Source organism: Coregonus clupeaformis, chromosome 23 (genome assembly GCF_020615455.1).
Source record: "Coregonus clupeaformis isolate EN_2021a chromosome 23, ASM2061545v1, whole genome shotgun sequence".
Classification (NCBI taxonomy): Eukaryota; Metazoa; Chordata; class Actinopteri; order Salmoniformes; family Salmonidae; genus Coregonus; species Coregonus clupeaformis.
The window spans coordinates 33,752,753-33,874,337 of NC_059214.1; the positions used below are offsets into that span (position 1 = coordinate 33,752,753).

The following is a 121,585-nucleotide window of genomic DNA, read 5'->3' on the forward strand; positions in this document are numbered from 1 at the left end:
TCCTGTCAAATAAGGTATGATTGAAATGAGGTGTGAATATCTTTCCTGGCACTGTCGTCCTAGACCATGATGCTGGTGACTGGTAACTCGTATCAATGCACATTTTATTTAATTAACATTTAAATGTTGAGGATTTAAATATGAGAAATTACAGTAGTGACCTATTGTAATCGGGGTCAAACAATAGGATAACAAAGGTATCGGGGAGCTTAAATAAAGCCAGTGGCCACAAAGCCTATCGGGCACCCTCTGTATTGTCGACTTGTCAGGCAGCACACTTTGTAGGTTACTGTTGGCTATCTGAACTTAATCTAGTTAAGCATTGTTACTTATTTAATGGTCATCAAAACCTTCATAAATCATCTGATATTCAATCTATTCGATTTGTATAATATGATGAGACATTTTCTGGACTGATACACGTGTTTAGACAAAACAAATGTTGAGACAACAAAGAACATGCAACATTCCAACCTTATCAGATAGGCTATTTTAATACTGTAGTCCTTATAATAGCAGTAATAATGATAATACAAATAAATATTAAACAAATAACTTTTAAAGCATTTTGATTTTTGTATTTGTATTTTTGACTATGTGCTTTATACAGTCATTTATTTATCCAATCGTTAGGTGCGCGTTTCTTTTCGATCAAAGTATTTCCCTTGATCAGCACTTCAAATGCTGATGAGACAAGCATTCATTTGGGGTATGGTACTTTTAATATGTTTATAATGTTAACACTTTTAATATATATTTCATATGTATTTGCCATGAAGAAAAAACAAAAATCCCACAATATTTTCATCAGGATACAAACTATGCGGTGGGATATTGATATGGTGAGAGAAATAGGTTAAAACTCTCAACTCTCGACATGAAAATTTCTTTGCATATAAATTCTGTGTCTAAATGTCTTGTTTTTCCAATCTAATTAATATCTTAATTTATGACGTCAATTACTATTTATGAATCAGAGCATGGTAATTTTCACTTCAATAAGAGTTAAAAAATACTAGTAAACCAAAAAAATACCTATCACGTGTGCAAGTCTGCTTAAAGATAAGGGAATAAATAAAGAATGGATGAATATGTTAATTGGTTTTTCTTTTTTTTCTTTACAGGTGTCATATTTATTCTGAACCCTAGTCGATGGATTTATTACCCTCAATACAAGAACATTTGAGTAAGTTCAAACTATTTTATGTTTCTGCTTGTGTTTTGCTTTTGGTGTGAATAGTAGATTGATAGGCCTTTACTGGCAAGTTCATGTGAACAACGCTAACCAAGCGCTATACATGGATAACAAAGGTCAGTATTTGGCTTCATTCTCCTGTATTTAACAGTGTTTCTTGTGACTAGGGCTGGCAAATGTTGTGCAATGTCTTAGTTTCAAACATATATTCAGAGGTTAGTTAAATATCATTCTCATAGCTTGTTTTTGAGGATCACATATCGGGAAAGTGTAATCTGATTATTATGTTTGGTTTAACTTATGCAGTATGACAATGTACATTATTAGATAGTTAATAGCTTAGTCAATATATGTAATTGTGAATATGGTGTCTTTGCATTTATTGGCTGCAATTTCTTATACAAATGACCATTAAATTGCCATTAAAAGAGCACACATTTTTCAGAGGCCATTGGTTATTTTTCTCTCATCCTTTTTTAACATGTGTGTTACAAATGTATTAGATTTAGCTAATGAATTATCAGCATGTTAAAAGAGGCCTATAGCTGCCCCCGTTCTCAATGAAAATGTAATTCTGTACATCACAGGCTATAAAGGCCTATTAGATGTTGAACATTGTATGTTATATTGTTGGACTTGACACCTATGGCTCTGTAACAGTGGGAGTCAGGGCCTACACACCGCAGGCCAACCTCTGCTCACTGCTGTTTTTCAACATTATAATGTTGATCTCAGCAAATGCCTGCTGGGCAGTGGAGCGAGCAGGTGAGAGAGAGAGAGAGAGAGAGAGAGAGAGAGAGAGAGAGAGAGAGAGAGAGAGAGAGAGAGAGAGAGAGAGAGAGAGAGAGAGAGAGAGAGAGAGAGAGAGAGAGAATGGGAGTGTATGGGAGTGTGTGTGTGCGTGTATGTGTGACAGTGACTGAGTGAAAGAGTGGGAGAGAGAGAACAGGAGAGTGAAAGAGTGTTAGCATAAATGTCAGGTTCATAGTTAAAGCTAAATAGTGCTAAATAGTGAAATAGGGGGCTTCACAAAATTATATGGCATTACAGAACATTTCTATACTGTTCACTTGCTTTGACCGATTGTTCGATTAAAACAATTGATTTAGCGGTTAACGTCAATGACTTCTTCAAGGCCATTTTATGGAATTCATTTTAATAAGTGCTTAATGTGTTGTGCCGATGTTAAGTGTGATTAACCCTTTGTATGTTTGTGGGTGACGAGACCATTGCTTGCTCTCTCTAGGTTTGTAGTGCTTTTCTGTCCTTTATCCCACTGCAGTTTATGCTGGGTTATTCATGCTTTCTGTTGGCATCACTTTAACAGGTGTCCTGGCATCACTTTAACAGGTTTGCTGACAATCTCTTTCCATCCTCTCTGTCTTTTCTTCCCCTGCTCCCTCTCTCCTCCCTCTGTTCACTCCAGACTGTACTTTCTCCCTAGGCTAGAAATCTTGAAGCATGGGTGACTGGAGCTTTCTGGGGCGGCTGTTGGAGAACGCACAGGAACACTCGACAGTAATCGGCAAGGTCTGGCTGACTGTCCTCTTCATCTTCAGGATCCTGGTGCTGGGAGCGGCAGCTGAGGACGTGTGGGGCGACGAGCAGTCTGACTTCACCTGCAACACACAGCAGCCTGGCTGTGAGAACGTCTGCTATGATGAGGCTTTCCCCATCTCGCACATTCGCTTCTGGGTGCTGCAGATCATCTTTGTGTCCACGCCCACACTCATCTACCTGGGTCACGTACTGCACATCGTCCGCATGGAGGAGAAGCGGAAAGAGAAGGAGGAGGAGCTGCGAAAGGCCAACAGACTCCAGGAGGAAAAGGAACTCCTTTACAATGAAGGAGGGGATGCAGGGGAAGGAGGAAGAGGTGGTAAAAAAGAGAAGCCACCTATCAGGGATGAGCATGGCAAGATCCGCATTAGGGGTGCCCTGCTGCGCACCTATGTGTTCAACATCATTTTCAAGACCCTGTTTGAAGTGGGGTTCATTTTAGGTCAGTATTTTCTTTATGGCTTCCAGCTGAGGCCACTATACAAGTGTGCACGGTGGCCTTGTCCCAACACTGTGGACTGCTTCATATCTAGGCCCACTGAAAAGACGATTTTCATAATATTTATGCTTGTGGTGGCTTGCGTGTCTCTTTTGCTGAATTTGTTAGAGATCTATCACCTTGGGTGGAAGAAAGTTAAACAGGGAATGGCCACCCCTGATCATGTGTTGTTGCCCCGCTCTGATGGTGTGGGTCCGGAGTCTATAACTTCTGCCTCCAGAACTGCCCGTCCCAACCTCAGCTACCCACCGACGTACACAGATGTGACGGCTGGGAGTGGTGCGTTCCTGCCGCCCAAGGTAGAGGCCTCCACGGTAGAGTTCAAGATGGACCCCCTGCAGGAGGAGCCCTCATCCTCCTACTACATGAGCAGCAACAACAACCACAGGCTGACCACGCAGCAGAACTGGGCCAACCTGGCCACCGAGCAGCACACTCGGGAGGTGAAGGCCACCTCCCCCTCCTCTTCCCCCTCCTCTTCCCCTTCCTACGCCCCGTCCTCTGATAGTAAGCAGCAGCCCTGTGATGCTGCTCCCCCCACCACCACCAGCAGCCCCAGCTCCAGTGGGGGCAGTTTGAGTGGGGGGAATGTTGATCAGGAGGAAGGCCACGTCACCACCACAGTGGAAATGCATGAGCCCCCCGTCATGGTCACAGACCCTCGCCGGCTCAGCAGGGCCAGCAAGAGCAGCAGCATCAGAGCCAGGCCCAACGACCTGGCAGTATAGTCAGTTCCCCTAAATACACCTCCAACCTTCCAAAGCCCTCCCAACCCCCCCAATGATTTTTCTATAAAATAATAACTAAATAAAGAATAATTGAGGCAATGTGAGGCAAGGGTCTGGATCTGGAGTTGTTGCCTAGTATATAAATATATTAACAGCTGTTGATATCAGTGCAATCGGTGAGTTGTAGCATGCGCATTATGATAAAAAAAATGTGCAGTGTGATTGTGCAATGTGCGTTAAAATGGTCTCACAGGCCGAAGGCTTCATTATACTGGACATCAGGGGATATTAGGGTTCTCATTCCAGTTTAAAATGGCCAAGTAACTTTTTTGTTTGATTTCGGTTTCAATGGCCTAGTATGTGTCAATGTGCTCTTGTCAACAGTGGTTGTTGTTGTTGATGTGTTTATTTGATGAACATAAAAGCCTATTTATTCCAATTAGGAATGATACTGTATATTCATCAAGTCGTTAAGTTCGATTAGCAAATTGCTGAGAACCAACTTTGAATAAAACTGTAATGTGGAACAAGTACAGGGTGTTTTGAAACCAGTTGTTTGTTTAGTATGTTTTCTCTTATGCTGTTATACAAGTTTAGCCTTTCTTAAAGGTCTCAATATCAAATAATTTCTGGATAACAATTAAGTACCTTACTGTGATTGTTTTCAATTAAAATGGTGAAAAAGAAACAAAAATAGCTTCTTAGCAAAGAGCAAATTCTCAGAGCAAGAATGTTGTTAGGACTGTCTGGGAGTGGTCTGAGTGGGGAGGGGAAAACTGAAAACTAGCTGTTATTGGCAGAGAGGTTTGCAACTCTCTTTCTTATTGGTCTATTAACTAATTTACCGCCTGGTGATGTCACCAGGCAGGTCAAAACTCCATCCCACCAAAACAGGCTGACATTTCAGGCAGCTCTTACACTAAAGGGCCATTATTACATTTTACATTTTAGTCATTTAGCAGACGCTCTTGTTCACAATTTTACAGTATTATTCCAACCTCAGTGTGGAAATATAAAATACAGGAAAATCACGTTTTTAACTGCACTGGGCCTTTAAAATACATTTTTTTAAACTCGTTTCTTGGTGTCTCATAGAAAGTCCATTGCAAGACAAACTAAATCCAACAGCATGTATGCTCTCATCCTTTCTCTAGGATGAAGAATATTGTACAATGTCTGAAATGACACAGATATGGGGATAATAAAATTTGCTTGTTCATTATTGAACTTTTATCTTGTACTTTATGACACTTCCTGAATTTCACAGTCTAAATTACTTTTATAATATTCAGGAAATAGCTTAGCTATCAGTGTTTGGAAATACATTTTTTGTATTATGTGTTTGAAGAGTAATGGTGGAATCTGTAAATACAAAACTACAACTCACTGATTCACTAACAGGTCTGCAGGTGCATTTCTTTGTCTTAGTTTTACCCAGGATCCACTTACTGAACACATCCTTTACACAAAAACTATAAGCAGATTATGGGTCAAAACTAGGAGTTGAATGTATTCTTGTAGTCCACAGCTGTTATTACTGTAGGTTCCATGGTTCCAGACCCTGCTCCTACATTTGATTCTCGAATGCAGAAATTAAGCAAATAACGTTTTTTTTTTGCCTGAAATTAGAAAGCATACTGCCATATGCACAATGAAACGTTGACATCCAATTTTCAAGAGGTTGAAAACAAAATAAACCAAATGCTTTCAATTAAGAGGGTAAATAAACCAATTACAGGATATTTAAGTATCACACATCTTGCAAATGTGATAAAACTAGATTAACAACATTTAGGAGATTTCCAAATAGTTTTTCCAGATGTTTAGTTCAATCAAAAGTAACAAAGCTCTTTGATTTGACTGGAAATATTTGTTTATATATATATAATATATATATATATATGATGACCGTGTTTATTGCTGCCATCAAAAACACAATATCACTTTTTAATCATTGCATCTTCATGTTGAGGGTAACTCACTCTCATACATCACATGTGATACTTTATTGGTTTTTCTTAAAAGTGATATTTTTTAAAAACAGAATTGAATGATAATGAAATCTAATTTCTTGACTGTAATCAGTTTGTGACAACCAAAACAGCTATTTGGTACAAAACGGACAAAGGCAATGACGATGCAAGTGTCATAACGCCAGGATGAAAAGTTAATCCCCATTTATTGTATTTTTTTTGCGTTTCAGTTAACATCTTGATATAACCTCAACTATTACTACTACACCTGTTATAAGCAGTGGCATGCACAGTCTTCCATCTAGTTAGTGTAAATGTAATATTTCACCCTGTAGATTACCTGAACCATCTTGAATAACTGAAAAACTATGCAAGTCAATGCATGACACGACCACACTTAAAATAGGCCTTTTCTTAAATGACTTAGGCTACTTGTGAAACATGATTGGTATGGTACAACACCTGTACCAAAATAGATGTATTTCTTACATATTTCTTGTTCCTTCAAATGACCATATGTTAATAGTTTATAGTTAGAGAAGGATCTGAAATAAACACAATAACAAACAATACAAACTAAAAACCATAGTTAAAACCGTGGAGAGACTACCAGAGGAGACTATGCAATGCTTTGCTTATAACAGTGTTACTCTTATTGGAAGAATCCGTTTTTTCCCAATGTATGTTACCTTTTCATTTAAACTATTTCAATGTACCAAACCACAAAATAATCTGTGTTATTTGCGTTTGTCATTTTGGTTCTTAAAGTTTACATTTTAGGAAAAAGATCAAAGATTTGCACATTTAGGCAAAACATGCTGTTCTATGAATCATATATCTATCTATAGGAGAGAGAGGTAAAGACACCAGACTGCTGATGTTTATCATCCTTAAAGGAAAATGTCTTAACCGTTAAACACAGCGGCATTTGCGTTAAAGACAGTATTTCAAAAAATGACGTCAAATGTGAATATAGGATACATCTATAAGTTAACTCATGGTCTGAGACGATTGCAGAAAGTTTGGGTTTTCAAATATAGAAAAAAGTGGGCTGTGAGTATTTTCTGTGTGCTCACTCAGTGCTTTCACTGTGTTCTCATCTCACAACATTCATGTGACTCTCTAGATAGCTTGTATTACTACGTCACACTAACGTTGAGAGAATGTTAGCTGGGTAGCTGGCCCTTCCTCTCTTCTACACACAGCAACGTGTGTATTTTTTTGAGTTGCCCGCAAGCCCCTCATCCAATAGGTTAATATACAGTAGCTTTCTTCAAACTCTTGATGTGTGTCATGCAGAGCGTGATTTCTCTGGCCAGTCAGGGAGAAGGAACCATCTACATTATGCTCAGAACAGCAGCCTGTTTCAATGCTGTCTTAAGAGAAGTGCCTTGTGTATGACCTTTTGTAAGAACAAGTTGATGTAAATGTTAATTTACCTCAAATGTTTACAAAACCGTTACTAAATAAACTTTTTGTACCATATTTCTGGAGTATGTGTTGATCAATAAAATTGAGCCAGTATGTGGACCTACTGTACTTGAGTATGCATTTGCAACACACACACACACATACTGTACCTCCATGAGTACACTACATGACCAAAAGTATGTGGACACCTGCTCGTCGAACATCTCATTCCAAAATCATGGGCATTAATATGAAGTTGGTCCCCCCTTTGGTGCTATAACAGCCTCCACTCTTCTGGGAAGGCTTTCCACTAGATGTTGGAACATTGCTGCGGGGACTTGCTTCCATTCAGCCACAAGAGCATTAGTGAGGTTGGCCACTGATGTTGGGCGATTAGGCCTGGCTCGCAGTCGGCGTTCCAATTCATCCCAAAGGTGTTCGATGGAGTAGAGGTCAGGGCTCTGTGCAGGCCAGTCAAGTTCTTCCACACCGATCTCAACAAACCATTTCTGTATGGACGTTGCTTTGTGTATGGGGGCATTGTCATGCTGAAACAGGAAAGGCCCTTCCCAAAACTGTTGCCACAAAGTTGGAAGCACAGAATTGTCTAGAATGTCATTGTATGCTGTAGCGTTAAGATTTCCCTTCATTGGCACTAAGGAGCCTGAACCATGAAAAACAGCCCCAGACCATTATTCCTCCTCCACCAAACTTTACAGTTGGCACTATGCATTTGGGCAGGTGGCGTTCTCCTGGCATCTGCCAAACACAGATTCGTCCGTCGGACTGCCAGATGGTGAAGCGTGATTCATCAGTTTCCACAGCTCCAGAGTCCAATGACTACGAGCTTTACTCATTTACATTTACGTCATTTAGCAGAAGCTCTTATCCAGAGCGACTTACAAATTGGTGCATTCACCTTGGGACAAACACTTTACCATTTTTTATTTTTTTCTTCATTTTTTAAAGTTTTAATTTTTCTTTAATTTTTGTCTTTTTATATTAGTTTCTTTTTTATTTTATTTTTATTTTGTATTGTTATTATTTTTATTTATTTATTTTAAAATATTTTTGTGGGGGTGGGGTAGGGGGGGGGGATAGAAGGATTACTTTTATACTATCCCAGGTATTCCTTAAAGAGGTAGGGTTTCAAGTGTCTCCGGAAGGTGGTCAGTGACTCCGCTGTCCTGGCGTCGTGAGGGAGCTTGTTCCACCATTGGGGTGCCAGAGCAGCGAACAGTTTTGACTGGGCTGAGCGGGAACTGTGCTTCCGCAGAGGTAGGGGGACCAGCAGGCCAGAGGTGGAAGAACGCAATGCCCTCGTTTGGATGTAGGGACTGATCAAAGCCTGAAGGTAAGGAGGTGCCGTTCCCCTCACAGCTCCGTAGGCAAGCACCATGGTCTTGTAGCAGATGCGAGCTTCAACTGGAAGCCAGTGGAGTGTGCGGAGGAGCGGGGTGACGTGAGAGAACTTGGGAAGGTTGAACACTAGACGGGCTGCAGCGTTCTGGATGAGTTGTAGGGGTTTAATTGCACAGGCAGGGAGCCCAGCCAACAGCGAGTTGCAGTAATCCAGACGGGAGATGACAAGTGCCTGGATTAGGACCTGTGCCGCTTCCTGTGTAAGGTAGGGTCGTACTCTGCGAATGTTGTAGAGCATGAACCTACAGGATCGGGTCACCGCTTTGATGTTAGCGGAGAACGACAGGGTGTTGTCCAGGGTCACACCAAGGTTCTGTGCACTCTGGGAGGAGGACACAACAGAGTTGTCAACCGTGATGGCAAGATCATTGAGCGGGCAGTCCTTCCCCGGGAGGAAGAGCAGCTCCGTCTTGCCGAGGTTCAGATTGAGGTGGTGATCCGACATCCACACAGATATGTCTGCCAGACATGCAGAGATGCGATTCGCCACTTGGTTATCAGAAGAGGGAAAGGAGAAGATTAATTGTGTGTCGTCTGCGTAGCAATGATAGGAGAGACCATGTGAGGATATGACAGAGCCAAGTGACTTGGTGTATAGCGAGAATAGGAGAGGGCCTAGAACTGAGCCCTGGGGGACACCAGTGGTGAGAGCACATGGTGCGGAGACAGATTCTCACCACGCCACCTGGTAGGAGCGACCTGTCAGGTAGGACGCAATCCAAGAGTGAGCCACGCCGGAGATGCCCAACTCGGAGAGGGTGGAGAGGAGGATCTGATGGTTCACAGTATCAAAGGCAGCAGATAGGTCTAGAAGGATGAGAGCAGAGGAGAGAGAGTTAGCTTTAGCAGTGCGGAGAGCCTCCGTGACACAGAGAAGAGCAGTCTCAGTTGAATGACCAGTCTTGAAACCTGACTGGTTTGGATCAAGAAGGTAATTCTGAGAGAGATAGCAAGAGAGTTGGCTAAAGACGGCACACTCAAGAGTTTTGGAGAGAAAAGAAAGAAGGGATACTGGTCTGTAGTTGTTGACATCGGAGGGATCGAGTGTAGGTTTTTTGAGAAGGGGTGCAACTCTCGCTCTCTTGAAGACGAAAGGGACATAGCCAGCGGTCAAGGATGAGTTGATGAGCGAGGTGAGGTAAGGGAGAAGGTCTCCGGAAATGGTCTGGAGAAGAGAGGAGGGGATAGGGTCAAGCGGGCAGGTTGTTGGGCGGCCGGCCGTCACAAGTCGCAAGATTTCATCTGGAGAGAGAGGGGAGAAAGAAGTCAAAGCATAGGGTAGGGCAGTGTGAGCAGGACCAGCGGTGTCATTTCACTTAATAAATGAGGATCGGATGTCGTCAACCTTCTTTTCAAATGGTTGACGAAGTCATCCACAGAGAGGGAGGAGGGAGGGGGAGGAGGAAGAGGATATAGTAGGGAGGAGAAGGTGGCAAAGAGCTTCCCAGGGTTAGAGGCAGAGGCTTGACATTCAGAGTGGTAGAAAGTGGCTTTAGCAGCAGAAACGGAGGAAGAGAATGTAGAGAGGAGGGAGTGAAAAGATGACAGGTCCGCAGGGAGTCTAGTTTTCTTCCATTTCCGCTCGGCTGCCCGGAGCCCTGTTCTGTGAGCTCGCAATGAATCGTCAAGCCACGGAGCAGGAGGGGAGGACCGAGCCGGCCGGGAGGATAGGGGACATAGAGTCAAAAGACTCAGAGAGGGAGGAGAGGAGGGTTGAGGAGGCAGAATCAGGAGAATGGAGGGAGAAGGATTTAGCAGAGGGAAGAGATGATAGGATGGAAGAGGAGAGAGTAGCGGGAGAGAGAGAGCGAAGGTTGCGACGGCACATTACCATCTGAGTAGGGGCAGAGTGAGTAGTGTTGGAGGAGAGCGAGAGAGAAAAGGATACAAAGTAGTGGTCGGAGACTTGGAGGGGAGTTGCAGTGAGATTAGTAGAAGAACAGCATCTAGTAAAGATGAGGTCAAGCGTATTGCCTGCCTTGTGAATAGGGGGGGACGGTGTGAGGGTGAGGTCAAAAGAGGAAAGGAGTGGAAAGAAGGAGGCAGAGAGAAATGAGTCAAAGGCAGACGTAGGGAGGTTAAAGTCACCCAGAACTATGAGGGGTGAGCCATCCTCAGGAAAGGAACGTATCAAGGCATCAAGCTCATTGATGAACTCTCCAAGGGAACCTGGAGGGCGATAAATTACAAGGATGTTAAGCTTGAATGGGCTAGTGACTGTGACAGCATGGAATTCAAATGAGGAGATAGACAGATGGGTCAGGGGGAAAAGAGAGAATGTCCACTTGGGAGAGATGAGGATTCCTGTGCCACCGCCGCGATGACCAGATGCTCTCGGGGTATGCGAGAACACATGATCAGACAAGGAAAGAGCAGTAGGAGTAGCAGTGTTTTCTGTGGTAATCCATGTTTCCGTCAGCGCCAAGAAGTCGAGGGACTGGAGGGTGGCATAGGCTGAGATGAACTCTGCCTTGTTGGCCGCAGAACGGCAGTTCCTGAGGCTACCGGAGACCTGGAACTCCACTCCAGCCGACACTTGGCATTGCCCATGGTGATCTTAGGCTTGTATGCGGCTGCTCAGCCATGGAAACCCATTTCAGGAAGCTCCCGACGAACAGTTCTTGTGCTGACGTTGCTTCCAGAGGCAGTTTGGAACTTGGTAGTGAGTGTTGCAACCGAGGACAGACGATTTCTAAGCGCTATGCGCTTCAGCACTCGGTCGTCCCGTTCTGTGAGCTTGTATCAATCAATCAATTTTATTTTATATAGCCCTTCTTACATCAGCTAATATCTCGAAGTGCTTTACAGAAACCCAGCCTAAAACCCCAAACAGCTAGTAATGCAGGTGTAGAAGCACGGTGGCTAGGAAAAACTCCCTAGAAAGGCCAAAACCTAGGAAGAAACCTAGAGAGGAACCAGGCTATGAGGGGTGGCCAGTCCTCTTCTGGCTGTGCCGGGTGGAGATTATAACAGAACCATGCCAAGATGTTCAAAAATGTTCATAAGTGACAAGCATGGTCAAATAATAATCAGGAATAAATCTCAGTTGGCTTTTCATAGCCGATCATTAAGAGTTGAAAACAGCAGGTCTGGGACAGGTAGGGGTTCCATAACCGCAGGCAGAACAGTTGAAACTGGAATAGCAGCAAGGCCAGGCGGACTGGGGACAGCAAGGTGTCAGCATGCCCGGTAGTCCTGACGTATGGTCCTAGGGCTCAGGTTCTCAGAGAGAAAGAGAGAACGAGAGAATTAGAGAGAGCATACTTAAATTCACACAGGACACTGGATAAGACAGGAGAAGTACTCCAGGTATAACCAACTAACCCCAGCCCCCGACACATAAACTACTGCAGCATAAATACTGGAGGCTGAGACAGGAGCGGTCCGGAGACACTGTGGCCCCATCCGAAGAAACCCCGGACAGGGGCCAAACAGGAAGGATATAACCCCACCCACTCTGCCAAAGCACAGCCCCCGCACCACCAGAGGGATATCCTCAACCACCAACTTACAATCCTGAGACAAGGCCGAGTATAGCCCACAGAGGTCTCCACCACAGCACAAACCAAGGGGGGCGCCAACCCAGACAGGAAGATCACGTCAGTAACTCAACCCCACTCAAGTGACGCACCCCTCCTAGGGACGGCATGAAAGAGCACCAGCAAGCCAGTGACTCAGCCCCTGTAACAGGGTTAGAGGCAGAGAACCCCAGTGGAGAGAGGGGAACCGGCCTGGCAGAGACAGCAAGGGCTGTTCGTTGCTCCAGAGCCTTTCCGTTCACCTTCACACTCCTGGGCCAGACTACACTCAATCATATGACCTACTGAAGAGATAAGTCTTCAGTAAAGACTTAAAGGTTGAGACCGAGTCTGCGTCTCTCACATGGGTAGGCAAACTGTTCCATAAAATTGGAGATCTATAGGAGAAAGCCCTGCCTCCCGCTGTTTGCTTAGAAATTCTAGGGACAATTAGGAGGCCTGCGTCTTGTGACCGTAGCGTACGTATTGGTATGTACGGCAGGACCAACTCGGAAAGATAGGTAGGAGCAAGCCCATGTAACGCTTTATAGGTTAACAGTAAAACCTTGAAATCAGCCCTTGCCTTAACAGGAAGCCAGTGTAGGGAAGCTAGCACTGGAGTAATATGATCAAATTTCTTGGTTCTAGTCAGGATTCTAGCAGCCGTATTTAGCACTAACTGAAGTTTATTTAGTGCTTTATCCGGGTAGCCGGAAAGTAGAGCATTGCAGTAGTCTAACCTAGAAGTAACAAATGCATGGATTAATTTTTCTGCATCATTTTTGGACAGAAAATTTCAGATTTTTGCAATGTTACGTAGATGGAAAAAAGCTGTCCTTGAAACAGTCTTGATATGTTCGTCAAAAGAGAGATCAGGGTCAAGAGTAACGCCGAGGTCCTTCACAGTTTTATTTGAGACGACTTTACAACCATCAAGATGAATTGTCAGATTTAACAGAAGATCTCTTTGTTTCTTGGGACCTAGAACAAGCATCTCTGTTTTGTCCGAGTTTAAAAGTAGAAAGTTTTCAGCCATCCACTTCCTTATGTCTGAAACACAGGCTTCTAGCGAGGGCAATTTTGGGGCTTCACCATGTTTCATTGAAATGTACAGCTGTGTGTCATCCGCATAGCAGTGAAAGTTAACATTATGTTTTCGAATAACATCCCCAAGAGGTAAAATATATAGTGAAAACAGTAGTGGTCCTAAAACGGAACCTTGAGGAACACCGAAATGTACAGTTGATTTGTCGGAGGACAGACCATTCACAGAGACAAACTGATATCTTTCCGACAGGTAAGATCTAAACCAGGCCAGAACTTGTCCATGTAGACCAATTTGGGTTTCCAGTCTCTCCAAAAGAATGTGGTGATCGATAGTGTCAAAGGCAGCACTAAGGTCTAGTAGCACGAGGACAGATGCAGAGCCTCGGTCTGACGCCATTAAAAGGTAATTTACCACCTTCACAAGTGCAGTCTCAGTGCTATGATGGGGTCTAAAACCAGACTGAAGCATTTCGTATACATTGTTTGTCTTCAGAAAGGCAGTGAGTTGCTGCGCAACAGCTTTTTCTAAAATTTTTGAGAGGAATGGAAGATTCGATATAGGCCGATAGTTTTTTATATTTTCCGGGTCAAGGTTTGGCTTTTTCAAGAGAGGCTTTATCACTGCCACTTTTAGTGAGTTTGGTACACATCCGGTGGATAGAGAGCTGTTTATTATGTTCAACATAGGAGGGCCAAGCACAGGAAGCAGCTCCTTCAGCAGTTTAGTAGGAATAGGATCCAGTATGCAGCTTGAAGGTTTAGAGGCCATGATTATTTTCATCATTGTGTCAAGAGATATAGTACTAAAACACTTAAGTGTCTCTCCGATCCCAGGCCCTCGCAGAAATCTGTGCAGATCCAGGACAGCTAAGCCCTGGAGGAATACGCAGATTCAAAGAGGAGTCCGTAATTTGCTTTCTAATGGTCATGATCTTTTCCTCAAAGAAGTTCATGAATTTATTACTGCTGAAGTGAAAGCCATCCTCTCTTGGGGAATGCTGCTTTTTAGTTAGCTTTGCAACAGTATCAAAAAGAAATTTTGGATTGTTCTTATTTTCCTCGATTAAGTTGGAAAAGTAGGATGATCGAGCAGCAGTGAGGGCTCTTCGGTACTGCACGGTACTGTCTTTCCAAGCTAGTCGGAAGACTTCCAGTTTGGTGTGGCGCCATTTCCGTTCCAATTTCCTGGAAGCTTGCTTCAAAGCTCGGGTATTTTCTGTATACCAGGGAGCTAGTTTCTTATGACAAATGTTTTTCGTTTTTAGGGGTGCAACTGCATCTAGGGTATTGCGCAAGGTTAAATTGAGTTCCTCAGTTAAGTGGTTAACTGATTTTTGTCCTCTGACGTCCTTGGGTAGGCAGAAGGAGTCTGGAAGGGCATCAAGGAATTTTTGTGTTGTCTGAGAATTTATAGCACGACTTTTGATGCTCCTTGGTTGGGGTCTGAGCAGATTATTTGTTGCGATTGCAAACGTAATAAAATGGTGGTCCGATAGTCCAGGATTTTGTGGAAAAACATTAAGATCTACAACATTTATTCCATGGGACAAAACTAGGTCCAGAGTATGACTGTGGCAGTGAGTAGGTCCAGAGACATGTTGGACAAAACCCACTGAGTCGATGATGGCTCCGAAAGACTTTTGGAGTGGGTCTGTGGACTTCTCCATGTGAATATTAAAATCACCAAAAATTAGAATATGATCTGCTATGACTACAAGGTCTGATAGGAATTCAGGAAACTCAGAGAGGAACGCTGTATATGGCCCAGGAGGCCTGTAAACAGTAGCTATAAAAAGTGATTGAGTAGGCTGCATAGATTTCATGACTAGAAGCTCAAAAGGCGAAAACGCCATTTTTTTTTTGTAAATTGAAATTTGCTATCGTAAATGTTAGCAACACCTCCGCCTTTGCGGGATGCACGGGGAATATGGTCACTAGTGTAACCAGGAGGTGAGGCCTCATTTAACACAGCAAATTCATCAGGCTTAAGCCATGTTTCAGTCAGGCCAATCACATCAAGATTATGATCAGTGATTAGTTCATTGACTATGACTGCCTTTGAAGTGAGGGATCTAACATTAAGTAACCCTATTTTGAGATGTGAGGTATCACGATCTCTTTCAATAATGGCAGGAATGGAGGAGGTCTTTATCCTAATAAGATTGCTAAGGTGAACACCGCCATGTTTAGTTTTGCCCAACCTAGGTCGAGGCACAGACACAGTCTCAATGGGTATGGCTGAGCTGACTACACTGACTGTGCTATTGGCAGACTCCACTAAGCTGGCAGGTTGGCTAACAGCCTGCTGCCTGGCCTGCACCCTATTTCACTGTGGGGCTAGAGGAGTTAGAGCCCTATCTATGTTGGTAGATAAGATGAGAGCACCCCTCCAGCTAGGATGGAGTCCGTCCCTCATCAGCAGGTCAGGCTTGGTCCTGTTTGTGGGTGAGTCCCAGAAAGAGGGCCAATTATCTACAAATTCTATCTTTTGGGAGGGGCAGAAAACAGTTTTCAACCAGCGATTGAGTGCTGAGACTCTGCTGTAGAGCTCGTCACTCCCCCTAACTGGGAGGGGGCCAGAGACAATTACTCGATGCCGACACATCTTTCTAGCTAATTTACACGCTGAAGCTATGTTGCACTTGGTGACCTCTGACTGTTTCATCCTAACATCGTTGGTGCCGACGTGTATAACAATATCTCTATACTCTCTACACTCGCCAGTTTTAGCTTTAGCCAGCACCATCTTTAGATTAGCCTTAACGTCGGTAGCCCTGCCCCCTGGTAAACAGTGTATGATCGCTGGGTGATTCGTTTTAAGTCTAATACTGCGGGTAATGGAGTCGCCAATGACTAGGGTTTTCAATTTGTCAGAGCTAATGGTGGGAGCCTTCGGCGTCTCAGACCCCGTAACGGGAGGAGTAGAGACAAGAGAAGACTCAGACTCAGACTCGCTACATAATGGGGAAAACCGGTTGAAAGTTTCTGTCGGCTGAATGAGCGACACCGGTTGATCATTCCAACAGTATTTCCCCCCAGAAGCCATGAGAAAGTTGTCCGGCTGCGGGGACTGTGCGGGGGGATTTATACTAACGTTACTATCTGTACTTACTGGTGGCACAGACGCTGTTTCTTCCTTTCCTACACTGAAATTACCCTTGCCTAACGATTGCGTCTGAAGCTGGGCTTGTAGCACAGCTATTCTCGCCGTAAGGCGATCGTTCTCCTGTATATTATGAGTACAGCGACTGCAATTAGAAGACATCATGTTAATGTTACTACTTAGCTTCGGCTGTTGAAGATGTTGACGAACCATGTCCAGATAAAGCGTCCGGAGTGAAAAAGTTGAATGAGGAAAAAAGTTGCGATGGAAAAAAGGAAAAATAAAGTAAAGTTGGCAGCAAAAACGCACAGGAAAATGACTCTTCTGTCTCGGGATAAAACGTCCGGGGTGAAAAAGTTTAACGAAAAAAAGATGAGTGAGGACAAAACTAAAAAGTTGGTAAATTTGTTGAACACAGAGATTGATTAAACGTTTATTAAAAGTAAAACGTGAATAGTTTGGCAGGTAGCCAAGTAGCAGCAAACAGCACAGCAGCACGGAGACAATGCGGAAGACCACTTCACGGCTGAGCCGTTGTTGCTCCTCCAAAAGTTCTACAGCTGCACCATCGAGAGCATCCTGACTGGTTGCATCACCGCCTGGTATGGCAAGTACTCGGCCTCCGACCGCAAGGCACTACAGAGGGTAGTGCGTACGGCCCAGTACATCACTGGGGCCAAGCTTCCTGCCATCCAGGACCTCTATACCAGGCTGTGTCAGAGGAAGGCCCTAAAAATGATCAAAGACTCCAGCCACCCTAGTCATAGACTGTTCTCTCTGCCACCGCACGGCAAGTGTTACCGGAGCGCCAAGTCTAGGTCCAAAAGGCTTCTTAACAGCTTCTACCCCCAAGCCATAAGACTCCTGAACAGCTAATCATGGCTAGAAGTGATTTATAGATGACCTGGAGCCAGTGGGTTTGGCGACAAATATGTAGTGAGGGCCAGCCAACGAGAGCGTACAGGTCACAATGGTGGGTAGTATATATGGCTTTGGTGACAAAGCGTATGGCACTGTGATAGACTACATCCAATTTTCTGAGTAGAGTGTTGGAAGCTATTTTGTAAATGACATCGCCGAAGTCAAGGATCGGTAGGATAGTCAGTTTTACGAGGGCATGTTTAGCAACATGAGTGAAGGAGGCTTTGTTGCGAAATAGGAAGCCGATTCTAGATTTAACTTTGTATTGGAGATGCTTAATGTGAGTCTGGAAGGAGAGTTTACGGTCTAACCAGACACCTAGGTATTTGTAGTTGTCCACATATTCTAAGTCAGACCCGCCGAGAGTAGTGATTCTAGTCGGGCGGGCGGGTGCAAGCAGCGTTCGATTGAAGAGCATGCATTTAGTTTTACTAGCGTTTAAGAGCAGTTGGAGCTCATTTGGAGGTTTGTTAACAGTGTCCAATGAAGGGCCAGATGTATACAAAATGGTGTCGTCTGCGTAGATGTGGATCTGAGAGTCACCAGCAGCAAGAGCGACATCATTGATATACACAGAGAATAGAGTCGGCCCGAGAATTGAACCCTGTGGCACCCCCATAGAGACTGCCAAAGGTCCAGACAACAGGCCCTCCGATTTGACACATTGAACTTTATCTGAGAAGTAGTTGGTGAACCAGACGAGGCAGTCATTTGAGAAACCAAGGCTATTTAGTCTGCCAATAAGAATGCGGTGATTGACAGAGTCAAAAGCCTTGGCCAGGTCGATGAAGACGGCTGCACAGTACTGTCTTTTATCGATCGCGGTTATAATATCGTTTAGGACCTTGAGCGTGGCTGAGGTGCACCCATGACCAGCTCGGAAACCAGATTGCATAGCGGAGAAGGTACAGTGGGCTTCGAAATGGTCGGTGATCTGTTTGTTAACTTGGCTTTCAAATAATTTTCGAAAGGCAGGGCAGGATGGATATAGGTCTGTAACAGTTTGGATCTAGAGTGTCACCCCCTTTGAAGAGGGGGATGACCGCGGCAGCTTTCCAATCTCTGGGGATCTCAGATGATACGAACAGGCTAGTAATAGGGGTTGCGACAATTTCAGCGGCTAATTTTAGAAAGAAAGGGTCCAGATTGTCTAGCCCAGCTGATTTGTAGGGGTCCAGATTTTGCAGCTCTTTCAGGACATCAGCTATCTGAATTTGGGTGAAGGAGAGGGGGGGGGGCAAGTTGCAGCGGAGGGTGCAGAGCTGGTGGCCGGGGTAGGGGTAGCTAGGTGGACAGCATGGCCAGCCGTAGCAAAATGCTTATTGAAATTCTCTGTGGTGACAGTGTTTCCTAGCCTCAGTGCAGTGGGTAGCAGGGAGGAGGTGCTCTTATTCTCCATGGACTTAACAGTGTCCCAAACTTTTTGGAGTTAGTGCTACAGGATGCAAATTTCTGTTTGAAAAAGCTAGCCTTTGCTTTCCTAACTGCTTGTGTATATTGGTTCCTGACTACCCTGAAAAGTTGCATATCGCGGGGGCTGTTCGATGCTAATGCAGTACGCCACAGGATGTTTTTGTGCTGGTCAAGGGCAGTCAAGTCTGGGGTGAACCAGGGGCTATATCTGTTCTTAGTTCTGAATTTTTTGAATGGGGCATGCTTATTTAAGATGGAGAGGAAAGCACTTTTGAAGAACATCCAGGCATCATCTACTGATGGAATGAGGTCAATATCCATCCAGGATACCCGGGCCAGGTCAATTAGAAAGGCCTGCTCGCTGAAGTGTTTTAGGGAGCGTTTGACAGTGATGAGGGGTGGTCGTTTGACTGCGGACCATTACGGATGCAGGCAATGAGGCAGTGATCGCTGAGATCCTGGTTGAAGACAGCGGAGGTGTATTTAGAGGGTCAATTAGTCAGGATGATATCTATGAGTGTGCCCATGTTTACGGATTTAGGGTTGTACCTGGTAGGTTCCTTGATAATTTGTGTGAGATTGAGGGCATCTAGTTTAGATTGTAGGACGGCCGGGGTGTTAAGCATATCCCAGTTTAGGTCACCAAAAAGTACGAACTCTGAGAATAGATGGGGGGCAATCAATTCACATATGGTGTCCAGGGCACAACTGGGGGCTGAGGGGGGTCTGTAGCAAGCGGCAACAGTGAGAGACTTATTTCTGGAAAGGTGGATTTTTAGAAGTAGAAGCTCAAACTATCCACAGACCTGGATAGTATGATAGAGCTCTGCAGGCTATCTCTACAGTAGATTGCAACTCCGCCCCCTTTGGCAGTTCTATCTAGACAGAAAATGTTGTAGTTCGGGATGGACATTTCTGAATTTTTGGTGGCCTTCCTAAGCCAGGATTCAGACACTGCTAGAACATCAGGGTTGGCGGAGTGTGCTAACGCAGTGAATAACTAAAACTTGGGGAGGAGGCTTCTGATGTTAACATGCAAGAAACCAAGGCTTTTACGGTTACAGAAGTCAACAAATGATAGTGCCTGGGGAGTAGGAGTGATACTGGGGGCTACAGGGCCTGGGTTAACCTCTACATCACCAGAGGAACAGAGGAAGAATAGAATAAGGATCCGGCTAAAGGCTTTAAGAACTGGTCTTCTAGTGCGTTGGGTACAGAGAATAAAAGTGGCAGATTTCCGGGCGTTGTAGAATAGATTCAGGGCATTATGTACAGACAAGGATATGGAAGGATATGAGTACAGTGGAGGTACACCTAAGCATTGGGTAACGATGAAAGAGATAGCATCACTGGTGGTACCGATTGAGCCGGTCTCCGCGTGTATGGGGGGTGGGACAAAGGAGCTCTCTGAGGCAGGTTGAGCGGGACTGGGGGCTCTACAATGAAATAGTACAATATTAACTAACCCAAACAGCAATAGGCTAGGCATATTGACATGGGAGAGAGGCATAACGCAATCACAGGTGTTATTCGAGAGGGCTAAGACAACAACTGGTAATGGCGACGAAAGTTTGGGCTGAGGCTAAACAGATTAACAGGATGGGGTACCGTGTAAAGGAACAGTCCAGCAGGCATCAGCTGTGTAGCTGAGTGATCATAAGGTACAGTGAACAGCAATAGGTGAGTCCGGGAGCAGTTCGTAGGCTGCTACAGCACAGGCGAGCAGGAGGCACGGCTGTTGATTGTGCGTGCTAGCGGGCCGGGGCTAGCAGATGGATCTTCGTGGTCTAACTGGTGCGTCGGGACAGTGGTGATTAGCCAACAACAGCCATTCGGTTGCAGCTAGCTGGTGCTTCGGGACAGTGGTGATTAGCCAACAACAGCCATTCGGTTGAAGCTAGCTAGTTGCGATGATCCGGTGTTACGGTCCAGTGATTCAGTGATTCCAGCAGAAAATCCGATATGCTCTGGGTCGATAGCACGCTGTGCAGACTGGCCGATAATTGTCCAGGCTAGAGCTGGCTGGTAGGTAGTGCAGGCCACGGACAGTGGTGAAGACCGCTAATGGTGGCTAATAGCAAGTAGCTAGTTAGCTGGCTAGCTGGCTAGTTTCAGCCGTAGGTTCTTGATAAAAGGTATAAAGAAATAATATAATCCGTTCCACATTGGGTGAGGCGGGTTGCAGGAAAGTATATTTAGTTAAAGGATGGAAAGTGAGATAGAGAAATATATACAAAAAAATACAAAAAACTAAAAAAATGGCTATTTACACGAGGACACAACAGAATAGACGACCACACTGCTACGCCATCTTCGATCAATGTACTTATCTATTTTCTACTTAACTTTTTTTCTTTTTTTTCCCTTAAAAACTGCATTGTTGGTTAAGGGCTTGTAAGTAAGCATTTCACTGTAATGTCTACACCTGTTGTATTCGGCGCATGTGGCAAATATAATTTGATTTGATTTGATTAGACGTTTCCACTTCACAATAACAGCACTTACAGTTGACCGGGGCAGCTCTAGCAGGACATAAATTACTTTTGTATATATAGTGTATATCATATCTTGGGGAAGCTGGGGTGCATCTTGTACAAGAAGAGCTCACACTCATTGACCTACACAACCTTTAAACTTATCGCTCCCTCTCTTCACATTCCAAGAGGGGATGTGAGAATGTGATAGTGAGCTGGAAGGGAGGAAGGAGTGACACATCACTCCCCACAGTGCGGACTACCCTGCGTACACACATCTGCACGTATAATTAAAGTGAGACCAGCGTGTCAGTCTCACACGTTGGAGACAAACATCTATCACAAACCCATTTAGCGCCGTCACACAGACCCTGCAACAATTTACAACACCCTGCCGTATAAGATTGTCTAGCCCAGTGGGCCAACTTCCGAACATTAAACCTCCAGGAAAGTTAATATGAGTTTGGCAGAGAGGTGACATATAACAAGTAGGATAAAATAAGAGACAATCAACAGTATAGTAGTAAACTGCAACCTGAAAAAACTGATGGAAATGGAGCCACTTTCTCAGGGTCTATTTCAAGGTAGCCAGCTAGCTTACAAATAAGAATTGAAACATCAATGTGGGAACCCCATAAGTGTCAAAAATATCTACATTTGGCACTCACAGGAGTCAATGTGTGATTTGCAACCTTCCTAAAAGAACAATGACCAGGCTGAGGGGAGTCTAGTGTACTAGGGGGGCTTAGAGTAGCACCTGGATCAGGAGCACCTGACGCATGAGAATGAGGAAGGAATGACCCTTCAAGCTGTTCCTGGAACTCAGGGTTACAAATTACATGGACACCTGTTTTGTATTTGTGGACATTTTTGAGAGTCGAGAAGAACAGTGGGTAGCAGCAGATGTGAAATTTAGGGAGATTGACAATGTTAAAATAAATGTGAGTAGGTTCTGTAGAAGGAGGAGGAGAGATGGGGAATATTGAGTGCATAGATCAGGGCCGGCCAGACAGGCAGAGGGACAGGACAGAGGGACAGGACAGAGGGACAGGAGATAGGTGCGGGGGTACAGGGCCAGTGGCTAAGGAGTGTTGGTAGATTGCTGGTGGGTTGGCAGGGGGATGCAGTGTGAAGGCTGCTCTGCATGCAGCCAGGCAGGGCCGGATTACCGAACGGGCACGCAGGGGCCCCGCAGATAGCAGATGAACACGTCATAAGCAATGGCAAAATGTGTAGAATTGCAGGAAATTAGCTTTAAAACTGCAACATTTTCTCTCATCCTCTCACAGATGAGCTGTTTTCCTAAGATAATAGTTTTCCCTTTTTTGGGAGGGTTGGGGAGGTAGTTGCCCCGGGGCCCCAAATGCAGTAATCCGGCTCTGCAGCCAGGGAGACACCAGCCCAGCCTGCTGGGCCTAGGGCCTAAAACAGACAGCAGTTATTTATAGCCTTTAATCACCTAACAAATTCACACTGGCCCCAGAGTCCGAATACTTCAGTCAGCCAGTCAGTCAGTACCCCCGTTGTTTATTTCACTAGTGCCCTGAATGTTTTTATGGGGCCTAGTATAGCCTTCACACAGACATCATCTTCTAATACAAGGCCTCAAAATTCAGTGACAAGGTGTGCGTGGGTACGCATGTGTGCGTGTGTGAGAGATAATAAGTGATATACAGTGATGTTAATTCAACCTACAGCAAAGACAGGGTGGCCAAACAGTAAATTCCATTTTTTATTCTGTCAATTCAGCAAGCTAATTGAAATTTGATTCATGAATCGTATCCACATTGAATTAGAGTGAATTGAAAATGGAATTGACCCTAACCCTGGTATTGAGTACTTCATGTCCTGTGACTGTTCTACAGTGTGGTGAAACAGGGCATCCAATAGGGAGCCTGTGTTTTGACTGTCCATGAGAATGAGGGGCTTGTCATGAGAAAGTGAGGTATGGGTCGCGTTCCCCTGCTCAGACGTTGCATGCATCAACCAATGGTTGCGTGCCACGTCATTGACTGTGTCATCAACTGACAGATTGCTATAATATATTATGTGTTTAGCTAATATGTTAAATACCTATCTAAGCGTTGTAAGATCTGCCAGGCGTCAGCAACACCTGGGCAGAGAAACGCACCCAAAGCTGACAACACATCCCAGCAACAGGGATGTGGGGACATGGGGTTGAGAAGAGGGAGGCTAATCTCAACAGAGACACCTATAGGCAAAGCCAGGGCCCAGTTTTTCAAAAGTTATCTGGATTTTGCCTATCGGATAGGATTAAATGCATAAAAATATGAATAGAACGGACAAATCATTGACTTGAATGGGGACTTCGGTTCTATTCATTCGATTTCTATGGATTTAATCTTATCCGATAAGAAAAATCCAGATAGATAACTTTTGAAAAACTCTGTTTGAGCGAGAGAGCTATGTGTGTGTTTCCATACATCCCCCAAATAAGGATAGGTCATCCTAAATGTAACTTAATCCACCCCCAACAACCCTTTGTTGAGAGCCAGCCTTTAAAACCAGCTTCTCAAGGTTACGGGGCTTTGTTATGAAGGTGGACACTGTCCTGTCCATCAAAGATAATCCAGGTATTTTCAGCACCTCTTTGGGCCAATGGGAAGGACAAACTAAACCCTCCATAACTTACACAGGGAGCAAATAAGGCTGAGAAAACAGCTACACTATTGTGGAGTACTGACAATGAGAACCAAAAGCTCAACAAGTTGTCATGTGTTTCACTTTATTCCTCATTTCCATCTTTGCCCCTGGGCTTTTTTAATATTTCTTCACTGGGTCTGAGGCATGTGTTGGGAGCACAAAATGTTAGAAATGCAGTTGTCATCCATTCCACACCCCCCATGGTCTGGTGCAGCTGTATGCTCTGCACCCCCCTCCCACTCTGTTGTTTTATAATTAAATGGCGACATTAGTTCATATCATGTGATTCTAAAAGAATTCATCACACATTAGAGGCTCTAATCACCACCTATAGTCTGCCCCTCGCCTGGGGCGCAGGGTTCGCCCACAGGACCCTGCTGAGCTCAGCGCTTCCTTTATGCCCCCTGAAAGAACCGGGGATTGAGCCCAAACAAAAAAAAAACACGAGAGTGAAAAATGTTTTTACACCCGGCCCGCTCTCTCGCAGGGCTGGCTGTGTGCGCACAGGGCCGTTTTAGCTTTAGATCAATGGGACAAGTTATTGGAGTCTGGCCAACTCTAACCGATAGAAAAGAAAGAAAAAAGCTGCCTCTTCAAAAAAAAAATAAAGAGAAAAAAATAATAATAAAGAAGGGTTTGTCATAAATGCTCATGATGAAATTGCCCGTTTTTTTTAAACACCTTAAGTTTATGCTTGACCCTTTAAAAGATTTCTAGATACATTTTACACTGATAATGCTTAGGCCTACACCCTGGTGGGAGGGGGTTACAGGGGTCTATGACATACTAGTGGGATGGCTTTTAAGGCCTTACGTCAGTCACACACACGGGGGAAACACTGCAGCCCCTTTCAGACACCCCTGTCGTGGAGCTCAGCATAGCAGCGCTCATGTTGGGAATGATGGGTATTATTTTAACACAGCCTTTCGCTGTGATGTTAATGAATCAACAGTTTAGGCACCATATGGGCCTCTATGCATGGGTCAATGAAACATGTGCGCGCTCATGGCAATAGCGCCCCCCGATTGGGAACATATATTCAATACCATAAACACTAAACAGGAATAAGAATAACATATCATGGAAATCAATGGACAATTTTGAGTTCATTCATTTAATTTAAATTCACTTCCTGAGTCGACCCCAATCACTTTACAAGGATAATTTACCAGAATGTCATCCTCATGATGATACTGTATGGCAAGACATTAACATTTCAATTCAGTGAGAGAAAATAGGAATGGAATGCCAAGCTTTTCATGGAAAATCCTTACTGAATTTGATACTTTTCATAATTTTACATCATCACTTCCTGTCATACGATTCCCCAGCCTCTTCTCCTGGGCGAGTCTCAATAGTCTAACATGGCTTCCACTAATTGGCTCCTCCTCAGGTGTTGGTTTTAGACTATTGAGATGCACCCCCAGAGTTGTTGACATGCAACACCCCTTTATGACCCCTCTATCTGCCATCTAACAGATATGGGCCTTCATCAGTAGCCTGTGTTTGCCTGTCACCTTGTAACTGAAGGGGTCTCTGACCAACGCCTACGCACCTGCTCTACTGAGCCTGTGTCTGGCACAGACATCCAAGCTGTCTGGTTCTGTGAAAAGAGGACGCTGCAACTAACCACTGAAAAAAAACCTTCAGCTAGAAGATGCTTACTTCTCCCTTATGAAATGTTGAATGTCACAAGATGATATTGCCCAGTTCCTGTATGAGAAGTCAAGTATCGGTCAAACCCATGTTCTTGAAGCTATTAAAATACTGACAAGATGATTGGCACTTACAGGGATAGGTAGATGTATTAAGCTGTTGTTGTTAGGGGAAGTCAAGCTAGGAAGGGTTGGGGAGGCTTTATAAGTTACAGGATCTCTTAGACAACTCGCAGAACTTGGGGAGAGCTATCAATATCGTACTCTGTACTAACTTCTGCCTGCAATTGCATTAACTAAAGAATAATCTGAATACTTTGACGAAGTGTCTGTGTTTCCTTCTTACCACCACATATTGATTTGAGCATCATTACACCTGATCATCAGTTGAAGAATTTGAGCCAACATAACCCAGGAAATGAGTTACCGTGACTACAGGCAAGGGCCCCTCTGTTACGCCATAGACAAAGCCAGTGATGTCTCACTCACATGGACACATCACACAGCTTCACAAACGTGAGCGCCATCATCCACATAGAGAACTTCAGAACTTTGTAACTCATGTAAGAGAAATATAGGCAATGTAAGAGCAATGTAAAACATCTAAAAAATTAAATGATTTATTTTTAACAATTAGGCAAATCAGCCCACACACTGAATTAACCTCTCGTGAAGTTACACACACTTTCAGTACACACAGGCACATTCACATTAGGCTTTGGAGCCAGCCGGCCAGTCACAGAACCAACTGTGACTCCTTTCCTTGACAGGCTTCATCCCGACATACTCCAGCCTTGAAGCGTAGTCTACAGACAGTACATGGAAGGCAAGGCAGGTGCCATTCAAAGAAAAATCAAACAAAATCCTATTCAGAAGTCAACTTAAAAACAAGGTATTCGCTTGTAATTTATTGATAGAAAATAATACAAATAAAACTTAAAAGGGTAACAGTAAAAAAACATAAATAAGTTAAGGATAAATGCAGAGCTTTCTAGTGTAATTTGGATGCCTAGAGATGGAGTGAATTTGGGAAACGTCACTAGGCATGTCTATACTGTGCTAATCCAGAAAGAGATCTGTGCACCCTAGTTACAACACAAACAGTTTCAGTTGTTGCCGTGTTAACAGAATATCACTCATTAGCTGAGAGTAATACAACACCCATTGCTACGTTTACAACTAAATAATCAACATCAAATAGCTTCAAGGAGACAAAACAAAATACACTGGGATTAAAACGGACAAAATATAGTCTTTCAAAATGTAGTCTTTAGGCAGGATACCATCTCCTTCATACTTGTACCGGCAACTTGGTCAAGTAGATGGGATACAGCTTTTGTCAAATTTGATGTCAAAAGTAGATTTGTTTTGCATTTTCGCTAACCCTAACCATTTTCATAACCTTAACCTAAATCTCCTAACCTGCTACGTTAATTCTCCTAACCTGCAGCGTAATTTCCCTTAAACCTGCTACGAAAAGTCAATTTTGACAAAAGCTGTATCCCCTCTAGACAAAACCCTGCAGGTCCTCTGAAGCCCCACACAGTACCCCGGCACCCACCTCTACCGCTCCCCTCGGAACAAAGAGAAGGGAAAGACAGAGACACAGGACAGCTCCAGGCTGCAGCAGGTTTAATTCATCAACTAATTAATGCTCTTAACGGAGGAGAGAAAAATGGCACACGCAGCACAATGGAACACGCATCCCATCCCGGCGTACAAATAGAACCAAGACCAATCGATCAACCGCAATAAATAAATGTCTTATCTTTAAAAGGCTTCTGGGGGTCAAAGCTGAGGAGGATTCAGTGGGATGAATTCTGGTGGATGTCTATCTGTCTCTTCCTGTCACCTACTTAACTTTCAGAAATATTTACACAGCATAGCAGCCCAATCTGGGCTTAGTAAGTAATGCTACATCACATGAACGGAGTTCCCCTATGGAAGGAAGGAAGGGCAGCAGTTCATGGGGAATTGCCTTTTCACATGTCACACTCCCAATATCACCCCTAGCTACTCGCAGACTGAGTCCCCTTCCTTAGCCCTTCAGTGAAACGCTTTCCTCCGATCAGCTCTGGACATGTGCAGCATAGAAATAGAATGAATAGAACGGGCTTGGAACCTCTAACCCTAACAATTTGACTGGTAAACGCCACCAGTCCACCCATTAAGCCATTATTGACTTAAATGGGGATGCCCGTTCTATTCATTCTATTTCTACGATGTGCAGTTCCTTCTCACCTGACATCCAATGTACGCTCACAGCTGGCCTGAGATCGGTGTATAATGGTGGAGTAATGGTGTAAAAGATAGAGAATGCAGCAACCCAGTTGTAATGTTGTTGAGGATGGGACTGGATGGAGGAAAAGAGAGGACCCTAATCCTCCTCTTTTCTGAGATGGAGAGGAAGAGTGGACTCTATTCCCCGCCTCCCTCCTCCTCCTCTTCTAGATGGCGCTCTCTGTAGATGTCTTTGACCAGGAGGAGAGGGGTGAGGATGCTCTCCAGGACGCTGCGGTCCAGAGGAGTAGAGGAGAACCACAGGGAGCTGTCACTGTCACAGCTGCTGCCCGATGCCTCTGGCTGCACATAGAACACATCCATACGCTGCCTCAACAACCCTGGGCTGCAGAGAGAGGAATTACCACATTAACCACAAATGAAATTATAGCTTTGTAGCTAAATTTGGGCCAATACATTTGATGCAGGTTGACATTTATTGGGATGAGTCTTGTCCTGGAGGCAGAACTGAGCGATTTCTACTAGATGGGACAGCTGCAAAGTCAAAATTGGCTATATTGTAAAAATTCATAGAAACAAAAGCTTTTTGATCTTAATTTAAGTCTAGGTTAATTTAAGGTTAGGGTTAGGCATTAGGGTTAGCAGTGTGGTTAAGGTTAGGTTTAAACTAAGATTGTATGACTTTATGTCTGTACCAGCTAGTGACCACTCTGCAGACCTGCCTCCAGAACAAGATTCATGATGAAAAACCCTAACCTGCATATTTGTTGTGCAGTGGTCCCTGACAATTAACAAATAAATGAGCACAATGTAGTAAGGGAAGTTGAAATTGACCACTTGAGGAAGTCGAAGTCATAGAAGAGAAAAGTGGCTCACCACTTGGAACGGTAGAGCTCGTAGAGTCTGCACTCGTGCTTCTTGACTGGACAGTGTGTGGAGCTTCCTGAGCCGTCGTCTGGCTCGTAGGCCAGGTCACTGTCCTCTTTACGTTTCCTCTTCCTGGACCCTGTTTGTACTGTTCACAGAGTAAAACAGACAGGGAGGATTAACAACATGACAGGCGCACACAAAAATAGGCACATCTAAAGAAATGCTGATAAAAAGATGCACTTGACCACAACAGTGTGTGTGTTTTGTGTGGTGTGTGTGTGTCTTAGTGGTCAGGCTCACAGTGGTGGTCCTGTGAGGAGATGGAGGGGACTCGGATGCAGACAGTGGTTTCCTGTGTGGTTGGGTCTGTGTGGTCGGGCCCGTAGACGTTACTGAAGGAGAGGCACAGGTGCTGCTCCACGGTGCGCAGGCCAAAGTACTTGGTGTTGAGATAGACCAGGGAGCGCAGCAATGCCGCAGGACTCTGCTCCCCCAGCAGCTTACAGCTCCACAGGCACTTCTCCTCCACACAGCCCCACCGAGAGCCTGGGGGCACAGACAGACAGCTGTTAACAACACTGATCACAATACAGTACCTCTGGATATAACATTAACACAAACACTGATCCACACAAAAGGTACACAGTATGAACCCTGCTACAAATGAATGTGGTTTTAAATTGATAATGTCTACAGTGTCCTCATATCATATATATAGTACAATCACTATTATTTCAGAATGTGAACAGCAAAAATAGTTATAATCATTGGACACTGCGGGTAGGTCTTCTATGGAGTTGCAGTTAAAAACATACACTTCCATAAAAGAGCATAGATGGAGTGTATGCTGAAGATAATGCAGGTGATCGACATGTGAATTGAGCAGTGATAAAGTGTGAGTGTATATATTTACCATCAGGCATCACGCTGGGCTGCCAGTCTTTGAGGACCTTGTTGAGCTCCTCTCCAAACGGCTCGTAACACGGGTCACTGAACAGTTCATCTTTCCTGCCTTTGGCCTGCAGATGCTACAGACAAACAAACAAGTAATAAGTCACCAGTAGAGAATAATTGGACTAGGGGAAACTCTTGTGGGAAGCCACACCTAGACCTGGTTATAAGATTGTGAAGAATATAGATGGTGTCCTCATATTTTAAATAGTCAACACCATGTTTCAGGATGTGAACAGCAAAAGTTCTAATCATCGGACACGTCTTAAAAAATATGAAAGGAGAGCGGTGGGAAATAGAGGGGTCTCTTATGATTGATGAGAATTTATGAGAATGAGAACCTGTATGCCACATCGCCATGGTTACACTGTAAATGTATCAGTCAGAACCAAGGCCTCTTCCATCAATCATAAAGGCAGCCCTCTGAGAACTATGACATCATCAGCCAGTCTGACTGACTCCCAGTCCCAACCCTGTATCTCGTCACAAACACCTAGTGCTGCCTGAGGCTATAACAGCCCTCTCCTTTCATGACTGCAGAGAGAAAGATATAGGGGGGCCTGGAGCCATTCTGATCCCTAGCACCTATTCAGTCGATGTTCATAGATCTGTATAGTAGTGGATCAGCCTTACGACAGAAGCTCCATCAGCATATTGCTTTCACCTATACAAGTCTTGTCAGATCTGTGAACACTGTCTGATGGGGGAGGAGCAAAGGGCTGAAAAGCTAAATGGAACCAGGCTACAGAAGGTGACTGAGGAGGAGGAAACTAAACAGGGAGGTGACTGACCTGCTGGATGCCCAGGCAGAGGTAGAGGACGCTGTCGGGGGCGTAGCGCTCTCCGTTGGGCCGCCGTACCTCATGGACGAATCGGGACAGGGCCAGGCTGAGCTCTGACGCTTTCAGAGAGAGCGGGTTACTCTTCGACCGGGCCGGTGGAGATTCTGAGGGAAAATAATTACAATCTCTTACCAACTTAATTATATAGCACCTTTCATTCAGAATGTCCAGTGGTTCCAAGTGCTGTACGATAATAGTTGCTGTGGGCGGAGCTTACTCACCCTGCTTGAGGCCATCTTTCCCTTTAGCGTCGCCTGATTGGTCAGCCGAGGACAGCGCCCACCGTTTCCAGGCGTTGACCCCGTAGCGAGACCTCAGGGGTAGCGAGCGGCCCTCCATGGGGCCATCTGTCATAGGGGGAGAGGGGGAAGAGGGGTCTCCCGCTACAGCTCGCCTCTTGTGTCCCTGAAACAAACACACAGCTCCTATGATTGGAAATGTATCGGTAGAAGCCTTCGTGTGGGAGATCTTATCCACTCCACCATCTTAGATGTTTATCTTCATAAGAACATCATTCATGGTTTATTATTTCATGTCCTCGTATGAAAAATACCAATCACAGAGTTTGAGTTTATTTCTATTTTTACAGGGACAGTGCACATTAATCAACATTTCAGTAAAAGTGCCGGTTTTAGCCAGCCGGCTCATTTTCAACTGCAGTCCCTGGGCAGGTTGTGAACAGCAATAGAGTTCTAATCGTCGGACACACTTCTGCTTCCAACCGGAGCTATATGAAAGGTTAGCTAGATGAAAGGGGTCAGGGTGGGTAGAGTACCTGTCTCCTGGCTCTGGGTACCTCCTCCTTCTCCTCAGCCAGGAGAGGGGGTAGGGTGATCCCCATATCCACATACAGGCCCTTCAGCGCAGGAACAGGGTCTGGGGCGACAACAGGACACACAGACACAGGTAAGGGATGAGCCAAGTCAAAGCCCACCAGACTGAGTTGGACAAAGGTAGGCAGAGCTAAAGTGAGCCGGACTGAGCTGAACTTATCTGGACCGAACTGTGCTGTGCCAAAGCGAGCCAGACAGATGGAGAGGGAGGTGAATGAGTGAATTAGCAACTGCCCTTATCCGTAAGGGTGGGGGTGAATTGAATCCTCAAACAGCTGTTGTTACATAACTAGCTTCTCTCTAATGAACAAGTAGTCCAGTGCTGCTGGTCACTGGCTCAGTTAGCTAGGGTCTTAGTTGTATTATTATTGTATTCCTATATTATGTAGGTTCTTTATTGTATTATTAGTGTATTCATGTATTAGCTAGGTATGGTAATGTAATTCTACACCTGGCCTTCTGAATGCACTTCTGATTATAAATACACCAAAATAAATCCCTTAGTCCGATAGGAGTGAGGAGTATGACAAGCAGGCAGTCCAGAAATAACCCCTGAGGAATTTTAATCCGAATGACTGTATTGTTCCATAATATATAAAAACACACCCATGTGACCTGGTGATATTTTGTAGCACCTCTCCACTGTACTGAGAGACAGAGAGCAGTCAAATAATATATTTACCGGTCAAAAGTTTTAGAACACCTACTCATTCAAGTTTTTTTGTTGCTATTTTCTACATTGTAGAATAATAGTGAAGACATCAAAACTATGAAACAACACATATGGAATCATGTAGTAACCAAAAAAGTGTTAAAACAAATTTGAGATTCTTCAAATAGCCACCCTTTGCCTTGATGACAGCTTTGCACACTCTTGGCATTCTCTCAACCAGCTTCACCTGGAATGCTTTTCCAACAGTCTTGAAGTAGTTCCCACATATGCTGAGCACTTGTTGGCTGCTTTTCCTTCACTCTGCGGTCCGACTCATCCCAAACCATCTCAATTTGGTTGAGGTTGGGGGATTGTGGAGGCCAGGTCATCTGATGCAGCACTCCATCACTCTCCTTCTTTGTAAAATAGCCCTTACACAGCCTGGAGGTCTGTTGGGTCATTGTCCTGTTGAAAAACAAATTAAAGTCCCACTAAGCGCAACAAGATGGGATGGCGTATCGCTGCAGAATGCTGTGTTAGCCATGCTGGTTAAGTGTGCTTTGAATTCTAAATAAATCACAGACAGTGTCACCAGCAAAGCACCCCCACACCATCACACCTCCTCCTCCATGCTTTACGGTTGGAACTACACATGCGGAGATCATCCGTTCACCCACACTGCGTCTCACAAAGACACGGCGGCTGGAACCAAAAATCTCAAATTTGGAATCCAGACCAAAGGACACATTTCCACCGGTCTAATGTCCATTGCTTGTGTTTCTTGGCCCAAGCAAGTCTCTTCTTCTTATTGGTGTCCTTTAGTAGTGGTTTCTTTGCTGCAATTCAACCATGAAGGCCTGATTCACACAGTCTCCTCTGAACAGTTGATGTTGAGATGTGTCTGTTACTTGAACTCCGTGAAACATTTATTTGGGTTGCAATTTCTGAGGCTGGTAACTCTAATGAACTTATCCTCTGCAGCAGAGGTAACTCTGGGTCTTCCATTCCTGTGGCGGTCCTCATGAGAGCCAGTTTCATCACAGCGCTTGATGGTTTTTGCGACTGCACTTGAAGAAACCTTCAAAGTTCTTGACATTTTCCGGGTTGACTGACCTTCATGTCTTAAAAGTAATGATGGACTGTCGTTTCTCTTTGATTATTTGAGATGTTCTTGCCATAATATGGACTTGGTCTTTTACCAAATAGGGCTATCTTCTGTATACCACCACTACCTTGTCACAACACAACTGATTGGCTCAAACGCATTAAGAAGGAAATAAATTCCACAAATTAACTTTTAAGAAGGCACATCTGTTAATTGAAATGCATTCCAGGTGACTACCTCATGAAGCTGATTGAGAGAATGCCAAGAGTGTGCAAAGCTGTTATCAAGACAAAGGGTGGCTAATTGAAGAATCTCAAATATAAAATATATATTTTTTGTTTAACACTTTTTTGGTTACTACATGATTTCATATGTGTTATTTCATACTTTTGATGTCTTCATTATTATTCTACAATGTAGAAAATAGTACAAATAAAGAAAAACCCTTGAATGAGTAGGTGTTCTAAAACTTTTGACCGGTAGTGTAATTTTCCACAATAGAGGACAGGACTAGAAAGTGTCTCACAGTGTCAGGGTGGTCAAATGTTGCTCAGTAGTCGTACCTTGAGGAAAGTCTTTCTCCAGGTCCAGATCTGGTTCATACTTCTCCTCCTCAGCCTCTGATTCAGAGCTGCTGCTACTGGAGCTGCTGGACCTGGCCTCTCCTTCTCCTCGCTCCCTCTTCACCTTCACATCTGAAACAGTCACACAACAATCAACCTTTTATCTGTGGCAGCTTGCAGTGATGTGGAAGAGAGGTGCTTCCCGTTCAGGTAGACAAAGATGCATACCGGTAGCCATGGATAAAGAAGCTCCATGGTTTGTTTCATGTCCTCATATAACAAAATACCAATCACAGAGTTTCAGGATGTGAACAGCAATAGAGTTCTAATCATCGGACACACTTAAAAGTATTTGAGTCACGCTTGATTTGGTTCAGAGTTTGCAATTTTGGAACTGGGGATGTGTAGCTCAGCTGGTAGAGCATGGTGCTTGTAACGCCAGGGTAGTCGGTTCGATTCCCGGGACCACACACACACAAAATGTATTCACGCATGATTCTAAGACGCAGAGTTTGCTAAATGGCATATATTAAGTCAGTACCTGGCTTTCTGTGTGTGTGTGTGTACCTGGCTTCTGGTCCTCTGCAATCATGTCAGCCTCATGGGGGTCAGTGGGGACTTTGGCCTTCAGCTTGTTGATGGTCTGGACAATCTGCTCTGTACCCTGCAGTGTGGTGGGCAGGAACACCGGCACTGGAACCTGAGGGACGGACAGAGACCACTGGTTGGTTAGCGACTGTTCATATGTTAAATACTTGAAAGACTAATTTGAGAGTAAATATCTGCTCCACCTTGTTATTTTCATAACAAGAGCATTATCCATGGTTGTCCTCATATTTACAAAATACCAATCACAGAGTTTCAGGATGTGAACAGCAATGGAGTTCTAATCATCGGACACACTTCTGCATACAATTATTCCGGATTTGCACTTTTGGGACTATTCCATTGGCTTCTTACCGGGATGGGTAGTGTGATGGGAATGGGTGTGATCTGGGCGTAGAGGTTCATGGGGACTGGGATGAACACGGGTACAGGGATGGGCACGGGAATGTACTCCCTCTTCACCCCGTCATCCTCATCTGGAGACAGACACACAGGTCAAAGGTCAAACCAAGGACATACTACTTCGTGGGAGATGTCATGTGCTGTACATTTCAAACTACAATTTCTCAAACAGTAATATTGTGGTGTGTACCTGTCTGTAGGAGCTTGCTCTGCATGTGTGGTTTGCAGTAGGTGGCCTTGGTCATAGTGAGAGGCTTGCAGAGTACAGCTTTATTCTTCACATCCTTTAGGATCCCTCCACCAGTGTACGGCTGACTCAACATCTAGTAGATAGGAAGGATAACAGATGATACTTGTTAAAGAAGGATAATTATATTCTTTACCTAACAGTCAGCTGTGCTGTAACGATTATAGGGTTCAAACATGAAGTACTTTTTTCTCACCGCAATGTTGGTTGCCTCAGTTTGTATTCCAAATCCTGTCAATAGAAAACATGGTTCCGTAAGTCAAACACACAGATGCACTTGTTTTAAAAAAGACTAAATGCACAAAAATTAGTACCAAGTCTGGTGTTCTCTGGGCCCTTCTGCGTTGCCAGGTTGGGTTCGTTCTGCTGGCAGTAAAAGCGGAGGAGACAATGCTGGTCACAGAAGTGCTTCATCTCTGCTCTCCACTGCACCGACTCAGTCAGGTTCCCTTGCACCTTACAGCAGTCACAGCGTGCCGCCTGGTGGACATAATGGGAAACACACACAAATCAAATCACCTCCTGGAGGCACAATTTTGAGAAATATGATTTTTCATAGTGAGACTGATTTAGGTACGCGCTCTGACCTTGTAGTACCACTCATGGAACTTCTTGGCGCAGGTTTCACTGCAGAAGTCCCTGGACACCCCGGCCAGCTGCCTGGTCACCCCTCTCTTACACAGCTGAGTGCAGTAGTTACAGGTGACACACTTCAGACCCAGCCGCTTGGCAAAGTCCTGCTTGAACAGCAGCTTACAACCTGAGGGGAAATAGGGACAACAACGTTTAGAGGTTACACGATGTCAAGTGACAAACTGTAGCTCAACTCATGTGTTGTGTGGGTAAAGTAGGGCTGGGCGATATGCCAAGTTTTTTCAAACTTCTGGGCGATTCATGATATATATCTACTTTTTAAAAATGTTTTCTCTAAATACGCTTTGTTGTACAATTAAAGGTCAAATATACTGCATTTCAAACAAACTAATGAATTCAGGGCCTGTGAAGTTATACCCAGGCTAAATATAAGCCTTCCACAACCATAAGACCCACTAATAATGTAATTATTTCATCAAAATAGATCAACTTGCTTTTTTTGCAATAATCACTGATCTGGCTTTCAAGTCTATCTATTAAAATGCAATTTTTTGTTACAAATTTAACCAGAACCATGCATTATGCACATTCACTAATAATGACTAACTTCTTCTAGCAGGCATTAAGCTATAGAAAAGTAACCCAGATCTCAAACAATGCCACGCGACAACCTGAGCATTCATTTTCCAGAATCAATGTTCATTGAACTCTCGTTTTAGTAGTGTCTGCTCTGCACGTAATTTGACTAGTTGAGACATAAAAACGGTATCGTTAGAAAGGTTAACTTCTCCTCTATTACAGTAAAATAATGTCTCAATGTGTTTCGGTCTCCATATGACCGATTCTGTTGGACCAAACGTCAAATGCAAATAGCGAGTTGAAACCGTTTGTCAGAGAGGAAGAAGTGATCTCTCATCTTTGTTGTTGTGAGTGGCAGGGGGAAGGGCTTGGTGTGTGGGGGAGGGGCTTGGTGTGTTTGTGTAAACTAGAGGAAGAGGCAAAGCGAGATGTTTCACTCTCGCTAAAATATTTCCAAAATAAGCCCAATGCGTTTCTATGGGCTTATTTTGGACCTAAGCTTGTCGCCTGCCTTCCCGCCTTTGGGACAACGACTGCCATTGTTAGGAAGGAAGCATGTGCATCTTGTCATTATATACAGATCTCTGGTGTAAATGGGAAGGTGCACAGCACAGAAGGAGCGAAGGAGACGAGACCAAAAAGACAACAAGCGGACATAAAATAAAACTTGATTCTTGCGATACAGGCATTTGGAATATCACGCAAAAAAAACAAAAATTAGAATGAATCGAATTCATTCTATATATCGCCCAGCCCTAGGGTAAAGTGCCCCAGCTAGTGGCAAAACATGTCAAGAACAGGGAGAAATATGGGATGAGGACAAGTATTATTCACTCTGGGTTCTCTCACTCTCCCAATCAAAACAGACTAGCTGACAAGGACACAGATTAGGGAGTGAGAGCATTGTCGGACCTTCGCTGCAGAAAGGCCTCTTGACCCCGGAAAACTTGACCGTCTCGTGGAGCGTCTTCTCCTCCTGGCAGTACTCGCAGAAGGTGACGATGCAGTGCAGCTTCTTGTAGTCCTCACAACATATCTTACTGCAGAACTGGTACACTTTATCCTGCGGGGAAAAATAGATACCCACACAATGTTGAATGCTCCTGCATATTTAATTGAGGTTTGACCACTTGATATTTATCCTGGACACAGAGGGAGAGGTGGAGCATGTACACTCACAGGCTTCAACAGAAAGGTGTACAATTAACTTTGATGCTAAATTTTTGTGTTATATTTTACATTTACATTTTAGTCATTTAGCAGACGCTCTTATCCAGAGCGACTTACAGTTGAAAAATATATATATATTTTACCTTTATTTAACTAGGCAAGTCAGTTAAGAACAAATTCTTATTTACAATGACGGCCTTAGTGAGTGCATACATTTTATATAAACCAAGTTCATGACCACAAAGTTAATTTACCTCCCACTCCAAGGTTTCAGGCTTTAGGCTGAATGCTCCTCGACAGTAATTACATTTGAGCTGGATGTTGTGGTTCATTGTAGACAGGGGAGCCTGTCCATTGGTTACTGTTTGAATGGTTGCATTCTGAAGAGAGAAATAAACATTTCCTTGAGCTGCAGGAAACTAGATAAGGTACCCAGAAAGTCAGGGAGTTTTTAATTGTTTAGTTGCAATGCATGCACTAAACATGTTCTTTCTAACTTGAAACCTAACTGTCAGTAGGCTTTTAGAATTCTTATTCAAATGTTTTTTCCTGGTTAACAAGGTGATATTTTAAATAATAAAGAAAGGAGTCAGTACATACCTGAAACTTGGTGACACACGTTGAGCTGCAGAAGTTTAGTACATTCCCCTCAAGCAGCGTGGCCTGGTACTGAGGTAACGATGTCTTGTTACAGAAGTGACACGTGGGCTCCGAGTCTGCAAAGGAACAAAAACACCCCTTGACACATAACCTTCCTACACACAGTATGATTAACTCCCGAGTGGCGCAGTGGTCTAAGGCACTGCATCGCAGTGCTAGCTGTGCCACTAGAGACCCTGGTTCGAATCCAGGCTCTGCTGTAGCCGGCCGCAACCGGGAGACCAATGGGGCAGCGCACAATTGGCCCAGCGTCGTCCAGGGTAGGGGAGGGAATGGCAGGCAGGGAGGTAGCTCAGTTGATAGAGCAGGGGTTGTGGGTTCGTTTCCCACGGGGGGCCAGTATGAAAAATAATAATGTATGCACTAACTGTAAGTCGCTCTGGATAAGAGCGTCAGCTAAATGACGTAAATGTAAATGTATGATCAAATGTAGGTACTGTAAGTCCCAGCACCTTCATAATTGTACTTGCTGTCCTGCACCCACACACCCATGCATATGTACACAGAAGAAAATTATACAACTTCGACTACCACATATACCACATCCCACACATCAAAGCAACCACACCATCAGTCAGTGTGAATGACGTAAGATGTGGGCTCACTGGAGAGTGAGAGTGGCAGTGCTCTAATATGTGGCAGGTAGCCTTGCTGTTAAGAGCGTTGGGCCAGCAACCGAAAAGTTGCTGGTTCGAATCCCCGAGCCGACTAGGTGAAAAATCTATCATTGTGCATTTGAGCAAGGCACAACCCTAATTGCTCCTGTAAGTCGCTCTGGATAAGAGTGTTTGCTAAATTACTAAAATGTAAATGTGTGAGACGGGGTTCAATTCAGAAAGTGAAACTATAATCCAAGTAATAAAGTGAAAATTGAGGACAGTGATGCACTGATGGTGAGGTATAAACAAATACTAACTGAGGACAGTGGTAGAGGCGCTGGCAATCTTGGTCTTGTTCATGCAGGCTGTGGAGCAGTATGGTTCCATGGTGCCGCTGGCCCCGATACAGTGAGTGACTTCACTAGACCTGACCATGGCACTACAGCCAGTACACGTCGTCATCTTAGAGTGGGGCTAGAGGAATAAGGGAATACAAATACATTGCCTTCAGAAAGTATTCATACCCCTTGACTTTTTCCACATTTTGTTGTGTTACAGCCTGAATTTAAAATTGATTAAATTGAGATTTGTTTGTCACTAGCCTACACACAATACCCCATAATGTCAAAGTGTCATATTTTGGGGGGGAATTTTTACAAATTAATTAAAAGTGAAAAGCTGAAATCTAAGTATTCAACCCCTTTGTTATGGCAATAATAAATACATTCAGGAGTAATAATTAACTTAACAAGCCACATAATAAGTTGCATGGACTCACTCTGTGTGCAATAATAGTGTTTAACATGATTTTTGAACACATACAATTATCTGTAAGGTCTCTCAGTCGAGCAGTGAATTTCAAACACAGATTCAACCACAAAGACCAGGGAGATTTTCCAATGCCTTGCAAAGAAGGGCACATATTGGTAGATGAGTAAAAAAAAAAGCTGACATTGAATATACCTTTGAGCATGGTGAAGTTATTCATTACACATTGGATGGTGTATCAATACACCCAGTCAGTATAAAGATGCAGGCGTCCTTCCTAACTCTGTTGCTGGAGAGGAAGGAAACCTCTCAGGGATTTCACCATGAGGGCAATTGTGACTTTAAAACAGTTACAGAGTTTAATGGCTGTGATAAGAGAAAACTGATGATGGATCAACAACATCGTTTGCAACAACGCACTAAAGTAATACTGCAAATAAATGTGGCAAAGCAATTCACTTTTTGTCCTGAATACAAAGTGTTATGTTTGGGGCAAATCCAATACAACACATTACTGAGTACCACTCTCCATATTTTCAAGCATAGTGGTGGCTGCATCATGTTATGGGTATGCTTGTAATTGTTAAGGACTGGAGAGTTTTTCAGGATAAAAAATAAACTAAATGGAGCTCTGCACAGGCAAAATCCTAGAGGAAAATCTGGTTTAGTCTGCTTTCCACCAGACACTGGGAGATGAATTCACCTTTCAGCAGGACAATAACCTAAAACACAATGTAAAATCTACACTGGTGTTGTTTACCACTAATACAGTGAATGTTCCTGAGTGGCCGGGTTAGAGAATTGACTCTTAAATCTACTTGAAACTATATGGCAAAACCTGAAAATGGTTGTCTAGCAATGATCAACAACCAATTTGACAGAGCTTGAAGAATTCTGAAAATAATAAATGGGCAAATGTTGCACAATCCAGGTGTGGCAAGACTCACAGCTGTAATCACTGCCAAAGGTGCTTCTACAAAGTATTGACTCAGGGGTGTGAATACTTATGTAAATGAGATATTTCTGTATTTCATCTTCAATACATTTGCGAAAAGAATATTAAACATGTTTTCACTTTGTCATTATGGGGTATTGTGTGTAGAGGGGTGAGAGAAAAATAAATATTTAATCCACTTTGTATTCAGGCTGTAACACAACAACATGTGGAATAAGTCAAGGGGTATGAATACTTTCTGAAGGCACTGTATTTGTAGACATGTGACATAACTTTATGAATAACATCCAAGACAGATACTACTGTTAACAAATATCAATGTGTCCTGTTGCCACAAGGGGACACAAAACTTGTGAATTGGGCCGTCATCGCAGTGTTAACTTTGCCACAATTTTTTTTATTTAGTCTAGTCTTAGTCATTTTCACAAAAATATACTTAAGTCATATGTTTATCATTTGAATAATGATTTAGTGTAGTTATTGTCAAACTGACTAAAACAGTGGGACATTTTAGTCAAAAGAGAGAGAAAGAGTAGCACAATCACCAGAGTGTGCAGAAAAATATTGGCAAAGTAGTATAGGTTGCACCTCCATCACTCGGTCGCGTCATTGCCATTGTTATCAACGTTCCACAGACACCACAGCCACATTGATGTCCAAAAGAAGAACGGGAGCTAATGACTGTTTCGCCCGGTGATGTAGTCGAGTCACTAAACCTTGAGTCCGAATCGAGTCCCAAGTCCCCTGTGCTCGAGTTCCAGTCACGAGTCCCTAGGCTGAAGTCATGTCTGAGTCACTGGGTCCACATTAACTCAAAATAAAAAAGTTATTTACCCAGTCAGATATAGTGTAGTGACAAGAGGAATGTAGTCAATAAATCGTTTGCTATCCCTTTTCCCTTCTGCCTGTACCACCAAATGTTTGCTTTTAGGCTACTGGTAATGTTACCAGGAAAACGCTCAGTTGAAAAACGCTCTCGAACGTTGCAGATAGAAATTCCATGAATTAGGCCGACGTTATTCCTTATTCACACATTAGAGAGGCATGTTTGTTCTACATAGCATATTTCTATCTGAACGTTTCAAAACGTTCCGTCCTGCTGAACGAGCCCCAGGTCGATAGCTATAGCTAGCTAATGAGGTAACATGACTGAACAAGGTGTAGCCTAAACAAATGGTTAATGGTCCGGTCTGCAAGTAGCCTAGTTTTACGGCAGAAATCTATCTAGCATGTTGGGGGTGATGAAACAACGGAGCCCCATTCATTTTCAATGAAGGGAAGCTAAGTGGGAGGGGGGAATGAAGGGAAGCTAAGTGGGCGGGGGGAATGAAGGGAAGCTAAGTGGGCGGGGGGGATGAAGGGAAGCTAAGTGGGAGGGTGGACCGTTTGGCGATGCGAGCATGGGCGAGGGAGCATGAACAGGGCGGGACCAAAGCTGGGAAAAGCTTAACTTTTGTTGCGTACTCCGCGACATTGTGCTGCTATTGAGTAATCAAAGCTCACTACTGGATTGGCTGTTGATACCTAGCATTACCTAGCCTGTTTGCTAGCACCGACATGAGAGCGGAGCTAGAGTGGCTATCCTTATAGTGGATCACTGCTGTTAAATTGGCTCACGATATGCTTTATGAATGTAAAATGCGGCCAGCTTCTTAACCAGGCAAAGGGTAGCTAACTTGAAGGCTGGTGGTGACTGGTTAGCTTAGGTGAAGCAAGAGAGTCGCCTACGCGATGTGTATTATCGGAGGCGGAGCCAGAGCGGTGCCTGTCTGCCCACACTCCAACGCTTACTTCCCCGCAGCTCACCAGCTGATGTAGGCTGTGTTTGCTGGGTGTGACGCGTCCTTCCCACTGCTGAACAGAACTGCGTTGCGCATCTGTGCTGCTAATATTAATTGTGCTTATCACTGAAAAGCTCTCAATCTCTCCAAAATGAGTAAACTGAAATGAAAAAGCATTTTTTTATTTAGTCAGTTATAGTCTTGTCAATTGCCACTTAAAAATAGGTGTTTGACAAATATTTTAGTCACTATTTTTGTTGACGAAATTAACACTGCGTCATCATCATGTTACACTCTCAGCGGGATGCGTAAGGGAACACCAGGGAAAGGCTGGTTGGTGCAGCCTGGCTTTTAACCTGCTTGTAATCCCTGATAAAGTTCTGACTGTCTGTTATGTGCTTGTAGTCCCTGACACATTCTAGCTGTTACCTGCTTGTAATCCCTGATATAGTTCTTACTGTCTGTTACCTGCTTGTAATCCCTGATACATTCTAGCTGTTACCTGCTTGTAATCCCTGATACACTTCTGACTGTCTTTTACCTGCTTGTAATCCCTGATACATTCTAGCTGTTACCTGCTTGTAATCCCTGATACACTTCTGACTGTCTGTTATGTGCTTGTAGTCCCTGACACATTCTAGCTGTTACCTGCTTGTAATCCCTGATATAGTTCTTACTGTCTGTTACCTGCTTGTAATCCCTGATACATTCTAGCTGTTACCTGCTTGTAATCCCTGATACACTTCTGACTGTCTTTTACCTGCTTGTAATCCCTGATACATTCTAGCTGTTACCTGCTTGTAATCCCTGATACACTTCTGACTGTCTGTTACCTGCTTGTAATCCCTGATACACTTATGACTGGCTGTTACCTGCATGTAATCCCGCATACAGTTCTGACTGACTGTTACCTACTTGTAATCCCTGATACTGTTCTGACTGGCTGTTACCTGTTTGTAATCCCGCATACAGTTCTGACAAGCTCTTACCTGCTTGTAATCCCGCATACAGTTCTGGCAGCAGAAGCGTTTCTGCTTGCCGTCGATGATGAGAAAGTGGTTGGCAGTGGCGCGGCTGGGCAGGTATTCACCACACTGCTCACAGCAGTTCACGATGAGCCCGTTGGCCATGCGGTAACGGTTGAAACAGGCATCGCTGCATATCTTATGGGTGACCGTCTTGAAGCTCACCTCATGGCGGATCTGTTATGAGGAAAGAAAGAATGATTTATAATAATGTGTGTGAAAATTCAATCATATTGAATGAATACACTGGCAAGGGGTGAGATCGGTGTGAGATTCTAGCTGGTGGCTGGCTGATGTTGTTGTGGTTGTTTATAAACGTTCCATTGTCAGATGGGAACCACCCTCCATTTTGATGCCAACTGTTTTCCATGCAGTAACCATGGACACCAGGCTCAAGGCCTGGACAGACACAGTGGATGAGAAACTGTGCCGTCGGCAGCCATGTTGGAGGGAGAGCGAGTGGAATGCGTCTCATATACTCAGTCCCAAATCGACCCCTACCCACTTCTGTTGATCTAAGACAGGGATGGCCCCCCTTTTTTAGGCCCGCGGATCAATTTCCCCCCTACAAAAAAAGAAAAAAAAAGTGTATTTTCAATTTTTAGGAACTCAGTCAGTGTCTCAACTTAATGTTGAGAGTTAGAATAGTAGAATACACAAGGTGCAATTTCGACATTCGGTTGTGCATCAGTAGTTTTTCTTAGGGGTGTGCCGAGTACCCAGACAAAACGAGTATCGTAAAAAGGTATCGTAACGGATATGGAGAATTTTCCAAATACGATTATGACACTAGTATTTATTTATTTATTTATCCTTGATCAGAAAAAAATATTTTCAGCTGCCAGCACGCATCTCTCTTCCACTCAAACAGTGTGAAGCGCTGTGTACTGTAACCCACTATTGGCTAGTTCATCTGTCTGTAAAGATACGGGAGGGGTATCGGTTGAGAAACAACATTTCACTTAGGGGCAGGCCTGGAATTTCGTGATTTTAGGGGCAAGGCCATTTGGCCTTCAAGAGGTGTCCAATCTGCCAGGGCACCAAGGCCATCTGCTAGGGCACCAAGGCCATTAACCAAAATAGCAACATGTAAACTGTTGGTCGCATGTTTCATGAGCTGAAATAAAAGATCCCAGAAATGTTCCATGCGCTTTAAAAGCTCATTTTTTTCTAAAATGTGGTGCACAAATATGTTTACATCCCTGTTAGTGAGCATTTCTCCTTTGCCAAGATAATCCATCCACCTGACAGGTTTGGCATATCAAGAAGCCGATTAAACAGAATGCTCATTACACAGGTGCACCTTGTGCAGGGGACAATAAAAGGCCACTAAAATGTTTTGTCACACAACACGTCACAGATCTCAAGTTTTGAGGGCGCGTGCAATTGGCATGCTGCAGGAATGTCCACCAGAGCTGTTGGCAGAGAATTTAATGTTAATTTCTCAACCATAAGCCGCCACCAACGTTTTTTTTAGAGGATTTGGCAGTACGTCCAACCGGCCTCATAAATGCTGACCACATGTAACCAGACCAGAACCTCCACATCCGGCTTCTTCACCTGCGGGATCGTCTGAGACCAGCCACCCGGACAGCTGATGAAACTGTGGGTTTGCACAACTGATTAATTTCTGCACAAACTGTCGGAAACCGTCTCAGGGAAGCTCATCTGCATGCTCGTCGTCCTCACCAGGGTCTTGACCTGACTGCAGTTCGGCGTCGTAACCGACTTCAGTGGGCAAATGCTCACCTTCAAAAGGGCACTGCACATGCGAGCGGTTTTATTTGACAGATGAAAATATCCATTAGAAATTTAGAAATAGGGGAGATCTAATATGCAACAACTAGCATTGGTTGCTAATATGACTAGGATTGTGCCTTTGGCTACTGGACAATGAAAGGAAGTTGATATAAAATAATTGCCTCCAAGGATGTGGTCTGATTTTGGTTAGGCTACTTTGAAGCACGGTAAGACATGCCTCATAATATGTATTATAACATTCAGGTTTCAAACAATTACAGTGGGGGAAAAAATAATTTAGTCAGCCACCAATTGTGCAAGTTCTTCCACTTAAAAAGATGAGAGGCCTGTAATTTTCATCATAGGTACACGTCAACTATGACAGACAAATTGAGATTTTTTTTCTCCAGAAAATCACATTGTAGGATTTTTAATGAATTTATTTGCAAATTATGGTGGAAAATAAGTATTTGGTCACCTACAAACAAGCAAGATTTCTGGCTCTCACAGACCTGTAACTTCTTCTTTAAGAGGCTCCTCTGTCCTCCACTCGTTACCTGTATTAATGGCACCTGTTTGAACTTGTTATCAGTATAAAAACACATCTGTCCACAACCTCAAACAGTCACACTCCAAACTCCACTATGGCCAAGACCAAAGAGCTGTCAAAGGACACCAGAAACAAAATTGTAGACCTGCACCAGGCTGGGAAGACTGAATCTGCAATAGGTAAGCAGCTTGGTTTGAAGAAATCAACTGTGGGAGCAATTATTAGGAAATGGAAGACATACAAGACCACTGATAATCTCCCTCGATCTGGGGCTCCACGCAAGATCTCACCCCGTGGGGTCAAAATGATCACAAGAACGGTGAGCAAAATTCCAGAACCACACGGGGGGACCTAGTGAATGACCTGCAGAGAGCTGGGACCAAAGTAACAAAGCCTACCATCAGTAACACACTACGCCGCCAGGGACTCAAATCCTGCAGTGCCAGACATGTCCCCCTGCTTAAGCCAGTACATGTTAGGGAGTGTGGAGCACGGGTGAGGTCGTCGGGTAAGCTTGGCTTTATACATAGTTTGGGCTTTGTCGAGTAAGGCTTAAACTATGTATTTAGATTGTAGTTAGGTATTGTAGTTAGGTATTGTAGGTAGTTATCGTGGGTTGTTCTATGTAATTGTTGTAGGTTAGTATTGTATTCGGCCTAGCCCGGTGAAGCACGAAGCTAGCTGGCTAACCCACTACCTAGCGGGTAGCTACTGGCAACTATTAGCAACGGTATAGTTGTTTCACGCCTGAGAGTGCCTGTAATTACGCCAGCTGGCTGCCTACAATAATTACATACAATAATTGCCTACCATTCAGCTGTTTTCTAACCTCATTGTCTGAACCGTTAACGTTAGGTAGTAAGTGGCTACTGTGCTTGAACTTTAGCTAGCTTGTTGCTACCTGGATAGCAACTAGTAAACAATAGCTGGAACGACCTAGTGAACAGACGCGAACAGGCTGAGTCAATTCAGTGGCTAGCTTTGCACTTGGCTAGCTAACAGTAGCTGCTAGGGGTAAGTCATAACCTACATTTGTTTTATTTTTACATATTGGTAGCTAGAGTCGTTCAGGGAATTCGGGACATGGGTGACTAGTTAACGTTAGTTTGGCTCTCTCTGTGTGTTCGTGCCGTGAAAGGAGGGGTTTCTTCTTTGTCTGAAAGCAATGGCTAGCTAGTATGCTAACTATTCTAGCTAACTAACTGGCTGAATAAGTTGACGACGGAGGCGCTCAAGCTGTCGGGACTAACCCACAACGTTAGACACGGACACGAACGATCTGCTTGGCGTGTTGACACACTGGTGGTTTGTTGTGGCCGAGTATTGGTGCTAAACCGTGTTGTTGGAGTCCGGCATGCTAGCTGGCTGTGGCGTCTTATGACTAGGTGCCCTGGACAATTTTCACAGAAGAATACTGTACCTAGTTAGCTAGCTGAATAAACTAAGTTAGTCTATTCCTAGAAAACATTGAACCGCTGTAGTTTACAACAATTATAGTTTCTGAGGTGGAAGTTGGGAGAGTTATATTTGGGTGTTGTGGTGAGGGAGGCCCCGCTCTCTCCTTTCCCAGATGTTTAGTTCATTTCATTCCGATCTCCTTTGCATTATTGTAGCCATTTTCTGCAGCCTGTCAACTATGCCTCTGTCTATCCCTGTTCTCTCCTCTCCGCACAGGCTATACAAACGCCTCACACCGCGTGGCTGCTACCTCTCTAACCTGGTGGTCCCTGCACGCACCACCCACGTGGAGTTCCAGGTCTCAGGCAGCCTCTGGAACTGCCGTTCTGCTGCCAACAAGGCAGAGTTCATCTCAGCCTATGCTACCCTCCAGTCCCTCGACTTCTTGGCGCTGACGGAAACATGGATTACCACTGAAAACACTGCTACTCCTACTGCTCTCTCCTCGTCTGACCATGTGTTCTCGCATACCCCGAGAGCATCTGGTCAGTGGGGTGGTGGCACAGGAATCCTCATCTCTCCCAAATGGACATTCTCTATTTTTCCCCTGACCCATCTGTCTATCTCCTCATTTGAATTCCATGCTGTCACAGTCACTAGCCCATTTAAGCTTAATATCCTTGTCATCTATCGCCCTCCAGGTTCCCTTGGAGAGTTCATCAATAAGCTTGACGCCTTGATAAGTTCCTTTCCTGAGGATGGCTCACCCCTCACAGTTCTGGGGGACGTCAACCTCCCTACGTCTACCTTTGACTCATTTCTCTCTGCCTCCTTCTTTCCACTCCTCTCCTCTTTTGACCTCACCCTCTCACCATCCCCCCCTACTCACAAGGCAGGCAATACGCTTGACCTCATCTTTACTAGATGCTGTTCTTCTACTAATCTCACTGCAACTCCCCTCCATGTCTCCGACCACTACTTTGTATCCTTTTCTCTCTCGCTCTCCTCCAACACTCCTCACTCTGCCCCTACTCAGATGGTAATGTGCCGTCGCAACCGTCGCTCTCTCTCTCCCGCTACTCTCTCCTCTTCCATCCTATCATCTCTTCCCTCTGCTCAATCCTTCTCCCTCCAATCTCCTGATTCTGCCTCCTCAACCCTCCTCTCCTCCCTTTCTGCATCCTTTGACTCTCTATGTCCCCTATCCTCCCGGCAGGCTCGGTCCTCCCCTCCAGCTCCGTGGCTTGATGACTCATTGCGAGCTCACAGAACAGGGCTCCAGGCAGCCGAGCGGAAATGGAGGAAAACTAGACTCCCTGCGGACCTGGCATCTTTTCACTCCCTCCTCTCTACATTTTCTTCATCTGTTTCTGCTGCTAAGGCCACTTTCTACCACTCTAAATTCCAAGCATCTGGCTCTAACCCTAGGAAGCTCTTTGCCACCTTCTCCTCCCTGCTGAATCCTCCTACCTCTCTGTGGATGACTTCATCAACCATTTTGAAAAGAAGGTTGACAACATCCGATCCTCGTTTGTTAAGTCAAATGACACTGCTGGTCCTGCTCACACTGCCCTACCCTATGCTTTGACTTCTTTCTCCCCTCTCTCTCCAGATAAAATCTTGCGACTTGTGACGGCCGGCCGCCCAACAACCTGCCCGCTTGACCCTATCCCCTCCTCTCTTCTCCAGACCATCTCCGGTGACCTTCTCCCTTACCTCACCTCGCTGATCAACTCATCCTTGACCGCTGGATATGTCCCTTCCGTCTTCAAGAGAGCGAGAGTTGCACCCCTTCTCAAAACAACTACAGACCAGTATCCCTTCTTTCTTTTCTCTCAAACTATTGAGCGTGCCGTCTTTAGCCAACTCTCTTGCTATCTCTCTCAGAATGACCTTCTTGATCCAAACCAGTCAGGTTTAAAGACTGGTCAACTGAGACTGCTCTTCTCTGTGTCACGGAGGCTCTCCGCACTGCTAAAGCTAACTCTCTCTCCTCTGCTCTTGTCCTTCTAGACCTATCTGCTGCCTTTGATACTGTGAACCATCAGATCCTCCTCTCCACCCTCTCCGAGCTGGGCATCTCCGGCGCGGCTCACTCTTGGATTGCGTCCTACCTGACCGGTCGCTCCTACCAAGTGGCGTGGCGAGAAGCTGTCTCCGCACCACGTGCTCTCACCACTGGTGTCCCCCAGGGCTCAGTTCTAGGCCCTCTCCTATTCTCGCTATACACCAAGTTACTTGGCCCTGTCATATCCTCACATGGCCTCTCCTATCATTGCTACGCAGACGACACACAACTAATCTTCTCCTTTCCCCCTTCTGATAACCAGGTGGCGAATCGCATCTCTGCATGTCTGGCAGACATATCAGTATGGATGACGGATCACCACCTCAAGCTGAACCTTGGCAAGACGGAGCTGCTCTTCCTCCCGGGGAAGGACTGCCCGTTCCATGATCTCGCCATCACGGTTGACAACTCCGTTGTGTCCTCCTCCCAGAGTGCGAAGAGCCTTGGCGTGACCCTGGACAACACCCTGCCGTTCTCCGCTAACATCAAGGCGGTGACCCAATCCTGTAGGTTCATGCTCTACAACATTCAGAGAGTACGACCCTGCCTTACACAGGAAGCGGCACAGGTCCTAATCCAGGCACTTGTCATCTCCCGTCTGGATTACTGCAACTCGCTGTTGGCTGGGCTCCCTGCCTGTGCCATTGAACCCCTACAACTCATCCAGAATGCCGCAGCCCGTCTGGTGTTCAACCTTCCCAAGTTCTTTCACGTCACCCCGCTCCTCCGCACACTACACTGGCTTCCAGTTGAAGCTCGCATCTGCTACAAGACCATGGTGCTTGCCTACGGAGCTGTGAGGGGAACGGCACCTCCGTACCTTCAGGCTCTGATCAGTCCCTACACCCAAACGAGGGCATTGCGTTCATCCACCTCTGGCCTGCTGGCTCCCCTATCTCTGCTGAAGCACAGTTCCCGCTCAGCCCAGTCAAAACTGTTCGCTGCTCTGGCACCCCAATGGTGGAACAGGCTCCCTCACGACGCCAGGACAGCGGAGTCACTCACCACCTTCCGGAGACATTTGAAACCCCACCTCTTTAAGGAACACCTGGGATAGGATAAAGTAATCCTTCTACCCCCCCCTACCCCACCCCCCAAAAAAAAAAAAATATATATATAATTGTAAAGTGGTTATCCCACTGGCTATAAGGTGAATGCACCAATTTGTAAGTCGCTCTGCTGATAAGAGCGTCTGCTAAATGACGTAAATGTAAATGTAATGTCCAGGCCCATCTGAAGTTTGCTAGAGTGCATTTGGATGATCCAGAAGAGGATTGGGAGAATGTCATATGGTCAGATGAAACCAAAATAGAACTTTTTGGTAAAAACTCAACTCGTCGTGTTTGGAGGACAAAGAATGCTGAGTTGCATCCAAAGAACACCATACCTACTGTGAAGCATGGGGGTGGAAACATCATGCTTTGGGGCTGTTTTTCTGCAAAGGGACCAGGACGACTGATCCGTGTAAAGGAAAGAATGAATGGGGCCATGTATCGTGAGATTTTGAGTGAAAACCTCCTTCCATCAGCAAGGGCATTGAAGATTAAACGTGGCTGGGTCTTTCAGCATGACAATGATCCCAAACACACCGCCCGGGCAACGAAGGAGTGGCTTCGTAAGAAGCATTTCAAGGTCCTGGAGTGGCCTAGCCAGTCTCCAGATCTCAACCCCATAGAAAATCTTTAGAGGGAGTTGAAAGTCCGTGTTGCCCAGCGACAGCCCCAAAACATCACTGCTCTAGAGGAGATCTGCATGGAGGAATGGGCCAAAATACCAGCAACATTGTGTGAAAACCTTGTGAAGACTTACAGAAAACGTTTGACCTGTGTCATTGCCAACAATGGGTATATAACAAAGTATTGAGAAACTTTTGTTATTGACCAAATACTTATTTTCCACCATCATTTGCAAATAAATTCATTAAAAATCCTACAATGTGATTTTCTGGATTTTTTTTCCCTCATTTTGTCTGTCATAGTTGACGTGTACCTATGATGAAAATTACAGGCCTCTCTCATCTTTTTAAGTGGGAGAACTTGCACAATTGGTGGCTGACTAAATACTTTTTTCCCCCACTGTAAGTATAAGTTTTCTAAATGCATTCAGCCTCCAGCTCATTGCAAAGTGGTGTGTGACACCTTAGATTTGACATTTTTGTCATTTAGCAGACGCTCTTATCCAGAGCGACTTACAAATTGGTGCATTCACCTTATGATAGCCAGTGGGACAACCACTTTACAATATATATAATTGTATATATGTTTAGGCTACACCATATTCTGTTGCCTATTGCCGCGTTCACGTGCTAGTCGGAACTAGGAAACTGACATTTCCGACTTGCTAACTGGTTGTAGTTCTACACGTGCCGCGTTCAACCAGTTAGAAAGTACAACATTTCCGAGTTCCGACTAGCACGTGAACGCGGCGTATGCATTTACTGTTTGAGATGCTGTAGCAGGAGCTCTAGCGCTGTCTGACAGATTTTCTGCTCAAGGGCTCTGTATCAGTATGCTAAACGCGTGTGATAAATAAGTTACATAATTAATATACTGTATACTGCCAATTTAATTCCACTAAATTATGCAAATTAACCTATAGACCGATAAGCATGACCAGTCAAATGTATTGGTATATCTATTGGTATTTCCATCAATTAATAGGCTAAAAAGCATTATTTCGCAATGGGATTTTTTCTTGTTCTCCCGGACAATTTGTCGGCGCCAAGTTTATTTATTGGCTTTCAATTCTTATTTTTTTCCGTTAGCTATTGCCGGCTAACGGAAACCCTGCCGCGAGCCACTGCAGCCCCTAATAATGAGTTCAGATTTTTTGTGGCCCACGCCCCTATCAAATTTGCCCATCCCTAATCTAAGTAATCACGGTCGAATTACCGGCCGGGGGACCCCATTCATTTTGTTAGTCAGTCTCACTCAGATATCATATTCTCTTCACGTCTCCTGAGTGGCGCAGTGGTCTAAGGCACCGCATCGCAGTGCTAACTGTGCCACTAGAGATCCTGGTTGGAATCCAGGCTCTGTCGCAGCCGGCCGTGACCGGGAGACTCATGGGCGGCGCACAATTGGCCCAGCGTCGTCCAGGGTAGGGGAGGGAATGGCCGGCAGGGATGTAGCTCAGTTGATAGAGCATGGCGTTTGCAACGCCAGGGTTGTGGGTTCGATTCCCACGGGGGGCCAGTATAAAAAAAATAAAAAATAAAAATTGTATTCACTAACTGTAAGTCGCTCTGGATAAGAGCGTCTGCTAAATGACTAAAATGTAAATGTAAATGTATATTAAAACCTGCAAACATTTCTCTCCACCCTATGGAAAACTTTGTAGAATTGCAGGAAATTAGCTGTAAAACAGCACATTTTTCTCTACCCCCCATGGCAAAATGTGTAGAATTGCACAAAATTAACTCTAAAACGTAAAAAAATTATCTCCGCTGTCAAGAGGGGGGCTGCCCAAATGTTTTGCTCGCAATGTCGTGGAGTGGTACGCACATGTGGGTAAACAGACCCGCGAGCAACTGCGGCCCCTGATGATAAATTCAGATTTTTTGTGGCCCCCACCCCCATCAAAGTTGCCCATCCCTGGTGTAATGTGTTGCACTGACCTCAGTGAGCTTGCCGCAGACAGTGCACTTGGTTTTGAGGGAGGACTTGGGTGGGTTCTGTTTGTTCTCGTAGGCTCCCAGACAGCCTGTACTGCAGAACTCCTGGAACGACTCACTGGAGTCCACCTGGGCCACGATTGTGCCCTTCATTGTAGTGATGTCCCTGGAAGACACACGTTAACACACACAGACATTAGAAATAAAGTAGCAAATTAGATATATCAACACACACACAGCGACACTTCTTACTTTTTGCACATGGTGCAGCTCTTCTTGGGGGTGGGTTTGTGTGAGAAGGCAGAGAGGCAGGTGGTGGAACAGAACAGGTGTGTGGATCCTTTCCGCTGGTAGGCCGTCTGGCCTTTCTTCAGAGGCTTCTTACAATTGGCACAGGTCACCTTGACAGTGCGAGGGGAGTTCTGGGAGCCCGAGGGGGAGGGGCCAGGTGGTTTGGGCAGAGAGGCGGTTGGCGATGGAGAGTCCACCCCCGTCTGTTTCTGGTTCCGTGGGAACGAGGCCGACTGGGAGATCCACAAATCTGTGGAGAGAAAAAACACGTACAAACAAACTTTAGCAGACCTGAAGAAACAACGTAACAGGTGCAATGTGAAAAGAAGCTGTAAGCCAGCATAGAATGGTTCAGCACAATAGTGTTAAAACCATATGAGTTTGTGTTTACTACCAGGCCTCTGGTGGGTCCCTGTGTCTCCGTTCTGTACAGGCTGGCTAGTGGTGGAGGTGTTGCTGACCCGGCCAGGGTTGAAAGTGGGCGGGGGCCTGGTGGTGCTGATAGAGCTCCGGGCCTCAGGGTTCAGACTGAAGGTGCTGCTGATCTGCAAGCCCTTCTCCGCTACACCCGACCCCACGACCCCCACCCCACCTTGCAGCGACGTCACACTGGTGATCATCAGGTTCATGTCCCTCTCTGCCACTGGCTCTGCTGCTGTAGCTGCCGTGGCTAAGGCAGAGGGCCCCAGCGTTGTGACGTTGCCGATCTTTATCTCCGAGTCCGGCTCCGTGCTGCTCAGAATACCTCCGCTGTACGAAGAGGAGGGGCCTCCGGCTGTGGCCAGTGAGGAAGAGCCTCTGTGCCCGGGATCCTCCTCATCGTCAATGACAATGGGCTCTGTGGATGGTGCTGATGAAGTGGCGGGTGGACTGGGTTTTTTGAAGGGAGCTGTTGCTGCTGTGGCGGTTGTCGTGTTTACTATTGCCATGGTTTCTATTTCTGAGGGGTGGGGCTCAGTGCAGTCTGTGAGGGTGTAAGATGCGGGTGCGCCAGCTTGGGAAGGGGGAGTAGCAGAGGGGGTGGGGGGCTGTTTCCCTGAGGGAGGTGGGGCCTCTTCCACCAGCACCACATCATCATCATTGTCATTGTTCTCCGGAACCCTGGAGGATTCCTCTGTTACCGTGGTGACGGGAGCCTGGGTTCCCGTGGGGTGTGTGGTTTTCTCTGAGGAGGGAGTGATGTCTGTGTCCATGGGTTCCTCTTCTGTGGCTGGGGTTGTGCTCCCCTCCACTACCCCAGGCTTGGGCTCCAATTCCCCATCCATCATTTAGGCTGCTACCACCTGTCCTGCACCTACACAAACACAGCACAGGTTATTAGGAGTGACCTACCATAAGCCTAGTCCATGGTAAACATGTTGAGTGCAGGTATCCCAGGTACAAGCTGTGTGTATGTGAAGAAATAGGAACACAGCCAACCTCTGTTTAGGCTACCTGGTTGATTACAAAATAATCATTAATGAGCTCAGGTAAAGCCCAGTTAAGAGACTGTGATTTCTTTCCAGACACACAATACCACTGACTGTCCAAGGGACCCACTGTCCTGCAAGAATACCAACCTCTATACATGTTCCCTCTTATCCTTTCCCTCTTCCCTTGTCCCTTCACCCCTTTTAGTCTCCATCTACTCCTTCTGTCCAGGTTCTCCTCTCCTCATTCAAACCTCTAACCCCCCCTACAAACAGTTAAGCTACAGGACTGTTTTGCTAGCACAGACTGGAATATGTTCCGGGATTCTTCAGATAGCATTGAGGAGTACACCACATCAGTCACTGGCTTCATCAATAAGTGCATCGATGACGTTGTCCCCACAGTGACCGTACGTACATACAATGGGGACATTTTTTATTTAGTCAGCCACCAATTGTGAAAGTTCTCCCACTTAAAAAGATGAGAGAGGCCTGTAATTTTCATCATAGGTACACGTCAACTATGACAGACAAATTGAGAAAAAAAAAATCCAGAAAATCACATTGTAGGATTTTTAATGAATTTATTTGCAAATTATGGTGGAAAATAAGTATTTGGTCAATAACAAAAGTTTCTCAATACTTTGTTATATACTCTTTGTTGGCAATGACACAGGTCAAACGTTTTCTGTAAGTCTTCACAAGGTTTTCACACACTGTTGCTGGTATTTTGGCCCATTCCTCCATGCAGATCTCCTCTAGAGCAGTGATGTTTTGGGGCTGTTGCTGGACAACACAGACTTTCAACTCCCTCCAAAGATTTTCTATGGGGTTGAGCTCTGGAGACTGGCTAGGCCACTCCAGGACCTTGAAATGCTTCTTACGAAGCCACTCCTTCATTGCCCGGGCGGTGTGTTTGGGATCATTGTCATGCTGAAAGACCCAGCCACGTTTCATCTTCAATGCCCTCGCTGATGGAAGGAGGTTTTCACTCAAAATCTCACGATACATGGCCCTATTCATTCTTTCCTTTACACGGATCAGTCGTCCTGGTCCCTTTGCAGAAAAACAGCCCCAAAGCATGATGTTTCCACCCCCATGCTTCACAGTAGGTATGGTGTTCTTTGGATGCAACTCAGCATTCTTTGTCCTCCAAACACGACGAGTTGAGTTTTACCAAAAAGTTCTATTTTGGTTTCATCTGACCATATGACATTCTCCCAATCCTCTTCTGGATCATCCAAATGCACTCTAGCAAACTTCAGACGGGCCTGGACATGTACTGGCTTAAGCAGGGGGACACGTCTGGCACTGCAGGATTTGAGTCCCTGGCGGCGTAGTGTGTTACTGATGGTAGGCTTTGTTACTTTGGTCCCAGCTCTCTGCAGGTCATTCACTAGGTCCCCCCCGTGTGGTTCTGGGATTTTTGCTCACCGTTCTTGTGATCATTTTGACCCCACGGGGTGAGATCTTGCGTGGAGCCCCAGATCGAGGGAGATTATCAGTGGTCTTGTATGTCTTCCATTTCCTAATAATTGCTCCCACAGTTGATTTCTTCAAACCAAGCTGCTTACCTATTGCAGATTCACTCTTCCCAGCCTGGTGCAGGTCTACAATTTTGTTTCTGGTGTCCTTTGACAGCTCTTTGATCTTGGCCATAGTGGAGTTTGGAGTGTGACTGTTTGAGGTTGTGGACAGGTGTCTTTTATACTGATAACAAGTTCAAACAGGTGCCATTAATACAGGTAACGAGTGGAGCACAGAGGAGCCTCTTAAAGAAGAAGTTACAGGTCTGTGAGAGACAGAAATCTTGCTTGTTTGTAGGTGACCAAATACTTATTTTCCACCATAATTTACAAATAAATTCATTAAAAATCCTATAATGTGATTTTCTGGAAAAGAAATTCTCAATTTGTCTGTCATAGTTGACGTGTACCTATGATGAAAATTACAGGCCTCTCTCATCTTTTTAAGTGGGAGAACTTGCACAATTGGTGGCTGACTAAATACTTTTTTTCCCCACTGTACCCCAACCAGAAGCCATAGATTACAGGCAACATCCGCACTGAGCTAAAGGGTAGAGCCGCCGCTTTCAAGGAGCGGGACTCTAACCTGGAAGCTTATAAGAAATCCCGCTATGCCCTCCGACGAACCATCAAACAGGCAAAGAGTCAATACAGGACTAAGATTGAATTGTACTACACCGGCTCTGACGCTCGTCGGATGTGGCAGGGCTTGAAAACTATTACAGACTGCAAAGGGAAGCACAGCCGCGAACTGCCCAGTGACACAAGCCTACCAGACGAGCTAAATCACTTCTATGCTCGCTTCGAGGCAAGCAACACTGAAGCATGCATGAGAGCATCAGCTGTTCCGGATGACTATGTGATCACGCTCTCCGTAGCCGATGTGAGTAAGACTTTTAAGCAGGTCAACATTCACAAGGCCGCAGGGCCAGACGGATTACCAGGACGTGTACTCCGAGCATGTGCTGACCAACTACAAGTGTCTTCACTGACATTTTCAACATGTCCCTGACTGAGTCTGTAATACCAACATGTTTCAAGCACGACAAAACCTATTCCCCCTCAGGAGACTGAAAAGATTTGGCATGGGTCCTCAGATCCTCAAAAAGTTATACAGCTGCACCATCGAGAACATCCTGATTGGTTTCATCACCGCCTGGTATGGCAACTGCTCGGCCTCCGACCGCAAGGCACTACAGAGGGTAGTGCGTACGGTCCAGTACATCACTGGGGCCAAGCTTCCTGCCATCCAGGACCTCTATACCAGGCGGTGTCAGAGGAAGGCCCTAAAAATTGTCAAAGACTCAAGCCACTCTAGTCATAGACTGTTCTCTCTGCTACCGCACGGCAAGCGGTACCGGAGCGCCAAGTCTAGGTCCAAAAGGCTTCTCAACAGCTTCTACCCCCAAGCCATAAGACTCCTGAACAGCTAATCATGGCTACCCGGACTATTTGCACTGCCCCCCCACCCCACCTCATCCCCTTCTTTTACACTGCTGCTACTCTGTTTATTATTTATGCATAGTCACTTTAACTCTACCACATGTACATATGACCTCAATTACCTCGACTAACCGGTGCCCCCGCACATTGACTCTGTACCGGTACCCCACTGTATATAGCCTCCCTACTGTTCTTTTATTTTACTGCTGCTCTTTAGTTATTTGCTTTTATTTTTATTTAATTAACACTTCTTTTATTTTACATTTTTATTTAAAAAACTGCATTGTTGGTTAAGGGCTTGTAAGTAAGCATTTCACTGTAATGTCTACACCTGTTGTATTCGGCGCATGGGGCAAATAAAATTGGATTTGATTTGATCTATCCTCGATCTCAACTAGAGCCCGACCGATAAAAATGTTGACCGATATTAGCCTTTCACAGAAACATTTGTATCGGTCTTTATTCCACAGATAAAGCGCTGATATTATATACATAGAATGAACAAATACGTCTGCTCATTTGCGGTTATTTAAAAAAAATGTTCAATGGTTGCCAGAAGAGGGCGCGCTACGATCTGTTTATTGAACATCATTCAGCCCTAAGTCACGACGGGAGAGAGAGTAGGCATGGTGGTTTGACTGTGAGTAGCATGCCACAGCCAGCCACAGCGTATTTGAATAAAATAAAATAGTATTTGTCACATGCGCCGAATACAACAGGTGTAGACCTTACCGTGAAATGCTTACTTACAAACCCTTAACCAAAAATGCAGTTCAAGAAATAGAGTTAATATTGACTAAATAACTAAAGTACAAAATAAAATAAAAAGTTACACAATAAAATAACAATAACAAGGCTATATAAGTAAATAATCCAAAGTACACTTCACCAAGCAAGCCGCCCTGTCCTCATCACATTCTCACTTAGTTAACGTTAGCTGGCTAGCTAACCAGCAATGTAGTTAAGCTCTATCTAGCCAGCAAGGTAGTTAGCCTAGCTAACGTTAGCTAACAATCTGTGCTATGTGTGAACACTGGACTGGCGCCAAAGTGAAAACCCTTGATACAAAAATAACACCATTACTGTCTGAGCCTATTATGTTAGTGGGCTTATTTAGTTAGTTTTCCGAAATATGCTATCTACAAAAAGCACAACAATTGGTGCATATCTATCATTCAGGCCAGGTGCTTGCATTCATGATGAGATAAGATTGTTGTTAGCTAGCTAGATAGCTAAATTAGAATGTGTGTGACTAAAACCAGTGCAGAAATCATTTTCCTGCATGTTCGTTTTCAGTCATCAGTGCATGCCATTTGCTGTTGAAATATATAGCCAATACATTTTGTATTAAATAACAGCGTAATTTACATGATGGTTTCAGTAAGAAAACACTGTCGTAATAAACAGCTAGCGTGTGCTTGTCATAACAATCTCTCATTGCGAGATTAACATAATGTGTTTCTTTATATGACTGTTGTAAAGCACTGCAGTGAATCTACTCAATACAAATGCTGACATCTAGTGGTGACTTTACGAACTGCAAGTTACTGTATTTCACTCCATAGGTTGTAGGGATGGGCATGAGTAATCAAGTACTACAATGGACGTCAAAGCGCGATCTTTAACCAACTATCTTTTTTTATATATACTGTAAAACTATTTGCTGGAATGTGATTTGGGTTGCTCGAACGGGCAAGTTACATTTTCTTTAAGACAGTGTTAATTTGCTTTGACTCTAGTGTTCCATTTATACATGTGCATTTTCTGGGCACAACAAAAAAGAATTGCGTTCCAACCGCTCCCTCCACACGCGCATGCTGAGTGCGCACACAAGCTCTAGATAGGCCTACAGAACTAAATGGCTATAAAAATGTACAGTGCCTTCAGAAAGTATTCATTCACCTTGACTAATTCGACATTTTGTTGTGTTACAGCCTGAATTCAAAATGGATTCAATCGTTTTTTTCTACACACAATACCCCATAATGACAAAGTGAAAACATGTTTTTAGAAATTGTAGCACATTTTTGGAAAATGAAATACAGAAATCTCATTTACACTGAACAAGAATATAAACGAAACATGCAACAATTTCAAATATTTTACTAAGTTACAGTTCATATAAGGAAATCAGTCAATTAAAATAAAAAAAATGAGGCCCTAATCAATGGATTTCACATGACTGGGAATACAGATATGCATATGTTGGTTACAGATACCTTAAAAAAAAGCAGGGGTGTAGATCAGAAAACCAGTCAGCATCTGGTGTGACCACCATTTGCCTCATGCAGCGCGACGCATCTACTTTGCATAGAGTTGATCAGGCTGTTGATTGTGGCCTGTGGAATGTTGTCCCACTCCTCTTCAATGGCTGTGCAAAGTTGCTGGATATTGGCGGGAACTGGAACACGCTGTCGTACACATCGATCCAGAGCATCCCCCCAAACATGCTCAATGGGAGACATGTCTGGTGAGTATGTAGGCCATGGAAGAACTGGGACATTTTTCAGCTTCCAGGAATTGTGTACAGATCCTTGCAACATGGGGCCGTGCATTATCATGCTGAAACATGACGCCTGCCCGGTACAGTTGAAACCGGGATTCATTCCTGAAGAGCACACTTCTCCAACGTGTCAGCAGCCATCGAAGCTGAGCTTTGCCCACTGAAATTGGTTATGACGCCGAACAGGTCAAGACCCTGGTGAGGCTGACGAGCACGCACATGAGCTTCCCTGAGACGGTTTATGACAGTTTGTGCAGAAATGCTTTGGTTGTGCAAAGAAATAAGCTTTTTGTGCGTATGGGACATTTCTGGGATCTTTTATTTCAGCTCATGAAACATGGGACCAACACTTTACATGTTGCGTTTATATCAATTTGTTCAGTATACATAAGTATTCACACCCCTGAGTCAATACCAGTGGAGGCTCCTCAGAGGAGGAAGGACCATCCTACTCAGTGATTTTTTTTATTTTTTATTATTATAGTGAAACATTAAAAAGGTTATCCTTGATTAAAATACACTGTTTAGCAATGAAGGTCTACAGTAACTTCAACAGCAATGTCTGGGGAAGCACCATGGTGTAGCCGGAGGACAGCTAGCTTCCGTCCTCCTCTGGCTAAATTGACTTCAATACAAAACCTAGGAGGCTCGTAGGCCTCATCCCCTTCCATAGACATACATGGTAATTATGACCACTTCCGGAGGACGTCCTCCAACCAATCAAAGCTTTTGCAGTATGAACTGACATGTTGTCCATCCAATCATAGAATTAGGATCAGAGAATGAACCTAGTGTGTTGTATTGGGATTGTGCCACAAAGCATAATAATAATAATAATAATAATAATAATAATATGCCATTTAGCAGACGCTTTTATCCAAAGCGACTTACAGTCATGCGTGCATAAATGTTTGTGTATGGGTGGTCCCGGGGATCGAACCCACTACCTTGGCGTTACAAGCGCCGTGCTCTACCAGTTGAGCTACAGAGGACCACATTATGGGGGTTCTATGTGTTGAGAAGCTTTATTTTTTCAAATTACAGGAGACGGAGGAGGTATATTCTAAATTGTTTTCTTGATTTTAGAACTTTATTTTTGTGTCCAGTTAGTGCAATTATTTAAATTTGCCTTGCTAACTTCAGTAGCTAGCTAGCTATCAGCGCGAGTGTACCGTTTTCTCCGGCAGAATGGTAGAATGGCCAACGCTGCCGAAAATGTTGTGGACTTTTTTTTTTAAGAACCCCTTTCATTCTCTGGGGTACGCGGAAAAGGTGCGAATTAAAAGCGAGGGTCGACCTCTGCCTGAGATCAGTTTCATGAAGAAGGATGAAAAGGTGAGGGCGTTCAATACCAACTGGTATCAAAAGTATAGCTGGTTAACAGGGAGCCTTTCATCAAGCCACCTGTATTGCTGGCCTTGCCTGCTTTTGGAAAGTCTGAGCCTTGGTCGAAAGGTGGGTACAGTGACCCGAAGAACATATATCGTTCAGCTAAACAGCAAAACAAAAGCAGGTAGCATATAAATGCCCACATCAGATTCAAGCTTCTGGGAAAAAGCTGCATCGATTATGACGAAGGTCTGCGTATTCAAACTGCGCAACACAACAAGAAAGTAAGAAGAAACAGGGATGTTCTCAAGGAAAGTTCAGATAACAAGGAGCTTGCAGAGGTAAATGCACGTTACGATGCTTTACTTGCTGAACATATCAAACTTTCGACTGTCTTTTTTGGGATGTCGAAAATAATTCAGAATGATTTGATAGCTTCCATCGCAACATCCATTAAAAATTAGATTAAAGAGAGAGGTTGACGCATCCAAATTGAGTAACGATTGAAAGCCATAGCGTATCTGAACATTGTTGCTGACCAAAGCCAATAGAGCATATTTGGGATGAGATGGAACGGGCTGTTCGCAGCATGATGCCATCGCAACTTTGTGATGTCATCGCATCAGCATGGACCAACATCCCTGTGGAACATTTCCAACACCTTATAGAATCCATGCCCCAAAGAATTCAGGCTGTTTAGGTACACCCAACCAGGTACTAGATGGGTGTACCTAAAAAAACTGGCCACTGAGTGTATATTTTGTAACAAAAATATACAGTACCAGTCAAAAGTTTGGACACACTTTTGTCTTTGGGTTGAGGTCGGGTGATTGTGGAGGCCAGGTCATCTGATGCAGTACTCCATCACTCTCCTTCTTGGTCAGAGAGCTGTTTTGTCCCACCCCCCATACACGCGGAGACCGGCTCAATCGGTACCTCCAGTGATGCTATCTCTTTCATAGTTACCCAATGCTTAGGTGTACCTCCACTGTACTCATATCCTTCCATATCCTTGTCTGTACATAATGCCCTGAATCTATTCTACAACGCCCGGAAATCTGCTCCTCTTCTCTGTACCCAACGCACTAGAAGACCAGTTCTTAAAGCCTTTAGCCGTATCCTTATTGTATTCCTCCTCTGTTCCTCTGGTGATGTAGAGGTTAACCCAGGCCCTGTAGCCCCCAGTATCACTCCTACCCCCCAGGCGCTATCATTTGTTGACTTCTGTAACCGTAAAAGCCTTGGTTTCTTGCATGTTAACATCAGAAGTCTCCTCCCCAAGTTTGAGTTATTCACTGCGTTAGCACACTCTGCCAACCCTGATGTTCTAGCAGTGTCTGAATCTTGGCTTAGGGAGGCCACCAAAAATTCAGAAATGTCCATCCCGAACTACAACATTTTCCATCTAGATAGAACTGCCAAAGGGGGCGGAGTTGCAATCTACTGTAGAGATAGCCTGCAGAGCTCTATCATACTATCCAGGTCTGTGCCCAAACAGTTTGAGCTTCTACTTCTAAAAATCCACCTTTCCAGAAATAAGTCTCTCACTGTTGCCGCTTGCTACAGACCCCCCTCAGCCCCCAGTTGTGCCCTGGACACCATATGTGAATTGCTTGCCCCCCATCTATCTCAGAGTTTGTACTGCTTGGTGACCTAAACTGGGATATGCTTAACACCCCAGCCGTCCTACAATCTAAACTAGATGCCCTCAATCTCACACAAATTATCAGGAACCTACCAGGTACAACCCTAAATCCGTAAACATGGGCACCCTCATAGATATCATCCTGACTAATTGACCCTCTAAATACACCTCTGCTGTCTTCAACCAGGATCTCAGCGATCACTGCCTCATTGCCTGTGTCCGTAATGGGTCCGCGGTCAAACGACCACACCTCATCACTGTCAAACGCTCCCTAAAACACTTCAGCGAGCAGGCCTTTCTAATTGACCTGGCCAGGGTATCCTGGATGGATATTGACCTCATTCCATCAGTAGAGGATGCCTAGATGTTTTTCAAAAGTGCTTTCCTCTCCATCTTAAATAAGCATGCCCCCATTCAAAAAATTCAGAACTAAGAACAGATATAGCGCCTGGTTCACCCCAGACTTGACTGCCCTTGACCAGCACAAGAACATCCTGTGGCATACTGCATTAGCATCGAACAGCCCCTGCGATATGCAACTTTTCAAGGAAGTCAGGAACCAATATACACAAGCAGTTAGGAAAGCAAAGGCTAGCTTTTTCAAACAGAAATTTGCATCCTGTAGCACTAACTCCAAAAAGTTTTGGGACACTGTAAAATCCATGGAGAATAAGAGCACCTCCTCCCAGCTACCCACTGCACTGAGGCTAGGAAACACCGTCACCTCCGATAAATCTACGATAATTTCTTTCTAAAATTAGCCGCCAAAATTGTCGCAACCCCTATTACTAGCCTGTTCAAACTCTCTTTCGTATCGTCTGAGATCCCCAGAGATTGGAAAGCTGCCGCGGTCATCCCCCTCTTCAAAGGGGGTGACACTCTAGATCCAAACTGTTACAGACCTATATCCATCCTGCACTGCCTTTCGAAAGTATTTGAAAGCCAAGTTAACAAACAGATCACCGACCATTTCGAATCCCACCATACCTTCTCCGCTATGCAATCTGGTTTCCGAGCTGGTCATGGGTATACCTCAGTCACGCTCAAGGTCCTAAACGATATAATAACCGCAATCGATAAAAGACAGTACTGTGCAGCCGTATTCATCGACCTGGCCAAGGCTTTCGACTCTGTCAATCACCGCATTCTTCTTGGCAGACTAAATAGCCTTGGTTTCTCAAATGACTGCCTCGCCTGGTTCACCAACTACTTCTCAGATAGAGTTCAATGTGTCAAATCGGAGGGCCTGTTGTCTGGACCTCTGGCAGTCTATGGGGATGCCACAGGGTTCAATTCTCGGACCGACTCTATTCTCTGTGTATATCAATGATGTCACTCTTGCTGCTGGTGACTCTCAGATCCACCTCTACGCAGACGACACCATTTTGTTTACATCTGGCCCTTCATTGGACACTGTGTTAACAAACCTCCAAACGAGCTTCAATGCCATACAACACTCCTTCCGTGGCCTCCAACTGCTCTTAAAACGCTAGTAAAACTAAATGCATGCTCTTCAATCGAACGCTGCTTGCACCCGCCCGCCCGACTAGAATCACTACTCTCGGCGGATCTGACTTAGAATATGTCGACAACTACAAATACCTAGATGTCTGGTTAGACCGTAAACTCTCCTTCCAGACTCACATTAAGAATCTCCAATCCAAAGTTACATCTAGAATTGGCTTCCTATTTCGCAACAAAGCCTCCTTCACTCATGCTGCTAAACATGCCCTCGTAAAACTGACTATCCTACCGATCCTTGACTTCGGCGATGTCATTTACAAAATAGCTTCCAACACTCTACTCAGCAAATTGGATGTAGTCTATCACAGTGCCATGCGTTTTGTCACCAAAGCCCCATATACTACCCACCATTGTGACCTGTACGCTCTCATTGGCTCACCCTCACTACATATTCATCGCCAAACCCACTGGCTCCAGGTCATCTATAAATCACTTCTAGGCAAATCCCCGCCTTATCTTAAATCATTGGTCACCATAGCAACACCTACCCGTAGTATGCGTTCCAGCTGGTATATCTCACTGGTCATCCCCAAAGCCAACACCTCCTTTAGCCGCCACTCCTTCCAGTTCTCTGCTGCAAATGACTGGAACGAACTGCAAAAATCTCTGAAGCTGGAGACACTTATCTCCCTCACTAACTTTAAGCATCAGTTGTCAGAGCAGTTTACCGATCACTGCACCTGTACACAGCCCATCTGAAATTAGCCCACCCAACTACCTCATTCCCATATTGTTATTTACATTGTTATATATTTTGCTCATTTGCACCCCAGTATCTCTATTTGCACATCATCTTCTGCACATCTATCACTCCAGTGTTAATACTAAATTGTAATTATTTTGCACTATGGCCTATTTATTGCCTTACCTCCATAACTTACTACATTTGCACACACTGTATATAGATTTTCTATTGTGTTATTGACTGTACGTTTTGTTTATTCCATATGTAACTCTGTGTTGTTGTTTTTTTTATCGCACTGCTTTGCTTTATCTTGGCCAGGTCGCAGTTGTAAATGAGAACTTGTTCTCAACTGGCTTACCTGGTTAAATAAAGGTTAAATAAAAATAAATAAAATAAAAAATAACCCTTACACAGCCTGGAGGTGTGTTTTGGGTCGTTGTTCTGTTGAAAAACAAATTAAAGTCCCACTAAGCGCAACCAGATGGGATGGCGTATCGCTGCAGAATGCTGTGTTAGCCATGCTGGTTAAGTGTGCTTTGAATTCTAAATACATCACAGACAGTGTCACCAGCAAAGCACCCCCACACCATCACACCTCCTCCTCCATGCTTCACGGTGGGAACAACACATGCAGAGATCATCAGTTCACCTACTCTGTGTCTCACAAAGACACGGCGGCTGGAACAAAAAACCTCCAATTTGGACTCATCAGACCAAAGGACAGATTTCCACCGGTCTAATGTCCATTGCTTTTGTTTCTTGGCAAGTCTCTTCTTCTTATTGGTGTCCTTTATTAGTGTTCTTTTTGCAGCAATTCGACCATGAAGGCCTGATTCACGCAGTCTCCTCTGAACAGTTGATGTTGAGATGTGTCTGTTACTTAAACTCTGTGAAGCATTTATTTGGGCTGCAATTTCTGAGGCTGGTAACTCTAATGAACTTATCCTCTGCAGCAGAGGTAGCTCTGGGTCTTCCTTTCCTGTGGCGGTCCTCATGAGAGCCAGTTTCATCATAGCGCTTGATGGTTTTTGCGACTGCACTTGAAGAAACTTTTCCGCATTGACTGACCTTCATGTCTTAAAGTAAATATGGACTGTCGTTTCTCTTTGCTTATTTGAGCTGGTCTTGCCATAATATGGACTTGGTCTTTTACCAAATAGGGCTATCTTCTGTATACCACCCCTTTCTTGTCACAACACAACTGATTGGCTCAAATGCATTAAGAAGGAAATAAATTCCACAAATTAACTTTTAACAAGGCACACCTGTTAATTGAAATGCATTCCAGGTGACTATCTCATGAAGCTGGTTGAGAGAATGCCAAGAGTGTGCAAAGCTGTCATCAAGGCAAAGGGTGGCTACTTTGAAGAATCTCAAATATAAAATATATTTTGATTTGTTTAACACTTTTTTGGTTACTACATGATTCCATATGTGTTATTTCATAGTTTTGATGTCTTCACTATTATTCTACAATGCAGAAAATAGTAAAAACAAAGAAAAACCCTTGAACGAGTAGGTGTGTCCAAACTTTTGACTGGTACTGTATATTTTTTAAATAACAATCACAACTTGGGTGCTGCCCCTAACACCTTAATGGGAGGGGCGCTGCTGCTTTGTAACCAATTATCCACAGTTGCTAATAGTTACCGGTAGCTAGCTAGCTTTATTGGTCCAGGGAGTAGCTAGGTTACCTAACCTCTAGCTTTGCTGGTAAAACTCCAGTATTACCGCTAAACTCTGTATTCATCCTTCATCATTCAATTCTGTTGCAGAAGAGGGAGGAGGAGAGTGGATGGTCCTTCGCCATGTCGTAGCTAACATTACCATTAACTGTGCTGTGCTCCATAGCTAAGCTACCCTGAGCCTGGCTGTTTGGTTTGTTTACAAATCGTGGAGTGTGGGCTGTGCCAGAGACCATAGGGGCAGTGCACATGTTGGAAGATGGAGATGTGCACGCCCGATTAATCAATATTTGTAAGGAGCCATACGTCGGTGTTCGGAGGGTGGAACTAAATGAGCATTTCTACACTAGGACAGGAATTAGGTCGATATAGTGGCAGCAACTTCCTCTGGAGGGGGCCTTTAAAAAAAGGTATGTTTTTCATTCCACCTCTAAAAAACAATATATTGGCAGATATATCGGTAACTTTAGCCTCCCTAAAATCGGTCGCGCTCTAGTCTCAACTGTCTCTCTCCTCGCCCCTTGTCTGCCTTTACCAACTCTGTTGCCAAGAGATACAACACCTTGGTTACTGACCCGTAGTGATCAGGAGACTACCATGGAGGTTGGTTGTGCTCTGTAGACATCAGGGTCACGTTCAGTACAAGGCAGTAGGCGCCAAACGGGAGCCGAGATGCAGCACTACCTGGCCACGCTCATTCTCCAGTTTGGGTCCATGTACAGAGTATACCAAACATTTGGAAAACATTCCTAATATTGAATTGCACTCAGCCCTTTTTCCCTCAGAACAGACTCAATTCGTCGGGGCATAGACTCTACAAGGTGTCGAAAGCGTTCCACAGGGATGGTGGCCGGTGTTGACTCCAATGCTTCCCACAGTTGTGTCAAGTTGGCTGGATGTCCTTTGGGTGGTGGACCATTCTTGATACACATGGGAAACTGTTGAGAGTGAAAAACCCAGCAGCGTTGCAGTTCTTGGCACACTCAAACCAGTGCACCTGGCACATACTACCATACCCCGTTCAAAGGCACTTACATTTTTTGTCTTGCCCATTCACCCTCTGAATGGCACACATACACAATCCATCTCTCAATTATCTCATGGCTTAAAAATCCATCTTTAACCTGGCTCCTCCCATTAATCTACACTGATTGAGGTGGATTTAACCAGTGACATCAACAAGGGATCATAGCGTTCACTAGGGTTGCACAATATTGGAAATAACTGACATTGCGATATTTTGTTTTTCTGTGATACAGTGAGGGAAAAAAGTATTTGATCCCCTGCTGATTTTGTAAGTTTGCCCACTGACAAAGACATGATCAGTCTATAATTTTAATGGTAGGTTTATTTGAACAGTGAGAGACAGAATAACAACAAAAAAATCCAGAAAAACGCATGTTAAAAATGTTATAAATTGATTTGCATTTTAATGAGGGAAATAAGTATTTGACCCCTCTGCAAAACATGACTTAGTACTTGGTGGCAAAACCCTTGTTAGCAATCACAGAGGTCAGACGTTTCTTGTAGTTGGCCACCAGGTTTGCACACATCTCAGGAGGGATTTTGTCCCACTCCTCTTTGCAGATCTCCAAGTCATTAAGGTTTCGAGGCTGACGTTTGGCAACTCGAACCTTCAGCTCCCTCCACAGATTTTCTATGGGATTAAGGTCTGGAGACTGGCTAGGCCACTCCAGGACCTTTATGTGCTTCTTCTTGAGCCACTCCTTTGTTGCCTTGGCCATGTGTTTTGGGTCATTGTCATGCTGGAATACCCATCCACGACCCATTTTCAATGCCCTGGCTGAGGGAAGGAGGTTCTCACCCAAGATTTGACGGTACATGGCCCCGTCCATCGTCCCTTTGATGCGGTGAAGTTGTCCTGTCCCCTTAGCAGAAAAACACCCCCAAAGCATAATGTTTCCACCTCCATGTTTGACGGTGGGGATGGTGTTCTTGGGGTCATAGGCAGAATTCCTCCTCCTCCAAACACGGCGAGTTGAGTTGATGCCAAAGAGCTCGATTTTGATCTCATCTGACCACAACACTTTCACCCAGTTCTCCTCTGAATCATTCAGATGTTCATTGGCAAACTTCAAACTGGCCTGTTATGTGCTTTCTTGAGCAGGGGGACCTTGCGGGCGCTGCAGGATTTCAGTCCTTCACGGCGTAGTGTGTTACCAATTGTTTTCTTGGTGACTATGGTCCCAGCTGCCTTGAGATCATTGACAAGATCCTCCCGTGTAGTTCTGGGCTGATTCCTCACCATTCTCATGATCATTGCAACTCCACGAGGTGAGATCTTGCATGGAGCCCCAGGCCGAGGGAGATTGACAGGTCTTTTGTGTTTCTTTCATTTGCGAATAATCGCACCAACTGTTGTCACCTTCTCACCAAGCTGCTTGGCGATGGTCTTGTAGCCCATTCCAGCCTTGTGTAGGTCTACAATCTTGTCCCTGACATCCTTGGAGAGCTCTTTGGTCTTGGCCATGGTGGAGAGTTTGGAATCTGATTGATTGCTTCTGTGGACAGGTGTCTTTTATACAGGTAACAAGCTGAGATTAGGAGCACTCCCTTTAAGAGTGTGCTCCTAATCTCAGCTCGTTACCTGTATAAAAGACACCTGGGAGCCAGAAATCTTTCTGTTTGAGATCAAATATTTATTTCCCTCATTAAAATGCAAATCAATTTATAACATTTTTGACATGCATTTTTCTGGATTTTTTTGTTGTTATTCTGTCTCTCACTGTTCAAATAAACCTACCATTAAAATTATAGACTGATAATTTCTTTGTCAGTGGGCAAACATACACAATCAGCAGGGGATCAAATACTTTTTTCGCTCACTGTATATATTGCCATTTGAAAAAATACAGGATGTCTTCACCAGATGACTTGAAAAGCTCTATTTGAGAATAATTAATTATTCTAGAATGATTGGGTTGATTTTGTAGGGAACTGCATCTTCATGGAAAATAAAAATAAAAAAATGAAACTGAAAATGACTTTTTACCTTTCGACTTATTTTGGATAGTTTAATTTATTATATTAATTAATACACAGTTTAATTCACCATGGTTCTATTGTATTCATGTAATACTCTTCTATCAATTCAGGCTAAAGTCAATGATCTAACATGTTATGATATTAATAATGCATGTTGCTTACCCTAAAATAAAGGGGCTCCTTTGTGAATAAAGAGGTGTGGTGTCTATAAGGGATCCAGGAGATTACAGGAGGCTTTATCTCAGTACTCCAACCAGGTTAAAACAGAGCATTCTCTACGGAGGAAGTTTCATTATCACAATAGGGAATTAATGTGAATAACAAAATCAAATCAAAAAGTAATTTAACATTTTATTACATTACAAATTAAATTAAACCTCCTTTTTGAAAAATGAAAAAGAGCAGCTATACACCAATCCTGAGTGGTTTACAAAAACATAATACAGTGTTTATAAAACAACTCATTTGTAATAATAAAAGCAAAACCTAACTAATAAATACCAATGAACTTAACATGAATAACAAATATCAACACTGTTGAGACTTCTAGCTCACTCAGGAAAAAAAATATATATATATAAATAGATAAAAGAGAAGCAAATGGGTCTGATGTGTTCAATTAAATGGGGAACGAGTGATTTCTTTAAGTTTCTTAGATGCTCAGATATGTTACGTTATGTGCACATAAGCAGCTTCACTAGAGACTTAAATTATGGCAGCTGGTAATCATTTCACCGCAGACAATCATCAGGAGCACACAGCCCGTTGGTATGTAACTGTGAACTACTCACAGTCTAGCATTAATGTTTAAGTCACTTATATGTATGAGCACTGAACGTTTACCTCACTGTGTCGGTGTTAGTTGGCCGGGAGTAACTTGTAGCTCGCTGGGTGCGGTAGCTCAGCGACCCAGATGCTGTATAGCATTAGGCTATCATTATCAGCCATTTGCGTTGTGCTGATTGTTCGGAGCACTCTGCTGGTTTCTGGTGGCGGTGGTGATAGCGGTGGTTTGGTTCGGTGATCCATGGTGGAGTGCCGCGTTATGTTGCGTTTGTGCGTGTGTAAATCCTTTGGACGAGGCATGTGGTGGCATGGGTTCTATGTCCTGTGACAGCGTCCATAGCAACCAGTGACTGCAGAGTCACTGTGCGCATGCTCCTCTGGCGCTAGGCATTCTGGGTGATGTAGTCAATGTTGTTTTAAGCCAGATTTGCCACATTTTTTATGGTGTTGCAGGCTTATTTGATTTCCATTATTTCCATTATATATTATTATATTATATTATTTGAATAATATATTGTCATTATTTGTTTGTTGTATTTCAGGTTTATGACCTGTGGTCATTTGATTTAAAATAAAATTAAGGACAAAACACGAGTCATGACATTGTGTGCTTCCTGGTGAGCCTTTTCGGAGGGCTAAATAACGAAAAATCCGAACAGTCATAAACCACGGTTCTCCTTTTACATGGATAATGCAAGGACTAGAACATTCGTCATGAGACTAACTTCTGATAAGCTAACAGTCCACCCATAAAGCTGTCTGCTCATCTGCTGACTTACTAGGCAAATCATTAATGAGTGAAAGCCAAGAAGAGGATAGAGTCTACAGTTAAAGGACTACTTAAAACCCAGTTGGCGGAAAACACTTGAACTTGAGTTAAACGATAGAAAAGTTGGCAAGATGGCAGCATCAGAGGAGGAGCTGGAGAGGCTAAAACAGAAGCGGTCAGCAGCCCAGACTGCGTTCACTAGAAGAGCCAATTACCTCGCCTCCAGAGCTAGTGCACTGGGGGAAAGTGAAATGAGAAGTGAGTGGAGGAACTTTAAAGTGGATCACTCCAGAGTCAGAGATGCAGGGTTTGAGTATGCCACGGCCCTGAGAGAAGTGGACGACGATGAAGTCAAAAAGAAGGCGGAAAACATTGATGGAAAAACAGCAGAATGTGACTAAGTTTGATGAAACTGAACAAATCATCCTGATCAGCTTCTGGACAAGGTTCGCTGAGGCGGAAATTACCACCCTCACTGAAGAGGCTGGATCAGCCATGGACCAGGCCGAGGCAACCGATCACCACCATATGACCAGGAGGGAATGTGAATTGATTCATAGGAACCTGGAACGGGAGGTCTACAACTTCGAACGAGGATTGGATGAGTGGAATGATTTGATCCCTCGGTCCAAGGCAACAGAGTCAAAGGACCAGATCCGGAAGTTGAAGAAAAGGCGTGAAAAACTGTGGGATGAGTGGGCATGGAAAGGCGGTTCTCAATCCGACGACGAAGAGAAACTGGGAAAAGTGAAAATTGTGAAGCAGGAGGAGCCAGTTGGGGCTTACAACTACAGGCCCCAGATCAGCCTAGAACGTGCACGCTTGCCCATGTTTGCTGGTAATATGAGGGATTACTACTGCTGGAAAGCTGAATGGGAGGACTTGCAACGTCTGGGAAACCCTCATGGATTGGAAAATGTGAGGATATTCCATCTCTTGAGAAGCCTAGATAAAAAAGTCAAGAGGGACCTCGTATTGTCCAGCTGTGGATCCGCCAACGACGTGTTCAGGCTCCTGGACAACAAGTACGGAAATAAGCCGAAAATAGTGCTGCTGATTGCACAAGAAGTGCAAGGACTTTTCCCCATCAAAGGAAACCATCAGAGGAAGACAATCGAACTGATTCAAGCCGTGGAGAGAGCTCTTCGTGACCTACAAGTCTTAGGGGAGGAAGATGCTGTAAAGAACCGAGTGGTTGTGCAGTCGATTGAAAGTAAGCTTCCTGACTCCCTGAAAGAAAAGTGGTTAACACACAAAAATGACCCTGGAAGCGGGTTTTCACCACGCAACCACTTCGACTGTCTACTGCAATACTTGAAAAAGCAGGAGGACATTCTTGAGGAGCTAGACCAGCTACAGCCTAGCCCGGCGGACAATACTGAGAGGTCAAGCGAAAATAAAAAAGAAAGGAGGGCATTCACCAGAGCCACATCAGGAAACACCCTAAAGGGCTCTCAACCAAGCTCATGCATCACATGTGGAGACAACGAGCATGGAGGTAGGCTGTTCGCCTGCAAGGTCTTCAAGAAGCTCAATCTGACAGGCAAGAAGGCTCAGCTTAGGAGAGCAGGAGCATGCTTTAAGTGCTTGCGCCTTCATGGTGACGATGGCGGCTGCACACAAAAGTATCTATGCTCAAAGGATGACTGTCAGAAAGAGGGCTCTTCAGACCACAATTACTTGTTCTGTCCAAAGCCACAGATCAAGAAAAAAGAGGAAAAGAGCGGAGAGCAGAGTGATGCAAAATTGGGGGAAAGGGGGCTTGGACTAACCAACAAACAGGAGGAGCTCCTTGCCAAACTTTCTCCAGAGCTGCGAGCAGAGTTCAAAGAAGCCTTTTCAAATAAGATCACGACAAAAGTGTGTGCTAGCACTGGTTGTGAGCCTAAAGAGTGCACTGTCATAATGATGCTGTTGGATGTGACGACAAACTCTGGCCAGCTAGTCGGTACGTTGATTGATCTCGCTTCAGATACTAATTATATCTCTAATAAAGCAGCAGAGCGTCTCAAGCTAAATGGTGAGAACATTAAGTTGATTGTCCAAGGTGTTGGAGGGATGGAGAAAACCATTACTACCAAGAAGTATACCCTGAGGCTGAGAGTAAAAACTCCCAAAGGTACAATAGCAGAGCACAAACTCCTTTGTTACAGCTTGGAAGATGTTGCGAAGGTGAACCAAGCTGTCACGCCACAGCAACTGCAGAAGTTCTTTCCAAATGTTCCACTCAAGGACTTGGTCCGGCCCGAAAAGATTGACCTGTTGATTAGCCACAGGGAGGGTCGCCTGGTCCCACAGCCAGTCAGAGTAGTTGGAGACCTCGTCCTCTGGGATGGCCCCCTTGGGAAGACTGTTGGTGGAACGCATCCTGACCTCTTTGAAGTGATAGACCTAGCAGTGTACAGGTCTGAAACACATTTCGCTAGGCCAATGAGAACAGCTTCAAGGGCGTACAAAGAGATTCTCGTGAAGACAGAAGGACCCAGTGGAGTTTCGGTGGAAGAAGAAGACGCAATCCTCCGAAACACTGCAACTACCTACAAATACGTTTTTGAATGGTTCAAGTGGGACAGTATTGGCGCCGCCTGTGATCCTCAGTGTGGTGGCTGCAGATGCGGTAGGTGCCCCCCTGGAGGCAAGGAAATGACCCTAGGAGAGGAAAGAGACTTGGAGAAAATAAAGGAATGTCTCACCTACGTGCAAGCTGACAAGCACAGCGAATCCCCTCACTGGGATGCAGGAGACCCCGCAACGCTACCTGACAATCGACGTGCAGTGGAAGCGACTTTTTTAAACAATGAGAAACGACTGTAGAGGGAGCCGGAATGGAAGGCTGCGTACAGAGAGCAAATCCACGATATGGTCTCAAGAGGGGCTGCCGTTAAAGTCACCCAAGATGAAATCAAGAGCTGGAAGGGACCTACAGTGAGGGAAAAATGTATTTAATCCCCTGCTGATTTTGTACGTTTGCCCACTGACAAAGAAATGATCAGTCTATAATTTTAATGGTAGGTTTATTTGAACAGTGAGAGACAGAATAACAACAAAAAAATCCAGAAAAACGCATGTCAAAAATGTTATAAAAAATGTTATAAATTGATTTGCATTTTAATTAGGGAAATAAGTATTTGACCCCTCTGCAAAACATGACTTAGTACTTGGTGGCAAAACCCTTGTTGGCAATCACAGAGGTCAGACGTTTCTTGTAGTTGGCCACCAGGTTTGCACACATCTCAGGAAGGATTTTGTCCCACTCCTCTTTGCATATCTTCTCCAAGTCATTAAGGTTTCGAGGCTGACGTTTGGCAACTCGAACCTTGAGCTCCCTCCACAGATTTCCTATGGGATTAAGGTCTGGAGACTGGCTACGCCACTCCAGGACCTTAATGTGCTTCTTCTTGAACCACTCCTTTGTTGCCTTGGCCGTGTGTTTTGGGTCATTGTCATGCTGGAATACCCATCCACGACACATTTTCAATGCCCTGGCTGAGGGAAGGAGGTTCTCTCCCAAGATTTGACAGTACATGGCCCCGTCCATCGTCCCTTTGATGCGGTGAAGTTGTCCTGTCCCCTTAGCAGAAAAACACCCCCAAAGCATAATGTTTCCACCTCCATGTTTGACGGTGGGGATGGTGTTCTTGGGGTCATAGGCAGCATTCCTCCTCCTCCAAACACGGCGAGTTGAGTTGATGCCAAAGAGCTCGATTTTTGTCTCATCTGACCACAACACTTTCACCCAGTTCTTCTCTGAATCATTCAGATGTTCATTGGCAAACTTCAGACGGGCCTGTATATGTGCTTTCTTGAGCAGGGGGACCTTGAGGGCGCTGCAGGATTTCAGTCTTTCACGGCGTAGTGTGTTACCAATTGTTTTCTTGGTGACTATGGTCCCAGCTGCCTTGAGATCATTGACAAGATCCTCCCGTGTAGTTCTGGGCTGATTCCTCACCGTTCTCATGATCATTACAACTCCACGAGGTGAGATCTTGCATGGAGCCCCAGGCCGAGGGAGATTGACAGTTATTTTGTGTTTCTTCCATTTGCGAATAATCGCACCAACTGTTGTCACCTTCTCACCAAGCTGCTTGGCGATGGTCTTGTAGCCCATTCCAGCCTTGTGTAGGTCTACAGTCTTGTCCCTGACATCCTTGGAGAGCTCTTTGGTCTTGGCCATGGTGGAGAGTTTGGAATCTGATTGATTGATTGCTTCTGTGGACAGGTGTCTTTTATACAGGTAACAAACTGAGATTAGGAGCACTCCCTTTAAGAGTGTGCTCCTAATCTCAGCTCGTTACCTGTATAAAAGACACATGGGAGCCAGAAATCTTTCTGATTGAGAGGGGGTCAAATACTTATTTCCCTCATTAAAATGCAAATCAATTTATAACATTTTTGACATGTGTTTTTCTGGATTGTTTTGTTGTTATTCTGTCTCTCACTGTTTAAATAAACCTACCATTAAAATGATAGACTGATCATTTCTTTGTCAGTGGGCAAACGTACAAAATCAGCAGGGGATCAAATACTTTTTTCCCTCACTGTAGCTACCTCGCCCACCTTAGCCATTTGATCCCTGGTTCATTGAATGATGGAATTATTTTATAAAAACATAAAAAGTATTTGGTTGTAATTGTAATGTTGCAGGGTGGACAACCATCCTCCAGGATTCCAGGAGAGCTATTGGGTGTGCAGGCTTTTGCTCCAGCCCTGCTCGAACACACCACATTGTAAAGAAAAATCAGCTGCTCAATAGGACCTTGATAAGCTGACTCTGGTGTGTGTTTGAGCAGGGTTGGATAAAAAGCCTTTACACCCAGTAGCTCTCCAGATGGAGGATTGAAGGACCACATGTGTTTTATACAGTAGCCTATCAGTGTAATATTTTACTTTGTGGGGGGTTAAGTGCCTTGCTCAAGGCCACAACGGTAGGAGATATAATACTTGGGATCAGAGACCAGTAGCCTTTCATTGTCAATACCAATGATAACAATGAAGGTTATTTTCTGAAGTGGTTCCTTGCATCATACAACACAATTTTCAGTCACCTTTTTTATTTTTGGACAAGTGACTTGAGCTTTCGGACAAGTAAAAAAAAATCAGTCCTACTTATCCGAAGGATAAGTGGCTAAAAAAGTTAATGTCAAGCCATGAACGGTCAATGTTACACAGCCTTTTATGAGTGCGATGGACTCCCCCAAAGACCAAAGCTGAACACAACTGAATGGCCATTCTGTTATGACAACATAGTAAACACCAGTGTTTCCGCTGCAGTCATTTAGCTGTGGCACTGCGCCACGACAAAATCATTGCCGCAAAGGCAAAAAAATATAGAAAAAATATAGAACATCAAAAAATATTTATACCGTGGCGCACTTTGAAGATGCTGGAACAGTCCACATTTACTGTTCCTCTGCAAACAAAACGAGTAATGAATAGAAAAATCAGACAACCCCATAGTAGAATAGTTGATCTATTTGCATAGTCGGCTTGTTGTGTGTTCTATGTGAGATAAATATTCCTCTCGAGGTTACGAGTGTCATAGGGAGGGAATTCCCAGAATCAAATATTGGCTGCAAAAATAGGCTTCATTTATTTAGTAGGCCACTCATACTTTCACCAGCCATACCGGTTTACACTTTATATGGCCTGTGTTTGGTCTAATGAACGAAATCCTGAATTAATGTAATAAATAACTGATAATTAACTGAATTATCGAAAACAAATAGGCCTACCTGCTTGCACTTTGTGCAGGCTGTGTATTTATCTACCCTGTTGTTGTCCTTCCAAACTGGGGATTTCACTCACGCAGCACCTGTTTCCACAATGGTGTTGTAGCCTATTCCCTGATCATTACCTTTCTTTTTATTTCTCTGGTTAGGCCTATGTTAGCCATTGTCGCGTGAGCTAGGCTATCCAGGGAAGGTAAACATGGCAATGTGTCATATTCTCACGTAGGGAGAGGGAACATAAGCTATGCGCGTGGACAAATTATAAACGTTTTAGCACCACACAAATAGGGGACAGTTCCCGGCTCCACATCTCAATGTGTGCGTGGCTGGTAAACTTATGTCTGCCTCGCCAAGCACAGAATAGAATTCGCATCACAATGCAAAACAACAAGCTCCTGGGTTTTTAAAAAGTGTATTATCTTGATTTAAAATGTAATTATTCTAAACTGCGAGCCGACCCACGGGTTGAAATAATGTTTTAATTCCACCCGCCAGCTGATTTTTTTGCGGCTCACCCATGGGTATCTGACCCGATGTAGGACTCTACTAATGATTAAAAGAATAGGGTAAATGCAGGTAGGCAACCCCATGCTTCAGCCTATTTATTATAGACACTATGCTGATTCAGTTGGGCTACAGGTGGTAATGCTTATTGCTAATAGCATACCTGATAATATGGACCATATCCTTTAAAAAAGTAACCAATTGGGGGCTAAATCAAGTAGCCTAGTTTAATCTAATGTGACACGTTGACAAAAATCCCATTTAATTCCACTCAGGTAAAAAGAGCTGTAATAAGCTGTAACTCTTTTCCATTTGATAAATTCAATTCCAAAATGTGTTTGTTTGCTTGCTTGATGACATCAGAAATTCTGACCAATCTCTCTGCTGTAATTAGCAACAGGGAAATGAAGTGGGGTGGTGTTCAAGATCCCTAATCGGTTTATTCATGTTTTGAAAAAGGTTTCTACAAATGCCATATAGGACAGTGGGGGCTCTACTCCACATCCTTATAAAGCCAATCAACCAGTTATGCTCAATACTTTTGCAATAGTGGTTGAAGGGGTGGACAGGTGTTAAATAGTATCCATAAGGTTGTTGTGGGTTCTATACATTAAAAGTAACAAGATGCATTATTCATATCAAAATGGCAAAAATAAATAGCAAAATAACCCATATGTTGATATGTGCTAGAACCAAGTCACTGATACAGATACAGCAAGGAGAAAATAGACTCCAGACTGCAGTGCAGCACTGTGAATGTAGTCTTCATTCACGTGTCTCCTTCCTGCAAAGAGCTTGGACAGGCAATGTTCCACCAACAAGACTAATCAGATGATGCCTCTACCCTCATAACAGAGGTGTGGTTAGAGACATTCGGGATTCGAACTGAACACTGAAGCACTGCATTACACAGACTGTACACAGGCCACAATGTCATACATTATCTGCAAACTGGCAACACAGCATACAGCTAAAACGGCATAATTGTCATTAGATCATGGAGAGTGACTTAGGTATGATGTAATTACGACAAGCACATGCCCATGCCATCATCATACCCCGGGTGGTCCCTGGTACTCTTCTGCGCTCAACATAATTACCATTTGGTCATATTATATAATGCTCAAGCCACTGTTTATGACTGATGCGTGATGCACAGTGAAGCAGCTACCAGACACCTGAATATGCCAAATTACTAACTATTTTATTCCTGCTGCTAGACTGCGAATGCAACTCATATCATTTATATAATTTCTTGCCATCAAGACCCATGTTTAGGGCTACTAATGATCCCTAATGATGTGACTCAGTACATGAAAAAGCCTACCACATATGGCCCAAAGCTCTCCCTCTCTCCCCATCAGGCCGTGCCTTTGACTACACAAACTGGGTAAAACCTCCGTTCCATCGCGAGGACCACAGCTCCTCCGGCTCCACTCAAGGCAACCGGATTACGATGTCAACCCGCCCTGCTATCATTTTTATTTAGAAAACTTAGAGCGAATGTTCCAAAATTTTAGGTGGACAATAGACCGATGACAAATATAATTCATTGATACCCGATAAGCCGCTCTGACGAACAGACGAGCGGGAGAGATTGGGTCTGTGAGCTAACTTGAGGACCACAAAACGTGGTTCAGTTCCGTTCCCACCCCTGCTACCCCGGCCTTCCACGGAATGGATTAGCGGCGAACTGGAGGGAGAGCCAACGAGACTGCGCTATTGTTATTACAGAAAAAAATATCCCAAGTTATTCGCGACTATTCGTGACCCATGTGATGTTTAGTCGCATAAGCAACAAAAATCCTACAGAGCAACGTATTATTCACGTTTCTACAGTACCCTCGCAACCCTGCTTCAAATGTCAGTGTGATGATAGGCTACATCGCTAGCTAGAAGAAAAAAAAATCACCGTGCTCAGATGCTAACACACATTATTATTCAGTGGACATTACTTGTTTTCACAACACTGTCTGAAAACCAAAACAAATGTCTTGTTTTTGTGATACCTGTGTAATGTAAACGTTTAATTGCCCCAGAGACTACCCGGGGCAATCACAAAAAAGACACGTTCAGTTGCCACCCGAAAGGGGGCGCTATAGTGTTACATATCTAAAAACTGCCCTGTTTGTGTCAATAAAATAGTTGACAGACCTAAAAACATATGTAATCTCAGTATGTCATTTTTACAACACAATCCAAACCTGAGGGGGTAACTGAACATTTTTAACAAGGCAGGGGCAAAAATTTGCCCCCCTTCCGTCAGCAAGCAGCACTGCCTCACGTCCGCCATTAGAGAGCGAGCGAAACAATACGAGAAAGCGGAGGCAATATAGCTAGTACCCTGCCACGGCAGAGAGGGGGAGGAAATCTCAAGCGGGGTAAAAATGTTGACTTTATAGCATAGCAGGAGACTCAAGGGAGCCCATGGACATATACCTAGTTGCTGAAACTTTGACTAACTAACCGTAACATTTCAATCAAAAGTATCTGAAATTCTTACCCGAGTAGAGCTTGAAACGATATAGCGCCACTTTTGTGCCTTGACATAAATCGGGGAACGCATGCGCCCCAATGTAAAGACCAGAGATGGTGGATAAATGAAGATATCCCATAAAGGCCGTTTACAATTGAGAAAAATGGCCAGAGTTCCGGGCTACTTAAGGGGTGGCTCTCCCATAGGCACCAATGCGATAGCAGCTGGGTCTGATCTACTTAGGTCACTGACTGTATATGAACCAGAAAAAAGGAACCTATGAAATGTCTCGATTTCTCTTCCGTCTCTGGTAAAGACGTTCTAGTCCGCGCGTAGTATACTGCCAACGGAATCCTTCTGTTTTTTCATCGTCGCGCAAGCGCACAATGTTCAATCAGAAGTGGTGCTGTTGACAATTAAATTGGTCTCGAATAATTCATCTACCTGAAACTCATATATAAATAGCTGCACTTTACCATAAACCATCCGCATAATGAATGTGGCAATGACTAAGCATTTTACTTTGCCATCTGGCGTGTTTACGGTTGGACCGCAATCGAGGTCGCATTGACCACACTAGTGAGATCCAATCATCATTCACTCGGTCACGGTTGCGTTCAGGTCTAACACACGTCTACCTACCGGTGGTTCAATGCATTACATCATACTTTTCCAATATAAGAATACGATATGTCAAATGTTTCATGAATAAAATACATGTTTAAACGGTTGAAAATTATGTCAAACGACACCCTTGAAATGTTGTAGCATATGGGGAGATATGAAAAACCGAGTCATATACTCTTGAACATCTGGTTGCTCAAAAATATCCTATGAATTTATTCAAACCATCCTCTTTACACTTTGGTCAGTGTCTGTGCTCATTGAGCTGTACGGTAGCCAAAACAATGTTCTCTACAACAATTTCGGAACCATCTTGCAACGGTGTGGGACCATCCTCACATGTTGAGAGAGAGAGCACAGGGCACCTTTTATACAATGTACACAGGACTAGAGGGCGTCTGAAAATGGCGGATCAGGTGTGTTTGCTTGAGTTAAAATGTGGTCCTGAGTCAAGTATGGGCTAATAAAAAATAATAACCTACATCTGCAAACTTACCGAATTAAGACGACCCAAGGACATAACATTCATGGTGATGATGCTATAACGGCAATATCTGTCAAAGTTTGCTCATGTACTGAATGATTCAGGATCAGCTTGCTCTGACCTAGCTCCAAACCTTATTAATACGTAACGTTAAAAAAAAGTTGGTCACACAAGCGCATCCTAAATCAGTGCTTATTATACAATTATGACCCTTTATAGTCAATAGGCCATTACTAGATATACATTATCAATAGAGATTTGATGGACCTATTTAAAAAATACTCTATAGATGTACAGTGGGGAGAACAAGTATTTGATACACTGCCGATTTTGCAGGTTTTCCTACTTACAAAGCACCTAGAGGTCTGTAATTTTTATCATAGGTACACTTCAACTGTGAGAGACGGAATCTAAAACAAAAATCCAGAAAATCACATTGTATGATTTTTAAGTAATTAATTTGCATTTTATTGCATGACATAAGTATTTGATACATCAGAAAAGCAGAACTTAATATTTGGTACAGAAACCTTTGTTTGCAATTACAGATATCATACGTTTCCTGTAGGTCTTGACCAGGTTTGCACACACTGCAGCAAGGATTTTGGCCCACTCCTCCATACAGACCTTCTCCAGATCTTTCAGGTTTCGGGGCTGTTGCTGGGCAATACGGACTTTCAGCTCCCTCCAAAGATGTTCTATTGGGTTCAGGTCTGGAGATTGGCTAGGCCACTCCAGGACCTTTAGATGCTTCTTACGGAGCCACTCCTTAGTTGCCCTGGCTGTGTGTTTCGGGTCGTTGTTATGCTGGAAGACCCAGCCACGACCCATCTTCAATGCTCTTACTGAGGGAAGGAGGTTGTTGGCCAAGATCTCGTGATACATGGCCCCATCCATCCTCCCCTCAATACGGTGCAGTCGTCCTGTCCCCTTTGCAGAAAAGCATCCCCAAAGAATGGTTTCCACCTCCATGCTTCACGGTTGGGATGGTGTTCTTGGGGTTGTACTCATCCTTCTTCTTCCTCCAAACACGGCGAGTGGAGTTTAGACCAAAAAGCTATATTTTTGTCTCAACAGACCACATGACCTTCTCCCATTCCTCCTCTGGATCATCCAGATGGTCATTGGCAAACTTCAGACAAGCCTGGACATGCGCTGGCTTGAGCAGGGGGACCTTGCGTGCGCTGCAGGATTTTAATCCATGACAGCGTAGTGTGTCACTAATTGTTTTCTTTGAGACTGTGGTCCCAGCTCTCTTCAGGTCATTGACCAGGTCCTGCTGTGTAGTTCTGGGCTGATCCCTCACCTTCCTCATGATCATTGATGCCCCACGAGGTGAGATCTTGCATGGAGCCCCAGACCGAGGGTGATTGACCGTCATCTTGAACTTCTTCCATTTTCTAATAATTGCGCCAACAGTTGTTGCCTTCTCACCAAGCTGCTTGCCTATTGTATTGTAGCCCATCCCAGCCTTGTGCAGGTCTACAATTTTATCCCTGATGTCCTTACACAGCTCTCTGGTCTTGGCCATTGTGGAGAGGTTGGAGTCTGTTTGATTTAGTGTGTGGACAGGTGTCTTTTATACAGGTAACGAGTTCAAACAGGTGCAGTTAATACAGGTAATGAGTGGAAAACAGGAGGGCTTCTTAAAGAAAAACGAACAGGTCTGTGAGAGCCAGAATTCTTACTGGTTGGTAGGTGATCAAATACTTATGTCATGCAATAAAATGCAAATTAATTACTTAAAAATCATACATTGTGATTTTCTGGATTTCGTCTCTCACAGTTGAAGTGTACATATGATAAAAATTACAGACCTCTACATGCTTTGTAAGTAGGAAAACCTGCAAAATCGGCAGTGTATCAAATACTTGTTCTCCCCACTGTACATGGGTGTATGGTGTATATATAACCTAATTCCAAACCATTCACAAGCACGTGTCCTTTTTTGCAGTCGCTCCAATTCTATTGCAACAAATGGGCAACACAGACTTGAATGGTTGGTCAAGATTGTGATGTAATCTGGCTTGTGTAGTTCATCAACAGGATTTGCATTCTAAAAACTTCCACACAAGCAGGGACAGCCACCTTGTTTCAAAATACTGCATTTCAGCTTTTTACTCTTCTCCCCAAAGTGTGCACTTGATCATTCCTCCTCATGGATTTAAAAGCATTGGATTGGTGTAAGAATGAGCCAGAAGGAGTTTCTACCATACTTCTTAGTCCATTTCTTTTTAATCTATGAGGGGAAGTGAACGAGTGCACAAGAAGGGGAGAGATTGGACCATAGCACTCTGAGTCTTGCAACTGTCACTCAATTCACTCCAGCTATTTTGTTCTTCCTCAAAGGACTCTCCGCTGATGATGTTAAGATAAAGGACCGTCCAGGGGCCTGTACAGGATATTGAAACGGTACAAGACGTTCAGATATAAATATATTGTGTAGAAAATATGATTTTGTGTCATTCGAATAGGATATAGAATCCTGTGTCAACTCTATACATTACATTTCTATCAGCAACATTCTGATTGAACATGTCACCTGACTGAATAGGACCCTGCTCAGCATTCAGATGACACTTGATTAGACAGGATGGATTTAACATTACTAGGGGGGTACATTGATAAACTAGTCACCAAAATACAACAAGTGCATGGCTTCCTAAGGCACTACTCTTTTCTGCTTCCATGCCATGGCGTTGGGTGAGATTGGATGAGATTTCATCCAGATATACCAACTGTGTACATAATGGTATGATCTTTCCTTTGTGTGAGGGAAACAGAAACTAGTCTTCTCATGTTTAGAGTCTTTCTATTGGCGACTTGCCATTCAGGAAATAAAGGAGAACATTGTTATCCTGTTTCTCTGACAGCTTGAAGCTACCTTTGTGAACTCTTCAAAACACCTTAAATTCCCATTGCATTTAGTCATTTATCAATAATCTTAAAAAATGAAATTATTTTATATGGAAACATATGTACACTTTATTTATCATAGGCACAGACATAGCCTCAATGTGTCAGGGGTATCAGACTGCAGCAGGGTCAGAAGAAGAACACACACACAGAGGAGTGAAAATAATTATCAACAAACCGGCAGACAGCATAGACAGAAATAAAACCGCACTATTTTCTTGAACTAGGCCTACAGTCTTCAGTATTATGCATGGGTTACAGATTTCATATGCAGATTCTTGTAAAAAGGCACTGTTTGAAGTCAAACAGAATGTATCGACATTCAACAAAGACGATGTCTGGAAAATGTTGACAGGCCAGTAATGTAATCAACTTACATAAGGACATACAGTTGAAGTCGTAAGTTTACATACACCTCAGCCAAATACATTTAAACTCAGTTTTTCACAATTCCTGACATTTAATCCTAGTAAAAATTCTCTGTCTTAGGTCAGTTAGGATCACCACTTTATTTTAAGAATGTGAAAAGTCAAAATAATAGTAGAGAGAATGATTTATTTCAGCTTTTATTTCTTTCATCACATTCCTAGTGGGTCAGAAGTTTACATACACTCAATTAGTATTTGGTAGCGTTGCCGTTAAATTGTTTAACTTGGGTCAAATGTTTCGCCTTCCACAAGCTTCCCAAAATAAGTTGGGTGAATTTTGGCCCTTTCCTCCTGACAGAGCTGGTGTAACTGAGTCAGGTTTGTAGGCCTCCTTGCTCACACACGCTTTTTCAGTTCTGCCCACAAATTTTCTATAGGATTGAGGTCAGGGCTTTGTGATGGCCACTCCAATACCTTGACTTTTGTCACGGTTTCGGCCGAGGCTGCTCCTCCTCCTTGTTCGGGCAGGTTTCGGCGGTCGTCGTCCCCGGAGTACTAGCTGCCACCGATCTATGTTTCATGTTCGTTTGGTTTTGTCTTGATGTTGTACACCTGTGTCTAGTTAGTCCTCATTAGTGTCCTATTTAGTTCTCGTTGTGTGTGTATGGTGTTGTGTGTGATTGCTCTTCTGTTTTGGTGTTCTGAGCTACGTACTTCCCTCCGTTGTTTGGAGAGGTTTTCGCACATGTTAGTGCGCCTTTTGTTTGACGCCTGTGTGCGCCTTTATTTCGCCTCCGGGCTGATTGTGCTCGTTTACTACGTGAATAACTCACTAAAGTCTTTTGGACTTAGCTTCTGCGTCCTGCGCTTGATTCCTGCACCACACCCACCTTCAGCACCCCTGACAACTTTGTTGTCCTTAAGCCATTTTCCATAACTTTGGAAGTATGCTTGGGGTCATTGTCCAATTGGAAGACCCATTTGCGACCAAGCTTTAACTTCCTGACTGATGTCTTGAGATGTTGCTTCAATATATCCACATAATTTTCCTTCCTCATGATGCCATCTATTTTGTGAAGTGCACCAGTCCCTCCTGCAGCAAAGCACTCCCACAGCATGATGCTGCCACCCCCGTGCTTCACGGTTGGGATGGTGTTCTTCGGCTTGGAAGCGTCCCCCTTTTTCCTCCAAACATAATGATGGTCATTATGGCCAAACAGTTCTATTTTTGTTTAATCAGACCAGAGGACATTTCTCCAAAAAGTACAATCTTTGTCCCCATGTGCAGTTGCAAACCGTAGTCTGTCTTTTTTATGGCGGTTTTGGAGCAGTAGCTTCTTCCTTGCTGAGCGGCCTTTCAGGTTATGTCGATATAGGACTCATTTTACTGTGGATATAGATACTTTTGTACCTGTTTCCTCCAGCATCTTCACAAGGTCCTTTGCTGTTGTTCTGGGATTGATTTGCACTTTACGCACCAAAGTATGTTAATCTCTAGGAGACAGAACACGTCTCCTTCCTGAGCGGTATGACGGCTGCGTGGTCCCATGGTGTTTATACTTGCGTACTATTGTTTGTACAGATGAACCTTCAGGCGTTTGGAAATTCCTCCCAAGGATGAACCAGACTTGTGGAGGTCTACAAATTTTTTTCTGAGGTCTTGGCTGATTTCTTTCGATTTTCCCATGATATCAAGCAAAGAGGTACTGAGTTTGAAGGTAGGCCTTGAAATACATCCACAGGTACACCTCCAATTGACTCAAATGATGGAATTTTCCAAGCTGTTTAAAGGCACAGTCAACTTAGTGTATGTAAACTTCTGACCCACTGGAATTGTGATACAGTGAATTATAAGTGAAATAATCTGTCTGTAAAAATTTTGGGAAAAATTACTTGTGTCATGCACAAAGTAGATGTCCTAAACGACTTGCCAAAACTATAGTTTGTTAACAATACATTTGTGGAGTGGTTGAAAAACAAGTTTTAATGACTCCAACCTAAGTGTACGTAAACTTCCGACTTCAACTGTATATTCAGAATAAACTACAGATGGGTAGGTATCCTTGGTGATGTCACGATCGTCGTAATGAGTGGACCAAGGCACAGCGTGAAATGCGTACATCTTTTATTGAGTACTATAACAATAACAAAACAACAAAACGAAACGTGAAGTCCTCGGTCATAAACACAAACCTACACGGAACAAGATCCCACAAAAGACAAGTGCACAACAGGCTGCCTAAGTATGGTTCCCAATCAGAGACAACAAGACACAGCTGCCTCCGATTGGGAACCACCCCCGGCCAACACAGAAACACACGATCTAGAAAAGAACACATAGAAAACAAAACATAGACACTACACATATAAACTAACACCCTGGCTCAACATATAAGAGTCCCCAGAGCCAGGGCGTGAGAGTACCCCCCCCCCCAAAGGCGCGGACTGCGACCGCGCCAACTAAACCCAACAGGGGAGGGGCCGGGTGGGCATTCCGCCTCGGAGGCGGATCCGGCTCCGGGCGTGACCACCACCCTCTAACTACCCCCCCGTAGCGCCCCTGGTCTGGTCCCGCTGGCTGGAGCTGGACTGGACATTGGTGGAGCGGATTGACCAGGCACCGGTGAAACAGGCACGGGCTGTGCCGGACTGACGACGCGCACCACAGGCTTGGTGCGGGGAGCAGGGACGGGCCGGACCGGGCTGCCGACGCGCACCACTGGCTTGGTGCGGGGAGCAGGAACGGGTCGGACCGGGCTGATGACGCGCACCACTGGCTTGGTGCGGGGAGCAGGAACGGGCCGGACCGGGCTGACGACGCGCACCACTGGCTTGGTGCGGGGAGCAGGAACAGGCCGGGCCGGGCTGGCGACGCGCACCACAGGCTTGGTGCGAGGGGCAGGAACAGGCCGGGCCGGGCTGGCGACGCGCACCACAGGCTTGGTGCGAGGGGCAGGAACAGGCCGGGCCGGGCTGGCGACGTGCACCACAGGCTTGGTGCGGGGAGCAGGAACAGGCCGGGCCGGGCTGGCGACGCGCACCACAGGCTTGGTGCGAGGGGCAGGAACAGGCCGGGCCGGGCTGGCGACGCGCACCACAGGCTTGGTGCGAGGGGCAGGAACAGGCCGGGCCGGGCTGACGACGCGCACCACAGGCTTGGTGCGAGGGGCAGGAACAGGCCGGGCCGGGCTGGCGACGCGCACCACAGGCTTGGTGCGGGGAGCAGGAACAGGCCGGGCCGGGCTGGCGACGCGCACCACAGGCTTGGTGCGGGGAACAGGAACAGGCCGGACCGGGCTGTGGAGACGGACTGGAGGTCTGGAGCGAAGAGCTGACACAACCTGTCCTGGCTGAATGCCTATTTTTACACACTCTGTGTGAGGCATCAGCACAGGATGTACAGGGCTGTGTACTCGTACTGGCACTACAGCACGTGGCACTGCCGCAGGATATCCGGGACCGAGGAGGGGTACTGGAGGCCACTCCGTCCTGGCTGCATGCCCACCTTAGCACGACACGTGCGTGGTGCTAGCACAGGACGTACAGGACTGTGCCGGACCACTCGCGGCACAGTACGCAGCTCCGCATACCTCGGAACCTGCCCAGTCTCACGCTGCCTAGCCTGAGTACGGGGAGTTGGCTCTGCTCTTCCTCTAGGCTCCGCCAACCTCCCTTCCAGCCCCCCAAACCCGGTGGCCTCCTCTCCTAATCCACAAACTCGCCCTGTAGCTGCCTCCAGCAGCCCCGTCGTCCATGCCGTGTGCCCCCCCCCCAAAATGTCTTGGGGTTGCCTTTTGCGTGTCCGACGTCGGCACGGTTGGCGCCGCTGCTCCTCTCTATGGCGCGCCTCCACCGTCTCCTCCCACGGACGGCGATCCATTCCGGCCTGGATTTCCTCCCAAGTCCAGGCTGTCTGCTCCTGGACACGCTGCTTGGTCCTGTTATGGTGGGATCTTCTGTCACGATCGTCGTAATGAGTGGACCAAGGCGCAGCGTGAAATGCGTACATCTTTTATTGAGTACTATAACAATAACAAAACGAAACGTGAAGTCCTCGGTCATAAACACAAACCTACACGGAACAAGATCCCACAAAAGACAAGTGCACAACAGGCTGCCTAAGTATACATTTATACATTTACGTCATTTAGCAGACGCTCTTATCCAGAGCGACTTACAAATTGGTGCATTCACCCTATAGCCAGTGGGATAATTTTTTAAAATTTTAAAATTTAAATGTTTTATTTTGGGGGGGTAGAAGGATTACTTTATCCTATCCCAGGTATTCCTTAAAGAGGTGGGGTTTCAAATGTCTCCGGAAGGTGGTGAGTGACTCCGCTGTCCTGGCGTCGTGAGGGAGCTTGTTCCACCATTGGGGTGCCAGAGCAGCGAACAGTTTTGACTGGGCTGAGCGGGAACTATGCTTCCGCAGAGGAAGGGAGCCAGCAGGCCAGAGGTGGATGAACGCAATGCCCTCGTTTGGGTGTAGGGACTGATCAGAGCCTGAAGGTACGGAGGTGCCGTTCCCCTCACAGCTCCATAGGCAAGCACCATGGTCTTGTAACAGATGCGAGCTTCAACTGGAAGCCAGTGGAGTGTGCGGAGGAGGGGGGTGACATGAGAGAACTTGGGAAGGTTGAACACCAGACGGGCTGCGGCATTCTGGATGAGTAGGGGTTTAATGGCACAGGCAGGGAGCCCAGCCAACAGCGAGTTGCAGTAATCCAGACGGGAGATGACAAGTGCCTGGATTAGGACCTGTGCCGCTTCCTGTGTAAGGCAGGGTCGTACTCTCCGAATGTTGTAGAGCATGAACCTACAGGATCGGGTCACCGCCTTGATGTTAGCGGAGAACGACAGGGTGTTGTCCAGGGTCACGCCAAGGCTCTTCGCACTCTGGGAGGAGGATACAACGGAGTTGTCAACCGTGATGGCGAGATCATGGAACGGGCAGTCCTTCCCCGGGAAGAAGAGCAGCTCCGTCTTGCCAAGGTTCAGCTTGAGGTGGTGATCCGTCATCCATACTGATATGTCTGCCAGACATGCAGAGATGCGATTCGCCACCTGGTTATCAGAAGGGGGAAAGGAGAAGATTAGTTGTGTATCGTCAGCGTAGCAATGATAGGAGAGGCCATGTGAGGATATGACAGAGCCAAGTGACTTGGTGTATAGCGAGAATAGGAGAGGGCCTAGAACTGAGCCCTGGGGGACACCAGTGGTGAGAGCACGTGGTGCGGAGACAGCTTCGCCACGCCACTTGGTAGGAGCGACCGGTCAGGTAGGACGCAATCCAAGAGTGAGCCGCGCCGGAGATGCCCAGCTCGGAGAGGGTGGAGAGGAGGATCTGATGGTTCACAGTATCAAAGGCAGCAGACAGGTCTAGAAGGACAAGAGCAGAGGAGAGAGAGTTAGCTTTAGCAGTGCGGAGAGCCTCCGTGACACAGAGAAGAGCAGTCTCAGTTGAATCACCAGTCCTGAAACCTGACTGGTTTGGATCAAGAAGGTCATTCTGAGAGAGATAGCAAGAGAGTTGGCTAAAGACGGCACGCTCAATAGTTTTGGAAAGAATACTGGTCTGTAGTTGTTGACATCAGAGGGATCGAGTGTTGGTTTTTTGAGAAGGGGTGCAACTCTCGCTCTCTTGAAGACGGAAGGGACATAGCCAGCGGTCAAGGATGAGTTGATCAGCGAGGTGAGGTAGGGGAGAAGGTCACCGGAGATGGTCTGGAGAAGAGAGGAGGGGATAGGGTCAAGCGGGCAGGTTGTTGGGCGGCCTGCAGTCACAAGTCGCAAGATTTTATCTGGAGAGAGAGGGGAGAAAGAAGTCAAAGCATAGGGCAGTGTGAGCAGGACCAGCAGTGTCATTTGACTTAACAAACGAGGATCGGATGTCGTCAACCTTCTTTTCAAAGTGGTTGACGAAGTCATCCACAGAGAGGGAGGAGGGGGGGGGGGGAGGAGGAGGATTCAGCAGGGAGGAGAATGTGGCAAAGAGCTTCCTAGGGTTAGAGGCAGATGCTTGGAATTTAGAGTGGTAGAAAGTGGCCTTAGTAGCAGAAACAGATGAAGAAAATGTAGAGAGGAGGGAGTGAAAAGATGCCAGGTCCGCAGGGAGTCTAGTTTTCTTCCATTTCCGCTCAGCTGCCCGGAGCTCTGTTCTGTGAGCTCGCAATGAGTCATCAAGCCACGGAGCTGGAGGGGAGGACCGAGCCGACCGGGAGGATAGGGGACATAGAGAGTCAAAGGATGCAGAAAGGGAGGAGAGGAGGGTTGAGGAGGCAGAATCAGGAGATTGGAGGGAGAAGGATTGAGCAGAGGGAAGAGATGATAGGATGGAAGAGGAGAGAGTAGCGGGAGAGAGAGAGCGAAGGTTGCGGCGGCGCATTACCATCTGTGTAGGGGCAGAGTGAGTAGTGTTGGAGGAGAGCGAGAGAGAAAAGGATACAAAGTAGTGGTCGGAGACATGGAGGAGAGTTGCAGTGAGATTAGTAGAAGAACAGCATCTAGTAAAGATGAGGTCAAGCGTATTGCCTGCCTTGTGAGTAGGGGGGACGGTGAGAGGGTGAGGTCAAAAGAGGAGAGGAGTGGAAAGAAGGAGGCAGAGAGAAATGAGTCAAATGTAGACGTAGGGAGGTTGAAATCCCCCAAAACTGTGAGGGGTGAGCCATCCTCAGGAAAGGAACTTATCAAGGCGTCAAGCTCATTGATGAACTCTCCAAGGGAACCTGGAGGGCGATAGATGACAAGGATATTAAGCTTAAATGGGCTAGTGACTGTGACAGCATGGAATTCAAATGAGGAGATAGACAGATGGGTTAGGGGAAAAATTGAGAATGTCCACTTGGGAGAGATGAGGATTCCTGTGCCACCACCCCGCTGACCAGATGCTCTCGGGGTATGCGAGAACACATGGTCAGACGAGGAGAGAGCAGTAGGAGTAGCAGTGTTTTCAGTGGTATGGTTCCCAATCAGAGACAACAAGACACAGCTGCCTCCGATTGGGAACCACCCCCGGCCAACACAGAAACACACAATCTAGAAAAGAACACATAGAAAACAAAACATAGACACTACACATATAAACTAACACCCTGGCTCAACATATAAGAGTCCCCAGAGCCAGGGCGTGACAGGTGAATTTCAGCCTTTTTTATATTCAATGCCACAGTTTGAACAGCAGTTGACAAAAAAGGGGAAATTAATTCAATAATGTGGTTAAGGCAGAAGGAATTCTCACAAATGAATTCCCACATCAAATAAAACAAGGACAGCAATATTACAGTAGATTATCATTAATAAATGTTTATCCCATATCTATTGTATGTCAACAATGGCATGTCGTTGCCAGAAAGGCAAAATGCATAAACTCAAAATTGTATAGTTTTTTTTGTAATTGTATAATTGGGCAAAGCATTAGATTGGTCCAAAGAATCCGACACTAACTCAATCTAACTTTATTCGTCACATGCTTCGTAAACAACAGGTGTGGACTAACAGTGAAACGCTTACAGGCCCTTCCCAAAAATGCAGAGAGAAAGAAAATAGAGAAATAATAGAAAAGTAAAACATGTAATAACAAAAGTAATACAATACACAATGAGTAACGATAACTTGGCTATATATACACAAGGGGTACCAGTACCGAGTCGATGTGAAGGGGTACGACGTAATTGAGGTAGATACAGTGCATTCGGAAAGTATTCAGACCCCTTCCCTTTTTCCACATTTTGTTACGTTACAGCCTTATTCTAAAATGGATTAAATAAATAAAAATCCTCATCAATCTAATAATATGCCATTTAGCAGACGCTTTTATCCAAAGCGACTTACAGTCATGTGCGCATACAATTTTACGTATGGGTGGTCCCGGGCATCAAACCCACTACTCTGGCGGTACAAGCGCCATGCTCTACCAATTGAGCTACAGAGGACCACACACAATACCCCATAATGACAAAGCGAAAACAGGTTTTTAGACATTTGTGCAAATAAAAAACAGAAATACCTTAATTACATAAGTATTCAAACCCTTTGCGATGAGACTCGAAATTGAGCTCAGGTGCATCCTGTCTCCATTGATTATCCTTGAGATGTTTCTACAACTTGATTGGAGTCCACCTGTGATAAATTAAATTGATTGGAAATGTTTTGGAAAGGCACACACTTGTCTATATAAGGTCCCACAGTTGACAGTGCAAAACCAAGCCATGAGGTCGAAGGAATTGTCCGTAGAGCTCCGAGACAGGATTGTGTCGAGGCAAAGATCTGGGGAAGGGTACCAAAACATTTCTGCAGCTTTGGAGGTCCCCAAGAACACAGTGGCCTCCATCATTCTTAAATGGAAGAAGATTGGAACCACCAAGACTCTTCCCAGAGTTGGCCGCCCGGCCAAACTGAGCAATTGGGGGAGAAGGGCCTTGGTCACTCTGACAGAGCTGCATCTCTCTGTGGAGATGGGAGAACCTTCCAGAAGGACAAACATCTCTGCAGCACTCCACCAATCAGGCCTTTATGGTAGAGTGGCCAGACGGAAGACACTCCTCAGTAAAAGGCACATGACAGCCCGCTTGGAGTTTGCCAAAAGGCACCTAGAGGACTCTCAGACCATGAGAAACAAGATTCTCTGGTCTGATGAAACCAAGATTGAACTCCTTGGCCTGAATGCCAAGCGTCACATCTGGAGGAAACCAGGCACCGCTCATCACCTGGCCAATACCATCCCTACGGTAAAGCATGGTGGTGGCAGCATCATGCTGTGGGGATGTTTTTCAGCGGCAGGGACTGGGAGACTAGTCAGGATCGAGGGAAAGATGAACGGAACAAAGTACAGAGAGATCCTTGATTAAAACCTGCTCCAGAGCGCTCAGGACCTCAGACTGGGGCGAAGTTTCACCTTCCAACAGGATAACGACCATAAGCACACAGCCAAGACAACACAGTAGTGGCTTCGAACAAGTCTCTGAATGTCCCTGAGTGGCCAAGCTAGAGCCCAGACTTGAACCCGATCTAACATCTCAGGAGAGACCTGAAAATAGCTGTGCAGCGATGCTCCCCATCCAACCTGACAGAGCTTGAGAGGATCTGCAGAGAAGAATGGGAGAAACCCCCCAAATACATGTATGCCAAGCTTGTAGTGTTATACCCAAGAATACTTGAGGCTGTAATCGCTGCCAAAGGTGCTTCAGCAAAGTACTGAGTAAAGAGTCTGAATACTTATGTAAATGTGATATTTCAGCTTTTCATTTTTTATAAATGCGCCAAAATTTCTCAAAACCAGTTTTTGCTTTGTCATTATGGGGTATTGTTTGAAGATTGATGGAAAACTATTTAATCCATTTTAGAATAAGGCTGTAACGTTACAACATTTGGAAAAGGTAAAGGGAAATGAATACTTTCCGAATGCACTGTATGTACATATAACTAGGAATAAAGAGATAGTAAACAGTAGCATCAGCGTATGTGATGAGTCAAAAAATGCAAAAAGGTCAATGCAGATAGTTAAATAGTTAACCAAATAGCTACCCAGACTAACTATTTAGCAGTCTTATGGCTTGGGGGTAGGAGCTGTTCAGGGCCCTGTTGGTTCCAGACTTGTTGCATTGGTAGCACTTACATTTACACTTGCCATGCAGTAGCAGAGAGAACAGTCTATCACTTCGGTGGCTGGACTCTGACAATTTTTAGGGCCTTCCTCTGACACCGCCTGATATAGAGGTCCTGGCTTTGCGGTCGGATGCCAAGCAGTTGCCATACCAAGCGATGATGCAGCCTGTCAAGATGCTCTCAATGGTGCAGCTGTAGAACCTTTTGAGGATCTGAGGACCATGCCAAATATTTTCAGCCTCCTGAGGGGGAAGAGGCGTTGTTGTGCCCTCTTCACAACTGTGTTGGTGTTTTTGGACCAGGATAGAGCCTTAGTGATGTGGACACAGAGGAACTTGAAGCTCTCGACCCACTCCACTGCAGCCCCGTTGATATGAATGGAGGCGTGCTCGGCCCTCTGTTTCCTGTGGTCCACAATCAGCTCATTTGTCGTGTTGTCAGCAAACTTAATGATGATGTTGGAGTCGTGCACGGCCATGCAGTCGTGGGTGAACAGGGAGTAAAGGAGGGGACTAAGCACGCACCCCTGAGGGGCACCCGTGTTGAGGGTCAGCGTGGCAGATGTGTTGTTGTCTACCCTCACCACCTGGAGGCGTCCCGTCAGGAAGTCCAGGATCCAGTTGCAGAGGGAGGTGTTCAGTCCCAGGGTTATTAGCTTAGTGATGAACTTCGAAGGCACTATGGTGTTGAACGCTGAGCTGTAGTCAATGAACAGCATTCTCACGTAGGTGTTCCTTTTGTCCAAGTGGGAAAGGGCAGTGTGGAGTGCAATAGAGACTACGTCATTTGTGGATCTGTTGGGGTGGTATGCGAATTGGAGTGGGTCCAGGGTGTCTCGGATGATGGTGTTGATGTGAGCCATGACCAGCCTTTCAAAGCATTTCATGGCTACAGATGTGAGTGCTACGGGGTGATAGTCATTTAGAGTGGTTACCTTGGTGTTCTTGGGCACAGCGACTATGGTGGTCTGCTTGAAACATGTAGGTATTACAGACTGGGTCAGGGAGAGGTTGAAAATGTCAGTGAAGACACTTGCCAGTTGGTCAGCGCATGCCCCAACTACGCGTCCTTGTAATCCGTCTGGCCCTGCAGTCTGTTTCAAGGTCTTACTCACATCGGCTACGGAGAGAGTGATCACACAGTCGTCCGGAATAGCTGGTGTTTTCACACATGGTTCAGTGTTGTTTGCCTCGGCGCGAGCATAGAAAGCATTTAGCTCGTCTGGTAGGCTCGCATTACTAGGCAGCTCACCGCTGGGTTTCCCTTTGTAATCCGTGATAGTTGATGGCATCTCCCTGCCTGTGATGCCATCAAGAGCACCCAGGTCCCACAAACAAAACCTCAGGCTATTGTCCCATTACACACATACGAATCTTACACACAGACATAGACATGATTGGACAGGGTTGAGATGTGGAGTTGCTGTTCTTGTCCTTTAATCCTCTGCCAGAGAAACAGTGTCTCAAACTCTGTGTGGATGCTGAATGTCCAACAACTTTATCTGAAGGTAGCCTGGAGTGTGGCTCGAACTGTTCTTCATGTTTTGTGATTGTGCATGTGTGTGAATCTACACAGTGCACAAAACATTAGGAACACCTACCTAATATTGAGTTGCACCACCTTTTCCCCTCAGAAGAGCATAAATTCCTTCTTTAACCTGTCTCCTCCCCTTAATATACACTGATTGAACTGGATTTAACAAGTGACATCAATAAGGGATCATAGCTTTCACCTGGATTCACCTGGTCAGTCTATGTCATGGAAAAAGCATGTTTTGTAAACTCAGTGTGTGTGTGTGTGTGTGTGTGTGTGTGTGTGTGTGTGTGTGTGTGTGTGTGTGTGTGTGTGTGTGTGTGTGTGTGTGTGTGTGTGTGTGTGTGTGTGTGTGTGTGTGTGTGTGTGTTTTATCTCCCATTCTGTGCTTGGGGTCCAGACATCTTGCGAACGCTGAACTCATTGTAGCTGAACATGGTATGCACAGAGGAGAAGCTTACCCTGGGGAGAGAGGAAGAGTCCATCAATCAAATGTATTGATCAAATTGTATTTATATAGCCCTTTTAACAACTTGTCAGTCTTTTACAGTAACCCGGACTAGACCCCCTCTCACCATGGCCATAGGTTATTCTGCTGTGTGTGTGTGTGTGTGTTTACCTTGGTTGTAGTTGACTCTGCTAGGCGAATTAACAGTTTGTTGATGCACTGGGCTGAATAAGTAGATGAAGTGACTATCCTGTGGGGTGTAATTGAAAGAGGAAAATATCAGTGACATGAATCAATCAACTAACTACGAGGTAGAACAGAAAATCAGCCGTTCTCCAGACCTCCAGGCCTGGAGTACTCCTGATCTAGAGTGAGACTCACCAGGAAGATGGGCAGCTGGAACTTGTCGTTCAGCACCATGGCATGAACACTGTAGTGCCCGCACAGCCTGGCTGTGATCTCACTCAGGAAGTTAGCAAGGAAGATTAAGAGCAGGATACCTGAGCCTGGAAGGAGATAAGAAGGAGAGGGAGAGACCGAGATTATGATGAAATGCTTTCCCCCAAACAAGAGCAGCAATCCAAATGTACTGCATCTGTATAATTGTTTAAAGTATTAAAGGGACAGTTCACTTTTTTTGAAGGTTTAGCTTATTTTCAACTTACCTAGGGTGTTGTGGAAGTCTGGAAGTCTATGGGTATCTGCTAGCATGCTGTTAGATACCCATATACTTCCAGTCATTGCGCTAATGCTAGTTAGCATTGGCTCACGAAACTACCTCTTAACTTCCTTCATACTGGACACAGATACATAAAAATGGTATCCACAAGTTCATCTGACTCTGGGGAAGTAGATAAAGGGCCTCATTGCCAAAATACCGAAGTATCCCTTTAAATCTCAAAACTGTTGAATTGTTATTGGTACAATTCTAAATCCCAGTTGGAACACTATTGATGGATATCAAGTAGGCTGTATGAATATTCTTAGAACTGAAATAACATTTAAAAGTTTACATCAAGTAACAATTTATTAACCAAACAAATATAGGATCTTACAATTACAGTCCACAATGAGCACCAGGGGGCAACAAAAGGCAGCTTAATAAGAAATACATATTGGTGAAGAAAAAATAACTATTAATGATGTCCATTTCTTTAGACAGTAAATAGTGGGGGGTGTAACTACACTGGCAGACCCTACACAAATCAGCCTTAATATTGAATTTAAACGGCTGTTGTGAAATCAATATGGTTAAGACAGTAGTGAATAATAGAAACATGAATATAAAAAGTGTAAATGTTTATCATTAGACAAGCAATAAAACAATTACATGGAATGCTAGAGCCTTATAATCTACATCATATTTAGTAGGAAAGACGGGTACAAGAGGAATAGGTTCTGTGTGATTCTCTGAAACCAATTCCACACGCAGAACAAAGGAACCAATTCCAATTGGCAAAATCACATTTCAGTTACTTATCAGTAGTAACTTTTGGTCAAAGGCGTGGATTGGAGAACCAGAAATGGCCTGGAATTGGATGGGAAGTCAACCAACTTTAGTGAACATTAAAGTAAAGTTACTAGTGACCATAAATGATTGTGGGGCGATAGCCTCCACAATATAGTATGCTTTGATTGAGGGTGCATTCGTAAATTCATTTTGGCTATCTGTTAGATTAATTTGTATTTTAAGAATAATGACTAAAGGATTTCACCCCAAATACAGTATAAATGTGTGAACGGTGTTAGAGTTATAATGTAGTGGCAACCCACTAACAGAGGGGGGCGGGACTAAACATTCCAGGGTGAAGGGGACTGAGAAAACGGGTTAAAAAAATCCTCCTAAAGGTGGGCGGAGCAAAGTGCCTTTGTGTGTCAAGGGGTATAAAACAGGAGTGTATGGGTTTTGGCGCCAGAGCTCTCCATAAATAAAAATACAGATCATTCTTGCTGGTTGTGGACCTTGAATCATTTATGATTAAAACCAGAGCCTTACAACCTCTGGTAATGATTCAAGCTTAGGTTGAATTAGAGATAGAAATTCTCGTGACAAGTGGTCCTTCGAGCGGAGCTTAAATACGTCTTTGTTGTTCTAAGGACACCGAAACCGTGCACGGGCGGGTGATTGTATCCGTGGAGAATAGTCCTGGCCTTCGACGTTAAAGTTATAAACAGGCCGGTGATTACTCTTATGAACGATAAAGACGTTAACGAGTTTGAAAAAGCATTTAAATCCAAACTGCAAGGAAAAGGTCAGTAATTTTTATTCATGGATTTTGGTGAAATGATTTGAACTTGTATAAGAATAGTAATTCTTGTGAAGGACAGAGAATAGTTACCAAAATCTCAAAGGAAGTAATAATTATTATGATGGAAGGAAGGGGGGTCCGTAATTGACCCTAGGTAAATAGCTATTACCAAAATAATCTAGTTAATATTGAGATTGTACGAGATACAGTCTTTACAATATAAACAGGAAGGGGGATAATTTTCGTTGTGTGCGATGGATACATTAAAAAGGTCAAAAGTCGCGTAAACAACTGGGGATTTGCTCTAACTCTGTCTGTTTCATGAAACTGGAGCAGTTACGACCTCTAGGTTACGGATAGTGTTAGCAAATGATCGTATAATGTTGTATACGTGTGAGACTTGATGATCCATCAAAATACGTGATAATTGTTTCAAGGAGGGACTGAATTAGATCGCGTGAGAAAAAATGGTTATCTGACCCCTTTCATGAAACCAGAGTTTTAAAAAAAACTCTGGGTTACGGGTTAGATAATTTAAATGGTTAATTACAAAAGCAGATCATAACATTGGCTCAAGAGACGCATTTAATAATAACTCCTTGGAAAATAATTCTGGATTGAATTATTACTAAACGGGGGGATTTCTTATTTTTCCACCATGGGAAATAAATATTCTAAAGAGGTCCGAGAATTAACGGGGGATGAAAGATATATGTTAGGAAGAGATCGAAGAAATATGTTTTATGGATCCATTTGGGAGAAGAGGTATGGATTTATTGGGCATCTCGATGTGGAAAAGTTAGAAGTTATGATTAGGCAGATGCATGTAAACTGTGGAACGGATTTGAAAAAACAGCGAGGGGAGGGGCTAGAGACAGCAAGGGTCTTTTTGAAGCGCAAAGGAGAGAGGAAGTGCTTTAACTGTAACAAAGAGGAATATTTGGCAAGGGAGTGTAAGGCCCCGTGTAAATACTGTAACAGAACAGGTCATAACCATCGTGACTGCAGGGGTAAAGGAAAGGGCAGTGTCGGAGATAGGACAGTCTATTTTTTGGTTCAACGGGTAAAATGTTTGAAGAAATGATTCGTGTCGATTAAGAATTGACTAAAAACACCACAAAGCGATTATTTGAGAGGTACCTATACAATTCCAACGATATATACGTATGAACTTTCTCACCCAAACGTAGACGTACGTCATGAGTGAGAAAGTAGAGAATATTTACATTTCCATTTTTGGTCATTTGGCAGACGCTCTGGTCCGGAGCGCTTGCAGGAACCAGTGGGGGTTGGGTGCCTTGCTCGGGGGCACATCGGCAGATTTTTCGCCTGGTCGGCTCGGGAGTTGGAGCCGGCGACCTCTCGGTTGCTGACACGGTGCTCTTGGTTACTGGGCTACCAGCCGGCCGATATGAGTTTAAGGTTGTGCCGTTGTTTGATTAGGTGATAAGGTTATGTGATAAGGTTTAATGGGTAATCGGACCATAACTAAAGTGGTTATAGAAGTAATGTATAAATAGTAGAGAGCCAATAGAGGGTTCCATTGAACTATTATGTTTTGTTGGGCATTTGAATGGCATAAGGTGAAATCTGTGTGTATGAGGGAATTCAACGGCTGGTATGAATGATAACCGGATACTACTTAGTATTTGGTTGGTTAATGCTGAATGGAAGATTTGAGGCGTGGTTGGGGGGTAACTAGGAAGACGCACTTATTCAATGGGGAATGGGTGTAGGGAGAGAGAGTTTTTACGTGTATTAAAAGTTGCATTAGATAGCTTTAGTAGTATTCTAGATAGGTCTATGAAAATATGTTACAAGTACAAATGACATTATTTCCTAAGAAGGAAGATTTGTAGGGAAGGTCCCCGCGCCTCCCCCATAATGTAGGAAGGAGCAGGAGAGGGGGGGAGAGGTGAGAGACAGTACATAGTTCAGATGGTAGGAATGTCATTAAGTGTATGCTTATCAACGATATCAAGTATTTGTTTTATTGATTGGGGCCGAATCAGAGAGAACGGTTAAAGAGATTGAATGGTGAGCTGGAGTGGCGATAGAGCTGTGAAAATTGAGTTGAGGACAAAGGACGATAATTTATGGCTCTGGTTAGCGGGAAAAAATTGAGACGGTCAAGCGAGTTAGATTGAGCTGGAAAATTTCAAGTAGAGGTCTAAAGACTTTACTGAAAGGAAGTGCTTTGATGAATTAAAATGGTTATTACTTTATTGTATAGGTTGAGTAACACCAGTGGTGGATGAAAATAAATGGTGGATTCTAAAAAAATTATTTAGTTTCGTTACGTGAACAATGGGATATCGTTTTTACTATTAGGATGATGGATTGAAAAAACATTGGTTATAAGTATGAAGTTAAAGGGGAAAATAACTGAGTTGTGTAATAATTTGAGGGAACATTACCATCGACATGCGGACTTCTCCAAAGTACATGAATGTAAACAGGAAGACAGTGAGACCATCAGCCAAGTGGCATACCTGAGCCTCCCCAGGGGCAGGGAAATGATACTCCGTACCATCAGCAGCTAAAAATAGCATTCCTTAGTGGAATGAGACCAAAAATAATCAGGAATATTAAGAGGATTTTAGTGGGATGGGGAACTACTTCGTTAGCCGAGGTCAAGAGATATGCAATCCAACATGAGCAGAATAGTAGACAGGATAGAGTAAGAAAAGAACAGAAGGGAGCAGAGTATTTAATGGCCACTCTAGGGGAAATAGCTGGTAGAGGTAGAACTCCAGAATAGAAGGGGAGAGAGATTTTCCTAGGGGGTGGATCAAATAATTGATAATGGATCATTTGAAATGAGATCACATGTAGCAGATTTAGGGTAATCAATTAAATAATCATTGTATACTCGAGGAATTTTGAGTGGTTTTATGGATTAGTTATGAGGAATTAGATTGATACAAACATTATTGATGGGTTAGGACTGGGGATATCTGTATCATGTTTTGTGTGTACTACCATCTTTAGATTACTGATGGTAATTGAAGGTTAACAAAATGTATAACCAGGAGAAAGAGATTAGGTTATCGCATTGGAATGTTGCTAAGGGTGAGGGGGAGCAGTAGTGAAGTTAGGCAGTATTTAGGTCATAAAAGGGAGCTACCAAATTAAGTTGAGCCTGGCTATCTTTGATTGTTGTTTTTCAATTGGGTTTTTCAAATAAAAAAACAACACACCCAGCATGATGTTTATAAAGGGTTGTTATGTTGAATTTAGGGGATTTTCAACAGTTCATAGGTGGTGTTTACTATGCTGTGGGATGGAACGGTTTGTTGGGTGATATTTGAAGCTAAATTAATGCAATGAGCTGCAGTAATCAGAGGAATGTACAATCTAAGGCGAAACAGCTATTGCCTAGATCATTGATTTAGCAATAGGATCAGGAAGATAGGGACTAGAAAAAAAAAAAAATAGATGAAGAATGATGAGCTTTTTGGTAATGATAGACTGCTGTAAAGCTTGGGTACTCCATTATGTACTGCATACTGGTAAATTAAGTGATCTTATCTACATTTACATTTTAGTCATTTAGCAGACGCTCTTATCCAGAGCGACTTACAGTTAGTGAATACATATTTTTTTTATACTGGCCCCCCGTGGGAATCGAACCCACAACCCTGGCGTTGCAAACGCCATGCTCTATCAACTGAGCTACATCCCTGCCGGCCATTCCCTCCCCTACCCTGGACGACGCTGGGCCAATTGTGCGCCGCCCATTAGTCTCCCGGTCGCGGCCGGCTGCGACAGAGCCTGGATTCGAACCAGGATCTCTAGTGACACAATTAGCACTGCGATGCGATGCAGTGCCTTAGACCACTGTGCCACTCAGGAGTACCATGGGAAGGCAATGGCAGCCCATGGTAAAATCATTTGGAACTCTGAGGAGGAAGAACAGTTTATGTTGTTGCTCTCTTCCCAAACAGTCTTAGCTTTTCATAAATATATCAGGGATGTTACCCAAATGGTAGAGAGTAAAGAGGGATATGACATTGGTCGTGATTTAAAGATGGTGAGTTTTTTTTTGGGGGTGGGCTATTAAATATAACTGGGTTAATCACGAACATAGAGGTTTTTATTCTTTGTTGCTAGGTAGAAGACTTAGGTGACCTAGGGTCGAAGTGCTTGCTCTTACTTCAATCCATGGCTGTCTTATTTCTCTCTTCAAACATTGTGAAGGGAGCGGCACCAGGATTAAGCAAAGTTCAGGCTAAAACCTGTCTCTCATTTGCTATCTTCTTGATTGATTACAGCAGGAGGGGGGGTTGTGTTAGGTTTGAAATATTTAAATATGGACTTGTCATGTCCAACAATCAGTCTTCAGGTCAAGCCCGGGAGAGCCGGGGTAGAACAGAGTTTGAACTAAACATAAGTGTTTTTACAAGATAAGAGATTGATTGATTGGATTACTAATTGATTCTGAACTGAATGAAAGTTGAATTTAGCCGCCATAAAAGACAAAGGAAGTGGGAGGAGCAATAAAGAAGCAAAAGACAGTCTCAAAAATAAAAGGCATGGCAATTGGTTGATAAATGACCTAAGTGATTGTTTAGGTAGGTGGTAATATTGACACATGAGCAGAACTATGTGTCAAGAGGGGGGAAGAGGCTAATTGTAGGATTAAATAATATACGAAGGAGAGGACAAAATACTTAAAAAAAAAACGTTTTTTTAGATACAGTCTAGAAAGAGAATGCAGTCAGAAATGGTTAGATTAATCTGAACATGTGTGAAGATAGTTTATTAACCACACCCGTATGTCAGAAGTTTTGTGCTCCACAGGTGAACTAAAGGAGAAGGTGACCCACTCTATCTAACCAGGTGACTGGTGAGCATCCAGTCCCTAAAGAAGAAAAACTGGAAGCAGGCCTGTTGGGAAGGGCCCTATCAGGTTATATTGGTCACTGCCTTGGCCATTAGAATAGCAGAGAGAGTAACCTGGGTCCATGTTACCCACTGCAAGAGGGTAAAACCACATACAAGCACCACTGAAACACACACAGAGTTGGAGAGCAGAACTGAACCAATAAGGTCCGGGGATCACCTCTGTTAACGAAGATCTCCTACCCCGACCTATCATCACTGTAGTGTGTTCTTAGGGTGTGAGTATAGGGTGGTACCAAGCAGAAGGACTAAAGGCAGGAGAGGGTTGGCGGTTTTTGGGAATATGGGTGTCCCTGAGCTGCATCATAGTCTCGGCAATAGTCTTGGTATGTCAAGATCCACCACCACCTCGCACCAATTACGCTATGGCCTTACCATTATTAAGAAATAAAAGGGAAGCGACCCGACATACTGACCATCAAGGACGAGTGATCTACAAAATAGGAGTCAGAGAAGGGTGGGGAGTAAGATTCAAAATTATCAGGACGGATAAGCAAGCAACGTGGGATTATAAGATCCCATTGTATTTACGTCCAGATGGAGGATAAGAAGGTATAACGACATCCCCATGGAGATGGTAGTAACAATAGTAAAGGTCACTAAAGAGGACATGAAAATAACTTACTGGGCTTGCGCGGACGAATACGGCAAGGCGTTGGAGTGGGCCAACGCCGAATGGAGGAGAATAGACGCCGCTACTATTACCTATGCGGAGTTCTCCCGCCGCTTCCGTGCCGTGTTTGACCATCCACCAGAAGGGAAGGCGGCGGGGGAGCGTCTGTTCTACCTCCGACAGGGGATGAGGAGCGCACAGGATTTTGCTTTGGAGTTCCGGACTCTAGCGGCAGATGCAGGGTGGAATGAGCGGGCCCTCATAGACCACTTCCGCTGCAGCCTCCGGGAGGACGTCCAGAGAGAGTTGGCATGCAGGGATACCACGTTGTCGTTTGACCAACTGGTCGACATGGCCATTCGGCTGGACACCCTGCTCGCCACCTGTGGACGTCCCGGGTGGGGGTTGCCCATTCCACCCTCCGGCACCTCCGAGCCGAGCCCTATGGAGCTCGGAGGTGCTGGCGCTAGAGAACGGAGGAGTAGGAACCCGAGGGGGGCCGTTCCCTGCACCAACTGTGGCCGTGGAGGGCACACCGCGGCTAGGTGTTGGGGAAGGTCCCCCGGTGGAGGTGAAGGCAGGCCACGCATTGGGGAGTCCTCCCAGGTGAGTAGGCGCCCTACTTACCCAGAGCTTTCTGTCATTCACATAACCTTGCCTGTTTGTTTTCCACAGGTTGCACCTCGTTCCCAGCATAAGGCGCTAGTAGATTCAGGCGCAGCTGGGAATTTTGTAGATCGCCAGTTCTGTGTAGAGTTAGGGATTCCTCTCCTTCCCGTTGATAAGCATTTCCCTGTACATGCCCTAGATAGCCGTCCGTTAGGATCTGGGTTAATTAGGGAGGTCACAGCGCCCCATAGGATGAAGACGCAGGGGGGTCATGAGGAGACGATTCAGCTCTATCTGATTGACTCTCCTGCGTATCCGGTGGTGCTGGGACTTCCCTGGTTGATTACCCATGATCCTACTATTTTGTGGCGAGAGAAAGCTCTTAAAGGGTGGTCTGTTCAGTGTGAGGGGCTATGTCTGGGTGTTTCCATAGGGGCGACCTCGGTGGAGAGTCCAAATCAAATGCCCGCACTGCATATTCCCCCCGAGTATGAGGATTTGACACTGGTGTTTAGTAAGACAAGGGCGGCGCAGCTGCCACCTCATAGACAGGGGGATTGTGCGATAGATCTCCAGTTAGGAGCAGCACTCCCGCGGAGCCATGTGTATCCCTTGTCTCAAGAGGAGAGGAAGGCGATGGAAACTTACATCGCCGAGTCTCTGAGACAGGGATACATACGGGCCTCCACTTCACCCGCTTCCTCGAGCTTCTTTTTGTGAAGAAAAAAGATGGAGGTTTGCGCCCGTGTATTGATTACCGCGGTCTCAATCAGATTACGGTGAAGTACAGTTATCCACTTCCTCTGATTGCGACTATGACGGAGTCATTACACGGTGCTCAGTTCTTCACAAAATTGGATCTCAGGAGCGCATATAACTTGGTGCGCATTAGAGAGGGCGATGAATGGAAGACAGCATTTAGCACGACCTCCGGTCATTACGAGTATCTCGTCATGCCATATGGGTTAATGAATGCTCCCTCAGTCTTCCAATCCTTTGTAGATGAGATTTTCCGGGACATGCAGGGGCAGGCAGTAGTCGTGTACATAGACGATATTCTGGTGTACAGTTCTACCCGAGCTGAGCATGTAGCCCTGGTGCGCCCGAGTATTGAGGAGGCTGTTGGAGCATGACCTATATGTCAAGGCAGAGAAATGTCTGTTCTTTCAGGAGTCGGTCTCCTTTTTGGGTTATCAGTTGTCTGCGTCAGGGGTGAAGATGGAGGTTGACCGGGTGTCAGCTGTGCGTAATTGGCAAACCCCAACCACTGTGAAAGAGGTGCAACAGTTCTTGGGTTTTGCGAATTACTACCGGAGGTTTATCCGGGGGTTTTGGACAGGTGGCAGCTCCCATAACGTCCCTGTTGAAGGGGGGTCGGTGCGCTTGCGGTGGTCAGCTGAGGCGGACAGGGCTTTTGGGAGACTGAAGGACCTGTTTACCTCGGCGCCGGTGCTGGCGCATCCGGATCCCGCTTTACCATTCCAGGTAGAGGTAGACGCGTCCGAAGCCGGTATCGGGGCCGTTCTCTCACAACAGTCTGGCACACCACCTAAACTCCGCCCCTGTGCTTTTTATTCTAAGAAGCTCAGTCCGGCGGAGCGGAATTATGACGTAGGGGACAGGGAGCTGTTAGCCGTGGTACAAGCCCTAAAGGTGTGGAGGCATTGGCTTGAGGGGGCTCAACACCCTTTCCTCATTTTGACCGACCACCGTAACCTGGAATACATCCGGGCAGCTAGGAGACTGAATCCTCGCCAGGCTCGCTGGACTATGTTTCTAGCCCGGTTTGTATTTAAAATCACTTACATCCCTGGGTCCCAGAACGGGAAGGCAGATGCCCTGTCTCGGCGGTATGACACGGAGGAGAGGTCCGTTGAGCCCACTCCCATACTACCAAAGTCTTGTCTGGTGGCACCGGTGGTATGGGAGGTCGATGCAGAGATCGAGCGGGCGTTACGCACCGACCCAAGTCCTCCACAGTGTCCAGTGGGTCGGACGTACGTTCCGCTCGAGGTACGCGATCGCCTCATTTATTGGGCTCATACGTCCCCCTCCTCTGGACATCCAGGTATCGGCCGGACAGTTCACTGCCTTAGCACTAAGTACTGGTGGCAGGTAGCTTAGTGGGTAAGAGCGTTGTGCCAGTAACCGAAAGGTCGCTGGTTCTAATCCCCGAGCCGACTAGGTGAAAAATCTGTCGATGTGCCCTTGAGCAAGGCACTTAACCCTAATTGCTCCTGTAAGTCGCTCTGGATAAGAGCGTCTGCTAAATGACAAAAATATAAATATACTGGTGGCCAACGTTAGCCAGGGATGTGAGGGTTTATGTCTCCTCCTGTTCGGTGTGTGCCCAGTGTAAGGCGCCCAGACATTTGCCCAGGGGTAAGCTACAACCCCTGCCCGTTCCGCAACGACCCTGGTCCCACCTCTCGGTGGACTTTGTTACAGACCTTCCCCCCTCACAGGGGAATACTACCATCCTGGTCGTTGTGGATCGGTTCTCGAAGGCCTGTCGTCTCCTTCCCATGCCGGGTCTCCCTACTGCCCTACAGACCGCTGAGGCTCTGTTTACCCATGTCTTCCGGCATTCACGGGTACCCGAGGATATAGTGTCTGATCGAGGCCCCCAGTTCACCTCCAGAGTGTGGAGAGCCTTTATGGAACGGTTGGGGGTTTCGGTGAGCCTTACCTCGGGTTACCACCCGGAGAGTAATGGGCAGGTTGAACGTGTCAACCAGGATGTGGGTAGGTTTCTGAGGTCATATTGCCAGGGCCGGCCGGAGGAGTGGGCGAGATATGTTCCCTGGGCCGAAATGGCACAAAACTCTCTCCGCCACTCCTCCACCAAACTAACCCCTTTCCAGTGTGTGTTAGGGTACCAGCCGGTTCTGGCACCTTGGCATGAGAGCCAGATCGAGGCCCCTGCGGTGGATGAGTGGGTGCGGCGCTCGGAGGAGACGTGGAACGCTGCCCACGTTCATCTGCAGCGGGCCATCCGTCGACATAAGACGAGCGCCGATCTCCACCGCAGTGAGGGGCCTGTGTACGCACCTGGAGATCGAGTCTGGCTCTCGACCAGAAACCTGCCCCTCCGCCTGCCCTGCCGGAAGCTGGGTCGGCGGTTTGTGGGGCCGTTCAAAGTCCTGAGGAGGTTGAACGAGGTGTGTTACAGGTTGGAACTGCCCATTGATTACAAGAATATTAACCCCTCGTTCCATGTGTCTCTCCTCAGGCCGGTGGTAGCTGGTCCACTCCAGGACTATGAGATAGAAGAGACTCCTCCGCCCCCGTTGGACATCGAGGCGCCGGATGGGGGGTCTCCAATATCTCGTGGAGTGGGAGGGGTTCGGCCCGGAGGAGCGGTGCTGGGTGCCGAGGAGGGACATATTAGACCTGTCTCTTCTGACCGAGTTCCATCGGGGTCATCCTACGCGCCCTGCTCCGCGTCTTCCTGGTCGTCCCCGAGGCCAGGGTCGGCGCACGGCTGGAGCCGCGCGTCAAGGGGGGGGGTACTGTCACGGTTTCGGCCGAGGCTGCTCCTCCTCCTTGTTCGGGCAGGCTTCGGCGGTCGTCGTCCACGGAGTACTAGCTACCACCGTTCGATGTTTCATGTTTGTTTGGTTTTGTCTGTTTGTACACCTGTCCCTTGTTAGTGTTTGATTTTGTTTCCTATTTAGTTATCGTGTGTTGGGTCAGGTGTTATGTGTGATTGTTATGTCAGCTGTTAGCTGTTGGTGGGGTTTTCCTCTCATGTTGTTTGTTTTTGAGAGTCCGCACTGCGTGCGCTGCTTTCTACTATTTTACGCACTGTTGTGTGTGTGCGTAATTGTTCATGCCTCCCGGTTGGGTTGGCCAGTTACCTGTTTGGAGTTATATTTTTGGATCACTAAAGTCTGTTGACGAACGCCCTTGTTCCTGCGCTTGATTTCTCGCACCACATCCACACTCAGCATTCTTGACACACAGGTACTGTCATTAATCCATTAATAGCAATAGACCGAGTAGATCAGTCAAGGGATGACGGAGTCAATTCGACTAACCCGTCCACTATGAAAGATTTTCTCCTCCAAGAATGGAACCAAGGGGAAGTGGAGGGGGTCCCTGATGAGAATCTCTGGTTAAAGTGGATGAAGTACACCGCTAGGGCCTTGGGGAGACCAATTGTTATGTATGCTCCATTGGGCGACCGACAATGTTGACCGCCCCAATGCCAAAGGCAATGTTTCCCTGTGTATTAGACCTGGGGTCCAATCAAAAAGAGCCCAATTGCACAGGGATTGGGCTGGCAAAGTTGACTTACTCGGCCAGCCCACCTAGATTCACTTTAACTCCTGGCGAATACCAGTGTTGCAGACATAGAAATGGCACCCGTAACTTGGGTGATTTTGATGGGTGTAAGGAGATAATTAATGTGACTGATTTAGATAAGGAAGGGAGGGAAAAAATTATTAACCTTACCATCCCTCTGACTGATGTGTGGTGGGCATGTACTAACAAAGGGAGCATTCGACAGACATTACCAGAGGGATGGGTGGGTACTTTTGCACCAGTATTGTTGGTCCAAACCTGTAATAATTAGTCATCAAAGACCAGTGACAGGAAGAATAATCAGGAGGAGGAGAAATATAGGTCAGGAAGGAAATAGCCCAATTTGGATATGTCACGCTCTGGCTCCGGGACTCTGTATGTTGAGCCAGGGTGTGTTCGTTCTGTGTGGGTTGTTTCTATGTTGGGTGTTCTAGGTTGTTGTTTTCTGTGTTGGCCTAAGTGACTCCCAATCAGAGGCAACGAGTGTCAGCTGTTTGCTGGTTGTCTCTGATTGGGAGCCATATTTAAACTGTCTGTTTTCACTTTGTGTTTGTGGGTTCTTGTTTCGAGTTGGTTGTGTTATACCACGTACTGTCACGTTTCCGTCTTTTGTTTCGATTAATAAATGAGTATGTTTGCCTGCAACGCTGCGCCTTGGTCTACTCACTCATACGACGATCATGACAGAAGAACCCACCTAAACCAGACCAAGCAGCGTGTACAGGAGCCATCGCTGGCAGATCTCCGTGGCAGCTTCGACTGGGTCAAGCCCATTGAGGAGCTGAATGGCGAGAGGTGGAAACAGATGAGCGAGAATTGGGCGAGAATGATGGAGACCTGGTCCACGGGGAGGAGAGACCCCCAGAAAAATTTTAGGGGGGGGCTCACGACGTCGGGGCAGCAGGTGTACGGGATAGAGTGGTGCAGAAGGTTGGCAGAGGAGGCCGCCAGGTTACGGGGGCCACGGGTCGAAGAGGGGATGGAAGGTGGAGAGGCACGGCGAGAGGTACTGGGGTGTGTTACCAGTCCGGTCCGGCCCGTTCCAGATCCCGGTGTAGGGCCAGTGGTGTGTGTTCCCAGTACGGTCCGGCCTGTTCCTGCCACTCCCACCAAGTCAGCGGTGTGCGTCGACAGCCCAGCCCGGCCTGTTCCTGCCATTCCCACCAAGTCAGTGGTGCGCGTCGTCAGCCCAGCCCGGCCTGTTCCTGCCACTCCCACCAAGCCTGCGGTGTGCGTCGACAGCCCAGCCCGGCCTGTCCCTGCTCCACGCACCAAGCCTACGGGGTGCGTCGCCAGCCCAGCCCGGCCTGTCCCTGCTCCACGCACAAAGCCTACGGTGTGCGTCGCCAGCCCAGCCCGGCCTGTCCCTGCTCCACGCACAAAGCCTACGGTATACGTCGCCAGCCCAGCCCGGCCTGTCCCTGCTCCACGCACCAAGCCTACGGGGTGCGTCGCCAGCCCAGCCCGGCCTGTCCCTGCTCCACGCACAAAGCCTACGGTGTGCGTCGCCAGCCCAGCCCGGCCTGTCCCTGCTCCACGCACAAAGCCCACGGTGTGCGTCGCCAGCCCAGCCCGGCCTGTCCCTGCTCCACGCACCAAGCCTACGGGGTGCGTCGCCAGCCCAGCCCGGCCCGTTCCTGCCACTCGCACCAAGTCAGGGGTACGAGTCGTCAGCCTGGTTCAGCCCGTTCCTGCTACTCGCACCAAGCCCGGGGTGCGAGTCGTCAGCCAGGTCCGGCACGTCGCTGCTCCACGCACCAAGCCAAGGGGGCGCATCGTCAGCCAGGTCCGGTCCGTTCCTGCCTCACGCGCCAAGCCAGGGGTGCGCGTCGTCAGCCTGGTCCAGCCCGTTCCTGCTACTCGCACCAAGCCAAGGGAGCGAGTCGTCAGTCCGGCACAACCCGTGCCTGAGTCATCGGTGCCAATTCAGGTACCGCTCAACTGCTCCACTAAGGAGCTGAAGCCTACCGCTCCTGCTACGTCCAGTCCAGCTCCAGCCAGCAGGGCCAGACCGGACCAGGGGCGCTATGGGGGGTTTGTTGAAGGGTTTTGGTCAAGCCCGGAGCCGGAACCGCCGCCGAGGAGGTATGCCCACCCAGCCCTCCCCTGTTTTGCTCTTTTGAGGCGCGGTCGCAGTCCGCGCCTTTAGGGGGGGGTACTGTCACGCTCTGGCTCCGGGACTCTGTATGTTGAGCCAGGGTGTGTTCGTTCTGTGTGGGTTGTTTCTATGTTGGGTGTTCTAGGTTGTTGTTTTCTGTGTTGGCCTAAGTGACTCCCAATCAGAGGCAACGAGTGTCAGCTGTTTGCTGGTTGTCTCTGATTGGGAGCCATATTTAAACTGTCTGTTTTCACTTTGTGTTTGTGGGTTCTTGTTTCGAGTTGGTTGTGTTATACCACGTACTGTCACGTTTCCGTCTTTTGTTATTTTGTTTCGATTAATAAATGAGTATGTTTGCCTGCAACGCTGCGCCTTGGTCTACTCACTCATACGACGATCATGACAGGATAGATGGTATAGGCATCCCCAGGGGTGTTCCAGACGAATACAAAGCTATGAATCAAATATGGGAGGGTTTTACCACAACATTTTTCTGGTGGGTGACAATAAACAAGAATGTGGATTGGATAAATTATATCTATTACAACCAACAACGATTTATTAACCCGACTAGAGATGCAGTAAAGGGGATCTTCGAGCAATTATCCGCCATCCCGCTCATAACTTAGTAGAGGTTGGTTCTAGATCAGGCAGAAAGGGCCGGTGTCTATAGAATGATAAGCCATTGTTGCACATTTATCCCTAACAACACCACACTGGATGGGACAGTCACCAGAGCTCTTACAGAATTAACTGCACTAAGTGAAGAATGAACGGAGAACTCAGAAGTTAGTACATTGTGGATAGGGTGGTTTGATGAAATGTTTGGTAAATGGAAAACAATAGCAGCCACCATCTTAGGAGTGGTCAGTGTTTGTATGGGTATTCTTGTATTATGTGGTTGTTGTCTTGTTCCCTGTGTCTGAGGATTGGTGTCAGGCGTTGGTGAAATGCAGTATATAAACAATGATGAGAGATGGACTGACTCCGGACTCTGACCAGGGGAATGTGAAAAACAATCCTCCAGGCTTGGTGGATGACGAGGATTTGGACCCTGAAAGACCGCAATTGGATGAAATGTTTATTAGTTCTGACGTAATCTCTGAGATTAATCATGCTTGTAAAATACATTTATCCTGAATGTGAAAACATTTAGTCAAAGGGGTGGATTGTTAGATTAATTTGTATTTTAAGAATAATGACTAAAGGATTTCACCCCAAATACAGTATAAATGTGTGAACGGTGTTAGAGTTATAATGTAGTGGCAACCCACTAACAGAGGGGGGCGGGACTAAACATTCCAGGGTGAAGGGGACTGAGAAAACGGGTTAAAAAAATCCTCCTAAAGGTGGGCGGAGCAAAGTGCCTTTGTGTGTCAAGGGGTATAAAACAGGAGTGTATGGGTTTTGGCGCCAGAGCTCTCCATGAATAAAGAGATCAGATCATTCTTGCTGGTTGTGGACCTTGAATCATTTATGATTAAAACCAGGGCCTTACAACCTCTGGTAATGATTCAAGCTTAGGTTGAATTAGAGATATAAATTCTCGTGACACTATCTACTCCGATTTCAGAGCACTCTCTTTTGAGTGTGCCAGAGTGCACAATAACCCAAGATTTTTTCATTGTTCCATCTGTGGAATAACTGATGAATTTACGAATGCGCAACACCGGTTGAATATGACTGGTGTCAGTAAAGGTTGGCAAAAAACTGAATTAAAGTGTTGCTAGCATTACAGTTAGTCACTAACACTCTAGATAACATGAAAACAGCCTAACTAGCTCTGCTAGGGCGAGTTAAATGGTCAGAGTGAGTTCTCTAATTTGTGTCTGGAAGTAAGCTAGCCAAGTTTAGCCAGTTAGCTTGGGCGCTTGACTGCCATTGTGAGGTCTGAACGCTCGGATCAACCCTACTCCTCGCCAGAGACTCCGGTGTGTGCTCTGAACACTCCGAGAATGAAATGCTCTGAATTTACGAACAGACCATCTGACAACCATAAAGTGGCCACACTTGCCACTTTTCGGACTGAATACGTTTGTAGGGGCAACAGTTTTGATTAAATATACAATGTATCGCTCTCACGTGCTCATTTCTTTCCAATAACAACCATTAAACAACGTGCTCCCTTTCTTGTAGCATTTCCACAATGCATTTCTACAAGTTCTAACACCAGGTCGGTTGCTCGGCAACAACACAGCCGCTTGCACCAGGCTGCCAGTCATAAGAAGTGTATGCGAACACATCTAGGCTACTGTAGATAGCTAGCTATATGGTGGTATTCAAGCTGAGGTTAATCAATAAATCCAATGTCACTTGTTAAATCCACTTCAATCAGTGTAGATGAAGGGGAGGAGACCAGTTAAAGGATTTGTAAGCCTCGAGACAATTGGAGACATGGATTGTGTATGTGTGCCATTCAGAGGGTGAATGGGCAAGATAAAATAGTTGTGCCTTTGAACAGAGTATGGTAAGAACTGCAACACTGCTGGGTTTTTCACGAATTGTCCACCACCCAAAGGACATCCAGCCAACTTGATACAACTGTGAGAAGCATTGGAGTCAACATGGGCCAGCATCCCTGTGAAACAATTGATACCTTGTAGAATCCATGCCCCAACGAATTTAGGCTGTTCTGAGGGCAAAAGGGGGTGCAACTCAATATTAGGAAGATGTTCCTAATGTTTTTTACACTCAGTGTAAGTGAGAAGTAGGCATTGGTCTGACGCCAAACCCATCAGCCATAACTCACGCTGCGTCGGGATTCTCCACACTTCTTTCAAAGAGTTTACTTGAATACTCCCAGTCACTTTGGGAGAAGGGTGGAAAATCGGGATGCAGCCATAAATGTGCCCTTTGCTACGGTCTTAAAGTTTCACTGACTTTGCCTGGTGCAATAGGTGGACAGATTTTTCCCTTTCAGAACCTTTCAATGGTCCTAAAGTGCACACTCTGCACACTTGGCAATCAACAGCGCCTTTTGACTAAAGTAACTCGCCAGGACTGAGATGGCTCACTGGGTCATGCAGCTGGGAGAATCTGGCTAAGTAATGAAAATGAATGAACTCTAGATGCAAATATCCACAACAACTAGCGTGATTGAAAGGAATGATAAAAACAGTGTTTAAAAAATATATATAAACACAACTACTGATACACCAGTAGCTAGGAACACTAGCTATCTAGCTAACGTTAATAAAATAAGTAAGTTATCCATGATAATAAACCCAACCTTTTACAGGATTGGTTCGCAGTTCCGGAGCGACCCTCTAGGTGTCATCCTCCGACAACCATAGGCACCTCCTCACTCACAGTCGGGACTAATTATCTGCCTATTGGTGTCACCTGTGGCTATCTGATTCACCTGTGTATTTATGCCCGCACTTCCATGTGTTCCCTTGCTCAGTTTTCTCTGCTAGTTCCTTGATGTCAAGCAGTACGTATCAGTGTCGGATCACGTGACAGAGTTACAGGTACTCGAGAAGTGTTCTCCCTGTGTCATTGTGTTTTTCCAGTCAGAGTTAGTATTTCGTATTGTTTGTTGTCAGCCTGTTGTTTGGAGACCTATGTGCTCCTCATTTGTTTCGTGTATAGTCCGTTGTTTTGTATCCTGGCTTTTGGACCACCAGTAAAGATCCTTGTTTCACCATCTTTGCCTACTGCCTACTGTCTATCCTGCACCGCACCTGGGTCACACCTCACACCAACCCTTACACCAACCATGCTTCAAAATGCATGGATGTAGATAGTGTATGCATGTAGGCCATGCAGTGGAGGCTGCTGAGGGAAGGACGACTCATAATAATAGTTGGAACGGCGCGAATGGAATGGCCAACACATGGAAAACATATGTTTGATGTATTTCATACTGTTGTGTCTGAAAACATGTTGCTAATCATGCTGTGGAGGACAAGGAGATCCGCTGACACTGTACTTTGATTATAAAGGTTTATTCATAACAAAGGATTTCAGCGTCGAATTACAGATACCTGCAGGCATCTGGAGAACAGTGGACCCAAAATAATATGTTGTCCTGACCTCCTTTGTCTTCACCAAGTATTTATAATCTTTACCAAGATAGGGGTGGTTTCCCCTACAGACCAATCCCATCACTCCACACAACAGACTTCCTCTGTTTTAGGGTACTCCTATAGAACTGCTCTCCAGATGTCTCCCTGGGCCAAATCAACATTCTCTAAGCTACCATTTGCAAACACTAACAAAGTCATAAATTCCTTAGATACCACACTACCATTTGCAAAGCTAACAAAGTCATAAATTCCTTAGATACCACATTACCATTTGCAAAGCTAACAAAGTCATAAATTCCTTAGATACCACATTACCATTTGCAAAGCTATCAAAGTCATAAATTCCTTAGATACCACAATACCATTCCACTGATTCCGCTCCAGCCATTACCACAAGCCTGTCCTCCCCAATTAAGGTGCTACCAACTTCCTGTGATGCCATGTATTTATAATCCATTAAAAGTCACACAAATTTCTAACGGAGCTGGTGGTCTTTGGGTCTTCATCTGAAGATTCTAATTCTAGAACAGCTAAAGAAACGTTCTTCTTTACGTGATTGGTGGACTTAATGCGGCTAAAACATCAAACCATACTCTCTAAGCTGGGAACAAATTGTGTACATAAACCCATTCACACCGCACTACTACCAGGAATAACCCGCTAAATTCACAAGTTTGCTGGTCAGTTTAACTCAAAACCTAACTTACACATATACATTAGCTACACACAATGGTACAGGCAAGAATATATCAAACATTTTGTACATCTGGATCCAGATCCATTTGGTGAAGTATACGAGTAATGTGATCTAAAAGGTAGGATCTAGGTTTGCACAACTTTCATCTACAAAGTTGAAAAAACAATTCACTGTAATTCGTACATGTAATCTATTCATGTTGAACATATATTTAGTGTTCATGCATAATATTTCACTATGTAGGCTAGAGGATGCTTTTCTCTCAATACAATAGAGTAACACAATATTAATTTTGATATTTTATCAATTCTATGACTCCAAGTATCGATTCTTAATTTATTTTGCTAGGTAGTTAACGTTAACTAGCGCTTAGCTAGCTAGCGCCAAAGCTCCAGTATTTCTCCTTCTCTACCTTGTTCTCAACCTTTTTTTTAGATGGGGAGCCAACATGTCTTCAGCACCTTTATTTCCATGACTGATCAAAACTCGTATTCTCATGTCTCTCTCTTGTCCCTCTGCAGCAGACATGGTGAGCAATATGTTTGAAACATAAAATCGCAATAAAATCAAAAAGTATCGAATCGCAGTCCTTATAGAATCATGAGAATCGCAATATACATATATATATATATATATATACAGTGAGGGAAAAAGGTATTTGATCCCCTGCTGATTTTGTAAGTTTGCCCACTGACAAAGACATGATCAGTCTATAATTTTAATGGTAGGTTTATTTGAACAGTGAGAGACAGAATAACAACAACAAAAAATCCAGAAATACGCATGTAAAAATTTTTATAAATTGATTTGCATTTTAATTAGGGAAATAAGTATTCGACCCCTCTGCAAAACATGACTTAGTACTTAGTGGCAAAACCCTTGTTGGCAATCACAGAGGTCAGACGTTTCTTGTAGTTGGCCACCAGGTTTGCACACATCTCAGGAGGGATTTTGTCCCACTCCTCTTTGCAGATCTTCTCCAAGTCATTACGGTTTCGAGGCTGACGTTTGGCAACTCAAACCTTCAGCTCCCTCCACAGATTTTCTATGGGATTAAGGTCTAGAGACTGGCTAGGCCACTCCAGGACCTTAATGTGCTTCTTCTTGAGCCACTCCTTTGTTGCCTTGGCCGTGTGTTTTGGGTCATTGTCATGCTGGAATACCCATCCACAACCCATTTTCAATGCCCTGGCTAAGGGAAGGAGGTTCTCACCCAAGATTTGACGGTACATGGCCTCGTCCATCGTCCCTTTTGATGCGGTGAAGTTGTCCTGTCCCCTTAGCAGAAAAACACCCCCAAAGCATAATGTTTCCACCTCCATGTTTGACAGTGGGGATGGTGTTCTTGGGGTCATAGGCAGCATTCCTCCTCCTCCAAACACGGCGAATTGAGTTGATGCCAAAGAGCTCGATTTTGGTCTCATCTGACCACAACACTTTCACCCAGTTCTCCTCTGAATCATTCAGATGTTCATTGGCAAACTTCAGACGGGCCTGTATATATGCTTTCTTGAGCAGGGGGACCTTGCGGGCGCTGCAGGATTTCAGTCCTTCACGGCGTAGTGTGTTACCAATTGTTTTCTTGGTGACTATGGTCCCAGCTGCCTTGAGATCATTGACAAGATCCTCCCGTGTAGTTCTGGGCTGATTCCTCACCGTTCTCATGATCATTGCAACTCCACAAGGTGAGATCTAGCATGGAGCCCCAGGCCGAGGGAGATTGACAGGTCTTTTGTGTTTCTTCCATTTGCGAATAATCGCACCAACTGTTGTCACCTTCTCACCAAGCTGCTTGGCGATGGTCTTGTAGCCCATTCCAGCCTTGTGTAGGTCTACAATCTTGTCCCTGACATCCTTGGAGAGCTCTTTGGTCTTGGCCATGGTGGAGAGTTTGGAATCTGATTGATTGATTGCTTCTGTGGACAGGTGTCTTTTATACAGGTAACAAGCTGAGATTAGGAGCACTCCCTTTAAGAGTGTGCTCCTAATCTCAGCTCGTTACCTAATAATATAATATAATATGCCATTTAGCAGACGCTTTTATCCAAAGCGACTTACAGTCATGTGCGCATACATTTTTACGTATGGGTGGTCCCGGGGATCGAACCCACTACCCTGGCGTTACAAGCGCCATGCTCTACCAATTGAGCTACAGAGGACCAGACACCTGGGAGCCAGAAATCTTTCTGATTGAGAGGGGGTCAAATACTTATTTCCCTCATTAAAATGCAAATCAATTAATAACATTTTTGACATGCGTTTTTCTGGATTTTGTTGTTGTTATTCTGTCTCTCACTGTTCAAATAAACCTACCATTAAAATTATAGACTGATCATGTCTTTGTCAGTGGGCAAATGTACAAAATCAGCAGGGGATCAAATAGTTTTTTCCCTCACTGTATATATGGTATCGGCACCGAAGTATCGTGATAACATCGTATCGTGAGGTCCCTAGCAATTCCCAGCCCTACCGGATACGTAGGTAGAATAAAGTAGGTAGTGACATTATAAAACTGCTACATAATTATTGCTTTACATCATAAAGTCAGATCAGAGTGAGCAAAGATGGTCAGATTAAATCAAAAGCTTTTCAAACTAGTTCAAAGTAATCATAAGTACAGATAAACAGGAAGATCTTCTGGAAGTCCCAAAGGCACTCCTGGTTTCTGTTGCACCCCTGGTTTCTGTGTCCCTGGACATGGTTTTTCATGGTCCATGTTTTGTTTGCCTGAAATATGCCTCCTGCACATTGTCATTAATGTGTTATGCACATAGTTTTTTACATCTTTCCATGTCCTGCCTTGTAGAGCTGGTTCAGCTGCAATACATGCATCACATTCCGTTTCACCTGGAATCTTCATCAGTTTAGTGAAGTCTCCTAGCTGCCGCCTCACCGCAGCCTGAGCCTCATCACTCCATATCTTCTGTTTCCTTTGTGTTGCCAAAGCAACAGGAACTGCCTCTAGTCTCTCCTCTTGACCCTGTGAAGGTACTGTCCTTGTTCCACCAACCCATTCCTTAGCACTCTTTGCCTCTTTTGTTTCTGTTTGTTTCTTTGCCGCTCCTTTCTTTGTCCATTTCCTGGGGTCCACTCTTGTAAGGCCCTTCTTCCTTTTAATAGATTTGACTGTGTTGTGCACATAGTTTTTGATGTCTCTCCATGTCCTGTCTTGTAGAGCTGGTTCATTGTGGAGGCATACTTCACAGTCCCGTTTACCTGGAACCTCCATCATTGAGATAAAGTGTCCCAACTGACGCTTCACCGCAGCCTTAGCAGCATCACTCCACAGCCTCACATGACTTGTCCGTGCAGGAACTGTCCAGACAGGAAGTGTCTGCGTTGGAAGTGTCTGGGCAGGAAGTGTCTGTGATTGAAGTGTTGGCATAATAATTGTACATGTTGGAAGTGTTTGTGCAGGAAGTGTCTTGCAGGATTAGTCCCTGAAGCATATGATGTTGCAGGAGATGAGAGGCCTTAAGGACTTGCAGGATATATCCCTGCAACATATGAACCTGATGGATAGGTCCCTGAAGGATGTGTCACGGTAGGATATGCCCTTGCAAAATCTGTCCCAGCAGAATCTGTCCCCACAGAATATGACCTCGCAGAATGTGATCCCGAAGGATATGACTTCTCAGGATATGTCCCAGCATGATATGACCTTGAGGGCTGTGCCCCCACAGTATATGACTTCGCTGAATATGTCTCTGTAGGATATGTCCTTCCAGAATCTGTCCCCGCTGGATATGTCCCGCAGAATATGTCCCTGCAGAATATCTCCCTATGAAATCAATAGAAACAGAAGAAAATGATTCATGAACATGTGCCATTATCATATATATATATTGTGAAGAGGAACAGAGCAAACACTATAGAGCAATAAGTTGCAAGCTTCTCAAAAATGTAGGTGTGGTTAACATGTAAATGGCACAAAAACTGTGATTTTTCCACTCAACATTTATCATTTAACTCCTAAAACACAATCGAAATGTTAGTCCAAATATCCTGTAAAGCAACTGATACTCACCATATGTAGGAGAAACAACCCTTTCCTCAGACGGCCCTGGAATTACAACTGGAACCTGATCCATTGCAAGCTGTCACGCCCTGACCTATAGAACTCTTGTTTGTTGAGTCAGGGTGTGGAATTCTATGTTAGACATTCTATGTTTAAGTTCTAGTTTTCTATTTTTATGTCTGGCCGGGTATGATTCCCAATCAGAGGCAGCTGTCGCTCATTGTCTCTGATTGGGGATCATACTTAGATAGCCTATTGCCTACTGTTTATTGTGGGATCTTGTTCCTGTTAGGCTGGTATGTGTATATAGCCCTTTGGACTTCACGTTACGTTGTTTCTTGTTTTGTTTAATGTTTATTTAGTTAATAAACATGTACGCTTTTCATGCTGCACCTTGGTCCGACCCGTCTCTCAACGTTCGTGACAGAAGATCCCACCACAAAAGGACCAAGCAGCGTGCCGAGGCGGAGCGAATAGCTTTGTCACAGGTGGGCGAATGGTGGTCATGGGAGGAGATATTCGCTGGGAAAGGATCCTGGGCGAAGGTACAGACCCTGGCAAGAGAGGATCAACGACGACGCCAACGGGACCAACCGCTGAGGAAGCCCGAGAAGCAACCCCAATAAAAAATGTTGGGGGGGGCTAGAGGGGTGGTCGGGGATCGAGAGAGAAGAGCCCCGACCACTGCACCCGGTGCGGTTCCAGTTGGAGTCCCTACGACTATGGGAACAGGAATGGGAACAGTTTTACACTGAGGAGTCGGAGGATGACGACAACGATGAGTTTCTGTTCCCTAACTCGTGGAGGCTCCCGGAGGAGTCCTCACTGGAGGAGGATTGGGCGCGGAGAGAGAAGGACTGGAACAGTCGTGGATCTCCAATGCCAGTTCCCAGCCCGGTACGCCCCGTGCCTGCTCCTCGCACCAAGCCAGTAGTGCGTGTTCCCAGTCCGGCACGGCCCGTGCCTGCTCCTCGCACCAAGCCAGTGGTGCGTGTTTCCAGTCCGGCACGGCCCGTGCCTACTCCTCGCACCAAGCCAGTGGTGCGTGTTCCCAGTCCGGCACGGCCCGTTCCAGGACAGAAACACGCACCTAAAATGGAGTCAGCAGGGACAGTCAGTCCGTCCAGATCTTTGGAGGAACGTATCCAACGGCAGGCGAGCAGGATCTAGGCTCTCGGCAGCGCAATGGAGCGCGTGGTGAGTACATTGGAGCGATGGGAGAGAGATGGCGTTTCTACACCTCCTCCAACCACACAACTCACTCGACCTCCAGCGACGGTTCCCTGCAGGGAGCACTTTAGCGTGTCGGTGCCCAGTCTGGGGCCGGCAACCAGCCCAACTACAGGGTTGGAAACCACCTCTGCGTCGGTGCCCAGGGTGGGCACGACGTACAGCCCCGTTCTGGAGCAGGATCTCCTAAACGTGTCGGTGCCCAGTCTGGGGCTGGCAACCAGTCTTACTACAGGGCTGGAATTTTCCTCTGCGTCGGTGCCCAGGCTGGGCACGGCGTTTAGTCCTGCTCCAGAGATGGGGATGGATACGGGTCCGGTCAGCTGCTCCACTCCGGAGTCAGAGCATTCCGCTCCACCGGGGTCCAGTCCAGCTCCGGTCAGCGGCTCCACTCCGGAGCCAGAGCAATCCGCTCCATCGGTGCCTGATCCAGCTCCGGTCAGCGACTCCATTCCGGAGTCAGAGCTGTCCGCTCCACCGGTGCCTGATCCAGCTCCGGTCAGCGACTCCATTCCGGAGTCAGAGCTGTCCGCTCCACCGGTGCCCAGTCCAGCTCCGGTCAGCGGCTCCACTCCGGAGCCAGAGCAATCCGCTCCACCGGTGCCTGATCCAGCTCCGGTCGGTTGCTCCACTCCGGAGCCAGAGTACTCTGCTCCACCGGTGCCCAAGCCCGCTCCGGTCAGTGACTCCATTCTGGAGTCAGAGCAGTCCGCTCCACCAGGGTCCAGTCCAGCTCCGGTCAGCGGCTCCACTCCGGAGCCAGAGCAATCCGCTCCACCGGTGCCCAGTCCAGCTCCGGTCAGCGGCTCCACTCCGGAGCCAGAACAGTCCGCTCCACCGGTGCCCAGTCCAGCTCTGGTCAGCGGCTCCACTCCAGACCCAGAAGTCAGCCCCTCTCCAGGGTCGGGGTCTCCCACACCAGGGTCCAGACAGAGCTTGGTGCATCGTGGGAGGATTGCCGATCCAGGCCCAGACGTCAGCCCCTCTCCAGGTTCGGGGTCTCCCACACCAGGGTCCAGACAGGGCTTGGTGCATCGCGGGAGGATTGCTGATCCAGGCCCAGACGTCAGCCCCTCTCCAGGTTCGGGGTCTCCCACACCAGGGTCCAGACAGGGCTTGGTGCATCGTGGGGGGATTGCCGATCCAGGCC

General features: G+C 45.3%; 2 protein-coding genes across 3 annotated transcripts in view; one reads left to right on the forward strand and one right to left on the reverse strand.

Moving 5' to 3' along the window:
• Positions 1-4,781, forward strand: part of LOC121536896 (gap junction alpha-3 protein-like) — a 5,091-nt gene extending 310 nt beyond the window's left edge. Inside the window, exons 1-3 of one of the 2 annotated variants that reach the window (XM_041844531.1) lie at positions 1-14; positions 1,125-1,186; positions 2,622-4,781. The exon at positions 1-14 is cut by the window's left edge and continues 310 nt beyond it. In XM_041844531.1, the coding sequence (XP_041700465.1) occupies positions 2,657-3,982 (1,326 nt within the window). In that variant the 5' untranslated portion in view covers positions 1-14; positions 1,125-1,186; positions 2,622-2,656 and the 3' untranslated portion in view covers positions 3,983-4,781. The remainder of the gene's footprint in view (positions 15-1,124; positions 1,187-2,621) is intronic. The other variant, XM_041844530.1, reaches the window with a different exon arrangement.
• Positions 4,782-27,010: 22,229 nt separating this feature from the next.
• Positions 27,011-80,030, reverse strand: LOC121536897 (zinc finger MYM-type protein 2-like). Its single transcript, XM_041844532.2, has 23 exons — positions 79,732-80,030; positions 53,080-53,979; positions 52,647-52,935; positions 52,398-52,560; positions 42,990-43,202; positions 38,814-38,970; positions 37,838-37,953; positions 37,492-37,617; positions 36,980-37,130; positions 35,482-35,654; positions 35,209-35,374; positions 35,091-35,125; positions 34,838-34,970; positions 34,600-34,721; positions 34,207-34,339; positions 33,640-33,771; positions 31,262-31,362; positions 30,708-30,891; positions 30,436-30,590; positions 29,607-29,721; positions 28,994-29,239; positions 28,700-28,838; positions 27,011-28,208 (listed from the first exon to the last, which is right to left on the reverse strand). Exons 2-23 carry the CDS (start codon positions 53,951-53,953, stop codon positions 28,001-28,003), a joined length of 4,131 nt encoding a protein of 1,376 aa, XP_041700466.2. The 5' UTR covers positions 53,954-53,979; positions 79,732-80,030; the 3' UTR covers positions 27,011-28,000.
• Between the last annotated feature and the right edge of the window lie 41,555 nt (positions 80,031-121,585).

Coding starts and splice junctions, on each gene's coding strand:
- LOC121536897 (XM_041844532.2), bottom strand. CDS start 53,953: ATGATGGATGGGGAATTGGAGCCCAAGCCTGGGGTAGTGGAGGGGAGC. Junction 38,971..42,989: donor GTATGCGGGATTACAAGCAG/GTAAGAGCTTGT, acceptor TTATTCCTCTAG/CCCCACTCTAAGATGACGAC. Junction 31,363..33,639: donor GGAGAAAGACTTTCCTCAAG/GTACGACTACTG, acceptor TTGTCGCCCCAG/ACCCTGTTCCTGCGCTGAAG.